The sequence below is a fragment of the Microtus oregoni genome, unplaced genomic scaffold, assembly GCF_018167655.1.
Source record: "Microtus oregoni isolate MIOR12 unplaced genomic scaffold, Mior012 000018F_ref0000195, whole genome shotgun sequence".
NCBI lineage: Eukaryota > Metazoa > Chordata > Mammalia > Rodentia > Cricetidae > Microtus > Microtus oregoni.
This window is the reverse complement of record NW_024543077.1, coordinates 9523070-9667248: the sequence shown is the minus strand read 5'-3', so window position 1 is coordinate 9667248 and position 144179 is coordinate 9523070. Positions and strand designations below refer to the sequence as shown.

The window sequence follows — 144179 nt, the reverse complement described above, 5'->3', positions numbered from 1 at the left end:
GAGAATAGAGGGCTAGCCATTGTGGCGGAGTAAATCAATCATAGCCCTGAAAATAGGATCCACATGTGCGGACCTGCAGCCCTGCCTGAGCCAGCGGCCAGTGCTCTCATCACACCGTTAGCGCTGCGCTGTCCTGGGAAGGACTGCTAATGGGGAGGCTGATTGGAACATGAAACTCGATCCCGGCGCAACAGAAGGAACCACCACCACGGGCGCCATTTAAGATCACTTTAGGGGCTGAAGGATATCATTTGGTGTCAAGAAGTAAATAAAGAGCTTAATCATCCCGGGATGTTTGCTAAAGGCACCCAAACTGCTCAAGCTGGCCTCACAGTTCTGAGGACTATCTACTGTGGGCAGGACAGTGAGATGTAGTCATTTGAAAAGAACCGGGGAATTCTCTCATGGGCGATTGTTGTTTGTTGTAGACCAAGGGCAACAACTATTTTTATAATTAGTTGCTAGAGCATGAAAAACACCTTTTTCCCAGTGTTTATTTGCTTGTTTCTTCATCCAGCCGTCACCTGCCCAGTCTCTCTCATTTGTATTAGTTTAGGTTTCTATCACCCTACGACCAAAAACAAGGTGGGGAGGAAAGGATTTGTCTGGCTTACACTTCCACATTGTACTACGTTATCGAGGGAAGTCAGGACATAAGCTCACACAGGACAGGATCCTGGAGGCAGGAGCTGATGCAGAAGCCATGGAGGGGTGCTACTTACTGGCTTTCTCCTTGTGGCTTGTTAAGCCTGCTTTTTACAGAACCCAGGACCACCAGCCCAGGGATAGCATCACCCAAAATGGGGTAGGCCCTTTCCCATTGTGCCTATAGCACAATCTTACTAAAGATTTTTTTTAAAATTGTAGTTTCCTCCTCTTAGATGATTTTAGTTTGGGTTTACTGAAAATTATCCAGTACACCATTTATTCCTTTTTAATCACACATGAAATTGAGAATGCATTTTGTTTTGTCACAAAATACACAATGCAATTTATACCTCACAGTGTAGTGGCAGAAAGACATGTTCTAATAATCCAAACTCTGCTGGTTGCAAATGATGATGTCTCAAGCCCAGTTAGTTTATTCAGAAAAATGTTAATATATCTAAGGACTACAGACATTCCTTTAGCCACAGATATAGTCATCAGCTTAAATGTTATTTTAGCACACAAAGTAGCTTGCTTTGCTGCTTTCACCCAACATTAAATTTACTGTGTGTTTTAAAATACAAGCCATAACTTCCTAATTCAGTTTTATCTAAAGTCTCCCTTGACCCTCTCGTCTCTAGAATATTGGACACCACTCCCTTTGCATTTTGATTAAACCTATTTGTTTCTATGCCATAGTGGCACAAAGAGATTCTCTGAAAATTTCCATGATGGATATTTTTATTTTCTCTTTGTTTGTTTCTTTTTGAGACAACGCCTTTCTATGTAGCGCTGGCTGTACTAGAACTGCCTATGTAGACCAGGCTGGCATCAAATTCAGAGAGATCTGTCTGGTCTGCCTCCTGAGAGCCGAGATTAAGAAGATGAACCACCATGCTGGGCCATGATGGATATTTAAAGATCTCTTGAATTTATTTTTATAAAGTTACTTTTTTCTGACTTTAGTCTCAAAGGTTCAAGTAGAATTCATTTCAACACTAGTCTCTGAGATAATTATAAGCCCGCGATCAAAGGCCCTTAGAAGATACCCTCAGATTAAGAATAGAGGCATCAAACTAAAAAGTGAAATGTTATAGACTCCCTGGATGATAAAATATTAATCAGAAAGTGGATGAATCACTTGTTTAAAATGGCGTCTGAATTACAGCAGTTTCTTGACATTGTTGGAGTTCCACAAAATTAACGAGAACTCAGTAGGATGTGAGGATGAGTGGTACTGCTTTCATTGTTGGACTAGTGTGCAAAGACATCATGGATAACGGAAATTCACTCTTGGCTACGTTGTCAGTATTGTACAGAACAAGAGGTCTTATACTTTAGAGGATACATGCATTTTATATTGACTTAAATTTGCCGATTTTTGCTTTTCAGACAGAGTTTTTCGTCATCCAGGCTTGCCTCAAACTATGTAGCAGAGGCTGGCCTTGAACTCCTGATTCTCTTGCATCTATCTCCCAAGAGCTAGGATCATAGGTGCAGGGCACTAGACCTTCATGACACATTCAGTTTAGATGACAGCAGAGAATGAAGTCTAGAGATTCCTGAATGGTGACAGATATTTATTTGCTTTTCCCACTGAGCTAAGCTTGAAGTAGTAAGAAATCTTTTTATAACATCCCTAAGTTTTTGTTCTACTTCCTTGTTGTCCCAATTCTTTCACTCATGACTTCCTTAACATAGTTTCTTCCAACTCCCAAGGTTGTGACTTAGTCTTAGTGCAATCATTCTTGCAATGATGGAGATATTTGATACTACTCTTTGTTGTTAGATGGTTCTGTCTTATTATTTCTTGCTAGAAGAAATTTTTAATGCTTATGTATGGGTCAACAAAATGGCTCAGTGGGTAAGGGTACTGTCCACTATGCTCGAGGGACTAAGCTTAATCTGAAGGACCCGTATGATGTAAGGGGGAGCAGAGACCTGGCAGGCGTTCTTTGATATCTACCCATGTACCACGGCATGCATGTTGCTATATGTAAAACAAATATATTTAGTTTAAAAAACTAAAAATGCAATAAACACTTCACATATTTTCATCTGGAGAACAACAAAGATACATCAATGTTCTGCTTGCAAATTCTTGTCCTCTTACCAAGGACACTTTCCCGCAACTTGTCTTTTTCTTTCACAGAAGAAGACAGGAGAAAACAGAGTGAGAAGCTCACACCTTTCATTTTCTGACTAAAATATTTGTCTTTGTTTTACGAACCACGGTGAAGTTAGAGCATACATTCTACTATATGTACTTCTGCGTAACTAATTTCCTGCCCCGTCTTCCATAGACTGTGTACTTTTCTGATAAATACATCATGTGCTACTTTTAAAATTCAGTAAGTATTAAAGTTTCAAATGTTGTTTTGGACCAGATATACATATTAAAAGACCCGTGGGTATATATAGTCATAATACAGCAAGACATGAGGACAAGCTAAGAGGCGCTCAGCTGTAATGAACACAATCCTGTGGATGTGGAAGTATGAAGACACAAGACAATATTGCAGCACTGATTTGAAGATAACCTCCTAGGGCATAATTTTTGGTTTTAAAACTCAGTTTGACTTTGGGCACATCATTGAACTTCACTGAAATGGATTATTTTTTAATTAGTAAAGTAAAAATAACTTTTCAAGTCATTTGTGCTGAAAAAATATACAGGTTGACCACGTGTTATTTGATTTATATATAAAAAATTATTGCTTCATAAGTCATGTTATTGTGTGAGAAATCATACTTTGAGGAGGCATAATAGATTCTAATACACAACAAAGTCAAGGTGGCAACGGCAATGGTGCATTTGAATAAAGACAACGTTGTTTGAAAATAAAAAGTGTAGCAGTCAATTTTTCAGATACATAACAAAATAACCTAAGAGCCTCAATTCATAAGCCCACAGTTTCAGAGATTTCAGATCACAGTCAACAGCCTCCATGGCTCTGGATTTGTGCAGAGACAGTAAGCACATTCTAACAAGAGCACACAGGGGAGCTCTCTTCCTGTGCTGTGGTGACAGGGTTGTAAGAAGAGAAAGAAAAGGGATAAGGAAAGAAGGGGAATGGGCATGCGCCCATGACCTAACTTCCAAAAGATTATACCACCTCCCAATAACGCCCCCCACTGGTGAGCATACACATCACTCTATGGTACATATTCAAGTTTCTGAGCAATGCTTCTAAGCTATAGATATTCTAGAAAAAATACCGTTAGTGCACACTCATGTACGCTCAGGAAGTTTGAGCCAGGGATGCAAATTGTTCAGTAAGGTTGCCATGTTAACCTTATTGTGAGGGTGAATGCATTCAGCTGTTCCCAAGCAATGGCAAGATACACTAAATGATCCACCAGCCATGCAGGATGCAAACTGTTTCTATTAGCTTTTCTTTGTGCATTACAATTTTGACAAAGAATTTGTCTGATTTCTACCCCATGTCTAGAATTCATTGTCACAGAAATCGTGGGGAATAGAAAAGAATGAGCTGTAGAACAGTAAAACTCGAAAACCGATGTTGACAGTTTGTCTGGGCTGCTCTGAAAATAGCATTGTTTCTGTTCTGGGAAGAATCAGCACATGCGACTGGATGACCGGAGCGCTAAGTAACTCCACGGTGCACCCTGCTCATGTAGCATGGTAAATTCTCTTCAGTTTAGATTTTGTGATTATTATCGCAATTTATGGTTTTGATCTCCATGACAATCCCCAGGAGACACTAAATCAGGTTATCATTTGGTACAGTGTTTTCCATATTCATTGTGACTACCGTGTACTGTAGGTTGTACAGTGACTGTCAGTTTGGCTTGTGCAAAGGTTATTTCGAGCCAGACAGATACATAATGTACTTATGTTTATTATGTTGATCATATACCATTTCTGTAGCATTCCTTCATAAAAATGTGATAATGCTCACGTTAAGGGTTTTATCCAATGATGAAGCATCTGAGAAGCCATCTAACCGGTAGGACCTGACTGGAAGTTGCCGATCGCTTTTCACGAGTCAGCCTGTCTGTAATGACTCATGTCTGCTGCTTCTGTTTGCATGCCAGGCTTTCTAATTTGCATTAGCAATCATAGAAAAAGTTAACAGATCTGATGACTCATTCAGTCTCTGGTGTCCCTCACAGAATTTCAGGAAGGCTGGACTTCAACTTGTTGCTGTGTTGTCTCTTGTGTTGAAAGCTTGCGGAATCTGCAGCAATCAGTTAATGGGAATTACATTGGGTTGCATTGTATGTCACAGCCTCGGTTCTTGGTGATAGGGTTGAGCCTCCAAATACACATTGTCTTACTTGTGAAAGAAAGAGTAGTGTCCTCTTTCACTTGCTGTTCCCCCTCCATGAGAGACACACTCAAGACTATAAATAATACTTTAAAAAGTCCCCTGCTGCATTCGCAAACAACTGCTGTGTCATCAAAAGGGTTTGGGCCACCACGCGATCTGTAGAAATTGGTGGGGTAAGTTCAGTGGCTTGCATTGCCCACTGCAAACACATGCCAGGGTGTCTCAGCCTGAAACCAAGAAAGTCATAGCGCATTCTGGGTGTAGGACTCCTTGTTTGTAAATTCACTGGAAAAAAAATAAAAAGACCCTAAACCCTTTACTCTAGTTTTTGTTTATACTACACATATTTTCTTCATGGCAAGCCTAACCTCAGAAAATACAAAAATAAAAAGATTATGGTATTGTAAACATATTTTGTCATAAATGTGCGCTAAGTTCCCCCAAATCACCTCAGTGTTTGTGACGTGACACTTACGGAGCCACATTCCCCCACACTGCCCGTAACTCAGGGAGTCAGATCTCAGTTTGTCTCAGGCCAGTTCTAGAGGAAACTATTTTTAAAACACCGAGAAGGTCCCTCCGGGGAGCAGGAAGGTGCCCTCGGCTGCCAATAACCTCACAACGGTGCAGCGGAGAGGCATTCCGGCTGGAGGCCTAGGATTGCTTTTCTCTAATGTTCCATTTAATATGTTTTGGGAAGGGTACCAAATTGACTGCCTTCGCCTTGGAGCCTGCTTTCTTCTAAATGAGACCCGAGTGGAGCTGCTACAAACCATCTGATCAGTTGAGGTGATTCTTCTTTCTCCTCGCTCTGCAGTCAGCTACAGAAAGGAAGCCTTGCCCCTGCCTTGCAGTGTGAGCTGGGAGTGGTAGAGCAAGCAGTGGGCCGTCCCAAGAGAAAATTAATTCAACTCCGTGCTTGCCATGTTCATGTGCATCTTAACCGGTGGTTTCCTGTGCCATCGTGGTGAGGGGGAAAGGAAATGGTCACGGTTGTGGTGGAGGTGGTGGCGGTGATTGCGTGTGTGTGGGTTTACAGACATGTGTATAAAGCCGAACCTGCTTCAAACCTCTGCTTTTCATGGAAGTATCATGTGTCTTGGGTTGCTTAGGACAACTTCACTAGGTCGTGTGCTAACTCGTCACACAAAGTGCCCTCTTCATTGCTCCTAACAACTCGTGGGGTCAGCGTGGCATCGTTAGTTCTATTTCATAGGTAAAGCCATATGGAACTAAGTTGGGGAGGAAAACCGGTATTTGAACAGCTTCCTTATTCTAATGTCTATGTACTTTCTGAACCATCTCCGAACATCACAGTGATGCTTTTGTGACTGACACTGCATGAAAGAAAGGCCATGAGCAAAAGTCTGAAATACAGGAAGTTTAAGTTTTTGACTTATTTTGACGAGGGGATAGCTAGAGAATATAGCAAGATGTTTATGAATAATTTGTATAAAATATTCCATGAGAGAAATCATAACACAAAACCAGATTTTGTTCTCTTCAGAATGAGACTAAATAGAGAAATTAATAGTGATTCACATGAATAAACATGTACTCATCAGTCTTATTCATTAAATATAGAAATTATTATAAAAAGGTCATATGTTTAGCAAAACTGAGGTGACATTCATTAAAAAGAAATTTCTAAGTATTGTTCAATTATTAAAGCTTTATATTTTAAATTTCGATGAAAATTTTAATTCCTTATTTATATTAACTTAACAGTCCCAAATGTAAAACCATTCTTGGTATTGAATTATTTTAAGCTGTAAACTAAAGGGTTCTAAGAGCTGGATAGAGTGCCCATCCATAATCCAGACTAACCTCAAACTACTAACTCTGTGCCTTCTGCCTTGGATTGTAGGTGTGTGCAGGCATACACACCCACTTTAATCCTTTTTATTTCAAAGAGTAACAGGAAATAAAGCTACATTTATTAAAACACTCATGAACTTCTTTTCAGTTTAAATGACCTGGTTTTTATTTTGCTTTTTGTACCCACCAGAACTGGCCCCCTGGGAACATACTGATGAGATTACAGTACGATCTAAGTACCCTGGAGAGGACAGCTAGGAAAAAGAAAGTGCCACTTTCAAAGAGAGACCGGAATGGGTTAATGATGGTTTCACTAACTCAACTTCAGGAACTTCACAGTGTCTACCAACTTGTAGGAAATTCTAAATACGGGTTCACTCTATTTTTGTTCTTTTTTTTGTTTGCTTTCAAAACAGTACTTGGAACTGTGGATGAAGCTCAGTTGATAGTTTATTTACCATGTATAAGACTAGGGGGGATCCCCACCCAAAGTCTTGTAATGGATGTGATGGAAACATCGAAGGTCATCCTTAGCTACATAGCAAGTTTGAGGCCAGTGTGGATTATGCGACACGCTGTTCACAAAATACAGAGCTATAAACACCTCCTTCAATAGTATAAAAATGTTTAATCTTTACAGAATAAGGATTTTCTTGATTTAAGAATAATGTTTAGTTTGCAACGTGGTTTGATTTCCTAATGTCATTATGCCATCTACCACTGAGCATATCCCATATCCAAAATCATTTGTGATTGTCAAGTGAAAATGTCACAGAATTTTAAAGATTTTCATTGAATAAGTATCATGCTCTCTAAGCATATTGCCCAATCCAATGTTCTCATGATGTCAGTAACATAAATATTGTTGTCCTCAGTTTACTGTGAGGGAGTGGGATTTCAGGAAAGACATAAGCATGAAAAGACCATTCATTCAAAAAGGGGTTTCCCCCTGTTACTGTGGCAGAGATGAGACACAAATTAGGTTATTTTCCATTGCGGCTCATCACTATCTCTCACACAAAACCATAGAGTAAATGTGATTAATAAATTTAAAAATTAAGAAAAGGAGGAGATACTAAAAACTAATTCTAGTGTGATTTTTAAATATGAAATAAAACCTGAACAGTTGTAAGTGCTGAAAAATCTTTACAATGTATGTAATAACAGAGGAAAATCAAAATTAAAGCTTTTAGTGACATAAATTTCTTTTATTTTATTTATAAAGAGAACTTTTAGTTCCAGAGGATCAGCCATATTGTGAGGGGAGGAAAACTAGCACTTTCTCAGGTTCCCCTCATGTTTAAATTTATTTTATTTTACTATTATTATGTCTGTGCATGTGTAGGTATCTGTGCATTCATGCATGTGTGCATGTATGTGTCTGCGTGCTGAGGCTTGTATACCACAACATGCATGTGGGGATCAGAGGCCAGCTTTGTGGAGTCAGGCTCTCTCCTTCCACCTTTCTGTGGGCTCCAGGGAAATGCTTTTACCTCTTGAGCCCTCTCTCCGGTCCCTCTCATTTCTTTCCTCTCTCTCTCTCTCTCTCTCTCTCTCTCTCTCTCTCGTCTTTCATTCAACATGCTTCTCCTTGTAACAGCCCTGGCTGGCCTTGAAGTCAGAGATCTGCCTGCCTCTGCCTCCTTAGTGCTAGTATTAAAGGTGTGTGCCACCATTGCCTGGCTCATTTATTTCCTGTTGTTTACCTCTCTGTGTCCTGCTAGGTGGTGATAAATCAAAATAATAATAAAAATATTTTCTTGTCCTCTTGACCAATATTTTTTAGATATTTTCTACTCATTTTTTCCATGCTATTTTTATGGAACCTGGGTATGTAGATAAAAACATAGGTGTGCAAAAACACACATTTGCTAGTAATAATCATAAAGAAATATTTAAGACAGTTCTTTGGTGTGCATACAATTTTACTAAAGATTAATGCAAGTTTACATATTAATGAGCTAGATTTGTATTGTTATTATTACTAGTGAATTAAATCTTGACTAGAGATTAGGTTCTTTAGAACACAGAGAGTCTTCATGTTTTCCAGAGTTGATTTATAGTTTGACTTTATAGTCACCAATGTTGAGAATTCTATTTTAACCAATATGTAGTATAAAGTACCAGAAGTACATTTATGACTATCTAAGAAATTTTTGGAAGCTCTGTTATACTTCCATCCCATAATTTAATGATTTTTTTAAAAAAAATGAAACTCAAGTAAACAACCCAATTAGCAAATTTTGAAATCTAAAGTTCTAACACAATACAAAATAAAGAGCTAAGGATTTGATATTTGCATGCTAAGGAATGAGAGCAGGAACATATTAAGATTGTTTGGTTCCCATAATTAAACCATCATGTTTCTGTAAGAGCAGAAAACTGAGTGTACAATAAAAATCACTACCATCCACAGCACATGATTTCATAACATATATGAATATGTTCTTGAATAGTCTTGAATATGATGTGAGACATCCTGGACAGTGATTATGAGAGCTGCATAGTGTGACTTCGTACACAATGCAAACCGTGATGTTCAGAGCCAAGGCTGCAGTGACATCATGGGTTGTAACCCAGTGCCTCCAGACAGACCTCTGATTCACTGCTGAATTCACTACTGAATTTGACTGAATTTTGATCATTGATGTAACTTGCAGTTACACACGCTTGTACAGAATATGGGCTAATGGTACACAGTTTAAGAAGGTAGGATCTATCCGCCTTTAATCCCAGCACTCAGGACGCAGAGACAGGTGAATCTCCGTGAGTTTGAGGCCAGCCTGGTCTACAGCGAGAGTGCTAGGATGGCCAGGGCTATAACAAAGAGAAACCCTGTCTCAAAAATCAAACAAACAAACAAAAGAAGAAGCTAGGATCTAGACTACAGGAAGTGCCTTTAGTGCCTGAACTAAAGAGCATAAAAAGCAAGATGAAGGAGACACAACAGAAGTCAAGAGTCAAAGACTGGGATGAGAAATTGGAGTGGTGCATCAAGTGTAGCGAGCAACTTTGGAGGAGTCCTTGAACTGAATCTGCATCACTGTGGGAAGGTGTTTGCCTAGTACGTGTCATAGGAGACCCTTGAGTCAATCTCCAGCAAAAGGTAAAAATAAAATAAAAAATAAAACAAATACAGCACTCCACAAACATGAAAGGGATACCTTTGATTTATCCCTTCCCCGTGATTTATTCTTCTTAAGTCTCCTCTTTGATTTTCCTGATATTGTTTTCTATTCAATAGCTTCTCTATTGCCCAGAAGAATCACCGCATGCTATAGTGGCTAGAATCTGACTCAGTAGGGAGGGATGCACCATCTTGTCTGCCCCACCTTGTCTGCCCCGCCTCTTTCCCAGGACTCTTAGTGTCAGCATGCTTCATGCTACCTAACCCTGAGCTGTGTAGCACTCCAGTTTAGACAGCAGTAGGACAAGACCAGGGCTTAGGGACGTGCTCTGCACTGCGTAGAAGTCCCTAGAGCCAACCAGAAGAAATTTCTAGCAATAAGCGCCAAGTTCAGGGTGACTCTTTGTCAGAACCTGTTGTATGCAGTTTGCACACTGCAGACACATCTTTGTATCAGGAAGGGGTGGTGCCACATACGAACATCCGGAAAAGATTTCTTACCTAGTGACCGATCCACTAACTGGTAATCTTTTACAAGTATAAAATAGTTTCCATAAATGTTTACTTTTTCTTTAGATGGGAAAAAGCCAAGGTTTTATTCATTGCTCAAGGATGAAGTTGATGTATCAAGAAACTCAAACATGAGTCAGGAGTTACTTAGGTCGTGTATTTTAATAAATGAAATGTCTAAATGCAGTATTTTATTTTACTTTTGCCAAAATCAAGATTAATTTAGGTCACCTGTTTTCTAGTTTATTTCACACACACACACACACACACACTGCACACACATTTGAAGTTCAGTGGTTGTCATTTATGTACACATAGACAGGTTTATAGCTTGGACTTCCAAGAGTTCTCTTGAGACACATCCATTACTGTTTGCGGAGTGTTGCCACTGAACTGCCTTTGTGTTGCATCAAATTTACCCAGTCTCAACTGCACTAGATCTCTCATGGATGCTATTATTCTTCCAGTCATGTGGATGGGACTAGAAAAGTCTGAGTCATCTCTTACTTTCTTCACGCTTTCATCTTCTAATCATGACCTGTCTCCAAGCCCACCATTCCTTCATCTTTGCCCCGCTCCATTCTCTCGGCGTTCTCAGTACCCCCAGCTTTCATCACCTCCGACATAAATTACCGGGAGAGCCTTCAGGCTGCTCCCCTGCCTCCACTCCATCATTCTCTACTCTGGCTTCAGATCAGGGGCCTGTCAGTTTCACAGCCACTGGCTAGTCCAAACACTTCTTTGGGGATGTCTGGGTTGTTCTCATCTAAATCTGCTCTCTAAAGAAGCCCAGCATCTACTCTAAACCCAGGGGAGCCTATTTTTCACCCACTCCTGCACAGAGCGTTCTGTATCTGTCTTGTCTTGAATTGATCTCTATTCCTTTCTTTCTCTCTCTTTTCCTCTTATTCATATTGTATCAATTATTGGAAACTCGACACAAAATTAGTGCTGCCTCTTGACAGTGATTCTCCGTCTTCTTAAGCCGTGACTTTCCTTTTTATCATTTGCCTTGGTCCTTCATTACTCTTTAGTATATTAATGTGTTGATCTTACTAAATGTATAATTCTTGTGCAACATTAGTCTTCCTTCTGTCTTTCATAGCTGTTGTCAGGATAAAAGTAACATTTTTACTTATGAATTCATTAAACAAGCACCATTGCTTTTATAAATACATATGAAAAGTGGGTAAGGTTTCCCTCAATGTTAAATATTTTATGACTTCTTTAGACTTCAAATGTCTAATGAGTTTGGTTTTACTTAAATCTTATTCTGACCTAAATATTCAGAATACTCTTCAGTTAAGGGGAACATACTAATAGGAGACAGTTTACTTGAAAGCATATATATATATTTCAAGGCAAGGTTTTACTGCATAGCCTTAGCTGTCCTGGAACTCTCTTTGCATAGGAAGCTGGACTTGAAATAAAAAATTCCTATTTCAAAATGCATTTCTTTCGTGTGTGCTACATTTTCTAATTGTCTTGCTCTATTGAAGAATCAAAACAGATGAACATCTGAGCCTATACACCTACTTCAATATCATTATTGATTTATGTTAGCAGTATAATTTCACAAACTAAAAAACTGAAAGACACATGGCCTGTGCTTAGGTGACATTGGATTTAAATAAGAACACAGCTATGTCAAGCTTGTGATTTTTCTGTACTCACTCAAAACCCTTGTAAGCAAAGACAGAGGAGAAACGAGTTGTTCCTAGTAAACCGAAACTGCGTAAAATCCCGGCAGTTCAAACTGTGGCACTCTGGATCTTTTCACAAATTACAACTGCAAGTTTAACAGCCAGCCTTTGGGACTCCGGTGCGCCAGGTAGGGTATATTGTTCCAGAGAATAACTGCTCTCCAGGGAAAAGGCATTTTGGTGACTTTCATGTTAGAAGCCAACGCAAGTCAGCGGGTCATTTATCATCAGTGAGTGTCACTGAAAAGGTAAAATAGAAAGGAAAGGGTCCAATGACAGAACTTCCCGAGGGGGGAAAAATGTACAAATGTTCGTGATAATCTGACTTACAATGATTCTTCGTGTTTCAATTATACACAATTTCCCAAATTTAAAGGGAATCTGATCAAATTTTGAAACTTATTTTACTGAATAAAAGTTTCATGTTTCTACAGTGAACTCGTTAGGGTCCGCATCATATAACAGCAGAGGGAACCGAAAAGGAGCCATGTTCTTAACTGGCAGAAGTGGAAACGTCTCATCTCTCTTTATAGAAGTTCTGGTTTTATATTTATTGACTTCAGCATAAAGAAGCGAATTGCGGTAAAGGCACCTATGCCATCAGAAATTAAAATCATGCTGGCAAGGCGCTAACAGGAGGAGCCCGGGGTGTTGCTTTTCTGGTTATCATTCACTTTGAGACTGTAATATTTTTTTTTGCTTTTATATTTTTCCTTTTTCTTATTTCTGAGGCTAAATTTAGTTCTAACACTCCTTTCTTCTCTTTCCTCCTCCACAAGCGCCCCCATATACTCCTCTTCCATTTCCTTCAAATCTATGGCCTTATTTGTTATTAATTGTTATTGCAGGCACATACGTATATATCTGTGCATGTGTATTCCTAAACATAACCTGTAGTGTCCGTAGAATTTTGCTCGTATGTATGTTTTCAGGGCTGGCTGCTGGCCCGGGACCACCAACGGGTGTGCTCTTCCCTGCACTGTTGCTTTTGAGTCATGTGGCATCCCTGCTTGAAATTGCCTAAGGCAATCACGAAAGAAGTCTACCTGCAAAGTTCGAAGAGTGAATTGAGAAATAAAATAAACTATCGTATGCAAAACCTAACAGAACTCACAGTTGACAGATTCAGCGGTGGATTCAGGAGTCCATTGTCCCCTAAGTGACACGGCAAAGTGGCGGTTCCGAAGGTTCCGCTTCAGATAACAGAAGCCACCTCAGGAAATCTGCCCTGGCGCTTTGGGAGGTTGTGAAGGAGCTAACTGAATCAAAAGAGAAGCAGCAGAAATCGCCTGAGTTCCCACCCAGGTTATTTCAATCTCTGTTAGTAGGCTGGCGATGGCCACACCCACGTGTGTACTGGCGTCACCCGAGTGGAGAGAGTTTAAGGGGTCTCTCAGGCACGAGGGCTCTCCACAATCGCTCACTTCTCTTCTGTTGATGTTGCTGGGTAATAAGAATTCGCACCAGCTTCTTTGGAGCTGTGTTAGCCTCCCTGATGCCAACCACTGCCCCTCCACTGTTCCGCGCTAATAGTCAGAGTCCTGCGAATCTCATTGAGGCTATGATTAATATGGTCAGGAGAATTAGTCTGACTGTGCTGAGGTGTGAGGATATGCCAAACTGAGAGCGAAATTTAGCGAGCTAATAAAAGTCTACATATCACTGTACCATGTTGTGGAATATTAATTTAAGATGTGTTATATTTTTTTTTATGCTGTGGAATACTTGTTTAAGGATGCAAAGGTGTGCTGCGGTCTTTTATGTTATATTTGTTTAACTCTGTGAAGCTGTGCTACTTTGCCTGCTTGAAACACCTGATTGGTCTAATAAAGAGCTGAACAGCTAGGCAGGAGAAAATAAACAGGAGGAGAAATCTAGGGAAAAAGGGGAAGAAGCAAGAAAAGGGGAAGGAGAGGAGGGTACCATGGAGAAAGAAGGAAAGAAAGATATATGGAATAAAGAAAGGTAAAAAGCCCAGAGGAAACACACAGCTAAAGAGAAATGGGTTCATTTAAGTTAGAAAAGCTGGCTAGAAAGAAGGCCGGGCATTCAAAAGTAAGAATAAGACTCTGTATTTATTTGGAGCTGGGTGGTAGATCCCCAGGAATAAAAAGCACCAACTATATTAGCAGACACAGTTTATCAGAAGAGTATATAACATGTCCACGGGGAATCTTATTCTTTACTTTTGACTCCTGTCTTCAGGCCAGAGAGGGAGGAATAGATCTAAAGAGCCACAGGTCAAGCCTGCTGCCTGTAATCCTTTCTCAGCAATCTAAAGACTGGAGCAAAAAAAAATCTCAATGAGTTGGAGGCCAGCGTAGGTTATATAATGGACTCATCCCTAAATAAAAAAAAAAAAAACCCAAAAACTAAACAACAACAACAAACCAGCAACAAAATGAACAAAATCCATGTTTAACATCCTGAGTTTTTGTTGTTGTTGTCTTAAGATCCATACCTAATAGAGAAATGACAGCACTGTGGAATGTGAGAAATGGTGGTTTCCATCAACTTTGTGGCTCAGAGAGAGAGGCATGGGTGTGGAGAAGATAGAGAGACAGCCAACCCAAAGGGGATCTTCATCTTACGTGGGTGGCCACAGGCAGAGAGGTGACAGACTCTTCCTGTTGGTGACTGAGAGCTTGCATTTAGAAACCCCCACAAGCTCTCCAGAATCACAGCGCTGAGTGTGATTTAATTGACAAGATTGTCACAATAGCTCAGATAGTCATTGTAGAACCAAGAATTGACCGTAGGCCTCAATGCCTTAGTTCATAGAAAGACATCCAGTTACTGTTTAAAAATAGACACGGAACCCTAGCTCACAGCTGCTTCTCATTAGAACAAAAGCAAGAGCAGAACCCCCTGTATACATCAGTATACACTTAAATGTATTTTGAAAATATGTGTCTTTATTACATATACAGGACATAAAGGATACTTTAGCTTTAGTATCAAGTGCAAAGACAAAAGCTAAATTATCAGGGAGAAGACTAGCACCATTTTAGAACACTTGAAACTATTTGAAGAGAGCCTGAAGCTGCTCTCTCAGAAAGTTCTGGAAAACATACTTTTCTGATTTGCAATCGCTAAGCAAATTTTTCTAGGCCTGCGTTTTTAGTAAACAGTAATAGTTTCCTTCCCTATCTCTTCTCATTGCTTTTGACTGGAAGTCTAGCTGGTCTGATATTAAAATGGCTTCACCAGCTTGCTTCTTAGGTCCGCTTGCTTAAATATTTTGTTTATTGTGTTTAATTATGTGTAAATGTGTGTGCATATAGACATGCACAAATGCTCTTAGAAGCCAGAGCCCTTGGATTCTGGTGAGCGGGAGTAACAGACTCTTAACACTGAATAAGAGAGGTGCTGGGAACTAAACCCAGGTCCTCCGGAACAGCAGCAAGAGCCCTCAACCTTGGAACCATCTTCCCAGCCCCAGAAATTGAAGAAGTAAAAGCTCAAGTCACTAATGACCATGTCCTCTGCTAGACCCTTTCTCGTTGTGAAGGACTTGCCTTTTAAAGCACAGCATGAAGCCACACGTCTTTAGTAGCAGCAGGCTGAGGCAGGTGGATCTCTGGGAATTCCTAGTCAGCCTGGTCTACGTGGTGAGTTCAAGGAGAGCCAGAGCAACGGAGGGAGGCCCTTTCTCACCCCCCCCACAAGGCTCCCAGAACAATCAAGAAGCGAACGAAAGGCCCTTTTATTAAAAAAGAAAGCGAACAACTTGACATCTATGGATTATTTCAATTGAGCTCAGTAGAATATCTAAATAACAAAGAAATATCAGTTACTTAACTTTCATATGTCTAAACCTAGTCAATATGGCAAGGTGATGTGAACGATGAGGATAATAAACTCAGAAAACATGTATCAACTACAATTTAAAGTGATCAATTAAAAAATTTTAATGTTGGGCTGGAGAGATGTCTCAGAGGTTAAGAGCCCTAGCTGCTCTTCTAGAGGTCCTGAGTTCAATTCCCAGCAACCACATGGTGGCACACAACCATCTGTAATGAGATCTGGCACTGTGTCCTGGAAAGTGTATATATAATAAATAAATAAATTTTAAAAAAATTAATGTTTTAATTTATGAGAAGATTCAAATTTCAGAATAGCTCTGAGTCTCTTTTCTCTGTTAGGAAAAAACACATACTATAAATGCAAATATATTTAATTGTTACATGTACATATATAATTATTGGAAATTTGTGTGTGTATATATGCATATATGTGTATATATGTAAATATATAATCTATGTATATGTCTCTGTCTCACATCAATCTAGAAAGAAATTTGGGTGTTCACTGATCATCTTGCTAGATAGTTTTATGTCTAAGTGACACAAGCTAAAGTCCTTTAAGATGAGGAAACCTCAAGTAAGGAAATATCTCCATAAGATAGGGCTATCAGCCAGCCTATGGTGCATTTTTAATTAGTAATCAATGAGAGAGAGCCCAGCCCATTATGGGTGGTGCCATCCTTGGCCTGGTGGTCCTGGTATATAAGACAGTGGACTGAGCAAACCATGAGGAGCAAGCCAGTAAGCAGCTTCCCTTCCTGGACTCTGCATCAGTTCCTGTTTCCTGGTTCTTGGCTGGTTGAGTTTCTGTTCTGACTTCCTTTGATGATGAACAGTAATCGGAAAGTGAAGGCCAAATAAACCCTTTCCTCTCCAACTTGTTTTTGGTCATGGTATTTCATCATAGTAATAGAAACCCTAACTAAGACAAATTGGTATCAGTGTAATGGGATATTGCTGTGGCAGACCTGACCATGTTTTGGGGCAGACTATGGAGGGACTTTGGATCTACACACTCAAGAAACTGTAAGTATTGAGAGCTCCTTGGGATGTTCTCTGGGAGGTTGTAAGATAAGAATGTTCTTTCTGATCCATGAACATGGGAAATCTTTCAATCTTCTGATCTCCTCTTCAGTTTATTTCTTCAAAGATTCGAAGCTCTTGCCATAAAGGTCTTTGGTGAGACTTATACCAAGATATTTTGCATTATTTGAGGCTATTTTAAAGGGTGTGATTCCCTGGTTTCTTTTTTTTTTTTTTTTTTTTCTTTTTTTTTTTTTTTAAATAATTTTTTTTTATTAAGAAAAGAAGAAAAAAAAAACATAAACAAAAAACAAGTTTCCACCTCCTCCCAGCCTCCCATTTCCCTCCCCCTCCTCCCACCCTTCTCCCCCTCCTCCCACCCTTCTACCCCTCCCCCCACTCCTCTCCCCCTCCCTCTCCAGTCCACAGAGCAGTCCAGGTTCCCTGCCCTGTGGTAAGTCCTAGGTCCTCCCCCCTCCGTCCATATCTAGGAAGGTGAACATCCAAACTGGCTAGGCTTCCACAAAGCCAGCACATTAAGTAGGATCAAAACCCCGTGCCATTGTCCTTGGCGTCTCATCAGCCCTCATTGTTCGCCATGTTCAGAGAGTCCGGTTTTATCCCATGCTTTTTCGGTCACAGTCCAGCTGGCCTTGGTGAGCTCCCAGTAGATCAGCTCCACTGTCTCAGTGGGTGGGTGCACGCCTCGTGGTCCCGACTTCTTTGCTCATGTTCTCCCTCCTTCTGCTCCTCATTGGGACCTTGGGAGCTCAGTCCAGTGCTCCAGTGTGGGTCTGTCTCTGTCTCCATCCATCACCAGATGAAGGTTCTATGATGATATGCAAGATATTCGTCAGTATTGCTCTCGGATAGGGTCATTTCAGGTTCCCAATCCTCAGCTACCCAAGGAACTAACTGGGAACCTCATGTTGGGCACTTGGGAGCCCCTCTAGGGTCAATTCTCAGCAGAGGAAGTTCAAATGGCCAAAAGACACTTAAAGTCGTGCTCAACTTCCTTAGCAATCAGGGAAATGCAAATCAAAACAACTTTGAGATATCATCTTACACCTGTCAGAATGGCTAAAGTCAAAAACACCAAGGATAACCTTTGCTGGAGAGGCTGTGGAGGAACGGGTACCCTCATCCATTGCTGGTGGGAATGCCATCTTGTGCAACCACTGTGGAAGTCAGTGTTTCGGTTTCCCTGGTTTCTTTTTCAGGCAGTTTATCATTTGTATATGAGAGGGCTACTAATTTTTTTGAGTTAATCTTTTATCCAGACACTTGACTAAATGTATTTATCAACTGAAGGAGTATCCTGGTAGAGGTTTTGGAGTTGTTTATGTATTCTATCATATCATCTGTGAATAATGATACTTTGACTTCTTCCATTACAATTTATATTTCTTTGATTTCTTTTAATTATCTTATTGTTCTAGCTAGATCTTTAAATACTATATTGAATAAGAATGGAGAGAGTGGACCACCTTTTACTAAAAACAATCTATAGATTCAATGCAATCCCCATCAAAATCCCAACACAATTTTTTACAGGCCTTGAAAGAACAATATTCAACTTCATATGGAAAAACAAAAAACCCAGGATAGCTAAAACAATCCTCTATGGTATCACCATCCCTGGCTTCAAGCTCTACTACAGAGCTATAGCAATAAAAATCTCAGGGTATTAGCATTAAAAACAAACAGGTTGAATCATTGCAATTGAATGAAAGACCCAGATGTAAAACCAAACACCTATTGATATCTGATTTTTGAGAAAGAAGGTACTTGTCAGATTGGATGTCAGTGTGCAGAAGAATGCAAATAGATCCATAACTATCACTCTACAAAAAACTCAAGTCCTTAGTGGGTCAAAGACCTCAAATAAATTGAGTTACACTGAAGCTGATAGAAGAGAAAGTGGGAAATAATCTTGACCATATTGTTACAGGAGACAACTTCCTCAGCAGGCACTAAGATTGATAATTAATAAATGCAACCTCATGAAATGGGAAAGTTTCTGTAAGGCAAAGGACACTGTCAATAGGACAAAACAGCAGCTGACAGAGTGGGAAAAGATCTTCATCAATCCCACATCTGAGAGAGGGCTTATTTATAAAATATATAAAGAACTCAAGAAATGAGATATCAACAAACCAAATAGTTCTGTTTAAAAAAAAATGGGCTACATATCTAGACAGAATTCTCAACAGAAAAATCTCAAATGGCTGAGGAACACTTAAGGAGATATTAAACATCCTTAGCCATCATAGAACTATAAAGCAAAACAACTCTGAGTTTTCATCTTACACCTGTCAGAGTGTTTAAGATCAAAGCAACAAACGATAGCTCATGCTGGAGAGGATGTGTAGCTAGGGAACACATCCTCCATTGCTGGTGAGAGTTCAAACTTGTACAGCAAATTTGAAAGTCAATGGAGCTGTTTCTCAGAAAATTGGGATTCATTCAAAAGTCTCAGCTATACCACTCTTGGGCATATGCTCAAAGGATGCTCAATCTTACCACAAGGACATTTGTTCAACTATATTCATAGCAACTTTATTTGTAATAGCAAGAACTTGGAAACAACAAAAATCTTTCTGTCACTAAGAGTATGCAGAAGGATACATCCACTTATGTGTTTGGGTACACATGGAAGCCAAAATTCCCTCATGTTCATGATAAATTCTAACGTATCTTATCTTAGAATTAGTATTAGAATTCTCTGTGTTGAAACAAGTTTCCTTATGAAAGAGCTTTTCTCCAGTGTCTCCAAGGCATTCTCCCTCTGGTTAATCTTAGCACTTTATATATCTCAATATCGACAACAAAGTCTTTGTTCAGGTGTTTGGTGATAAGACAATAACCTTATCCTAGAACACGGGATCTTTAAAAAGCATTATATTGCTACAGGCTCCTACACATGGGGAAGGTAAAGAAGCGTGTGTACTTTGGAGTGACCTGAACTTGGAAGGTTGAGTTTTCAGCATCACAGTAGAGCAGAAATTTGATGTAAGGAGAAATTGTCGAAGAGTAAGTTCACGTCTCCATAAGGATGGGAAGAATTCCTGCCTCAACATTTTAAGTAAAAAAGTATTATCTGTATAGACAAATTAGTGTTTTTTATTGCCTATGTATAACTGGTTGATTTGGCCATCGAAGATTCCTAAGGTCCTGGAGAAAAGAAGCAACTCTAAAATCAGACAATGTTTTAAATGATGGCAGGAGAAAAATAAAGTTAGACTTAAGGAAAAGAGTCAGCTTCGAAACAGAAACGGCCCCACAATCTGCAGAACCTGGTGGAACACAACTCGAGTCTCTTCTTCAGATGTTCTTCAAAGTCTAAAAGTTTCAAGAACATTAAATTCCAGAGAACTCTGAATGCAGGGTCCCAGGAAGCTGCACAGCCTCCACATATATGAAGAATACCTTTCTTGAAACATGGGAGTAAATTTGAACAACTCTTTTAAATAGCCTCAGAAGTTGTAAGTAAGTTTGCTCTCAAAACTAAGACAAGCTAACTAGAAGAACAAATAGAAAATATGAAGAAACCCAGAACGATTAAATATGCTTTAGTATTTACAAAATTTTCCCTCTTTCTCTAAATTGGACCTTGTTTTAGCCTTGGTCTTTGTAAAAGTAAAAATGGTAAATGTGTACTTGGGATATAATTTCTAGTATTCCTAAATATGTGTGTGAATATCGAAGAGTCCCCATAAATTATAATTGCTACCTTGATGCCAGAAAGGGAATAAAAATGTCAATGAGGTTTATCTTTATATACTATTTAGTTCTCTCATTGGAAAGGATCTCAACATATACTAGAGTTATATCAGTTCAAAAATATGTATGCATTATTTCAACTGTAAACTTCTACAATATTTAATGATGATTCTCTCAGGTGGTATATTGCATATAATGCAGGTATTTTCAAGAATTAAAATGAGAAGTCAGCAATTAGTTTGAATGTTAAAAAAACTGAACAAATTTTCATTAATCTAAGACATCAGGTTATTATACAGAGTGTGAACGTAGTCATGCTATTGAAGCAGGAGTTTCTGCAGCCAGAACAGTCAAATAATAGCAATTGTCAATGGCTTTGCAGAGAGAAGCAAACCAGAAATTGTTGATGACAGCTCTATTATTTACCTCATACCGTGTTATCTTTCCACAAAATCTGTCAGTTACTCTCAACATTATCCTTTTATAAATTACTTGGAGGGTGTGATGGTATTGTTTTTTTTTTAAAAAAAAAAAACCCAAATGATGTGTTTCTAAAGAAACTGGAACACTTGTATATGACTCACTTGAATAGAATGCATTTTACTATGAAAAAATAAAATCCTGAAGAGATAATTTCAGCCTGGGTTCTCCAGCATACCAATGCCAATGGAAAGCCAGTGAGAGTCAGCTGTGGCAGCTGGCAGATTGCCAAGCCCCCATCTGCGTGCCAATCAGAGAAGATGGAGTTCTGTGGATCTTAAGGAGCAGGGATGAGCAAGCTATCTTTGAAATGAGGGTTCCGAATCGTAACTAGGTGATACGAAATTGACAGAAAGTGAGGCGCACTGAGTCAGGTAACCATTACTGAGGATTTAGTTGCCTCTTGCTACAGAGAGCGGACGGATGGCTGGAATTCCGCCCTGTGGGACATTACAAACCTTTGTTATCTTTGCACAATGCTGAGTTTCATTTGAAACTTAGATTTCACTTATACAGTATCTGGAAGAGTACTTTTTTCTTGCATGTTGTTGTTAATTGCTCTATATCAAATAGTAGCATCAGTACTTAAAAAGGAAACCGATCATGGATTTGGATGTATCTCTCTCTCTCTCTCTCTCTCTCTCTCTCTCTCTCTATATATATATATATATATATATATATATATATATATTACACCCACATATATATACACATAAACATATATGTTTATATATACATTTATATATATCTCAAATTCTTTTAAAATTTTATCTACTGTATATTTGTGTGTGTGTGTGTGTGTGTGTGTGTGTGTGTGTGTGTGTGTGTACATTTGGGAAGTCAGAGAAAAAGCTGCCTGAGTCGGTTTGCTCTGTGCTGCATACTGAACTCAGGTTATCAGGTTTGGGAGCAAGTGCTTTTCCTTGCTGTGCTAGCTCATAGGCCCATGGGTATATTCTTAAAAACAGCCTTTCAGGGGTTGAGAAGATGACTCAAATGGCAAAAAGCCTTGCCACACAAGAATGAGGATCTGATTTCAGATACCTAGCATTGTAACAGTGAGCTTCATCTGCTAACTTGACACACCTGGGAAAGGAAATCTCTAGAGAGCAATCCTGTCCATCAGAATAGCCTGTGGGCGTATCTCTGGGGGCATTTTCTTGACTGATAATTGACCTAGGCAAGCAGAGCCCACTATGGGCAGTGGCATTCCTACGAAGGTAGCCCTGGACTGTACGTGAAGGCAATTGGAGGCATTCCTCCATGTAATCTGCTTCCGTTCATGCTTCTACATTCCTGCTGGAGCTTCTTTCCTGGCTTCCCTCTGGATGGACTGTCAATGTTAAAAAGAAACTCTCTCCGCATTGTTTTTGGTCCATGCTCAATTTAATATAGCAAAAGTGAACCAATGTAAGACGCTACGTAGAAAAAGATAGAGTAGAATAATGTGCGTCTATTTTCCTAGAGCTATAAGGAGGTGGGGACAGACAGACACATACCAAGGCCAAACTGGCAAAGTAGATAGCCAGTTGTAAAGTTCTAGGTCCAGTGAGAAACTCTGCCAAAAAATAATGTAGTCTGCCACTCCTGATGCCAGAGGTCTGGGCTGCTACCTAGGGCCATGTTGGTATCTCTGAGGGCTATACAGCACTGTGGCTATGCCAATCTGAGTGGCCTGTTTTGCCACCTGACGCTATGGCATTGTCCAGGCAGGGTTGCTGGCAAGGGACCTGTGTGAGTCCATGATCCTGCAGCAGCCAGGGTCTGAGTTGATGCCCATGGGTTCTGTAACTACTGAAGTCTGTGCGCATGCCTGGGGTTTGTTCAGCCATCTGAGACCATGTTGGGGCCACTGGAGCCTTACTGATCTGGGTAACCTGTGCTGCTATCAGGCCATGGTGATGTCCAGGCACGAGCTGCTGCCAAGGGCCATGTTGGGGTCTGGCTGCAGCTGAGATCTGTGTTGATGTCCATGGCCCATGTTACCCACAGGGAGTCATAGGAACCATGTGCATTGAAATCCCAAGGGCCCTGTTTAGCTGGCTCTGTCCTCCCCTAGCCCTGGAGTAGCTGGCCTCAGGCCTCATGGGAGAGCCGATCCTGCTGCATTTGGGAAAGATGACTCTACCCATCACAATGAGAATGGGAGAGATGGTCCTGATGCAAGGGCCTAGGAGAGCTGGCTCTTCCTCTCACCTGAGGGGGCGGTGCAGTCCCAGTGTCCTGGACCTATCAGCTGAGCCACATTCCAGATCCACATTCTGGGCCTTGGGTTGGCCCACCCTAACACCCACCCCATCTATGACCCACATAAAGTAGAGGGACTGGTCCTGTAGAACAATAGCCACAGGATCCCCATGACTGGGGCAGCAACAGAAAATCCTGGAGGAATTTCAGTGAGGGTCCAGTGATGAATGGTGTGCCACAGGCCGCAGGCCTTGAACCAGACCAATGACTCGTTGCAATGAATATTTGCTGGTAGAGCTGATTTGACAAAAGCGTATATTGGGCGACACACTGTAGCTCCCAATACCACTAGGACAAAGCAAGAGGTGTTGGGGAGACAGGAAAGATGGAGTAGAGGGGTGTTTTTTTTTTTTTTTGCTTGCTTGCTTGTTTGTGTTTTATTTTTAATTAATTTTGGGGGGACATGCTACGGAGGTAAGGGGAGATATGGAGGGACTAGGACTGGGAGGTAAGTGGGATTGGGGTACATGATGTGAAATTCCTAAAAAAATCAATAAAGAATTATTTTATACTAACCTGGCTCATAGGAACTCACACAGTCTGAACCAATAGCCAGGAAGCCTACATGTGACCAACCTTGGCTTTCTACATATATGTGACAGTTGTCCAATTGGTTTATGTGTAGAACTCCTTACAATGGAAGCAGGGGCTGCCCTTAATATTTGGCTGGTTCTTGGGACTCTTTTTCTCATACTGGATTGCCTTGTCCACCCTTAATATAAGGAGAGGTACTTAGTCTTAAACCAACTTGATATGCCATGCTTTGTTGATACCCATAAGAGGCCTGCCTGTGGAAGGAGGCTGCTAGTTTGTTCCCAGCTGCTTAGCCCCAAAATAATGACACAGAAACTGTATTATATAAAACACCGCTTGGCCAGTTAGCTCTAGCTTCTTATTTGCTAACTCTTCCATCTCAGTTTAACCCATTTCTAGTAATCCGTGTATTGCTACAAGGCTGTGGCCTATGGGGTAAAATTCCATCCGGCTCCAGCAGAGCTACATGGCTTCTCTCTAACTCCACCTCCTTTTTCCCAGCATTCATTTTAGTTTTCCCTGCCTAGCTCTGTTCCCCTATAGCTCTGCTATAGGCCCAAACCAGTTCCTTTATTCATTAATGGTAATCACAGCATATAGAGGGGAATCCCATATCACCTGCCCCTTTCTGAACAGAACCAGAGACTAATGGATGCAGAGGAAAGGTGGGCAGAGGGAATGGTAGGAGAAGAGGCAGAAAAAAATGCAGTCTTTATATAGAATAAATAAATAAATAACAAAAAAGAATTATTCACAAGAAAAAAGAAATACACACACATATACATACATATGTATAATTATAATAAAGTAATGAGCAATAGAAGAAACACCCGAAGTAAACCTCTGGTTTGCATGCACACATGCATACATATCCACCTCACACAAACACACAAATAATAAAAATCACTGTTTCCTGACATCTTCATATCTTTTAGTCTTATTGGGTTTCTGAAGTTCTACTTTTTTTATGCACATATACATGACCTAAAATCCTAATGAAGAACAATCCGTTTTATAGTCTACCATGTGTAAAATTCGATGTACTTATAGGTATATAAATTGTGCATTTGTACATGCATGAACAAAATGCTGCATTTGGGAGGGATTTCTGCAACCCCGGCAGAATATGATGCCATCTATTCTTTGTCTCTTTACGAAGTTTCTCCCATGCTACATTGACCATATGTCCTCCAGTTATACTAGTAACATTAGCTATCATTTCTTAAATTATTTTTGGCACAACAGACATTTTAAAGACATTATTTGTCTTTCAACTCAACACAGTTCTGAGAGATCTTTATTGTTTCCAAGGCTTGAAGATGAGAGTAGTATGGTTCAGAAAATCAAAACAAATCACATTAATATTGTCTCTAATTTCATGGCTGTATCAAGTCCTCTAGGAAACTTCTCTTCAGCCCTTGAAGAGAAAACTTAATATAGCTTTGTATATTCTTTTTACAGTGCTTTCTCAAAACCAAGGCAGTCTAGATCTACTGGGGAGTTTTAACTCGTTGTGTACACAAAAGGTGCTGGACACTATTTTCATCCTATTTATTTCCCGATTTTTGGTAGTTCTCAATATCCACTCTCCTGTAGTGATATTTTCTCAATATTTTGCCACAACTTATGATTACAAGGTAAAAATTTTCCAAGTACTTTTACTTAAAAAAATAAATAAACCTATCCTAGAGAATCTTGAGTTTAATACTTTCGGTATTTAACATTTACATGAAAGAAGTAATTGGGCAGTGCACTTTTCTAAATATAGATGATATTTATTTCTTTAAGAACCAAGTCCCCTTCCCTCATCAGCCCAAAGAGAAGCACCGGACCGAAATCTCAAGGTCCAAATCAGGAGCAGAAGGAGAGAGAGCACGAGCAAGGAACTCAGGACCGCGAGGGGTGCACCCACACACTGAGACAATGGGGATGTTCTATCGGGAACTCACCAAGGCCAGCTGGCCTGGGTCTGAAAAAGCCTGGGATAAAACTGGACTCGCTGAACATAGCGGACAATGAGGACTACTGAGAACTCAAGAACAATGGCAGTGGGTTTTTTATCCTACTGCACGTACTGGCTTTGTGGGAGCCTAGGCAGTTTGGATGCTCACCTTACTAGACCTGGATGGAGGTGGGTGGTCCTTGGACTTCCCAAAGGGCAGGGAACCCTGATCACTCTTTAGATCTTTTATTATGTTATAAATAGATTCTGTCTTGCTATACAAACTAATTCTGTAGATCTGGTTCAATTGTAATTTAATTTTTTATTTCTTAATATGAGGTCCTATAGCATTCTCACAAGTGAGAGAAAAGGTACATGTCGCACTGATGTCTGGTGACACTGTTCCTGTCCTATTTGGATGGGCTACACTTTAACTCACAGGATCTCATAAAAAGTTGTCCCTTCCTACTCTACCTAGTTTATGGACTTGGTTCACGTTGTCACATAGAACCATAAATATTAAATAATAGCACAGAAAAAATTGAATTAGTTGATTTAAGCGATAGAGAATTGTTAAAGACTACATTGTCAGCAAGAACACATTGTTTTCATAGGCTGGGAATGTAGCTCAGTTTAAGAACACTTATTTGACTAATGTGTGTGGGATCCTAGGTTCAGTCCCTAGCACTGCAACAGAACAGCAGCAACAACAATCAATCAAAACACGCAAAGGAAAACCCTCAATAATAACAACAAAGAAATTCTTTGATTAATAATGTCTTCTGTCTGCCAAAACTACATAAAAATGTACCTTTTCATATGTGATGAAATGGTCCCCACATCTTACATGCTATTGTTTTAACCTCTAGTTATGTATGCCCAGTTTTTATCACTTATACAGATACATGCAGAACAGGTTATGAGAGACTCTGTGGTATTGCTAAAAATACAAGTGTCTGGACTTGAGTCAGACAAACAGGTCTGTAGTTCACACTAGCAGTGGCTAGTTCTGCACACAACAGGCCATGACTGAGCTTTCAAACCTTAGTTTTGAACCCATGAAGAGCTCCTTTGGTATAACTGTGACTGATTACCCTTAACCTAAGGCTCTGGCTTATCTCTGCTTTTTATTTTTATTTTTTTTCTTATAAACTAGGGAGTTGTAATAATGAGGAATGAAAAAGGAAGACATAAAAATGTAAAGTTTTATTTCTTTTAAATACGGACCTTCAGAAAAAAAAATCACTTGCTATTTGTGCCTCTTTACCATCTATCTATGAAGCGTAACCATTAGACAAATTCACTGTGTGTTCTTTGGTAGACTGGTAACTATTAACTTAGTGTGACATTTCTTTCTTAATTTTCTTCCCAGAGAAAAGAATCAAACTTAAAAGTAAACACTGGGAACCCTTATTATTTCATTCCTTGTAACTGCATAAAATGGCTTACAAATGAGATTAGTATGAATTTGAGAGAGAAATTTGCAGGCTAACCTTCTTGATATTAGTTAATTGTAACCTTCTGTCAGTCCGTAGTAGCTTTATTTCCAGGGTTAGAGCCAGTTTTTTACTTTTTTTTTTTTTGGCATTAGTTCTTCCAAAGGGACCACATGTCAATGATCCTTGGAACAGGGTACAATTTAAATTACTGGTGGTCCACTAGTTATTTTCAGTCTAAGAGAACAAACACCAGATGTATTATGGACAGGCTTTACAGAGTATACAAAGAGACTGCAGTGGACGGAGTCCATTTCTCAAACTGTGGGATACACAAAACATCACTCGGCTTTATATTCTCATTCCACAAGAATTCAATTCATATATCATCATGTTCTTTGAAATAATTCCATGAATGAAGAGGCCATATATAAAGTAATTTTTATAAAAGCTAGACATGATTCATTCTTGATCAAGGGACCCAATTTTACATGCCTGAGTAAAAGTGAGGCATGTATGGTTGATGTTTGGTGTGAAATCTTATTTAAGGTTGCTAGATAATGTCCAATCATTTTTATTTATGAAAAAAATATCTATTAACTCAAGAAATAGTTGAGAGTCATGATCTGTGAAAGAATCCTGTTTATTAAGGACAAGACAAGTTTTAAAGCGATCTCCCTTTCTTATTAGACAAATACCCTGTTGCTATGTTTAATTTGTCTCCTTCCTGGCCGGCCTCTTCTCCCTTCTCCTCCTCTACTCTGCAGACCTCCGCTGCTCTCGGGGTGACATTGACACTCAGCACAGCCACTAAACGTGGTTTTGCTAACTGCTCCATGAGGCCAGGTGTGAACAGAGCAGCCACTGTGGCCAGCTGTGTGAAGCCTTTGATCTTTTATTTACATGTTGGTTTCATGGTTTTGGTGCTAGGTGAGAGTTCTTAACCACTCTGGGCTAAATGGATTCTGAATCTCCTATGAACTTTTAGTCACTAACAGAGACAGGGAAACCTGTGATTAGCACTTGCAACATAGGGCTTTAGCACAGTGAAGTAAACGTCTCTCATTTATGGTTCCTAGTCATAGAGAAATAAACACACTTTTTCTATGGCAAATGGATCTTCTATTGTGCTATAACTACCTCCGAAGCTACATTTCCACTGTGAGTAACTTCAATAAAATTTATTATTTGTACCATTTCATAAACACAATTGGATGATCTGAATGATATCAGAAAAGAATTTTGTACTTTAAGGTGGCAGAGGTACAAATGACCTCACGGTGTTCCTTCGGAGGATGGGTTGCGAGTGAAACCTGTTACCAGGTATAGCCTTAAACTCTTCAAAATAAAAAGAGTAGAGCAAAGAATCTGGAGGCATGGCTCAGTATGTTAGCATTTAGATATTGAAAGTTTAAGTATTTTCAAGACTTTTAGTTTTCTAAAAAAAATGTTTCTTTTTTTGTAAGGTTGAGATCACTGTTTATAGGACTAGGGTCTGGCTCAGTAATATACTGCATACCTAGTGTGTACAAGGCCTGGAATCAATTCCTAGCATTGCAAATAACATAACAATATATGGAGCTGATGATACACCTACCTTTATCATGTTGGTAAAAGAATTGTACAAAACTTAGACAGTTAGAAGCAATAATACTATTCTTTAATTTACAAATGCATTCGTATAATGTTTAATTTACCTTTTCATGGTAAAATTGTTGTAGAAGATAAATTGTTTTAGAAGATCCTGATTTAATTAATTACAATAAATCTAGAAACAGTCAAGTCAAGAGTAAGTACATTGTTACCTACTGGGATGTAATGGCTGACATTAAAGATTCCATTTTCACCCTGGACCAGATGGCTGTGGCTTCTGCATTTGCCTTGCAAGTTAGATGAGGATTGTTAAATCAAATATGGGCTAAGAGATGAAAAACAAAAACAAAACTGCCTAAAACAAGGATTGTGTTTCAATTGCTCCCTCTGGGACTTTTCTTATAATGGTCATAGTTTCAAAGGTCCACCCATCTCCTGACGTCAGTTTTCAGGGCCCAGAAGACCTGTCGAAATCTATAAACACTTCCTGTTTCTTCTGCTTTCTCATTCTTTTCATTTGATTTTGTTTGTTTGGGTGGTACCCTGAGATGTTGGCTTCAGTTCAGTTGTTTGCTAGTTTGTTTTTTTTAGCTTCTAGCTTTTGCTTTAAGATACTCTCTGGAAATAGCCACAAATGCTTCCATTTGTGGGAAGACTTTACTGTCAGAATATCATGTCTAAATAGATTGAAGGGAAACCACATTAGGAAAATTGTTAAAGGGCTTTCTGGAATTGACTTGAAGATTAGACAAACTTCTCAATTCAAGATATTAGCTTAAAAGACACTCTGAATTTAGGTGCCAGGATCAGCTGAAGGGTAACTTTGTGTTGAGAAGAAAGACATGCTCACACAGTGGAGGTGGGAGATTATGAGAAAGAGCCAGAATCCAACTGGTTCCTTCCAACACAGTGAACAATTCAGAAACACTGACGTATGAAGTACAAGGCACGCTCATAAAGTTTTCAGCACTTCGGATTAGTTTTGCCATTGAGTTGAGTCATGAAGACTAGACATTCTGATTGGAAACAGCTTGATTGGGAAAAAGCATGTCGAAACGATGGACAAGAATTCATCAGGGTAGTTTTCATAGATCACATTTAAGATCAAAATTTTTGTCCTAAGATAACTTTAAGCATAATTAATGGAATCATTGGGAAAATGTAAGCTATTAATACAGTAGCATAATATGAATAACATATAGTACTGTTATCATGAAAATAATGATAACTATTTGCAATACAAAATCTATGAAAAGGCATTGGTGACTGAATTAACATGAACGGGAAAATATTGTGGTGTGGACGTTTTATTAAATTTTTATAGGCTGTAGAGATAGGGTCTCCAAGGACTCAACAGTGATTCTTAGTACCAATATAAGTGACTCACAACCACCTGTGACTTTGTGCACCCGCCCTCATGTGCACATACCCTCCAAACATATCTATATATCTATATCTATATCTATATCTATATATCTATATCTATATCTATATATATATATATAATTTGAAAAATAAATCTTAATAAAAAAAGGAATTGATCCATCTGTCTGTTTTTATGCCAGTACCATGAGGATTTTATTAGTATAGCTCTGTAGTAGAGCTTGAAATCAGGGATGGTGATACCTCCAGAAGGTTTTTCATTGTTTTAACTCTCCTGGATTTTTGTGTTTTTCCATATGAAGTTGAGTATTGTTCCTTTCAAGGTCTGTGAGGAATGGTGTTGGGATTTTAATGGGCATGCATTGACTCTGTAGATAGTTTTTGGTGTGATGGCCATTTTTACTACATTAATCCTGCCCATCCACGAGCATGGGAGATCTTTCCATCTTCTGATTTTCTCCAATTTCTTTCTTCAAAGACATGAAGTTCTTGTTATACAAGTCTTTCACTTGCTTGGTTTGAGTTACACCAAGATATTTTATATTATTTGACACTATTGTAAAGGGTGTTGAATCTCAGCTAGTTTATTTTTGAATATATGAGGTCTACTGATTTATTTTTTAGTTAATATTGTGGTCAGCCACTTGACTAATGGTTTTTTTTTTTTAATCAACTGTAGGATAGAGTTTTTGGGATTTTTTATGTATACTATCATATCATCTGTGAATAATAATACTTTGACATGTTCCTTTCCAATTTGTATCCACTTGATTTGATTTAGTTGTTTTATTGCTCTAGCTAGAGCTTCAAGTACTATATTGAATGGGTATGGAGATTGTGGACAATATTGTCTAATTTCTGATTTTAATGGAATCACTTTGAGTTTCTCTCCCTTTAATTTGATGTTGGCACTTGGCTTGCTGTATATTGCTTTTATTATTTTTAGGCATGTCCCTTGTATCCCTGATCTCTTGTAAAACAAGCAAACAAACAGACAAATACATTTATTTTAAATAAAGACATTTCTTTATAGATCCAGAAAGGTATGGATTACATTAAAAGGTAAATAAGTTCTGGATCTGGAGAGATGGCTCAGAGTTCAGGGGTTGTAGAAGAGGACCTGAATTCAGTTCCTGTACTACATGCCACTTGCAGCCATCTGTAACTCCAGCTTTAGGGGATCTGTCACCCTTGTTGGTCCTGCTTGAGAATCTGACCTTGAGTGTGCAAAGCCCCTACATATAATTAAAATGTGATAAATTATTAAAAATAAAATTAAATATCTTTTGGAACCTGTAGGCATAGTAAAACTAGCCATGCAGGTTGTACTTAATGATTGCCAATCTAAATCCAGGTACCAGAAGGAAGCAGAGCTAAAACACAAAGTCAGAATGTAGGAGTAGGCTTGAGAGTCTTGGAAGAGCAAAGTGTTGGTTATTATAATAGTCATCATAATATTGATGATCAGAAAACACTCTCTTTAATTAAGTCTTCCAAATCTAAACTGGGATGAAGACACAGGTATGATTTACTGATAAAGACAATGGAGTAGAAGGAGACAAGACATGGAAAAAGCCAACCCCATAAAATCTTTTTCTCAGGCAGATACCTCCAGACGAGAGTTGTGCCAGCTACAGTGGAACTTAGAGTGTGTACTTTGTCTTGGGGTTGCCCTACAGGAAAGTAGTTCCCCTTAATATTACCTCAGGACCATCCCAGGAGAATAGAAAGTTCTAAGCCCTTCCAGTTGACTCTTGGGAGAGGTTTCCCAGATTCTAGATTCTAAAAGCGAAACTGCCTTGTGGATAGTAAGGAACCAACAGAGCAGAAGCACCACCCACCTGTCATGGCAGCACCAAGGCTGTGATAGAATTCCTCTCCAATATAAATGCTAATTGTTAAAGATCTGAAGGAATGGAATTTATTTTGGCAGCCATCAAACAGCTAAGAAAATCACAAACACATTTACAATGTTCTTTACCTCTTTTCATAGGAAAAAGGGCGGCCAAAATTGATGCAGACTCAGAGCCATTTAGCCATTGAGGTTTTGGAAAACTGGTTTAATGTACCAAACCTCTGCCTGCTTATCTGACAATAGGCACACTGCATAACTTATTTGAATTGTTAAATGTATAAAGTGTTTTGCACAATTTCTGATACATGGAAAAGCACCCTATAACTGGTGGATAATAAGAATGTTTTTGTACACCAGAGGTTTAGAACTTCAGGGCCATAGAAGGAGTTCAACAAATTTATGATGTTAAAATCCTGTTCTGTGATTCTTTGACTTCTAAAAATAGTGAAAAGTGGAAAACTAAGCTCTCCCTCTCCTGCTACCATTTATGTCCAGTGTGCACTGAGCATAAGAAAAATGCCACTTTTGGAATCACAAACTTTTTAGTGCATATATAACTTATAAACATTTTTAAATGAAAGGAATCTTCTGTATTTTTGCTTGTATGTTGTATGAGAACTTATGAACTAAAATATCAATTATTGATAAAGTAGTAATTTTTATATATGAGATAAAAATGGCCCAATGGCAAACCATTTTTAATTAGCAGGACTGTTGATTCAATGGAATTACAGAAGTTTATTAAGTTTAAAAAGCATGATCAAACAGGACAATCATTTTAAGGGGTTTTGTGGTTTCTACCTACCATGAATATATCCTGATTGTTTTTGTTTTGTAGCAACCTAAAGTTTTGCTCAGTGTTTCGCAGTTCATCACTGTTACCATAACAATGAACACAGGAAAATTAATAGTCCAGTCTTTATACTGAGAATAGTTAGGCGTTTATATTCTTTAAAATATCATTTCTCTACTTGTTTCTAGACTAATTAAATTCTACCATCTATAACTAACTTATATTAGCCCACCAGGGACTCCTAAAAATGATTTGATCACAATACAGAGCTAAATATCTATAAACAAGGCCAAATATTGTTGACATGAGGCCTATCATAAGAAATGCTTGCAAGGAGCAGTGTAAGGAAGGCAGCTGGGCTACATCACATTCTGCTCATCCAGTTTGACCATGGTTGACCAAGAATTTGGAAGCCATGCTTTCATATCAGTGCTCTATTTGCCTGCACCCTCCAGTTCAGTGTTTAGTCTAATAGTCTCTCTGCCTAGTCAGTTCCATTCAAGAGTTTCCAATCCCCTCTCACTTGGCTTTTGTCATGCATTCTTGTGACTGGGTGGGCATCCTGAATTTCCCATTTTTCTTATTGGGAAAGAATGTGGATCATAGACTTATTCTAATTTGGATTTAGTAGAATTACATTCTGTAAGACTTCCCTGAGGAAAGAATTATAATGCCATTAATAATAATGTGTCTCAATCTGCACGAGACACTGCTATGTCAATCATCAAGCATTCGCCATTTTATCCAGCTCTTAAATCAACAATTCTTGACTCTGCACCGTAACCAGAACACCAATAGTCTACTGACATCTGATGGAATGACAAAGTGTAGTATAGTGATAGCAAAGGACTTCATTTTATGTCATAGTAAGTTAGTGGTAGAGTTAAAGGTGGAGTCTCCATGTTCAAATAATAATTACTCATCTCAGGACTTAGGAAAAACACACATGGAGTAAAAGGAGATGTCCTATGCATAATACCTATCATGAAGCTTAGCAGTCTAATTTCAATAGTTGTTAGAGTCATTTGGGAGAAGTCAAAAGAATTTGGGAATTTTCCAGGAAATTTGAAGGTTCTTACTTTTGTTGGTTTTTCTTTTTTCTTTCTTTCTTTCTTTCTTTCTTTCTTTTTTTTTTTTTTTTTGGTTTGGAAAAAAAATGAAAAGCATATCATAGGTTCCAATTAGAAATTTTGGAGTGGAAGAGATTGGTGTTGGTGAAAAAGTCAGTGTTCTCTAGTTCTTAGGGTGTGGGTTCTGCCTCAAATGCATCATCTGGATCCAAGTGATTGAGGAGAGCGAGGCAGGGGGCTTTCCTGTTGCACACCAGGTCAACTAGAACGGGCAAGTGACTCCAAATCAGCTCTGCAGTTCTGCTGCGAGGTCCCAGTGTCATGGAAGGATTAGAGATATTCATAATTAAGCAGTCCTGGTCAAGATGTGGCTCCATCCATCTCTGGTCCTATTTAATTTATGCTGCAGTTATAAGTTATCATTACCAGGGCAAAGAAATTGCTTCTTGGGAGACCAGTTCCTCTTTTGCCTCATGCCAGGATTTTTGCCTTTCCCTTAGATCCTGTGCAATGTTTTTCTTTGGGATTTCCATTATTTCAATAGTCTGATAGTTCAGCAGAAAGGCTCAAACATCTCTTTAGAAGACCTTTCTTCTGCCAGGATGGCTGGTAAACATTTCAGTGACAACACAAAATCACCCAGCTTCTTCTAAAGGTCCAGGGCACCCACTGCAGACAGGAAGGCAAGAGCGTTTTCTCATGGGCTGGTGCCTGCTTAAGGGTTTCTTGGAGTGCTTCTCTTCCTGGATCCAAACAGTGTTGTTCCTGCTTCCTCTGGAACAACTCTGCTCTTCTTGGCACTCATGTGCAGAGGTGTGCACTTCAACACACAGTGTTGAATCATAGCCTGACATTTGGCCCCTGTGTTTTCTTGAGAACTCGGAAACACACTAGCAGAGCACACCTACTAATAGGTTCAGCAGTTCACACCATGCTTCTACAACATCCTATCTTCTGCTTTTTCCCACAGACTGGAGTAAAAAAGGTGCCCAGTAAATGAATTAGAAAAAAAATCAGAGAAAAATTCTTGTGGTTGCTATAACAAGGATGACTGCTTTTTTATCCCCCCCCCCCCGAGAAGATTTCTGATTGGTCGGAAATTTAATTGCTATTATAATTTTTCTTCTCTCAGATTAAATGTGGAGAGAGAGAGGAGAAAAGAGTGAACTGGGTTTCTTTCTCCTTGCTTATAATTATTCTCTCCAATCAGGAGGTAGTTTCAAGGGTGGCCAACACTGTCAATCACCCTGTTCCTCCTTTGAAACTCACTGATTATGGGAAAGTGCTTTGCATGTAATCACTTCAATTACTCAGTAAAACTTCCTGTGTTCTTTCTGCTGTGTCTTGAATTTAGGATTTTAAAGAAGCCTTGTTGCATTTTCCTTACTTTTTTATATATACACAAAAACGTGAAAGAACTAGAATAAAATAACTCTGAAATGTGACCACACATCGAGCCATCCAAATGAGCTTACCCTGCGTAGTCTTCCAGGATTAGCATGGACAACAGAGATGGCGAGGTCATAGAAAGGAGCTTTCTGCAGAGGTTTAATCCAAGGCTGCAAATTCCAGGGAGATTGCAAGCTGGGAACTTGGTCAGTAAGCTATTGCATTCGAAACCATTCATTTTGTCAGAAATTCCTTTGGCATGAAGTGCCGGGGTTACTTTATGGGTGATACACTTCTCTGGCCTTGGACTTGGATAAAAACAAAACAAAACAAGCAGAAAATAAATAAATAAAACAAAATCCTGAACCATAAAGTGCCCCCGAACAAAGCCCCTAGAGCGAAACCCTCCAATGCTGGAACTTACAACACAGGGAAAGGAACTTGAAAAAGCGATGGCGGCCTGCGTTTTTGAGGGCAATGACCTGCTCCACGGTATTATAGTTAGTCTGTTGGCAAAGCTGTCAGGGGAAGTTGCCAGGCTTCTGACCATGGGTGGTGTGGGGTTTGCAGGACTAAACTGAGGATTCTGCCCCAATTGGCTCAGTGATGGCTGTCCTTTCAGAATGGCAAGTCACTCAAGCGACATGGTGCCAGGGGTCATAGACTTCTCCGTGTGAACCTCCGCACTCTTAGAAACCCAGTCATGGGCAGTGTAATGAGATTTCAGTCGTTTTGCATCCCGCTGATAGCCCTCTTTAATTTACGCACCCCAGACTATGTCAGCATCTTAGGGACGCTGTGCACACAACCATTTAACCGCCTACCACCCTGCAGAATATACAGGGCACACCAACAGCACTGAGGAACCCGAGGTCTGAATTCTCCCTCCAGGAGGTCACAGCTTAAGGGAGAAGGATCTTTTCCCAATGTAAGATGATCAGAAGCCTCCCTGTTCTGCAATGGACTCAGGTTTTCATTCCCAGAGTAAGAATAAATAAGGCAACTGTTCTCTATGCAGTTTCAGAAGCTAAATGTTTCTTAGAACATTTATCTATCCAACACGAAGCAAATTGCCTTGCATGACATAGAAGAAGATAGCCTCTGTTTTTCAGGCAAACGGGATAAGAAGAGCTCAGAACAGTGGGGTAGCAAACTCCTGGCGACACATTGAGAAGCCACTGTTTGCATATACTAAAGTGTAGAGCGATGCATCTCCTCTGATACAAACAAAACTTATTCAGCTTCAGTTACTAGATACTCATTGTCTTGGGTCTACTTCACGCGGACTGTCACTGACAGTCACTGACAATGTCTCCAGACCAGGAATAGTTGTCATTATATTTGACCACAGCTCTGCTTAGTTCATGATTCATCTGTGGAAACAACATACTTCTTCTCTGGGTTTTCTTTGGTCCCTCCATTTGAGTTGGGAAACAACAATGAAGATTCAAAGCAACAGTGTGAGCATGAAAACCTACTGCAGCAATCCAGCTCTACTGATCCCATTCCTACAAGATAGAATTGAAATAAGCTTCAGATTCGCTTAAAAATCTGTCTGTCTATCTGTCTATCTGTCTGTCTATCTATCTATCTATCTATCTATCTATCCATCTATCATCTATCTATCTAAACAACAAAGAAGTTTCGTGAGCATAAAAACCTACTGCAGCAATCCAACTCTACTGATCCCATTCCTACAAGATAGAATTGAAATAAGCTTCAGATTTGCTTAAAAATCAATCTATCTATCTATCTATCTATCTATCTATCTATCTCTCATCTATCTATCTATCTATCCATCTATCTATCATCTATTTGTGTGTATACATGTAGAGATGTATCAGTCCCAACTCACACATGGACAGCATTTCTCTTCTTCCACGTAGACTCTGGAGATCGAACTCACGTTGTCAGAATGACAAACACTGATGAGATGTTTTGCTAACCCAGATTCTGAATATTTATTTATTTATTATGTATACAATATTCTGTCTGTGTGTATGTCTGCAAGCCAGAAGAGGGCACCAGACCTCATTACAGATGGTTGTGAGCCACCATGTGGTTGCTGGGAATTGAACTCAGGACCTTTGGAAGAGCAGGCAATACTCTTAACCACTGAGCCATCTCTCCAGCCCCCCAGATTCTGAATTTTTAAACCTATTCTTAGCTAGAGCTACTTAAAAGTTTTCCACTTCAGAAATTTTGGTCTGACCCTGGACACATGTTTTTGTGGGGAAACTGGGGTCCGAATCACAATCCTCACACTTTCGCAGCAAGCAGTCCACCCTGGAAGTCCTGTTTTCTAGGGCCTCCAGAAGTTGGCTTTCTGCTGGAAGGTACTTAATTTTATAGAATGCTTGAATCCTTGGATCCAATATTTAGCGCTACATAAAACAGAAGTAAGGGCACACACCTGTAATTATAAAACTCAGGAGGATCAGAAGTTGAATATTTCCTGCTGGTGCATAACATGTCTGAGATATGTGGGACCTTGACCTTGGTGGGCATAGACAGGTTAAGTTACCAGGGTTGTTTATGAATACATTTAATAGATGAAATAAGATTGAATAATTAATTCATTCAACAACAAAAACAAAAAGAAATTTTTATATGATCTTAATATAGAGATGTATCATGTGAGTATGCCAATCAGCATTTACTAGTACTAAATCATGCAGAAAATTACCTTCAAACAATTTTTGATATATATATTATTTTACCACTTATTATAGACATGAAAATATGTATACTAATGAGATTAATATGCTTATTTGTTTTCAGTAAAGAATTCAATGTTGGCAGAATATTCAATTCTGCAGGGCATAGAGCATCTTTCGAGTCTTTTAGAGTTGATCATAATTTGGTTTTATAATTGTTAACAATAAAAATGCCACTCTTCATAAACATGTAGTACAAAATGGCAGAAGTATATTTAGGGTAATTTTATAAATCATTAGAATATTTGTCCTAATTGAAAATCATTTAAGTTTCTTTTTAACTCCAGTTAAAACTCAACTAGCCATTAAATCAAAACAAAACAAACTGACCAACCAATCAAACAAAATGATTTAACCCAGTGATAAATGAATTTGATGCCAGGGAATGAAGTAGGAAAATATTACATCATTGACTGCCACAATTAATCCATTCCACTTCAATAGGATCATAAAAGTGTGAGTGTGGTGTGTGGGACCTCATTCGTAGGGTTCGTAGTGTATAACACCACACAGAGAACTAAATGTTTACTATGTTACGAACCAAGGTTGCAGTGTCGCTGCACAATGCAACACAGGAAAGTGCTTGCAGAAACTGCATGGCTTCGTTGTGCATTTGATTTTAAATTTAGTTTTGGTTCCATTTCACCGTTATCGCCATATTTACTATCAAATCTTGACACATAGTTTAGAAATGGCTGGGCGCCAGGTTCCACGCCCTGATTTCATTTTGGTTTTAGCCATATTTCTCTCTCTTCCTCCGTTCTCCTCACAGTGTGTGTGTGTGTGTGTGAGAGAGAGAGAGAGAGAGAGAGAGAGAGAGAGAGAGAGAGAGAGAGAAAGAGAGAGAGCCTATAGTTGCTCTAGAAGCCAGATGCCCTGCAGCTGGAGTTCCAGGCAGTTGTAACTAACAGAGGTGCTGGAAACTGAACTCATGTCCTGTGCTCATAGCTTCTGATCCATCTCTCCATCCTCTATTTTTAGATGTATACTGACTGACTCTTCAGTTCTTTGTTGTTAATATGGCACAATTCAAGGAAGAAGAACTATGAACTCTTCCTTTAGAATCTGTTCTATTCTATTTGGTCTCCTATAACAAAACCTCTTAAACTAGATAACTCATAAATCATGGGAACATATTTCTAACAGCTCAAGAGGCTGGAGACTCCAAGTGCTTGTGGATTTGGCATCTGCAGAGGGCACTTCTGTAGTGTGCGATCTCCTGATGCCACATGTACTTATTTCTCTAGGTCTTTTTTTATGGGCATTAACCCCAGTCATGTGAATGTCTCCTTCTCCCGTCTAATGCTTCTAAAGCCCTGTCTGAATATATCCACTTAATCACTTTGGGGTTATGGTTTAGACAGAAAAAAATTGGGGGACTAATTGTTTAAGTATAGTCATTTTGAAGGCAGTTGGATAACATGACCATTTTGCAAATAACAATAGTTAGTAGGTTATCCCTTATGATCTACTATAACCCTAGTCATAAGTTTATGATAAAGTTTACAATGACAGGTATGAGTTGTGTCCTGTGTATAAGACATCGAATCCAATCAGAGAGCAGTTATTTACCCCAGAGTAGCCATTGCACTATTGCAGTAGTGAGCACAGCTTTCCCGATTGGTCTCTGTATTGTAACATGCATGGTTCAGTGCTCGCCAATGTCTTTTCTCTGCCAGGGACCTCCACAGCACTTCCCAGTACTACCGAAAAGATCCAGTCATGGAGGGCATTTCTAGATCGGTTGGAAGTTGATTTCTCTGTATCTTCTAACCAAAGGTGTGGTGTCTTAGCAATGGGCAATCAAGAGCAAAGGTGATAGCTTTTGTTAGTTTGGAGACCTCTGAAAGATACCTGACCAATAACACATAGGGACAAATTCCGTTCCTGCATGGAGATTTTCTCTTTAATAGCCCTTATACCCTGGGCACAGCATTTCCCACTATACAGGCCGTTTCTGTTAAGAAGCCCTCAAAAATGGTTAATGTGTTTCTAATGAGTCTTCCTTACACATTCTTAGTTTGGTCTTCCTACCCTCAATCCCCTCCTCTTCCTTATGCCTCCCTCTGTTGTTATCCACCCTCAACTTCTAACACAAACTATTTATTTTCTCTCTCATATCACGTGTATTCTATTATTTCCCCAAATTACCCTGTTAGATTGCCTTGAAAAATACTAGGCTTCCATGAAGCCTTTTCATATCTTCATTTTGCTTATGTCTCTATCTCTATCTCTATCTCTACCTCTATCTCTATCTCCATCTTCCCTTGCTGCAACCCCTTCCTGTGTAAATGTCTCTACTCCAAGTATTCTTTTTTTAAAAATATTTATTTATTATTCATTATGTATACAATAGTCTATCTGTGTGTATGCTGAAGGCCAGAAGAGGGCACCAGACCTTATTACAGATGGTTGTGAGCCACCATGTGTTTGCTGGGAATTGAACTCAGGACCTTTGGAAGAGCAGGCAATGCTCTTAACCACTGAGCCATCTCTCCAGCCCCCTACTCCAAGTATTCTTTCTTCCTACTTTATAGTCTACTGACCACTGTCTATTAAGGCAGCCTCCCATCTCAACTGCTCCTGACTTCTATATATAGTCCAAGCTAAACTCACCACTTTAGAGGTTTCTTAAAAACAACTGAAAAAAACCCATAAACAAAGCCCCTCAAGATAGAATTACCATATGACACAAGTATACTGTATTTGTGCATACACATGAAGGGCCTTATATTTATTACGAGGTGCTTGTACATCCATGTTCATTGTTGTTGTGTTCTTATAATTGCTGGGAAATAGAATCAACCTATGTGTGCATTTGCTGATGAAAGGGTAATGAAATGTTGTTAATATACCTAATGAAAATTTTTATTGAGCTGTAAATAACAGTGAAATTTTGAGGTAAATAGATAAAACTGGAAACATTTGGTGAGTGAGGTTATCCAGCCCTAGAAATACAAACACTGCACATGTTTTTAAATGGAGATAGGTTCTTTCTGTGTGACAATTTTCTTATTACCTACAAAAGTCACTGAGTAGGTACATCTGTTTGTTGATGACCATTTTGATGAGTCAAGAAAATAGACAATAAAGAACAAATAGTAACTCATTACCTTCCAAGGGTAGTAAGAGGTGAACCAAACTGTGAATTCATTTGCCCTTTACAAATCTTACCTGGTCTCACTAACACTGAGTTTTCTGAAGAAACACTACCTCTGTTTTCAGCTGTCTTAAGGAAGTCACATTACTGACCTGGGCAGACACATCTAAAGAATTAGGAGGAGAGTGGAAAATGAGCAATTAAAAAATATTGCCTCTTGAGAAACAGCTCTGTTTTGAGAAGTGAGGATGTGAATCCTGGCTAATTCAAGAGTCTGATGAGAGTGGTTCCAAAAATGTCCATCGCTGATGACATAGTAGAGCTTGCTTTGCTAGCTTGGGGGAGTTCCCAGTGGGGTATGTCAGTCTGACTGAAATGCTTCTGTAATGATGATCAGGGCTGGAGACAGCTAAGAGTACAGACCTGGGAAGAGGCAGATCCTGGAAATGCAGCTGTCAGACTCTACTTGCTCTACCTGGAATTTTTCCTACCTGGTTTTTCCAAAATCATTTCATTAAACATTCTGGTTTTCACTTACCAACTCCCATCTTTCCTTCTTAGCCTTTGAGTACAATCTAATTTTTCTATCCCATTGGACTCCCGAATCATCATGCTTTGTGTCATTTCCAAGACATACTATTTAAAAATCATTTCAGTCATGATTTATTTAAGTGTTTGATGCCCCGTCACACTAAAAATGTCGTCTTTAGATATTGGATGTCTTGGCTGAGCATTATTATGAGAGCGTTGTGAGAGCTTAAAACTATCATCAGAGGAAACGAATCACTAAATGTGTTCTTTTAAAACGGAAAAGAAACAATGCAGGCACAAAAGAGCTGAAATAAGCAGGTTTCTGTCAAACAGTGAGGAGTCAAGATTTGGTGAACAAAATGACTTCTCATGAGCAGTGATGACAATGATACATGCTTCTAGGGAAAGCATCTGAGATCATCATTTGAGCAATGGAAGAAGAGACTGATGTCTGGAGAGGAGCTGAAGAGGCAGCGCATAGGGACGAAATTGACCCAGAATGATAAGGAACACAGTATATAAGAAAATACAGAACTGGGGAGGCAGAAACCGGCACATCTCTGAGTTCGAGGCCACCCTGGTCTACAAAGCAAGGTTCCAGGACAGCCAGGGCTACGGAGAGAAACCCTATCTTGAAACCCCCTCCCAACAAAAAAGGAAAGAAAAAATGATGGTATGATGTTTAGAATGAAGTGGAAATGCTCTTTTCAGTTATTAATGGTGTAGGATTTGAAGAAACTAGTTGTTTACTGACTAACTTTAGAGATGAGAGACGTGGATGCAGACAACATGAATGTTACGATTAAATTTGCTTTTTGTCTTTTATTTTTATTTGAAAATAAGTAATATAGAGAAGCTAAATACGAAGGTGAATCCAAAGACAAACATATGGCCATTCTTACAGGTATAAGATGGAATCTCAGAGTTGTTTCGATTTGCATTTCTTTGATGGCTAAAGATTAACATTTCCTTAAATGACTTTCAGCCATTTTAGATTTCTTTATTGAGAATTCTCTGTTTAGGTCTGTACTCCATATTTTTTTATTGGATTATTTGTTCTTCTGATGACCAATTTCTTGAGTTCTTTGTATATTTTTGAGGTCAGGCCTCTGTCTGATATGAAGTTGGTGAAGATCTTTTCCCATTCTGTAGGGTGCTGTTTTGTTGACAGTGTCTTTTGTTTTACAGAAGCTTTTCAGTTTCAGGAGGTCCCATTTATTAATTATTTCTCTCAGTGTCTGTGCTACTGGGGTTATATTTAGGAAGTGATCACCTGTGCCGATGCATTCAAGTTACTTCCACTTTGTCTTCTATGAGGTTCAGTGTGGTTGGCTTTATGTTGAGGTCTTTGATACATTTGGACTTGAGCTTTGTGCATGGTGATAGATATGGATCTAATTTCAGTCTTCTACATATTCGATATCTAGTTATGCCAACACCATTTTTTGAATATACTTTCCTTCTTCTGCTTGGTATATTTTGCTTTTTTTGGTCAAAAATCAGGTGTTTGTAGGTGTGTGGATTGATATCCAGGACTTTGATTTGGTTCCATTGGTCCTCCTGTCTGTTTTTACGCCAATACCAGGATGTTTTCAGTACTGAAGCTCTGTAGTAGAGTTTGAAGTCAGGGATTGTGATGCCTCCAGAAGTCCCTTTATTGTACAGGATTGTTTTGGTTATCTTGGGTATTTTGCTTTTCCATACGAAGTTGAGTGTTCTTTTGAGGCCTGTGAAGAATTTTGCAGGGATATTGATGAGCATTGCATTGAATCTGTAGATTGCTTTTGGTAAGACTGCTGTTTTTACTATGTTAATTCTGCCTACCTATGAGCATGGGAGATCTCTCCATTTTCTGCTGTCTTCTTCATTTCTTTCTTCAAAGATTTAAAGCCATACAGGTCTTCCAGAGTTATCTGAGATATCTTATACTATTTGTGGCTATTGTGAAGGGTGATTTTTCTCTGATTTCTTTCTCAGTCCACTTACCATCTGTGTACAGGAGGGCTACTCAGTTTTTCGGTTTAATCTTGTATCCTGTTACATTACTGACAGTGTTTTTGAGTTGTAGAATTACTTGGTAGAATTTTTTGGGTTATTTATGTAAACTATCAAATCATCAGCAATTAGTGAGAGTTTGACTTCTTCTTTTCCTATTTTTATCCCCTTGATCTCCTTTTGTTGTCTTATTGCCCTAGGTAGAACCTCAAGTACTACATGAAAAAGATATGGAGAGTGTGGACAACCTTGTCTTGTTCCTGATTTCAATGGGATCGCTTTGAGTTTCTCTCCAGTTAGTTGACTGTTGACTTGGGGTATATTGCCTTTATTATGTTTAGGTATGTTCCTTCTATCCCTGCTCTCTCCAAGACCTTTATCATGAAGGGATGTTGTATTTTGTTGAAGGCTTTTTCAGAATCTAATGAGATGATCATGTGTTTTTTTCCCCCCAGTTTGTTTATATGGTGAATTATATCATCAGATTTTCATATGTTGAACCATCCTTGCTTCTTTGGAATGAAGCCAACTGGATCATGGTGGATGATGTTTCTGATGTGTTCTTGGATTTTATTGAGTATTTTTGCATCAATGCTCACGAGTGGTACTAGTCTGTAATTCTCTTTCTTAATAACATCTTTTTGTGGTTTGAGTATCAGAGTAATTATAGCCTTATAAAAAGAATTTGACAATGTTCCTTCTATTTCTGTTGTGTGGAACAATTTGAGGGATATTGGTATTAGTTCTTCTTTGAAAATCTTTTAGAATTCTGAGTTGAAACCATCTGGTTTTTTTTGTTTGTTTTTTTTTTTGCTGTTGTTGTTGTTTGGGAGACTTTTGATGACTGTTTCTATTTCTTTAGCAGTTATACACTAATTTAATTTGTTTATCTGGTCTTGATTTAATTTGGTAAGTGATATCTATGCAGAAAATTGTCCATTTCCTTTATTTTTCCAATTTTGTGGAGTACAGGATTTCAAAATATGATCTGATGATACTCTGGATTTCCTCCTTGTCTCCTGTTATGTCCCCCTTTCATTTCTGATTTTGTTGATTTGAATATTCCCTCTCTGCCCTTTTGTTAGTGTGGATAAAGGTTTGTCAATTTTGTTGATATTCTGGAAGAACCAACTCTTTGTTTAATTGATTCTTTGTGTTGTTTACTTTGTTTCTATTTTGTTGATTTCAGCTCTCAATTTGACTATTTCCTGCCATCTAGTCCTCCTGGGTGAGTTTGCTTCTTTTTGTTCTAGAGTTTTCAAGTGTTTTGTTAACTCACTAGTGTGGGATTTTTTTGCCAGCTTCTTTATTTAGTGCTATGAACTTTCCTCTTAACCTGACTTTCAATGTGTCACATAAATTTGGATATGTTGTGTGGTCATTTTCATTGAATTTTAGAAAGTCTTTAATTTCTTCCTTGACCCATTGATGATTCAGTTGAGCACTGCTTAATTTTCATATATTTGTGGGCTCTCTGAAATTAATGTTGCTAATGAATAATAATTCTAAGCTGTGGTGATCTGATAAGATACATGGGTTATTCCATTTTTTTGTATCTGTTGAGGTTTGCTTTGTTAGCTAGTATGTTATCAGTTTTTGAGAAGGTTCGATAAGGTGCTGAGAAGAAGGTACATTCTTTTATGTTTGGAAGAAATGTCTGTGAAGTCCATTTGAGTTATAACATCTTCCAGTTCTCTTATTTCTCTGTTAAGTTTCTGTCTGACAGACCTGTCCAGTAGTGAGAGTGGGGGTTGAAACCTCCCACTATTAGTGTGTGGGGTTTAATGTGTAATTTAAGTTTTAGTAGTGTTTCTATTACATATAAGGGTGCCCTTGTATTTGGGGGGATAGATGTTCAGTATTGAGATTTCCTCTTGATGGATTTTTTTTCGATGACTAATATAAAATATCCTTCTTTGTCTCTTTTGATTGATTTTTGTTTGAAGTCTATTTGTCAGATATTAGGATAGTTACACTAGCTTGTTTCTTAGGTCTATTTGATTGGAAATTTTTTCCCAACCCCTTACTCTGAGGCAATGTTTGTCTTTGAGGTTGAGATGTGTTTCTTGTATGCAGCAAAAGGATAGATTTTATTTTCTTAAATAATCTTTTAACCTGTGTCTTTTTATAGGTGACATGAGTCCATTTATATTAAGGGATATTAATGACCAGTGATTGCTATCTCATGCTATTTTAGGTTTCATTGTTGGTGATATTACTATGTGTATTTTTCCCTTTGTTGGGATTTGCTGCTGTGAGAACATCTATTGTCTGTGGTTTTTTTTTTGTGGATGTAGCTAACTTCCTTGGGTTGCTGTTTTCCTCCTAGTACTATGTGTAGTGCTAGGTATTGGTTAAATCTGGTTCTGTTACAGAATATCTTGTTTTGTCAGTCAATGGAGACTGAAACCTTTGCTTGGTGTAGTAGTCTGAGCTGGCATCTGTGATCTCTTATTATCTGCATAATGCTTGACCAGGACTTTCTGGCTTTCATTATTTTCATTGAGAAGTCAGGTGTAATTCTGATAGGCCTTCCTTTATATGTTGTTTGGCCTTTTTCCTTTGTAGCTCTTAATATTCTCTTTTATTTTATATGTTTAGTGTTTTGATAATTATGTAGTGAGGGGACTTTTTTTGTCCAGTCTATTTGGTGTTCTGTAAGCTTATTATATCTTCATAGGCATATCTTTCTTTAAGTGGGAAAGTTTTCTTCTATGGTTTTGTGGAATATATTTTCTGTGCATTTGAGTTGGACATTTTCTTCTATCCCTATTATTCTTAGGTTTGGTCTTTTCATGGTGTGCCATATTTCCTGAATATTTTGTGCTAAGATTTTTGTTGTTTAATGTTTTCTTTGACCAATGAGTCTATTTCTTCTATTGTATCTTCAGTGCTTGAGATTCTTTCTTCCATCTCTTGTATTCTACTGTTTTTGCTTGCATTTGTGGTTCCTGATCATTTTCTCATATTTTCCATTTCCAGAATTCCATTGGTTTGTGTTTTCTTTATTGTCTCTATTTCGGTTTTCAAGTCTAGAATGGTTTCTTTTATCTGTTTTATTAATTTTTGTTGGTTTTCTTTAAGGGATTTGTTGATTTCTTCTATTTTTTTTGTTTGTTTTTTTCCTCCATTTCTTTGAGGGAATCTTTTATTTCGTTTTTAAGGGCCTCAAACATTCTCCTAAAGTTATTTTTAGATCATTATTTTTGCTTCATCTACATTGGGGTGTTGTGTTGCTCTTTGTGTTGTTGAGTATGTTGTTACCTTGTCTACCCATCTTTTCCTCTGATTGGTGTAGTTGGGGCTATATCTCGGGTGATCATTCTTCCAGGCTCCACTGGATCCAAGGCTCCTTGTTTTGCAATCAGGGCCACAGTTCCAGTCACTTTGGAGATCACTAGGTGTTCCTAGATGTTGCTTGGCACTCCTAGTGATCACTTGGCAATCCCGGAGGTTGCTTGGGCCTGCTCCCAAGAAGGTTTCTTTCTTGGGACTTTTCCCACTGTTGTTGCTGGCTTGGGCCTGCTTTCAGGGAAGTCTCTGGCTCAGACCAGGTTCCACAGTGGTCTCTTACTCAGGCCTGCTCCCTCAGCAGTAGCTCCCTTCTACCTGCTCCTGTGGAGGTTGTTGTATTGGACTGGCTCTGGAGGAGGCCACTGGCTTGGGACTTTTCCTACAGATGTCCATGGCTTGGGCCTGCTCCTGTGGAGGACCCTGGCTTGGTCCCACAGAGATCTCTGAATTAGACCTGCTCCCTTGATGGTTGCTTCCTTGTACTTACTCCTGCTCCTGTGGAGGTCACTGCCTCTGGCTTGCTCCAGCAGAGGTAGCTCACGAATAATGATTTAATGAAGTGATATTTTTTATTGTTTTCTTTTTTCTTCTTTTTGGTGTTAGGGATTGGTCTCTGGTCCTGTGCTTAACATGCTAATGCCCTTACCACTGATGTTCATCCCTAGCCCCAGATAGTTCTCATTCTTAAATCTAGTGAATTGATTCACTAAATTTTGTGGAGTTTATCTTAGAAAAATGTTACCCTGATGGACACGCTTAATGAGTAGCTGCCAATAGTTCTGTAAATAAAACAAACACAATTTTGGTAAGATGATGTTTTAGTGCCCAACTACTGACTATTTGAAAAATATTTTCGAATTTATGTATTTTATCTAAATATGTCTCAAATATATGCAAACACATTTATATGCATACTCATTTTCATCAACATTTTCTTAAATAAATGCAAATCATAGCATGCGTAATTTGGAAAGCATTTGACCATTTAACTATTATTACAGAACACTGTTCTGATATTTAATATCTAATATGATTATCTGAACCAACATAGCAAAAGGATTATTTACAAACTACTGTGTGAATTCAAGACGTGGGTGGGCGGTGGGAGCATAAGTCGGTGTATATGTTTAGTGTTTTCCTGGTATTAATAATACCCTGGTTTAATACCCTGGAACTGAAAAAAGACAGAAAGCGATAGAGATAAAAATTAATATAGAGAGAGCATCAGGTTAAGTGGCAGCTTCACTGGCAAGTGTTGTTCATCTCTCCTTCATTTGAATGGCAAAGATTTACCTTGGCGAGATTCTGATTGCCACCCTCAGAACAGAGTGGAGTATGCAGGAGGCAGCAGGGTGTGTGTGCGTGCGTGCGTGTGCGTGTGCGTGTGTGTGTGTGTGTGTGTGTGTGTGTCTGTGTGTGTTTAAAGGAGAGGCTATGGATACAACAGATAAATACTTAGGAAACCTACTTTGGGCTCTGCCAGTTGAACTGAGTGCTTATTTTTCTTACTCATTTTCGACTTCCTTCTGGAGGAGGGTTTTTTCTTCTTTTGCTTTTTGCACAGGCAGTCGGCCAAATGTTAATAAATTTAGTGAGATCTGACAAGCCTGTTTATATTTTTGTGAACTATGAAGATCAGGAGGGTCCTGGAGCAGATATGAAAAGAGTGTAAGGTGTCACTGTGTTAATTTAAAACACATTACTGGACAGTTATTCTTGCTTTTAATGCTATTGTAATTGAATTTTGTTCCTGTTGAAAAACAAGAATTTCTGGTTTTGAATGTGGATAAATATTTCAAAGACCTTTCTCCATGATTCATGTATACTTTTGTAGCATTCTTTATTTCCCTCGTTTTTATGTTTTTAACAGCTCTCTTAATGATACATATCTCTTCTGAACTATTGTGAATCTCATTTTGGATAAACAGCCAAAACGTCTATGATTAAGTATTTACCTGTTAGCACTATGCAATTGAACCACGTGTAAATCTATGGACTGACAGGCATGACCTTGTAAGCCTGAGCTAAAGAAAAGTTTACATGGGAGAATCATCCTTTAAAATTACTGCATGTAAGAGGATTTATTATGTGGGAAGGTTTTAGTACATCATTTTAATATTGCTATAAAATATATTTAGCCACATTTATAGTTTATTACTCAAAAATGCCCACCAAGTAGGTAAAGGAAGTGTCTCGAAGCTGCTGAGAGAGTGATACTAAGCGGGCCCTGAGAGACTGGGAAACTGCAGTGGCGAAGCATGGAAAAGGAATGTGTGCACCTGATGGGAATGGCACGTGGCTACCTACAGTGGCTATGGGTCAGCACTGAATCTACCTGACACCACTGTGGTTTCTAGTTTATAAACAGAGACAAAGTAAGTTCTACTCTGCCTGTTCATAGGCACACATGTTCCAAAATGTGTGTGTGTGTGTGTCTGTGTGTGTGTATGAGAGAGAGAGAGAGAGAGAGAGAGAGAGAGAGAGAGAGATATGTTCTTCAACATTTGTTGCTTTTATTGGCTGATGAATGAAGTTGTTTGGGCCAATGGCTTAGCAGAGTAAAGCCAGGTGGGAAATCAGGCCAGGGATATATAGAGAGAGTAGGTGGAGTCGGAGAGATCCCATGTACCTGCCAAAGGAGGACATGGAGGACAGGCCGGAACCTTAGGAACCTTGGTGATACACAGATTGATGGAAATGGGTTAATTTAAGAAGAAAGATAAACTCAAGAACAATGGCAATGGGTTTTTGATCCTACTGCACGTACTGGCTTTGTGGGAGCCTAGGCAGTTTGGATGCTCACCTTACTAGACCTGGATGGAGGTGGGTGGCCCTTGGACTTCCCACAGGGCAGAGACCCTGATTGATCTTTGGGCTGAGGAGGGAGAGAGACCTTTTGGAGGAGGGGGAGGGAAATGGGAGGCGGTGGCGGGGAAGAGACAGAAATCTTTAATAAATAAATAAATAAAAAGAAAAAGAAAAAAGGAAGTAAAAAATGAATTTAAAAAAGAAGAAAGATATAGCTAGGAATATGCTAGAGTCATTGGTCAAACAGAGTTGTAATTAATATAGTTTCTGTGTGATTATTTGGAACTGGGAGGCCGGGAACAAAAGAGCAGTCTCTCTCTCTCTCTCTCTCTCTCTCTCTCTCTCTCTCTCTCTCTCTCTGTGTGTGTGTGTGTGTGTGTGTGTGTGTGTGTGTGTGTGTGTTCATTCATCACCTTATATTGTGGAGTCAGGTCTCTCACTGAACCTAGAGCTAAACAATTCAGCCAGACTGATGGTCCATCAGTACACAGAGATCTACTTGTCTTAGGCTCCCAAGCACTAGGAGGCATGCAGTATTCCCCACATGGGTGATGGGAATCTGAGCTCATGTTCTCATGCTCACACAGCTTTGGGAATCCAAGCTCATGTTTTCAGGCTTGCACAGCTCTGAGAGCTGATCTACCTCACTAGCCTTTTTCTCCTCAGCCTGCTTTTCTTTTCTCTCCTTCCCATCCATCCCCCTTGCTCTTTCTTCTCTCCTTACCTTCCCTCTCTCCTTCAATTCCTTCATTTTTCCTTTTGCCTCTTCCTTTTTTCTCTGTCTCTATTTTCCTCCTCCCATCCTTCCTTCCTTCTCCCTTTTTTCCTTCATACTTTCCCCTTTTCTCCTCCTGTTGATGCTGAGAACTAAGCACAGAGGCTCACTCCTGGTAGACAGTACTTTACAATCGAACCCAGAAGATTCAGAGGCCATTTGAACAAGAGCATGACTGAGTAGTTACAGGACTACCATGGTATGCATCCTAAGACTTCTGATCACCTCAGATGTTGAAAATAATTTTATTTCCTTTGGCTTTCAAAGGCAAATTTATGAGAATTTATGAGAAACTATGAGGAATTTATGAGAGTTATAAGATACTAAATTTGAGATCAATGTGCGGGAGAATTTTTTAATGCTACAACAATTTAACAGCAGAAAAAAACTACAAATGATGGTGAATTTTGGGTCTTTGAGGAAGAACTAGGAGAGAATGAATGACATATAGACAATATATGGTTGAAAGTGTTGTCAAAAGCAATGGTTTAACTAGCGTGCTATAATCAATATCTTATTTCAATTTCCAAGAAATGTGTGTAATCATTTACAAAATTCGAGAGATAATCCAAAAGTGACATAGAGCTATAGGAAATTCTAGAAATGACTAAGACAATTAACCCATCTATCTTTCCCCCTAAGAGATGGAAAACTTCTTGTTATCAATGAATATAGTTCTATCCAATTTCTACTTTCAATTCAAGTTCAGAATTGAAGAAAACCCTTATCTTGAACTACCTGTAGGCTACCTTTTTTTTTTTTTTAACAGGTTCATAGCTTGGATGTTTGAATTTTAATCTAACTTTGTCTTTTTTTTTTTTTGCATTGTGGTCATTTATTTACTGTTTGTAGCATCTATTCCATATTCTTGCTATGGGAATAAAAACATACTGGAAAGCCTGAGATACAGAATGTGTTTAGAATAGAAATTGAATTGAGCTCTTTTATTTATGGTCTTGAGTTTATGTAACTAAATATTTATTAAAAATTGACAGGCTCCAAAACCACAGAGAAACCCTGTCTCGAAAAACCAAAAAAAAATAAAAAATAAAAATTAATATGAGAAATAGCCCAAGAATTTCATGTTCATATTTTTTACATTCATTAAAATGGCATTCTTACTTACAGAAACTGAATATATATAAATAAATATGAATAACTGGAAAAGTACAACTATTTGTCAAAAATGACTGAGACTGACTAATTTTAGGAAGTCAAGAAGCAAGAAAAGTGTGTAAACTGGGTTATACTTGCTCATCAGTTGACGCATTACAGTGTAATTCGGAATAGAGAAACACAAAGTCGAAGATAATGAGATAATGTTGTATACATATACCTACATGTTGTATCTGAATTTTAATAACAACACTTAGGTTAGTGTTGAGTGGCTGATTGGTCGAGCATGTTTCCTTCTTTGAGTGGGAACTGTGCCACCAATTTCTTTAAATGACTTCATGTCTATCGGTACGTTGAACACACAGTGGAGTATAATTGTCATTTCCGGGCAGGTGGAGAAACTGGAGAATGTTTTCAGCTATGATTTATGTTTGTAATAAGATATGTAAATACAGCAGTCATCGAAGGCATAGTAAATGGGACAAGGAGGAGAGGAGGGAGAAACACACTGTCAATTCCTTCCTTTTCACCCACGAGCTCTGAAGGACCTGACCAGGCATTTTTCTTTTCTCAAGTTGTGTTTTCCAGACTTGATCCAATTGCTAAAACTAGTTTTTTCTGTTTTTTAAAAATAAATGATGTGTCCTTTTTTTTTTTCCCCCTCTTTGCTACAACAACTTTTCTATTACATTTTGCACAGGCACTTCGGGTCTTCATCCCAGAGGAGGCTCTGGGAAGCCTTAGGGTATCAGATAAACTCTTGTACTGGAGGAGTGCCAGGAGCATAAAAGCATCTCCAGCTAGGATAATACCGAGCTGTAAATTCCTCCTTCTTAAGGAATCTGACTAGATAACGGACAAGTTAGTTTTGCAACTTCCCTTTGCAGTGATAGAGATCTCTGTCTTTCAAAAAAGCACTATTGTTCACCAATCTGCCTGCAAAGTCAAGTGTAATTTTGGGGCTTTCTCCAGATCACTTGAATAAACAGCGCATTGCAACACGCTTCTCTCTGAAGGCAGTGAATGCTTCATTGCACAGGCAAGGAAGACAAGGCTGGGAGGCTGAGATTGCCATCAGAACCTAATGAGGACAGATTCTTTCTTTAGAAGAAACTATTATATTAATCACTCAATCAAGACTATTCCTAACACTCTGTACATAGCATAGAAATAACTAAACTCTGAAAGGGTACAATGAAAAACAGACCACTTGGGGTAGGACATACACCATTTCCATTGGCGTGGTAACAGATAATTACAAATTCGGTGCCGAAAAGGAACTCAACTAGATTCCCTTTGAAATTTAGGTTTTAAGGCTGACATTGGTCCAACCAGGTTAAAGTCAAGTTAACTTCAAGCCAACATTTATTCCTGGAGATTCCAGTAAATAATTTCTTAATCATTTCCAGCATTTATAAGCCCACATTATTTAGTCTGTGGTTCCCTTAGACAGTCTTTAAAGCCAGTGACTTTGTATTGATGTTTTAGCCATCATACATTTTTCTGAACATGGTTGGGAAATGTTCTCTGATGTAAATATGTCACAGGATGTGCATATCTGGGTGTAAAGATGCTGGAGTTTGGCGCTTGAGGATACCCCAAAAGTCTTATGTTAAAAAGTTGATTGCCAGGTCAGTGCTTCAGGGAGATGGTAGAATCTTTAGAAGAAGAGGTTCAGTGAAAATCGCTAGATCACTGGGCATGTGCCCTGTGGTGGAGGAGGTTGTGGGGCCTGCCTCCACTCTGCTGTTGGTCCTGGTCACTGGTGAGCTGTTTTGATACACCATGCTCTCTTCCCAAAGGCTACATTGCTTTAGGCACAAAGCAAAGGTGCCAGTCCTGCCAACAGCATGGAAGGCTCAAAACTTTCATCCAAAATAAACCCCTTGTGTTTATATTGTTTAGTTAAGGTGTTTTGTTACAGCGATGTAAAGTTGACAAATACCCAGGGATCATTTCATCACCAAAATCATTCCTTGTCACATGCAAGCCAAGTTGTTTTTGCTGTGTAAGGTGTTTGGGAATTAGCGCATCAGGACCTTTGGGAGGTATCGTCTAATACAATACTACAATACACAAAACACCCCTGTCTAATCATTAGAAGTTTGAAGGGTGCTCCATAAATATTTTGAATCAATGAATGAATATAAAGATGTGTGAAGTTATAAGGATATAAAGAGAGCATAATTAAGTTCACGTACACTGACTGCAGAACTTGTATAAAACCTTAATGACTTGTGTGTGACTCCAGAAATGTCACTAAACTATTTCAATGAGAAGATGTAATGATTTCAATGTAGAATTTGTAAATGTATGCTTATTTATACTGTTGAATGCGTTTGGAACTATAAAATTGAATTCTGGTGTCCATTGTCAATACCTTGGAAGTTTTGCAATTACAAACAACAGGCAAAAGGAAAACTCAGTTTTCTCAATGGAATGTCACTGGGTGTATCAACTACACTCCAGAGAAGGCCTCATGCCAAGGGAAAATTGGCCAACACATAATGAACTACATAGATTTTATTGCAGACATAGATCTTGAATTTTGTCATGAATCTACACATGAAGATGTATATCAGAGAACTGGAATCTTTTAGAGTTCTAGAAAACAAACCCTTTCTAGCTTCATTCGTTTTACAAATTGGCAGGTCTTAGTGACTTGTAAAGATCTAGTAGATCACTATGTGGTAGTGGTTTACCCTTATAGTAATTTAAGATATTGTATAAACAGATTTTACTTAAGCATTGTGTGTGTGTGCGCACGTGCACGTGCATGTGTTTGCCTAAAACTAAACAGTGAATTTAATATTATCTTGTTTTGTTTAAAGTAGTGGTTTGTATGGTTCTCAACCTTTCTAATGCTGTGACCCCTTAATACAGTCCCTCATGTTGTGGTGGCTCCCGACCACAAAATTATTTCCATTGTTGCTTCCTAACAGTAATTTTTCTATTGTTACAAATCGTAATGAAAGTATTTTTGGAGAGAGAGGTTTGCCAAGGGGTTATGAACCCCAAGCTTAGAAGCACTGGTTTAAAGACAAATACAAAAGACTGAGTATGCTAGATCTGAGTAATACCTACTCAGAGTCTGCAGAGAAGTCTTAGTGTTCTATTGCTTTCAAGAGACACCATGGCCATGGCAACTCATATAAAGGAAAGCATTTAATTGGGTCTTGCTTATAGTTTCAGAGGTTTATTCCATTAGCATCACGGCAGGAAGCACGGCAGCATGTAGCAGACACATCGCTGGAGCAGAAGCTGGGAGTTCTCCAACCTGATCTGAAGGCAGCAGGAAGAGAGAGCCTCTGGGCCTGGCTTCAGCTTTTGAAAACATCACATCCCATGTTCACACCATACCTCCTCCAACAAGGCTACATATCCTAATCCTATCAAATACTGCCACTCCCTGGTGACCAGCATCTAAATCTATCGATGAGCCTACGTGGACCATTCTCATTCAAACTATCACAGTAGTTTTTGGTAGTTGCTAATATATGCTGTTAGACATTGTTAGAGTTCCTGTTCATGAGATAAATGTACCAATTCAATCACATACTCTACAGAAAATAGTGAGTAGCTATCCTTGTTCTTTTGAATTAATGTTTTGGACCAAGTGTGTTATTGATATAACTGCTTGCATGGAAAAAATACACACATTCTTAATTTCTGAGACCCTATTTTCCTTAAATAACTGCAAGAAAATTATTTTTAAGTCGTGGCATATTGGCACACACCTTTAATCCCAGGTCCCAGGAGACATAGGCAAGTGCAATTCCATGAGTTCGAGGCCACTCTGGGCTACATAGGGAGTTCAGGACAGCAAAGATACAGAGTTAAAAACTGTTCGAGAATTTTACAAAAAGAAAACTTGATGACATTTGTCCAGGCAAGAGGCCAAAGCAAAGTTGGGCATGATTGAAACTATTTTACATGGTAAAAATATCTACTTAATAATTTTTCATTAGAAATATTTTATGAAATGGATTTCTGTTTTTTTCCTCTCAACATGAGTTAGTATATGGAAACATGGAAAACCTAGTTCATATTTGTTTTCATATAAAGTTTATTATAATATTAACAGATATTTTGAATTAAATAACTGTAAAACACTAAGGGATTTCCTACTACCCCTATGCCAAAATCATGTCTTCACTCTTTATTTTAAATTAGGTGTTTTCCATTTGAGATATTTTAAATGTTTTAGTATCAAAAATAATTCTAATAACGAAAACTGAGTATATACTAAATGTGTCCCTTGAATTTTGCATTCCTATGCTCTGTAACCAAGTGTTAGAACTATTTTTATGTTATAAATATTACGATGAATATCTGTTGTAGTTTCTACTATTGTAAGTTTGTAAAGAAGCACAGCAAATTATTTTTTTAGGTTTTTCCAGATTAATAGATTACATAATTATGATTTGAACTATTGAGTCTGGACTTTACATTATCTCAGTATGTACAGTAAGCTGGAAATAAATAAATCCGTAGCAAGAGCCATTAATAGCCAGGTGTTGAAACTATGTATCATGGAAAAATAAACAATTAAGTAAAGTACATTTTTTTGGAAAGTAACACTCAATGCTGTGTTGCCAGGAATACGATGCACTATGAGATTGGTAGCATGACTTTCAATGGGGGAAACTAGAGAGGTGCACGGCTTACCAACGTGTTTTGCTTCACTCCTTGGGGAGAACGCTGCAACCTTACATATTTATATCAAAATGATAAATTATTTCATCAGCCATGCACAAGAGGTTGTACAAATTCAAAGAACACATTTTGTTTATCCAGGCAAGGAAAAGGATTTTTTTCCCTCTTTTTTTAACCCAGGTTCGTGTGTGTCTATGTGTGTGTGTGTGTGTGTGTGTGTGTCTGTCTGTCTGTCTGAAGGTGAAAACAGTTCAAATCAGGTGCTCTACCCCTGAATCACATTTCCCACTTCAAGGTGTTATTTTGTTTTTTTAAGGAAGTTATAATCTAATGTTCTTCATAGTGGGTGTTCTGCTTAATGTCATCACGTATTCAGTAGACGACGCGTGAATCTGTTTTGGAGGTGTGCTGTGGGAACAGTTGGCTCACTATTTTCTCTCTTTTCTTTCTGGACTAGATTAAAGCTCTGGGAAAGGTACTCCATCTATTCCTTACACGTTACGTGGTGTAGAATTCTGCTGTTTCCCAATAGCTTTGCTGTGACTTGTAAAACCATGTGAAAGGTTAAATTGTCTAACCATGGCAGCGTTAAATAATTAAAAGGCACAGGAGTTTCAGATAGCATGGCTTTCTATTTTACACCCAATGTTCCATAGCTAGAGAAAAGCAATGTTTCCGGTGGATTTGATAGCCCCTCAGCTCTCCACCATCGCCACAGGCCCAAGGAAAGCCAATATTCCTGCACTCAGGGAGAAAAGGAAGAAGTTTGCCAAGGACTCTCTCTACCACTTACCGGGAGGACTCTAAAGATTATAGATTAGGGACGCCTGTGTAAACTTTGTACAAACCTAAAGGACTGCCGTAAATTATAAACCAGACATACATTCAGCCATTCAAAATATGTTATATAGCCACCAGGCTAACATCATATCAACTAGGTAATAAGTTGTAAGTAATTGTGAGTAAAGTCAACACACCAGATAAATTGTGTACAATATAGCATTTATGTGTGTGCGTGTATGTATTCATGCGTGTATATGTGTGTATGTATGTATGTATGTGTGTGTGTGTATGTTTGTATGTGGAGCTTTTTCTCCCAAGTTGGAAATGTAATTCCTGTGCCTAGTGCCATCTGGCAAATGGAGTTGCCCTCAGATATCCCCAAGACCACAATAAACATGCAACATGTACATACAGTGAAAGAGAAACCTCAATTTTATGACATGGCTTTTAAGATGCAAGATGAATGGATTAAACAGTTGCTTTGAAAAGCCCCTCACTGTGAAGACTGCAATGTTTTTTTTTTTTTACACCAAGGTTTTTTTTTTTTATCTTCATTGGATTCTAAAGTCAGACAAAAGAAGGCGATTTCCCCCAATTCCTGCGTTTTACTGATATGCCTGGGTTCACATGCCAGGTGCGGAGTGCTTAGGGTTTATAACATTCGGGCACTTCAGACTTAACAAAGCCTGCGACACCTGGAAATACATAAAAGCTGGCCTCTAAGCTCAAGGTGATGAGTGTTGGTTAACTAGGCCCCTGGATCCAGAGAACAGTCCCACGTGGCTCAGAATACAAAACCTAAGAGGCAGCATCAGAGTTTAGTTTCAGCTCAGATTTCCTGGGGCTCTCAACGCCTGTCTTCTCTCTGCTCTGAAAGGCAAGCGTGCCTCAAGCCGCGCCTGTTAGAGAACAATCCCCTCATATGTACTATGGTACTGTTGCTTCGTAGGTGTTACCAGCTGTATGAAAAATTATTCCTGCCTGCCTATCTAGCAAATTTCTAGAGAAGCAATGACCCTTGTCATTTGAACGCGACGATTGCTACCCTTGGTGATTCGCTCTGACCCTTGCTGGCTTTTCCTGGAGGCTGCACCGTGGTCTCACCGCAGGTTCTGCAACACATTTCCTGAGGGTGTGACCAAAGTCCTGGGGGCGGGGCCGAGTCTCTGAGTTAACTGAGTAACCAGTGGAGGCCTTTTAGAGATTCATCAATATTGAACTAATTAAGAAAATCAGCGTTGCCTTACGTCTATAACGTGTCCCCAAATCCTTTTACTTGTTTCAATTAAACCCTGTTGTTTCCTCCGCAGAGCACAAAGCCCTGCGTGTTTGCAAGTTTCAGAGACCTCTTGGCTCTGTGGATTGCTTCACACTCCTCCGCAGACAGGTGTTTTGCGAAAAACAGCTATTTAAAACCATTTTTCTCATGACCGTGCTCCCTGGGTTTGTTTCTCACATGGAGAACATCACAAATCTTCCAAATAGCGAGTTCTTTTCTGTCATTGTTGCTTTATGGTCATAAAACAGCTATATTTGTTCATAGTGTCAGGAAATACAGGATTTCACATCATAATGACACCAACAAACACTTTTTTTTTACTATTTCCGGGTTGTTTATATTTTGATTGTCCTTATTTTGCACCATTGATTGTCACTGACTGGCTCTCCCTTTCTGGTTGAGCCCATAGTCACACGAAGATGGCATTTCCTGAGCCGTTTCAGATTATTAGCATTCTATCCAGGGCTGCTATGAAATGGTAGGAGTGCTGGTTGGTTCTTGCCTGCATAATACATAATACACATCTAGATATGTCTGGGAAGAGGAATCTGAGCTGAGAAATTGCATCCATCAGACTGGCTTCTGGCTTGTCGGCAAGTGTGTGGGGCATTTTTTTTAAAACTAATGGTTGAAGTGGGACTGCTGATGGTGCTGGCCCTGGACAGGTAGGGAGTCCTAGGTGGGGCAAGTCGTGGAGAGCAAACCAGTCGGCACCATTCCTCCCTCACTTCGGCTTGAGCGCCTGCCTTGATCCTGCTCTGACTTTCTGGGATGACAGGAATGACAGAAATGACAGTCATCCCGGGATAAGCTTTGTTTTTTTTTTTTTTTTTTTTTTTTTGGCTGCAGCTGCAAGCTGAAATAAACCCCTTCTTCTACAAGTTGTGTGTGGTTATTGTGTTTATCAGAGCAATAGAACTTTAACTCTGATGACAGGAATATTGTGTATCTTCATTATCTGTGATGGGAACTGCTAACCACACACGTGGCCACCCAGCACAAGGACTGAAGCCTCTTCTTTTTCCACAACTGCAACTATTCAACTTAAATCCTCAAACTCACCTGTGTAAACCATGCAGGACAATCTCTACCTAGAAAGTGGCACTGTCATGTCTACAATGAGGTACCTTCAAATGATGCAGTGTCTCACATGTCCACATGTGACTGTTTTCTCTCTCAGTCTGAAAGCATTTCGTGATGCCAGGTAGTAATAACTTTTGCAATATTTCCTACAGTAGGGGCAATCAGCATAAATTATCCAATAGAGAGGTCTAAGTGAAAAACAGTAAAGACAGAAGCAGAAAAGAGAAGGAATGAGAAAGCACAGGAAGGAAAACAGAATCAGTGATCTCAGGTGTGTGGAAGCATCAAAAAATTCACATATGTGCAAGAAGAAAAGTTTGAGCCTGGAAAGAATGTTGGGAATCTTAACATAGAGTTTCTCTAAATGCTGTTTCAAGAAATATACACAACATCCCTAAAAAAAAAAAAAAAAAGGTGGGATAATAAGTAAAAAGTGTTTAGTAGCATCCTGTTTTGGTACTTGAGCCTGATAGGGAGGCTCAAGTACTAGACTAATTATAATTATCTACTAATAAATTTAACAAGTAGCCCAGCTAGAATTTGAACCAGTCATCTGAATAACTTGAATCTAAAGAGTGCCAATCAGAAGGCAGAATGCCAAATGTTGTGTATCAGGCACTTAATGAAAGGAATGATTTTCCTTATGCAGGACTTAGTAGTGTTCTGAGATCACATGATCACATCATAAATTTAACTTATTGAGGATCATCTTTATATGCATATCACTTATAGATGACAAGGACAGGCCTTTGAAAAAATATCAGTTTGTGTGTGTGTGTGTGTGTGTGTTATTGTCATTCCTCATGCTCCAAGAATTTATCTTAGGACCTCACACATACGAGGCAAGAACTCTACCACAGAGCTGTCTTCTCACCTCAGGCATGTGTTCTAAAGGTAAGACGGCATGCAAAATGCACACTAGTATACTCCTTTCCTTTCAATCCATCTAGATTATATGATGTGCAGGGGAACCTGATTTTAGGATAGAGTTAAAATGATATTTTATGACAATGGATATCTGTCGCTAACAGAATCACATAAATTATGGCAAGTAAAATATTCTCTTAGAAAACTTTTCATTGAATTAAAATTTTTACAAACATATTTTAAAGGCTTATAAAAAATCGGTCAAAACCAGAAGGCAAAATTGTTATGATTTAGAAAATGGAGAGATGGGCAGGTAAAACAATGGCTGTATTAGTAATTTATTAAGTTTAGGCATTCCATTATAGATTTGGAGGCTTTTAAACTATTTATGTGTTGAAAATGTTTTTAGAGATGGGATTTTACTATGTTCATAGGCTTACCTTAAAGTCATTGCTTCCCATGTAGCTGCGATATTAGGCTTTGTGGCCTAACATGGCCTAGAATGGCCCACATATGCTCACATGTTTCCAAACTAAGCCCTTGGTTAGTGAACCATTTGCTAAGAATGAGGAGGTGTGTCTTTGTTAGAGTAGATATGTCTCTGTTGGGAGAAGTGAGTCACTGGGGGGTGGGCTCTGAGGTTTCAACAGCCTACACTAGGCTGAGACTCCCTCTGCCTGTAGCCTGCCAATCAGGATGTAAAGCTCTCAGATACCACTCTAGCGCCATGCCCATCTCTTTCCCGCAATGTTTATAATTGACGAGCCCTGTGAAGCTGTTAGCAAGTCCTCAGTTAAATGCTTTCTTTTATGAGTATACTGGTTACGGGGCCTCTTCACAGCAACAGAAGGCAACTAGGACAGCCTGTACCAAGATTCGTTTTGCAAGTATTTAGTATCTCATAATTCAGTTGTTAACTAACTTTGGTCATTACAATCTTGAACACATAATTCCAGCTGCCCATGAGCCTTAAATAAACGTATCCCTGACTACAGAGTATGATCAGTCTAAGTGAAACTAACACCTGAATATTTACTATTTTGTGATCTTGGGCAATTTCACTTGAGTATAAACATAATTTACATTTCTTTGACTATAATGTGGGGAGTATAATAATCCTTTCTTATATTTATCCCAAGGTTTAAATCAAACAATATGAAGACTTAAAATGTTTTGCATGTACTAAAAGACCAGTGAATATTAGCTAAAATTTCAATGAACCAAATAACTTGTCAGAATAAATTAAAAACAATGCATATTTAAGTAGGTGTAGGGTGTTTACTGTATTTTCTGACAGTTAAAATTTATGAAAATATCCCTGTGATGCTCTGGTTTATCACAGATTTATTTGCTCCTAATTTTTTTTAAAATGCTTGTATTAACAATTATTAATTACACACAACAATGGATTTCACTGTAACATTTTGACATGGGTATATTTTGATCAAATTCACCCACAAATTATCCTTTTCTTGTCATTTTCCTGCTCTGCTGCCCCCCTCTTCCTTTTCTCCTCAAGTGTTCGTTTTTTTTGATGGATGGTGTGACCCAATGAGTTTCATTAGAATTTTCAAAAGAATGTGGGCAACCCATGAAGAAAATGCTATTCCCCCAGCAACTATTAACTGCCTGTAGACTGACAAGACACTCAGGAAAGGCAAGGTCCTCATGAGGCCTTCCCTGATCTATAAACCCCGAAGACTCTACTCTCTCCGAGAGAGGAGAAACTCACAGACACACAGGAGTCCTGATTGCTTCACTCCTTTCGTTCTCCCTACAGAATTTACAGGGAAAAATGTTTTCTAAAAACCCTTTTTCTTTCCAATACAGCAGTAGAGTTGCTTGGGGGCAGCTCGGAGTCAGGGTCAGTTATATACTGAAATTTAGATGTTTTTAGAAAGTTCAGCGAACTCTTAAAAAAGTAAAATAGACAATTGGAACAGTGGACAGGAACTGAAAAAAAAAAGTTGTGTTTGAATTAGTCTTTCCACAGAAAAGTGTTGAAAGAAAAGAATAACAGGAAACAAGTAATATAATAAAGTAGATCCTTCAAGGGGGCTGGAGAAAGGACCCAGCAGTTAGGGTGGCGCACGCCTTTAATCCCAGCACTCGGGAGGCAGAGGCAGGCGGATCTCTGTGAGTTCGAGACCAGCCTGGTCTACAAGAGCTAGTTCCAGGACAGGCTCCAAAGCCACAGAGAAACCCTGTCTCGAAAAACCAAAAAAAAAAAAGATCACAACTTCTTTTGGCTTCTGAAGGAAACAGGCATGCAAGTGGTAAATAGAAAGTAAAGCATTCATATACATAAAATTCAAAAGCAAAGTCCTGAGTTAGTGAGCTTCACAAAGTACTGAGTTAGTGAGCTTCCACAAGCTCAGGTCAGCTGTTTCTGCCTGCTAGGCACCGACCCAGGCCTTTTGCATCCGGGTGACAATTGTGTCTTTGGTGAGACCCCTAGTGGTGGGACCAGAACCAATTCCTGATGCATCAACTGGCTCTTTGGAACCTATTCCCTATGGTGGGATGCCTTGTTCAGCCTTGATGTTGTGGGGAGGAGCTTGGTCCTGCCTCAGCTTGATATGCCATGCTTTGTTGACTCCCATGGGAGGTCTGATTCCATCTAAGTAGAGACTGAAGGAGTGGATGGGGAAGGGGTAGGAGGGAGTTGGAGGGAGGGATTGGGAGGAGAGTGGTTGGAATATAAAATAAATAAAAGATGATTAAAAATGTTTAAAAATAGAAAGAAGTAATGTATAATGTTATTTATTTCATCATGACAGTTATTCCTAATTAAAATCAGTATTTAAATGAAAAAAAAAACACCAAAATCCCTCAAAGGAGTTCTCCTTCATGGCTAAATACCGCACAGCCTAGTTTCTTTCCTCCTTCCTTTCCCTTCCTCTCATCCTCCCTCCTCCTCACTCTTCCTATCTTTCTCATTCTTCATCCCCCTCTCTCTTTCCTGTCTCCCTTTCTCCAGTCTTTCACTCTCTCTTGTCTCTGCAGGTAGTTGTAGCTGTTCTGGAGGAGGGTGAAAAGAACTAACTGCCTTTGCTGATGGAGGTAGAGGAAGGCCATCCTGTTACTGACTCTCATTTTGCCCTTGGTTACCTCTGTAGGTCAACAGGCTACTTTAGAGAGAGAGTCTCAGAGTCTCACATTCTGTTGGTGTTCCCATTCCCCGAAGAGGTACTACTTCCTATAGGTATCCACCTCAGAAATACACAGAGGGAGCTATTTTTCAAAACCCACGAGAAAGAAAGTGCTCTGTCGTCTGAAATGTCAGAGCAATCCCCCCACCCACCCCTGCCCCGTGTTGGTGATAAAAGGAGAAGTCTGCGCAATGATCTCACCAAAACGTGATACTCGGGGATCAGGGCCCCTCCACCACCCGCAAGTGCGTCCTCCCTCCCCCTCAGACTGTGTGATGTTGTGGGGGTGTGCAGGAGAAAAGAGGCGCAGACAGTATTTATGAATTAAAATAGCTCAAGGGATCACACGTGACAGACTGAGGGCACACAGAGTGGCAGGCATTCATATGTGACTGGGTACAAGCTCAGAAGGACGAGCATCTGTTTGCTTGTCAGGGACAAGCAATGGGCATGTCTACCCCTTAGACGCCTTAAGAGAAAGCATCACCAGATACATCAGAAAGGAGACCTTTGAAAAATGTATTTGGCATCCGTCTGTGGTGGTTTGGTGTAGCACATCTCCTGAGGAGAGCTGCCTGTCCTGAGCCCATTGGACGGGGGAGTTTTCTGGCCTGAGACCCTGGACGCTTTGCTTCTGCTGTTATTTAGTCTCAACCCTCAAGGCCACACCCTTTTTTTCCTGCCCTCTTTCTACCTGGGCTGTCCTAAGCTCAACCCCCTGGCTCCCTCCCTCTGCTGCCACCGTCTTTAAAACCCAGGGAACTGGGGTCAGTGTTCCATCCATGGGTCGCTCCAGCATTGCAAGTTTGCAGACTTGGGCGCTCGGGTTCATTTGGCAGAAGGGCTGCTCCACTTTCTTCTCATGCAGCTTCCCCTTCCTCTTTTCCCAGATAGATATGTAAACACATGCATTTTCCTGTTCAAACGGGGCGAATTGCTGTTGTGCCTGTTCCTTGACTTAGCTATTGGGCTGAGCCTTGCTCCTCCCTTCTCTGCTCGGATAGGAGCCACAAGGATCTGGAGCTTGGGCTTCCAAATTGCAGCTGGCCTCGGGCCAGGTGACCTTTGCTTTGTAAGTTTCTTTGGGGGGGGGGGCGGATGGAGTGCGTGGAAGGGGGAGCTGGGTTCTGTTGGGTGTTGGGGGGGGGGGGGGAGTTGAGGAAAGGAAGGGGCTGGAAGAGAGTAAAGGGCTGTTGTTAAACAGTTTCTTACCGTAAGAGGGAGTTCAGACCTGGATCTTTCCAGTTAATCACACAACAAACTTAGCTCATCGCAATAAAAGCAGCTCAGAACCGACCGGCTCGCAACAGGATTCTCTCAGCCCGGCATCTCCTGCAGAGGGATCAGCCTGCTCGAACTGCAAGCGTGATGTGGGGGACCAAACTTCTGCCGGTCCTGTTGCTGCAGCATGTCCTCCTGCACCTCCTCCTGCTTCCTGTCACCATCCCCTACGCAGGTAAGTTTACTTCTGCTTCACGGAGGTGCTTGAACTCTCCTGCGGATCCGGCTCTTTCCTTCCAAGAAGCTCTCTACGCTGCTTCCAGCATCCTTTCTGAACTCCATGTGTGGTGCGGGGCTTCCTAACCCCTCATTATGCTTTCTTAGGCATTCCTTTCTTTTTGAAAAACATGTAAAATGATAATTAGCATCCCTCAGCGATACCCCCACCCCCATGGAGCCCCAACTCATTTAGCCAAGCTGTCCGGAATTACGGGATAGGAATGAAGTGCTAACCCTGGCTGGAACTTTGCTGGTTTGGCCAAGTTTTTTTTTTTTTTTAAAAAAAAAAAAAAACAATAAAAACGAAGACAGACTTTGGCTTGAAGAGGGGAGAGTGATAGTCCATCTAACCGGGGACCCACGATTTCCCCAAAGGAAAATTTCCTATAAGCGTCCCTCCAGTCAACCTCCAGCTCCAAATTATGACATTGCGCAGGTCTCCACTTGGAGGAGGTAGATTAAGCTCTGAGTACATGCATGTTATAAAAATGAAACAGAAAGCTTTTCCTTCCAAGCTCCTCTTCTCTCGGGTATGGATGATTGCCCTGGATGCTGCAGGGCGGGGAGGAACCACATCTGTGGCTTGTATGGATGCAGCAGAATTGTCCCTCTGTCTTCGCTTGGTTTGTAGGTTGGGGAGGAGACCCTTGGTCTCATTCAGATGGCCTGAGTATCTGGGGGGTCTCAAATGCTGGTAAAGGAGGTTTTCTCTTAGTAGCTAGAGTGGAGGACACATCTGTATCTATTGTGCCATTGCTGCAGTGGCTGCACGGGGGTGCCAGCAGGAGAAGCTGGGGAACTTTAGGGTAGGTGCAGGAAGATAAAGACTGTAGTGAGGGCCTAGACAGCAGCTAGGTGACCTTTTAAAAACAAGAGAACAAGGAAATGGCCTCATAATTTAAGATAAGTTAACTATGACATTTATCACACCTCTGATCTAGTATCTCAAGTAATATAAGAAGTAGCTAGTGCTAATAAAAATATTGAACCCACCTGTGTTTTTCTGCCTTGGGAAGGGACTCCTTTTCAAAGAAGACACCTTGGAAAGTGTCCTTTGAAAGGGTGTAGGCAAATATTCCTGAAGAAGTGGTGGAGAACTTAGAGAGGTGTCATACTAAGGTAGACCTTTAAGACATTGCTAGGTTGGGGTGTGTGTGTGTGTGTGTGTGTGTGTGTGTGTGTGTGTGTTAGAATTAATTTTGATCTTGGTCCAGTTTGTTGGTTTCACTTTTCAAAGGCTGAAATGTTGTTGCCCCGAAGTGTGGTTCCCTGAACTCAGCTAATGCAAGACCTCAGTTTGGAAAACTCAAACAGTAGATCGACCAAAGACAATGTCTATTCTTTTGGCGAGCATTACATGCTTTTGGCAGGAGGTAGACATTTGTAATTATATTTCACTTTGGCTAATGCTAAGATGACTTTGTTTCCTGAGTATAGAGAGAGCAGTCTGAGAGAGTACCAGCGGGCCAGGAGGGGGATGTTGGCAATTCCAGATATATGCTATGAATAATTCCTAAAGTGGGCGATACTAACATCGTCATCAAAAGAGGGCCCATCTTTGGTGTGTTTTCAGCTTTGTTTCCCCAGTCTCCTTGTTTGAAGTGACTTCCAAAACGGAAACAGATAGCTTTTTTTCCGGACATGTGATGAGAGTTTTGCTCAATGACTTTCCGTGTGACGTTGAATATTTACTGTGTAGTTGTTTCTTGAGTGGCTATTCCTCTGACAGCAAGCAGGTCCTCTAACATGCTGAGAGGCAGTCGTGAACAGAAGATGTCATGGAGATGCTTCTTAAAGAGGTTTCTTGAGAAATCTTTGGTGTGGATGATGCAAGCGGTTTTGATAGCTTATCTACTACATAGCATTCCCACCTCGTCCCTCACACTGAATACTGTAAGCATATGTGGAATACTCCATTTAAGAAATTAAACATTAAATGAGCACCTGTTGTTCAAGCATCTTAGGAAAGGCAAATATGATCAGATGGGAGAGGAATTGTGTTTGTTGAGCTATAGTGCTAAGAAATGAAGCTAAAACTCACTTAGGCCTAACACCTGCATTCTTCAATCTATTTGACATGTAAAAAGCAGGGTTTGAACATCTTAAAAGTTATCTTTGTTAACTACGAACTGACCTAAAATTTCTGAATACTAAGTGAATGGAAAATGTAATTTTTCTCTTATACTAAAGCTCAACACTGCAATCAGTTCAAGCATACTTATGAAAAATCGTTTGGCTAAGTGAGAAAAAGGAACCAACATTAGCAAAAAGGAAAACAAAACATTTTATTTTTTGTATTAGAAAATGTTGATACAGTATAATGGAGAGTTCTTTACTTTAGTCTTCAAGCTTGGTTAAAGATGTTTGTCGTACCTAAGTCAAATATGAGAAGATGAGCTATAGCATGATGGGTACTGTGGTAGTATTGTTTCAGGAGTTGCCTGAATCCCAGAGGTAAGAAAGTGTAAGAGATGCTTCAGAAAGACTTACAGACAGCAAGGGAAGATCAATTCTAAGGGCTGGTATACTGCATTCCTAGTGGGAGTATAGCCTGTGTTTGGAAAGGGAAGATGGGACAGTATGACAGCCTTGTATGTCATGTGAAACCAAGGGGTCTCAGTAGTGAACATCGGAGGGAGCACGTGAAAATTTTGCATGCACAGGACACAAATAGCTGCACTTCAATGTGGTTACTTTACTTACTCTGTAGAAGGGAGTTGCAGCCAGAGGGGGGCAGAGGCGAAGGAGATCAGGGCAGGACATCTATAATGAGGAGTCCCAGAAAGGAAGTAGAAAGAAGGGGAGACACCCATGCTTACCTTGAACACTCTATCCAGCAAGTCTTCAGGAGAAAGGTTATCACGTTGCTTCTCCGCCACCAGTACTCAGTCTAAGCTCTTGATTCTCACTGTCTTTATTTACCACGAGATTAGCTACTCCAAAAAGGGGGAGCATATTGCTGCCAAAGAGTGAAGTCTGAGTCCTAGACAGTAACAGTGGAAAGTGTGACTTCTTTTTGTGATCCCTGTCTTTAGGAGTTAAAATTCTCTAAGCGCAGCCATTGCCCCCATCAATTCTTTGTACACTTTCATCTTAATGTTTTGCCAGTTCAAACTGTTAATCACTAATCATGTGGGTAGTTTTCTTCAGTTACGGGGAGCCAGGCTCCTGCTCTTTCCACACCCTGCAAATCCTTCCTTGGCCTGGCTTGCCTTTGAAGTCCACTGTTCTTCCACACAGAAGGAAATATATGAGGTACTGAGAGAAATGAGCTTTGGGTCCAGGGGCCGTGAGAGAAATGCATCTTTCTGTGTCTGCCTTCATATGCTTGACGCTGCTTTCTGTGTGCAGATTTCCACCAGGATCCTGGTGATCTCGGTTCTAAAACAGGGACTTCAGGTTGTGCAGGAAATGTACCTTCCAGAATATTTCCCTAAGCTGAGAAAAGAGAAAGGAGCAGAATTAAAAATACAGGAAAGCAGACATATTTGTAGGGCTCTCTTACCCTTTGATTTCACTTCAGTATTTTCTTTATGAACTTTAACAGACACGATCAAAAAATAGTAGGTAAAATACCTGTTCCAAACGTATTTTGAGTCCCCACCCTCTCCAGGTTAAGCCTGGCTTTTTAATTGTTTTCAGTAAACCAAGCATCAGTTGCTACAGGCGGAAGAGGCAGTGAAATCTATTTTCAGCAAAGGAATTCCATTTTCAAATGCTGATTTTGAGTGACTTCTGTTTTGCCTTTTTTCTCTTATTGAAGAAGTAATTAATTTTATAGACGCAAGAAGTTAATGATGTATACGCACTTTGAACTTCATATTCTGGAATAATTAGTGAGTGATCTAGTCTAGAGACTGAGTTCTGAGGGGAAGTTCAGGTATTCCAGTTTCAGGGGACTCCTGGTATCTGGCTCTGATTGGTTCTTATTAGCACTGAAGCTCTGGGGCTGCTATACTACACAGTAAATCGAGATTATAGATTTACTTATTTTTCAGGACACTTTTTGATCTGTAGTCAGGCAACCTCTCCTAGCAAGCGAGAGTAGCTGGTTTTATGAGGCAAATTCATGCACTGACACAGTTCAGTAGGACAACTGGGGGTCTCTAAAGTTAATCAGCGCCTCCTTTCCACAGATCAGTCTTCACTCTTTTATAGCGTTGGCCAGCGGCTCTGTTCGGATTGATAATTACTAAAATAAATGCCTTAGGAACTTAATGCTTATCAAAGCTATTTTGAAATTACTTTTGTGTTTTTAATACGCTTAGACACATACAAAAGCACATTGTACATAAGACCAATGCTATATTCTTAGTTGGCAAAATTCACATATATACATATATATTATACCTATATATGTGTGTTATATATAGGTATAGTATATATGTGTATATATATGTGGTTAATTTTGACAAAAGCTATTTTTAAAACAAATATTGCTCAATGTAAGCTTCTACCACCTACAGGAAATGCTTAAACTTATAAGGAAACTTAAATTATCTTTATGGTATAAAATATTTAGGAGCACCAAAGAAGTAGTGAAATAAGGCCACAGAGAGAAACTCATGATGGAAAAATTATCTCTCATTAACAAGAGTCAATGATAGGAAGGTCAATCTGCCAGTATCATGACTTTCTTTCTTGTAAGAATAACAGTTGTGTCAGAAATTAAATGATAAAATTTCAAAAATAATACCAGAACTCCAAAAAACCATTTCATTGCAATTTCTAATTGTATTCATAATATTTATTTAATGAATATAACTCAAACAGCTCTATTGATTCATTTAGCCTTTTTATTTATAGACTGAACAATCAGTATCTTAAAATTTCATGTAATTACACAAAGTCAATTGGCAAGTCAGTAAAAATTCCAGCTTCAGCTGCCTGTCAATGTTATGCAAGGAATTTTGACCCCAATTTCATGAAATAACATACTGATAGATTATTTGATTGACTTTATGTATCAAGGTTTTGTTTAAACGAAATCTCTGACATCATAGTCGTTATATCTTATAGCCCAAGGGACAACATCTTTGCAGGGGTGAGTACCAGTCTGTTGGAGTCTGTGTTCTGGAGTTTTGCAAAGAACTCAGACCTTGGAGAAGTGCATGTTGACTTCAGGTTAGGATAGACATGAAGGAGCAGCATTTGCATCCTTAGCCAACCAACCGGTGCCAGTTGCTGCTGGCAAACAGGATGATGCCATGCTGGACACTGCACTCCGGGAGCCATCTCTCCAACTTTCCCGAACAGAAAGCTGCACCCTCCTTTCCTGACATACTTCCCAACATTTAAGGAGAAGGAATTCATTTCCTGTGGCAGCATCCAAGCTTCTCTTCAACTGATAGCTCTGAACCAAATCTCCAGGAAATGTTTACAAATCCCATGTCCCCATACATTCTTAGCAATTCTTAGATAAAGGATGGCTGTGTGGATGGTTCCGGGTGCTAGCTTTGAAGCTGGGCCTCTGCGTTTCCAGTCTGAGGTCTTTGAAGTGCTCAGTTCATTTCTCCCTATGTCTTTACTCACCTCCCGCTAAAAATGAGTGTATTAAACTGCCATTGTCTTAAGGGCTATTAAATAAGCGGATGTGCACATGTGCATGATCCCACACTTGTTTTGCAATTGCTGTGGTCTAATAGATGATTGGTGCAAATGAGTTTGGACAGTATTATAATGGGGTACTTTGGGGAAATTAAGAATGAAGCAATAAGCCTGGCGGTAGTGGTACATGCCTTTAATCCCAGAACTGTGGAGGAAGAGGCAGGTGGATTTCTGTGAGTTCAAGGCCAGCCTGGACTACAGAGGGAGTTCCAGGACAGGCACCAAAGCTACACAGAGAAACCCTGTCTTGAAAAGCAAACAAACAAACAAACAAACAAAAAAGAATGAAGGAATAAGTTCTTATTATTTTCAAATTATACATAAATTTAAGATCTTTATGAATTGTTGGTTCTTTTTTTTTCAGGTTTATAGTAAGTTTCATGCTCTCTAGAGGTCTTGCCCCTTCATGAAGAAAATTGGTATCGCTACATTAAAGGATAAAACTTGACAGACATTTGATTTACAGTGTTTGGATTGCTCTCAATACAAATTGTTTCATGAAATTGAGAAATAGTGTCCCAAACACGGAATACATTCTTTTTGCACAAAACTAAGAAGAGAGGGGCTAACATACGTATAGTATAGTATGAAGCACTTAAAGAACAAGTCAGAAGAATTTGTCCAGTGCAAAGTTTTTAGTGAGAAGTTTCTCACGTGCCTTTGGAGAGATTTACCTAGTTAGCAGTGTGGCTTCTATAAGGAACCACTGAGAGGAGAATGAACAGTTTAATTACAAAGCATCCATGTGCCTCTGGCAACTATGTTTTATTCTGTGTTGTCTGGAGAACATCATCTCTTTAGGGTGAGCTTTGTCCCAATTTTGAAATAATTATTCTTTAAAGTTGTTTATTCTTTGGGGTGAACTTTGTCCTAATTTTTCAATGCATCCTTCATTTGAAAGGATGTAGATTAGTGGATTTATATAGCAACTATCTGTTTTTACATAATTATAGTGTTCTTCTCTCTTTCTCCTACACATCCTCATCCAACTCTGTCCGACCCCTAGAGGTATGCTATGTTGTTCTACAAAATCATTATTTTGAAGACGTTCCTTAAGACATTTCCCCCTCTATAAATATTAAAAACCTTTCTTTCATGTTGAACTATTTAATTTTTGCATTAATAGAAGGACAGAAGAAAAGAAGAAATACACTTCATGAATTCAAAAAGTCAGCAAAGACTACTCTCACCAAGGAAGATCCATTATTGAAGATTAAAACCAAAAAAATGACCTCAGCAGATGAGTGTGCCAACAGATGTATCAGGAATAAGGGACTTCCGTTCACTTGCAAGTAAGCCTCTTCATTTTCTTTATTGAGTAATTTTCAAATAAAGTAAGTATGTAATAATCATATTATCTCTTCCTTTTTGCTAGTCAATGCAATGGGTCCTTTAGAGTAAGTTTGAGCCTAGCTTTAACTCATTACAATAGCAGACCGAGCTCTCAGCCGATGGAAACCGAATGAGCATGCGCGGCTCTGAAAACTGCCTTTCAAAGTAAACAGTTGCATTGGCTATGAACTTTGAACAATTAACTTGGAGCTAAAATTCAACTGGACTGAATTTTATCTCTCTTTATTTTTATTTTATTGTGTGTCTTGTTTTCTTCCGTAACAGAACACTGCAAGGATTTTCTGGGTAGGAACTGGGCAACAGCCAAAATTTCCTGCAACTTCTATCATCTCTGTAGGGATTTCAATAAAAAGTGTTGATAGACTCATATAAACCTAGAGCGACTGGTGTCAGCAGCACAGACTGCTTCAAAGAAGTTGGGGAGGTGATGATAAAGCTATGGCGGAGAGGAGTGGAGCCATTCCGAGGCTCGAGTGGCTTCAAGTAAAGAGGGTCTTATCTTTTGACAGCTCCCTTCTCACTAAGAATTCCCATCGCCTTGCCAGTGATCTCCAAGGCGAAAGCTTACAACCTTGAAATAACACGGTGAAAATTTCATCCGAAATGGCAGTAAGAACATTGATTTCCTAAGCGAGGTCTAGTGGTGCACTCTTAGAATCCCCAAATGAGGAAGTTGGTCATTTCAAGTTCAAGATTAGCCTGGGTTACAAAGGCATACAAACACACACACACACACACACACACACACACACACACACACACACCATACTTAAAAATCTGTTTTGTTGGTTTATTTTCTAGTGTCCCTTAAAAAAACACTGGGTGCTGAAGAGATGGTTTGGTGGTTAAGGATACTTGCTACTTTTGCAGAGGACCTGGTTGGTTCCTAGAACCCATATAAGAGACTTCCCTAACCCCCCCCCTACCCGACACCTGTACCAGTTCCAGGGTATCTGATGTCCTGTACTGGCCTCCAGAGACATCTGCACACATGTGGTACACATTAATTCCCTTGAGCACATTCATATAATCTGATAATAAATAAATCATTAACAAGAGATGATGTAGCTGGGATGTAGCTCAGTGTTGGTGAGCCTGCTTGGAATGCATTTTATAGATGGTATTAAATATGATATTTTTAAAGGCATTCTATGAATGTTCAATTCTTGCATATTCTGCATTTTGACAGTGGCATTTTATGAGAATACAGAATTCAGTGGTTTCATGTGAGCGGTTTCCATTTAGTGTTCGCTGTTTCAGAGAAATGAGGATTATGGGCCCGTAGGGCGGGACATGGTCACAGAAGGTCTTCAGCAGACTTGGGCAGAGGAAAGACTATCTCTTCTGTGTTTTCAAAGCCAGCTGCCACTCCCAGGAAGACATTTCCTGGCAACCACAGTGGGAACTGGATTTGTAAACTTGTCCCTAGGATAACTGGGTTTCAGGCTGACTTTTGTGTATAAGCCTTGAGATTGGGGAAAATGAAGCAGGAAAGATTACTCTCAACCAGTGTTCAAGCTGCATGAATGGATGGAAATGTTTTATTGGCAACTGGGCTGGCATTGGGTCGTCTCTCCTTAGAGTTGCAATGTAGGGGAAAAGCAATAGAAGAAGCACATTTCATTGTGAATATTTAATGGAGAGCTTGAAGATAAGGATGAGGTAAATTTAGAGAAAAATTCATCGCCGGGAATGTCATGGTCCCACACACTTCACATAAAGGAATACCATAAAGAGCCTATGCTGTTATAATCGGAGAAAGGAAAGGGTCTATACATTGGAAATCAAAACAACTTTTCTGACTGAAATTACCTTAAAAAATATCTAAAGTATTTTGTGGTATTTATCAATTTGTTTTAGTTAATACTTTTAGTAAGCAATGTGAAAAGCAGCATATTAGCTGCAGGAATAATGGGACACACGTCTTCCATAAGAGTATGAATTAAATTGTATTGTCTAATGTTAATAGTTTTGAAATAAAATGTGTATGATAAACCTTTTATGGGAGTATTGACTTAGAAACATAGCACCTTATAGTTAGATGTCCATTCTATTTAGTAAATTTCACATTTTATGGCTCCCCAAACAAGGATATTATATGACAGTTTCCAAACATTTCACTCAGATTCTTCTTTTTTAAGACACTATTTGGGCTTGGTGACTTGCCTAATAGTTTTTTCCTCAAGAATTTCTTGTATGGTTAGAATATATCTCAGTCACGTCCAGTCCCCAGTGCTTCCAACTCTTCTCAGGCTTCCCAATACATCTTGCTCTAAAATTCATTTCCTTTTTTTTTTTTAAAAAAAAAAGTGCCCACTGAAAGACACTTAAGGAAATTGTAAACATCCTTAGTCATCAGAGAAATGCAAATCAAAACAACTCTGAGGTTCCATCTTACACCTGTAAGAATGGCCATGATCAAAACACCGATGACAGCTTGTGCTGGAGAGGATGTGGAGTAAAGGGTACACTCCTGCATTGCTAGTGGGACTGCAAACTGGTGTAGCCCCTTTAGATATCAGTATGGTGATTTCTCAGAAAATTAGGAAACAACCTTCCTCAAGACCCAGCAATACCACTTTTGGGAATATATCCAAAGGATGCTCAATCTTGCCATAAGGACGTGTGCTCAACTATGTTCATGGCAGCACTGTTTGTCATAGCCAAAATTTGGAAACAACCTTGACCAAAGAATGGATAAGTAAAATGTGATGCATTTACACAATGGAGTACTACACAGCGGAAAAAAAATGACATCTTAAAATTTGCAGGCAAATGGATGGAGCTAGAAAATATCATTTTGAGTGAGGTCACCCTGACTCAGAAAGACAATTATCATATGTACTCACTTATAAGTGGCTTTTAAACATAAAGCAAAGAAAATCAGCCTATAAATCACAATCCCAGAGAACCTAGACTAGAATAAGGACTCTAAGAGAGACAGACATGGATCTAATCTACATGGGAAGTAGAAAAAGACAAGATCGTCTAAGTAAATTGGGAACATGGGGACCTTGGGAGAGGGTTGAAGGGGAGGGGAGCAGAGAAAAATGTAGAGCCCCATAAAAATCAATTTTAAAAAGTGCCCACTGAGTTCAATTCGTGGTACTTATCTGTGCATGACTTGGCATCGTCCAGTGAAGCATAGGTAATCTACTAGTGGCCACACCCCTGAAAGAAAAGTGACCCTTTCTCCCTTAGCAGCCATCAGCTGGCCATAGCTCTTCAGGAGCCAATCATCATTCCATGCTGGAATTTTCAACTGGCTTGGTCTTGTGTGGGCAGCAAGAGCTGCTGTGAATTGCTATGTGGAACGGCCAGGTTATGTTCAGGGGTGGCATTATTTCACAGTACACCTCCCCATCTCTCAGCTCTTACATTCTTTCTTCCCCCTTCTCTAGAATGTTCTTTGAGCTGTGAGGAGGCCAGGTTCCTACAGTTACTGTTCTCAGTACTTCAGCGGTTAAAAAGTCTGTGCATTAAGCACTGTCTACTTTGATAAGAAACTTCCTTGACCGAGTGTAAGAGCAGCACAAAGCTATCTGTTCCAGGAGCCTGGGGACTCAGCCTAATGCAGCTAATCATTCTAGCTTTTTTATTGCAAGACTGAGGGGGAAATCTAAATCTCTCTCCATGCTAGGACATGAATTCTACTGACCTATATTCCTAGCTATTTTATATATTTTGTTTTGTTTTGAGCCAGGGTCTTGCAAAACTGTTCATGTCTGCCTTGAACTTACTCTGTAGTCTATATAGGCTTTCAATATATTTCTCCAATCTCAGCATCCCTGTAGCTGGACAAGGGCTACATCATCAGGCCCAGGGGATGTGTTATTTTAAGAAAATATTTGTATATTATAAGCTTTGCATGCTAATGATGATACACAAATGCAATCACTTGCATATAACTAAAACCTTCTAACTAACTGGACACTTACAAAACTATTAAAAGTCTTCAGAAATCATCTAGGTAGTTGTTGTATGCAATTTTGGGACCTTCAGTTTTTCTACAAGTCATTGTGATTAAATTCAAAACTTTCCACATAGTGTTGATCTGGTTTTCTATTTGATACCTAAAAAATTGTTATTTTGTCTTTCCTGTTTGTTCCATCAAAATTAGGAACACACACACGCACACACCACTGTATTTTAATATGCAATAATGCCCCATTCTGTATGTCCTCCTTGGTAAACCATGTGCCCATTAAGAACGAAAACCAGAACTGTTGAATTGTGCTATTCTTTTTTTTCACTCAGCTGTCTTTTTCAGGGCCTTTGTTTTTGATAAGACAAAAAAACGATGCCACTGGTTCCCTTTCAATAGTATGTCAAGTGGAGTGAAGAAGGGATTTGGCCATGAGTTTGACCTCTATGAAAACAAAGGTAATGGCCTTCTTTCTAAGCACTACATGACAAAATGAAGGGTAATCTCTACACTTGCATTTTCTCGCCACTAGGTCTTCCCTGCTGGTGTCCTGGTCAGGTTCTGATCTGTGACTCAGTCAGTTGCTGATTAAGGCAGAAGAACCTGGTGCCTTGACTATGATTGTTGGGACACCGCGTTAGACGGAAGGCTGTGCTTCCCAGATTTCCCTTAATTATCTCTCTTCCTCCTTAGCTTGTTTTTTCTACATTCATTTTCTGATGTGTGATTTAGGTTATGAGATCAGCATACCCTATATTGTGGCAAATTTTAAGATTAAGGTAGTATTTTCAATTATAACAACTTTGTGTGGCTCATCATAATGGTGGTTGGCACAAAGATTTGGGGGAAATAGGTTGAGTTCATGTATGCATGCTTTAAAATTATTTAATTGAACAATTGAAATTGTTAATTTGTCTATTATGTGAAATTATATATGATATAATATGTAAATATTTCCACTGTTTAAAAGCAAAAATATACCAATGTGGTAACTATAGAATATTAGATATGCTTTTAACAGGTTAAATATTTCATCATGTGAAATAAAAATTATTAATTGAACTTCTGAAATGATCCTTATTTTATTAATTTTTTGTAAGAATCTATTATAGCCTTGAATTAGAATATTGATGCCAAATATAGACACCTCTATGCCAACTTACTGGATCTTTAAGCAAAAGCCAATAGTAAGAAACAGAACAATTTTTACATATCCCAATAATTTTACATATCTGAAGTCTGATTTGTCACCAAACAGGAAGTCCCTCTATTCAGTCTTCCTCCAGTTGACTAGCTGCAAATCTTCTTGTCTAAAGCTCACATGCTCCTGTTTAGAATTCAGTTCCCTGTGCTAGAAGCTGGTGTTCTTTAAAAATGCAGAATGATAATTGACCAGCGTAGTCATTTCACGCCGCCACCCAAATACACACACAGAGAGGTAATAGCAACCGTGAAACCAAACAAACGCACACGACTTTGCTGAGCTAGGAAAGACAGATCAGTTTCACGTTCTTACATTTTATTTCAGAATTTAAACTAGATTCTGGAAGTAACCTAAGTTTTGTTTTTAATATTTTCTTAGGTGTATTTATTCATCAAGCCACAGTGGTCTACCCAGCGGAGTTTGTAAACTCATTCAATTAAAGGATGAAGAATAATCTCTGTGGTTAGCTTCTATTATACACTCAAAATTAAAACATGACTGCTTGACTTGCTTGCTTTGCTTTGCTCTGAAATGTTCTACTTTTAAAACACTAGTACCAGCTTTACGCGACTTTTCAGTGTCGTTGGAAACGGTTTGCATCAGTCAATGACTCACGTGCATAAGTGGATTCTTATTTTTCCTCTCCAGCGAGCACAGCATGTGCTTCACGGAGTTCTAAACGTTTTTCCCCTCTCTGTTAATCAATAGACTATATCAGAAACTGCATCATTGGCAAAGGAAGCAGCTACAAGGGGACAGTATCCATCACCAAGAGTGGCATCAAATGTCAGCCTTGGGGTTCCATGATCCCCCATGAGCACAGGTAAGAACAGCATGGGGAAAAGAGGAAGCAAGCTTGTCTGTTTGCAAGTGAACAGTTAGTTACTCGTTAGTCCTCTGGATCGTACAGCCTGCCACCACCGCTCAGTCAGTTTGCTGACCTGCACAAGGCCAAAACTTACACAGATTATTATTGAGCCATCAAAAGATTCACAGATTTATTATTTAAATATGGCCTAGCATTTTTTTTTTTAACCGCAGTGTCTCAATTTGTTATTGAAAATGATTCTCTCTGCTTTTTGCCTTTGAGAGGGTACTTTGAATTCATGGGAATCCATGATTTAGACCTCACAAAAGGTGTGTTTAATCCTTGGTAGAGCTCGGCTTTGGCTGCGTGTTAAAATGACTCACTGCAAACCTTGGAATGTCCCACTACCAAAGTTACAAACAGATCGACTGAACTAGATCCTTCAGAGTAGGGGTGGCGATAATGGTCCTTGATTGGCTCTGAAGGGCACACGACACTGGAGCCCCTTAGTCAAAGCTCTCTTGCCACAGATTAACTGGCTTGCTGGTCCTATGCCACCTGTTGCTGAAGTCATGAGAATCTTATGTGTAGATTACATATCTACACTGAAGAGAACTTTATTCACTGTAGCAGAAGAAAAGTATTTGAAGATCAATATTCATAGGCTTATGAGATTTTGATCATCATGGAGGAAAAACATCAACATTTTACATGCACCAGAGAATCAAATGTCCAGACCTATTTCATAAATAGTCTCAATAATAAATAGTTTGAAACAGTTCTATCTGGTTAGAAACTTCAGCCGAGGCTTAAATTTACCATGTTACACAGTTAACTCGGTAGACAGTTAACCTGATTTTTTCGTTTATTACTTAGACAAATAACACAGCACATGGCTTTATGTTCCTAGTTACGTAGTACAAACATATCCCAAACAGTCTAGTGTTTTCAAGGCAGTTTCACAGGAAACCCAGAATATGCAGCAACCTTCCAGCATGAGATCGTGAGTCTCCCTGTAGTATGTGCTTTCTGACTTGTCTGTAATAGCAAAATGTGATTCCTTTCCCTTGATGAATACACATTTCAATCCTTTCTACATCAAAACTTTTTATGCATTTTACATAACAACCACAGTTCCCTCTCTCTCTTCTGCTCCTCCCTACCTCTCCCTCCACCTCCCATCCACTCCTCAGATAGGGTAGGGCCTCCCACGGGGAGGCAACAAAACCTAGGATTTCAAGTAGAGGCAGTACCAAGCCCCTCTCCTCTGTATCAAGGCTGACCGTGGTATACCACCTTAGGGAGTGGACTCCAAAAATCCAGTTCACGCACCAGGGATAAAGCTTGGTCCCACTGCCAGAGGCCCCACAAAAAGACCAAGCCACAGAACTGCCACCCACATTCAAAGTGCATACATAGTTTAGTCCCAGTCAGACTCCCCAGTTGTCAGCCGAGAGTCCGTGAGCTCCCACTAGCTCAGGTCAGCTGTCTCTGTGGGTTTCCCCATCATGATCTTGACCCCACCTTGCTCATATAATTATTCTTCCCTGTCTTCACCTGGACTCCAGTCTGATTACAAGGGAAGGTCAGTTCAGGCACCCTCTCCCCTATTGCTAGGAGTCATCCTTTTGGATTCCTGGGTGTTTCCCTAGCCCCAGGTTTCTCCCTAACCCCATAAGGGCTCCCTCTACCAAGGTATCTCTTTCATTGCTCTCCCTCTCCGTCCCTCCCCCAAACTGACCCATCCGGTTCCCCCATGTTCTTATCCCCCTTCCCCTCCCTCTTACCCCCAACCTTCCAGTTCCTTTCTACTTTTAAAAAGCATATGCTTCCAAGATTGATTTTGTTTTGGCAAACATATATGAGTTAACCAACTGAAGTATAATATAAAAGTTAGGTTGTCCAATGTGGTAATGAAACCTTGGGACTTTGCCTGACGAACCCTAGCTAGTGACTCTCCAAGTTGATCAAGTCGGTAGTAGTATTTCAATAATAGGAAACGACGATTTTCCGAAGTAATTTACAACAATTTTAAAAGAATGCCTCTAAAACATGATATTGCCTCTAGATCAGAAATAATACAATGAATTTTGTTCTGCCTTATTATAGGTGTGCATACTGAAGAAAACTCATGGGTTGATGGTTAGACCAAACTTTTCACTAGCAAAGAAATCCGATCAAAATCAATCCAACCTTAGACCAGGAGAGTTCTAGACTCAGTCGAGGTTTTATTTTAACCCGAATTCTCTATGATTGTCATTCTCTGCTCCAGGAGTAAATGTGAAATGAATCTGTCTGAGAACTGACTTTCCTATCCAAGTAGATATTGTGCCAAGGAACATAGGCATCTTATATATTATCCAAATCCCCTTTTGTTTAAGGAAAACAATACTTAATTTTCATCAATTAGCAGTTTTGGGGGGCTAGCTTCATGATAGCTTAACTCTGTAAAATGAGGTGGTAACTAAAGTTTAATTTAAAAAAGAAATATGTTTTTGCCTAGCAGAGTGATTTATTGTTGACTTTCTAAACTGAAATATTTTACAAATGGCTTAATGGAAAGATGATGATAGATGTTGAAATTAGTACAAAAGCTTCACAGAGAGTCAGGTGACCTGATATCTACATCTATATCCATCACTGGCTTCCTAGCATTCATTAATGAAGCAGATGATAGAATAGATCAAGTTTTCGATGAACACAGTTTATATTAAAAAGCAAAAAAAAAAAAAAAGAGGGAGGCTAGCACCCAGAAGACCTAGTTTATGGTTTAGAGTATATTTGGACATAACCCAGTTTTAAATATTTCTTCACTTATCTCTCTTAAACTTTGCTAACAGCAAGGACAGAGATAAAAATAGTATCTGTGTGAGTACCAGCTCGGTACAGACCCCACAGGCTGGCACAGGCCTTTAGTGTGACGAGTTCTCATAAACATTTGTCTAATGAACACCTATAAGTGAAAGAGCGGGTGAGGCTTCATACCCTGGCCAAGTGTGGGATGTTGAGGATGATCAGCCTGAACACCTTGTGACACAGAAAAAAGCCAGCTAGCTTGGGGGAAGGTCAAAATCACCAAATAAAGAAATGAGAAGCTCTTTAACCTCTATGACCCAAAGAGGAATTTGATGTCAATTGACTCATAATTATAAAAACAAGAACATCTTTTCCCTTCATTTTCTGACTTTAACTCCAGTGAGAATTTTTTTCTTCTTTTGGCCGTGTTCCTCGCCCGTCCCCTTCTCTCTTTCCCTCCACCCATCCTCCAGCTACTTTCTACTTTTAAAAGAACACTTTCTAAAATCTCTTCCTTCTTTGGTTAAACTGGGCAATTTTATTTTACGATTTGAAACTTTTTTCCTTCAATTGAAAACAGATATTTTTTTCTTACACAGTGCATCCTGATTATGGAATACCCTTCTCTCAGTTCTTCCCCACCTCTCCTCCCAGGCAGATCCTCCCCACCTCCTCTCATCCAGTTCTCTGAAATCACTAGTGTCTTCAGTATGATATTGTTCTCTTGACAAACCTGTAATTAAATAAATCATTGTCTGGGGAGCATCATTCCCACACCAACCAGGTGATAAGAATGTATGATACGGCGATGGCTCATAACTAATATTACCACTGCCTTTTCCTAATGTAAATTTACAATAGACTTTTCTTAAGTAAATGTAGTTGATAAGTTACTTCATCAAATATACGAAGTGAAAATCAGTTTTATTTCTGATAGAGAGGTATTTTGTTATAAATTTACTATGAAAATTTGGAGAAGTGCTAATCAATGAAAGAAAATATATTTCAGGCAATATTACAAACACAGGACACAGACACAAAATTCTAGAATGACAGGACTACAACTGAGAAAAGATAAATGGTTTACTTTTCAAAATCGATTCTTGTGAAGGCTTTAAAATTATAATTACCTTTAATTGCACTATAACTTCCATCAGTCACATGACCTAATGTCTTATTTCTATTTCCTTTATTTAAAATGCTGGCGAAGTAAGGATATGAGCACTTTAGGGAGCTACACCTTGCAATTGCTTAATTCTTACAATGCTAGTTTGGTTCCTTGCCTATGTTTAGTAATGTCTTAGATTGGCTATTTAATTTTTGAGCACCAGTTTATGTCTTTGGAAGGCCTGACAGTGGCATTCCTTCATGCTCAGACAAAACTTCCTATTGTGAAATGTTGCTTGGAATAGGATGCACGCCAGTAATCATTCTGTGGTATAACATCTTTATTTTTAAAACGATTTCTCTCACTTTCCTTTTTGCTTAGTACATAATAACTTTAAATGTAGTGACTGATCTTTCAATTCATGTCGCAGACCAGCCCTGGATAATCAGCCTATCTGCTTCCCAACTATCATGTCGCTGGATAGAAAACTCATTTGGATCATATTTAATGTGAGACTTAGATCTTTATAGCTTGTATTCATGCACAGAAGTGAGGTCAATAAACGTAGAGACATCTTTTAGCAAAAGCCCAGTTAACTACTAAACTTGTGACTGGGTTGAAATGTTTTTACTGGCATTGCCTATTGAAGAATGGTCTTCTGTTGTGATGCTTTGTAGTGAACAAGTAAGGTTTCACTACTGTAAGCATTACATACAGAGACTGCTTTCTCCTTTTCTCTTGCTGGAGTATACTCCTGGGTCACAGACTACCACTAGATCTTTAGATATTTTTGGTGAAGCTATTAAATTGATCTCAATATACCCAATGACTAAAACTGAGAACACCAAATCTCAATCTCAGCCATTGTTTTCAAACCTTTGGAAGAGAATAATCCATTGGCTTCCTTGTTACGGCACTGACAATGAGTTGGGTCTCTTAATTATTGGTGTCATTTGTCAAGTGTCTCATCATCTCCTTGAAGTTCTCAAAGCAGCCATATGAGATCTAAGTTCTTATAAGTGCTGGGTTCTTAGTGAATTACTGAGCAAATGGTTCAGAGGGGTGAAATTATTTGCTGGGATCTCACAGTTGTTATGAGAAAGAGTTGAAAATGGTACCTGGGCTTATTTTGATACTGGATTCTTGGCTCATGCTATGTCATCAATCTTTTCCTCAACTGTGAAGAAACAAGGTGTATTTGTGTGTATGTGTGTGTGTGTGCATGTGTGTGTGTGTGTGTGTGTGTGCATGCGTGTGTGTGTGTGTGTTTGAGTGAGTGATTTCCCTCCTGAGGAAAGCAATATATAAGCAAATGATGACCCTAGATAAGCAGTGTAAGGTGAGGTCTAGAAGTCAACTGCAGATATGTGGCTTAAGTTTTTCTAAGTCAGAGAAATTGTTACCTGTGATTTGGAGTGTTGAAATTGTATTTTATAAAACATGATTATATTTCAGAATATTTGGGCTTGAGGAAATTTAGAGGCTAGGAGTCACTGATTTGATGTGGGATACAGATAGTTCAGTTAGGTAAATTTTGATGAAATTCAAGTATTTAAGCGTATTGGAAATAGCAAAATTAAAGTACATGCTAAATTACATGAGTAGATGCTGCTCTACTTTTGGGGAAAGTATACCCAGTAACTAGTATAATTAATAGGCCCACACTAATGTTGCATGCTCTTATACTGTGATGATTATCATTTTAAAACTAGCTTTTTGCCTTCGAGCTATCGCGATAAAGACCTACAGGAAAACTACTGTCGAAATCCTCGAGGGGAAGAAGGGGGACCCTGGTGTTTCACAAGCAATCCAGAGGTACGCTACGAAGTCTGTGACATTCCTCAGTGTTCAGAAGGTAAATGAACCTGAATACCACGTGGGGCACTACCTGCCCCCCGTGTATAGAACTGTAATTCACCTTAAAGATTAACAGCAATGAATCAGTTACAATGAATACGCTGTTCATTCAAGTGCAAGCATAGATAGTAATGGGAGCGTTTTCTCACAACATATCACAAACTTGGCGTCAGCAGATTCATGCAAGGTAACAGCGCCAGTTACCAATGTGAATTGCAACACCAGCCTGGAATAATCTTCTGTGAAAAGGAACAGTGGGCATTTACTTGTTCACGGAAGCTCGCCTACCTCTAATTCTGCTACCATGGACCCCCTGAGAGGGCCTAGAATCTAGGCCAGCCTTTGGGGGTCGTGTATCAGATAGTATTTACGTGATGATTCATAACAGTAGCAAAGTGACAGTTATAAAATGGCAGCAAAATAATTTTGTGGTTCGGGGTCGCCACACCATGGGGAACTGTGTTAAAAGGTTGCGGCATTAGGAAGGTTGAGAACCACTGCCCTAGATAAAACTGTCTTTGATTGATAGTCTTGGTGCTGTCCATCCAGCCCCTGTTTCTGAAGAAATGTGGTTAAGGCTGTTTTGAAGCCACACAGCCCAGACTGGATAGATTCAAGAGATGATATGCTGGGGTTCCCCCAAACTCAAATTTCCAATTTATTTTGGGGGTGACTGCAACCACGCGTAAGGCATGTCTGCAACTCAGTGCCATTCAAAACGGTGTTTGAAAAGATCAAACTGGGGTCCCACGCTGCCTGGAAGGCGAGCACCTTAGCCACTTCCTGCACTGTGTTCTCACTGTGAACATGTTCTGTATTCCCTTTTGCACTGGAAAGCTGGGTGGCCAGCAAGACGGTACAGAGATCATTTGAGCATTGTGTACGGTTTCATTTCTCTCAGTCATCTGACTACAGGATTAATTGGGTTTTTCAGTTCTGACAAAGCTCCTATGATTTCACAAATCCAGACGAAACATGAATTAAATCATTTTCAGATTTATTAGGATTTTGAAGTACTTGGGGAATGGAAGAGACCTCTGGAATTCTGTCTGTTTTTATAGTAGGATGTCATACCTGTTTATTAATGCAGTATTTTCTATATCCTCCATGAATATCTATTCTATATTATGTTGCTATTTATCACGGAAGCAAAGGTGTTGTTAGCTCACTGTCATGGAGAAGGAGAATATGTTTGTCATTGGTTAAGTTGCAGCGCTCGAGTTCATGTGCTAGACAGTGTGTCTCTGTAACCTGCTCCTCTCCATCCCTTGTCATACTCTGTTCCCTCAACATCTTCATTGTTTCCTTTCCTTTTAAAAATAATAAACGCATCTGTGATAACATTATGAATAAGTCTGTTTTGTACGAATAAGTCTGCAATGCATTCTGGTCTCTAAATTACACATGAAAGAACATAAATCTCTAGGCTTAGGGAAATCTCCGCAAGCATAATTTTCCGAGATTGAGAATCAATGGCAAGTACATTTACTGCTTTCGTTTGGTCTGAGAAAGTATTTCAGAGGGCAGGTAGTTTGGTCCAAACTTTGTACAGCCTAACTCCCGCATTCCCTTCCTAGTTCTTATTGGGATATGATTTTCGTTCCTCGTTCCCCTTTTGCAAACACATTGACATTTATTCTCAGGGGTGATGGCAAATATAAGTGCTAGAAAAGAAGTATTTTAAAACACTCTTATTTTTAGCTATGCTTAGGAGGAAATTCCTTAACATCCTTCAGCAGTTTGAGGTCATGAAACATCTCTTAGAGGAGACCATCGTCCACTGGTGTGGAAGACGTGTGTTGTTGTCATTCACGATGTCACAGAGCGTGCAGATAAGTGCTTTCTGGAGGTCTGATAACAGCGGAACCGACCTCTAGAAGTGAGTGCACACCTGCCCTATTGACTAAACATGCTCAGGCATCATGAGTTGAACTGGGAGATTTTAAATTCAAGCTAAAGTGAGCTAAGTTCTATGTGGATTTTAATGAAGAAAAATTCAAAATAAGCAGTTTTGTCCGTACACCCATGGACCATAGAACTACTCATAAAAAGGGTATTAAACATGTAAAACTGACGTACATATGATGTGACTAGAAACACGAAGGAGAACTCTCAAAATCCACTGAGCTTAGACGATATGATGAACTGGCTGTCTGTTATTAGGTTTCATTTATTAAGTGGTAAGTGGCAAAGATTGCCTCATTACGAATGAGTTAGTAATTATCAAGTAGCTTTATAATTTTATTATTTGAAATAATAAGATCCTATGATCATATTTTCTTCTGTAGTTTTTAAAAGAGGGACTACTTGGACCTCTAAGAGGGCCTGTTCATTTTTTACCCCCACAATGGCTTTGCCTCCTACAACTTAACATTAGTTTTCTAACTTATACCTAATTAATTTATTAAATATTACCACCATTTACTGCTTATTTGTTCCTGTATATGTTATTAATTTTGTCTATACTTTAACACCCAAGAAAAACATGTCTCCGAAAGCTATTCCCTCAAACACATAGAAGTTTCGATCCTATCACACGGTGGGGTCCTGCTGCCAGCAACATCAGGGTCTTCTGAGACCATATCACTGCTACCCAGTCCAACCCTGCTCACCAAGGGCTTGACAGTGAAGGAGAGCTGAAGGTGACTTTTATGCAATTTAATGTGGAGGCAGATTTATCTCCCACATTCGTTCTGGAAAGTAGTCGTGCCATGTAGTCACGAATTTCATCTGTGTAGCAACTTTTTCCTAATGCTGTTAAACTCGAAGTCGGAAAATATTTTATAATAATTCCCATAGGAATGCTTCCAAGAAAATAGTTCTATTCCATTTTAGAATTGGCAGATATATTATTACAAGCTGCAGAAACAGTTTTGAGCGGTACATTACAATGGGAATAGGTAATCTACTTCTCACTGAATACAAAGGAACAAGCGTCAAGAACAGTGCCATTTTCATTGAAAATATCAGAGCTTAACATCCTTTAAAAAATGGAGAGCACTAAATAAATTTGTTCCATTCAAATGAAAGCTGAACTACTACTAGCTGTAACCTATGTGAAGCATTTTGGTGTGGATGACAGCGTCTAAACTGAACACCCTTCTTCGTGACGCCACCCTCCTTCACAGTTCCGGTGCCTATTGACTGTATCCTGCGCAATCTTTGCATCACATGCAAGGAGCAGAATTGGTCCTTTGTCTTAATTCATGAATTATCCTATAGGAAAAGAAAGTAGATGGACACTCCAATACATGGATCATATATTCAGACAGTTAACAGTGAATGTCCCATTATGTTATTAAAGTAAACATTTCAGAAGAAGAGACCATTTTAATGTCACATACCGAAACACTCCCAATATTTATTAGGCAAGAATCCAGCAGATAAATTAATTTTAACATTAATATCTTTCCTCACTCCAGCTTAAGTTAGATGATCAGTGCTCATGAGATACAAATGATGTGTTTGGGGAAGCCAGACGGCTTCGTAGGAGAGCCATGCCATGATTTATTCCACAGGATGCTTGCTGTGCTACAAATCAACCTTCTGTTTGAGAAATCTCATTTGCAGCTAGTTGATGGGCCTCAGTTTTCAGTGTGACTTGAGACCAGCCAGAGGTGCACAATTAATTAACCCACAGAGCCATCAGTATGATCCTGCATAATTAGATCAGCTTATACATTTTTAAAGAGTGGGCGCACGGAGTTCAGTAGCAGGTCATCTTCCGTAAGGTAAGAATGTTAGCTTGCCCACATGCTCGGCATGAATTGCTACTAACAAAATGGAGCTGTGATTACCTATAAATTTGCGTGCAAAAGCTTGTGTTCTTAAGTTGTAGCTGACCAATTGTTTGGTTGCTCTCTTAAGTATGTCAGTTCTTAATGGATATATTATACCTGCTTAGTTTAAGTCCCAAGATCGTATGCGTGTGTGTAGAGATGGCAGGCGGAGTGAGAACCACTAGTGTGTTCGTGATACATGCTCTAAGGTCTTACACTGTAGTTCAAGGGGAGCAGTCTGCGAGGGTCCATCTTATATTTCAAATTTTTATGTATTTTTGAATAATTACCAAAAATTAGGCAGCATTATGTCCTTATATTAAATCTGGATGGAATTAAGTTAAATATAATATAAAATACACGTTACATTCCATAGGTATTTTTTTATGTTGCTATTTATGGGCATAAGATCCCAATTTAAAATTAGGACAGAGTATATGGCTATTGAATTTTTAATAACTGATTAATTTACTGTTCTAAACAGAACAATGGTATTGGTCTTACTACCAGAAACAATTAACATAGCATATTTTAATTTTATTAGTTGAATGCATGACCTGCAATGGTGAAAGCTACCGGGGTCCTATGGATCACACCGAGTCAGGCAAGACCTGTCAGCGCTGGGATCATCAGACACCTCACCGGCACAAATTCTTGCCCGAAAGGTAACATCTCATCAGATCTTGCTCCCATAGCTTTCTGTTTACATACTGTTGTTTATTCTGTAACAAACCGCCATGAAAATCCTGTCTTTATTATAGCGCACAGCCAGGTAATGTGGTATTAGCTTTTCTACTCTGGCTTCTGCCACATTTGTTGGGGTCTGCAGGACGTAGTCCTGGCGTGATAAGATAGGTTCATGGTTAGACATTTGAGAACAGTAGCTACACATTCAGTTGAGTTGCTAAACTAAGGAAGGTTGTTGACCAAAACTGCCAGAAAGATGCAGAATGGAAGCAGTAGCAGAGCCTTCTCTTGTTTCCCATAGCAATAAACAAACAGATAAAAACAAAACAAAACAGAAACAGTACAATGTGGCTAATGAGATAATGATTACTTTGATAGACCCATCCTTTTGGCAGACAGTAGATTGCTAAGTACAACCAAATTTCCTCTAGCATCTTTAGATAATTAGGCCACATGTCTAGTACCTTAGCACAGTTCATGTCCATCGTGGAAAGGAAAGACAACACAAAACAATCCTCTGGCTGTTTGAGCCTCATGCACTTTAAAATGGCCAAAATGTCATGTGAAAATTTTGAGTTGAGAAAAAAAAGCAAAATGGAATTAATTTTATAATAAATGATTAAAAGGCAAATAGTTATTCTATCTCCACCTTTCTTTAGAAATTGGTGTAAATTGCCTTTTTAACTTTTCTCTATGTTTTTGTTTATTTTTTTCTCTTTACTCTTGTAAATGGAATGAAAACTCTATTTTTTTAAATGTGTGTCATTTCTTTTAAGTGAGACCAGAAAGGATATGGTAGCAATTAAATTCAAACCACCAGTGCAGGGTGCTGCTAATTTAAAGGGAGGAGGGATGTGGGGAAAGTGGTGTGATGGAGTTTGTCTCTTGCTCTGGTGGAGGGGAGGGCATGACCTAGCAAGGCTCCATTTCCAAAATTGAGCTGTCATTAGCAGCAGAGCTATTGAAACCGGACTTCGGTTTGAAGTTTAAGCCTGCCCTAGAAGAGAACCTGCTCCCTTAATGAACATTCTACACAAGGTCATGTTTGTGAAATTTGTCTTTAATTGGACTCTGTGGAAAAAGAGATGCAGTTGGCGATCCTAACTGGGGGACAGGTCCAAAATGGACCTACTTTAGTAACAAAGAGGGTGATGCTGGATCCTTAGTGGAATGATGTGTAAATGAAATCGGGCAGTTAGCAACTGGCAGACCCTATAAAGCAAAAGGTGGGAAACGCATCTTTTCCATGCTCTGGCTACCAGGCTAAGTGGAAAGCTATTCTGGGAATTGAGGGCTGTGGATGGTGTTTGCAGGCAGATTTACGTGACACTTTTCCTGGTGTGGTTTGCAGATATCCCGACAAGGGCTTTGATGATAATTATTGCCGCAATCCTGATGGCAAGCCGAGGCCATGGTGCTATACTCTTGACCCTGACACCCCTTGGGAATATTGTGCAATTAAAATGTGCGGTAAGTTAGGCTCAAATTTATTGCTTCCTTTCCCTTTAACAGATTGGACCTAAGCAGCAATTATTCGGAAGATAGGTCAGCAACTATTATACCTCGTATCTTGTTATGCGTGAGTTTTAATATTCTAAGACTGTTGTGCTGTTCTTCCCAATCTTTTCAATTTTCATATAAAATTGTTTTGAAAGTGATGCATGCATAAGGGTGCACATATAAACACGTTCATACATGTGATAGTAAATACTTGCAGTTTAATGCTACCGAGAAAATTTTTTTTTAAAGTCTAAAGAGAGAGAAAATGAACAGGGAATATACACATCACTCCGAAATTTGTATGGTTACAATCCCTTTCGAGTTTACACCTTTTCCTGTACGCTTTCTCTGCCTTGTCTCTCAGAGGAGTAGCTTGAGCTATTATCTGACAGCAAACCTCTCTTGGATAAAGGTAGACCCACAGTGGGGAAAGTAAGCCTCATTGAAGCTTCTCATGGTGTCTGTGACCTCGAGAGAGTGATTTCTTCCCTCTGGCTAGCCTCACACATGGCCTACATTTTCTTTCAATTTGCTATGTCCCTAAGTTCTGTTTCTAGATGCTCACACTGAACTAAATGCTCAGGGAAGAAGCTAAATCTCATGTCCTCTAACTTGTGATATCCCGTTAAATTTGTGCGCGTGGCGTCTCTTTTATATCTAATTTGGGCTTTTCCTCTTCTTTGAAGTTATGCTATGTAATAATAATTAGATAAAGACATGCTTTTCCATGTATAAAGTTCTTATTTTTGCAGCTGGAATCTAACATGCTTTAAGAGCATCACAACTGCATATATTTATGAAGATACAATAATGTTGTATATTGGCTTGAGAGTTATGTATTGATATGGAGATACATAAGGAGATGAGCTATATAAAGTGGTATAGCCACACCCAGAATAACACGAAATTATGAGGCCGTGGGTAGATATTTGGATGTTTCCCTGAACCAGGTTGATGAGGAATATCTTCTGAATATATCCTAAAACATTATTCAGGGTGTTGAACTGTCGGTCTCTTTCTTAGAGTCACCAGTAAGAGAAAGGGTTTGGGCAAGTCGGGGAGAAGGGACAGAGCATATGTAAATCTATCACAGCTTCTGGAAGCCTCTCAGCTGAGACACAGTGTTCCGGGGAGATTGAATCATCCACTTTGTCCTTTAAAATCTACGGTGATTCCTATGACAGTGCTGCTCTGTTGAGACTGGATTAGTTCCACCCACTGACTTATTTAATCATTTCCCCATCTTTTTAGATCAGGGAGATACAATACACCGATTGTTTCTCTTTTATTGTTGCTCTCCTAGGCAATATTAAAGCCTCCTCCTGAAATAGGGTTAGTAGACACACACATGAATGCTTGGCGAACTAACCCGTGAGTGTACACTCACACCATATGCACACACATTCACATGTATTCTCACATACACGATCACCTTTTGACTGTCATCTGTATACAGGGAAAGCGAAATGTTATTCTCTGTGGTTCTAAACAAAGTCACGAGAATGTTTTAAAAAGATGTTGGGAAAAGAAATAAAGAATGATACTTTTGTTATTATTCTTTCCTGGTTTTTGGGACAAGGGCACACATATCTAAGACCTCCTGAATTTGACCATAATGCATTCATTGCCTTGAGGTTTTAAAAACACTAGAAACACTAAAATAAGAGATATTTTGAAAATTTATTAGACATATTTATGGCATTTATCAACATGGATTATTAATAATTCCATAACTCTAGCTATCTCATAGACATATATGTACACCTAAATGCTTATGTTTGTGTATGTCCTACAATCACAGGAAATTTAGCAATTCAATTTTAATCTATGAATTTATTTCAGAGCAATATAGCGAGGTGAGAAATAAAAGATGCTCCCACAAAAGTATCTGAAATACAGGTTACCAAAAAATAGAGTATAAATCAGAGGAGCAGGCAGAGAGAAGACAAAATGGGGAGGGGAGGTGTGGATGACATTCAAGAGGTTGAATGTAAAGTACATCTGTCACACTGGGAGGACCTGAGGTGGGATGAAGGAAGAGCTAGTTTCCCAGGGTGTTGTATACATGATTATGTGAGAGGTGTTAATCTAAGGATGGGAAGTGCCAACTTTGGATGGGATTTACATAAATCCATTCTTCCGTGTGTTGTTGGGGAGTGTCCTTAGTGAGTGTGACAGAAAAGCCTTGGCTGTGAGGTCGTGTCAGCCGGGTGACAGTTTCTGTGGGGTATGGGTTTGCTGAGCAACTGCTACGTGCCACACACTTGACCAATTGCGAAGGATGGGAATGCGGCTGAGTTGGACAAAGTGATTGCACTGAAATTTCAGAGCTTTCGCATGAACTGCCAAAGCATAGCTAAACTCTCTCGATAGAGAAATTCATGACTTGCAGAGCCACAGTTTGAATGCTATTCTTTTTCTGATAAATGAACTCCAAGGTAGTTCCTAGCACTCTTTCCTAAGCCTTTGTTCTATGGTCAGTGTGTCTCTGGAAGTGCAGGACGGATGTTGCTCACTGTCTGCAAAAGTGTACCAGAGTGCTCTACCGAAGGATTCTGTCCTTCCTCACAAAGGAATATCTCCAGAAACATCAGAAGTCCACAAACATTTTAACGGTATAACGTTCGACAGTCCCAAGCCCGTGTGGTACCTGCATGGAATATTGGCTTTCTCATTTATGCTTTTTTTTTTGGGGGGGGGGACAAGCTCATATTTTGCATGTTTGTTTTGCATATTAGTCAGAAAGAGTGTTGGCTGAGATTGATGGTATCGGCCACATTAGTTGCTCATGAAACACCCTTGTGACTGATGTCCCCTAGAAAGCTTCACCAATTGTTTAAGTCAATTTACAAACTTGTCGGTCCGTGTTTGGGGAGGCTTCTGTCCCGCCTGACCCCACAATAAACACACAGAAACTGTTATTTTCAATAATGCTTGGCCAATAGCTTAAGCGTATTTCTGGATAACTCATATCTTTTCTTGTTTTTTTTTTTTGTTTGTTTTGTTTTTCATTTTTTTTTTTTTTTAGACAGGGCTTCTCTGTAGATTTGGGGTAACTCTTATATCTTAAATTAATTCATTTCTATTTATCTGTGTATCACACTGGCCACAAGGCTGTGACTTAACGGCAAGGTTCTGGTGGGCTCCTGGGCAGCTACATGTCTTCTTGTGGGCTCCTGGACAGCTACATGGCTTCTCCAGACTCAGCCTTCTTTTTACCATCATACAGTTTAGTTTTCCCATTTAGCTTTACTTTGTTAAACCACTGGCCGAAAGCAGCTTCTTTATTAACTCATGGCAATCAAACATATTCACAGCCTGCAGAGAAGAATCCCACATCAGGACTGAAAGCATTCTCTGCTCTGTCATTGGGGTCTTCAACATATCTCTGTGGGTTATGCGAGCAATGCTGACCATATTAGAAATTAAAAGCATGTCAGCTCGTTAGTAATGGTGAAAACATTGGCTAATAACACATGTAGTTTTAATAAGAAAATATGTAATTTTCAGAATTAAAGAAATCTGTGGCATTTTAGTCTTTTGCTCTTTCCTTCCTTCCTTTATGTCTTTTCTCTTTTTCTTTCTTTCTTTCTTTCTTTCTTCCTTTCTTTCTTTCTTTTTTTTTGCAAATTTCTTAATACCATCTTAAAAGAAGGCAACTAGGCATGTTGCATTTGCTGTGCCTTCAGCATTTTGGACACAAATGACCTTATAGTGTTACTATGGAGATAGTCTTGATTCTGCAGACCCCTGGGGTTCTCAGGAATGTCAAGTGTGCATGAAAACACTTTTTTTTGTTGTTGTTGAGTTAGATCCCTGACCGTTGCTTTGGTCTGTTGGAGTGCATGGACTGGAGCAAATACACCTGTTGCCTGCTCCAGTTGATCTCAATCTCTCAGCACCAGTAACTTAGCGACCTGAGGACTTCTGTCAGATCTTTCTCTTTGAATTTCTTTATTAACCCCTTAGAAGGGTCTGTTCTGGAATTGAAATTCTCATTGGCATGATTGCTGCAATTTTTTTAACATGTTCAGAATATAAAATCCTAAGATAATCCCATCACTGTGACTATCCTCCATATTTCCTAGTTGGTACTTTACCTAGGCTATTTGTGGAGTCTTCTGTGAATGTCCTCATTGGCCATTTTGTTTCATCACTATCCCCATTGTCCCCCAAAATATTATTTTTCATCATCAGTAATTGGATGAACAGTTTTATGAGAGCAGTTATCACTTCTTCACGGTTTTCCTCTTCCATTTTCTTTTTCACATTATAGAACTAATATGTTTGCAAAATTCTGGCGACATTCTCATCCTTAAGCTGTACCATAACACACACATACACATACAAACACACACAGAGACACACACAGACACATGGACACACAGACACACACACAGAATCAAAATACTTCAAAGGCTTTCTTTGATCCCGCATGAAGATAAAACGAAGCATCTTTTGCTCCTCTCCTACATTTTTGATGCTCTAAGTGACCCCATAGTCTGCCAGATTTCTCTCCAGGAGTCTTGCTTGCTGTCTCAGATACAATGTTTTTTTTTTTTATTTTTTCACCTTTTCCTTTTCTTTCTGATGTCTCATGTACTCTGAATTCCCTTGGCAGTTCCTTTCCACTAATGTTACTTCTGCCTTTCACAATCTCCTTCTTTCTTTTCTTGTCTAGATTACAGTCATAACTTCTATAAATTTTAACTTAGGTACCATAACCAATAGAAACACTTTCCTCCTCCCTCCTCCTCCAACTTCTTCTCCTCTTCCTTCTTTCCTCTTCCTCCTCTCTCCTTCTCCCTCCTCCTCTTTCTTCTTACCTATCCTCCTTCTTTATCTTTTTCCTTTTGAGACAGATGACATGATGTAGCTCTGGCTGTCCTAGAACTTACTGTATAGTTCCAGTTGGCTTAAACATAGAACATCCTTCTGCCTTTGCTTTCTACCTGCTGAGATCACAGTTGTGTACCACTATCATTTTTAAATTTATCCTTGATTAGGTCAAATATCATTTATTTATTTATGAATCAGGGGTTTACTATGTGGTCCTGGTTTGCTTGATATTCTCTATGTAGACCCAAGGGACCAGTTCACTGAGATCTGCCTGCCTCTGCCTCCTGAGTACTAGGGTTAAAGATATGTACCACAGTGCCCTTATCCTATCCTTGATTATATATTCATACCACCAAAACATTCCCTTTAATATCCTTAATTAGTTTGAATATTTCAAATTCTTTTTTTTTATTTTTAGTCTCTATGCAAAGATGTAGATTCCAGTTAAGCTGAGTATTTGGCTATTGCAGGAGTTTAATAAAAAGTTGTTAATGAATGAAGATTGATTCTTAGAGGCTTTGAATTTTTCACTTTTCTTTTATGTTTTTCTGATTTTTTTTCTGTGATTCTTGATTTCCACAAAAACAAGACCTAATGTGTTTTTACACAGTTTTGTACCATGTCCTTGGCTCACACATAGGCTTCAGGGTTTACTGGGCTATTGTGAATTTTTTACTGCCTATTGGCATAATAGATTTTCTTTTGGTGTTGTCTTATCTCATTTCTGTTAAACTCTTTCTTCTCTCCCTTCTTATTTTTTTACAATTTGTAGATAAATTGTATTTGATTGGGGACATTTTAGAAGTATGTGCTGCCCAGATATTCCATAGCTCAGGAATCTGTTTGTGGCATGAAAATGGACTAAATGTTACAATCCCAAAATTTAAATACTGTTGCCTTAAATCCCCACATGATTAGATTTTGGCATAAGTATTTTAGAAGGGATTTAACATTAAGTAGAGTTCTAAGAAAGAGCCAAAAGTTAGTGGAGATAATGGTTTATAACAATAGGAAGATAATACTCTCCCTATGTTCCTCCATCATTCGAGAACAAGGCAAGAAGCCAGCCATCTACCCACCCTCATTAGGAACCTGTGGAACAGAACCTTGTTCTTGAACTTCCCAGTCTCCAGAACTGTGAGAAAATAAGTTACCATTGCTTACACTACTGAGCCCTCGGCATTTTGTTGTTCCAAAGTAGCCATTGATAACAAATACAGAAAGCTTCCTTGTAGTAAAACTCAGTATGAGCCTCTTTAAAAGAGGGTATCATTATCTATAAAAGTTCAGTGTACTCAGATGCTGGGAACATATTTATGACAAACTGTCTTCCTTCTTAAAAAGAATACTGACTGTTTCACTGAATTTTATTGGGACGTTCAAGGCCAGAGCAGAGATTAATAGAAATAAAACTGTATTTATTATATTCTCAGTCAGGAAGAAAAAAATCATACGATCAATGCCCTTCTCAAGGGAAAAGTCTTTCACTTGGATGGCTTTTCCAAGTCATCTCCTAAGAAATAATACTATAGACTTGAAGATGTTTCATGAATGCCTTGTCTCCTGTGTATTTTGTACCAGAAGAGTCTTGGAGAAAGTCCAGAGAAATGTTTCAGTATGAATACTAGCTTCACATGGGGAGCAAACGTGCAAGCAATTTGAGGTTTGTACTTTGGAGGTCTTTACTACTTTCCCATGTCAACTTTAAAGCAAGAAGCTCTTTAAATTTACAGTGGGCTTGATCCTGCCCTCTGTGGTCCACGGAGTACAAGTACTGTTGACAGGAGAGTGGCTTTATATAGTGTACATAAGCCTCTGAGGACCATTGTGAGGTGAATTCTGTGTTTCATTGCCCCTCAGTAGCTATGGTTAAGAAGCTATGAGGGGGTATGAACTCCGGCAGATAATCAGGTGTTGTCCACTGGCATGTTAAGCGATTTAGTATTAACTATTGAAAAAATAATAGGAGTCTTGGGCCAGGGAGCAACATCGGGGGCAGTGGGTAAGAGTGATTACAAGTGTGAGGACCTGAGCCTGCATCCTTAGCATCCATGTGAGAGTAGGATACCGCTCTCTTTCTCTGGAATACCTGCTGTTCTCTTCTGATCTCTGCACACATGTATACACACACACACACACACACACACACACACACACATGCTCGAGAGTGCAGGTATCAGGCTTCTTAGCTCTCTTGGGAAATCTGACCTATTTTTGAAAAGGATTGTGACTTGGTGAAGGATTGTGTATGTAAGGGTTTGGCTGTCTGTATAGATAGAGCTTAGAAAGCCCTGGGTGTGGCTCTTTGAGACCCTTACACTCTAGTTCCTATTCACAAACATTTCTTTAAAAAATACAGTTTCTCTGCAAAGACCTGGAAAGATTTTCACAGAGGACATTAATGAAATTTATTTGTTTACTTACTTACTTATATAGTTCAGATAGTGCAAGCTATCTTTGATCTTATGAACCAACTTCTCTAGCCCGCCAAATACAGGATTACAGGTGTAGTCTACCATGGCCGGATTCATCTGTTTTTAGTGATCTGTTTCTACTTATGCCTATCTGGAAAAGATGTTTACCCTAAGAATTAGATAAATCAATCCTCTTTATCTAAACATATCTATTTAAACTTTCAAACTGCCTTCAAATGTTCTGGCAACCAGATCACCCTGAATTCAAAGCAGCAAAGTTAGTCGAATGTTCCAAGAAGCTCCCACTATATTTGATGGTTTTGTAACAAGGCAGCTGAAGTTTCAATAGTGAATGTTGTGTTCTTTAAAGTATTTCCAAACAGAGATGATGTGGGAGCCCCCTTTTGTGTCAATCACCAAGGACAAGCATTCCTCTTAGGCTAGGCAACAGAGGAACAGTTAAATATCTTCGAATCTGTGTCCAAATTCTGGCCACCACTGACACCCCTGGCAAAATATTTTATTTTGAGGAATTCTCCAAAGATTTCCTGGTATGCTCAGTGTGAACTTGCACAAATATTTGTGTGTGTGGTGATGATGTATTTTAAAAGTATGTTGTTTTACATCAAGTTGATCAGCTCCAGCAGATACTGGGTTGTGATGCTGTTCTTCCCTTTACTCTTGGTGCGGTCACTAGAGACACTTTGAACCTTCTTCAATCCGAGTCTCTTGTTGAAGGATTAAGTACAAAGGAATGCCTTTCCCAGTATTTGACAGCCCTTTCCAAATCAGTTATCTTGAAGCATTTGTTTCTCTTTTGCTTTAGGTTTTAGTGTTGATACAGTAGGGCAGCAGAAGGAACCTATTTTATTGTAGTTCAGAAATAAGTTATTTTATTTATATCATGGTTTAATGGTCTATGGGTAAATCATATATCATGTGTAATATCACTTATCAGCTAATATTTATTGAACAGCTTCAAAAGAGTCTCTTAATAAGTCTTATTGATGAAAATTACTTAGTGCTTGTACTAATACATCTTCATTCATCCAAATTATTTACTGTATGCACTGTAGAATTATGTCGTTCTTGATGGGATCATTTCTAGCAGCGGAATGTGAGATGTACTAATCCTGAATTCAGTATTGTTTATTTGTGGCTAAAACTATGATATATTTCCAATAAATTAAAATAAGGAAAAAAAACTAAGGTATTTAAGATCCTATAATGTTATAGATGCTCATTAAACTAATAGGTAAAAATGATGATCATTGCTTACTTATTTTTCACCTTTGGGAAGCTTAATGAAACATAATATTTATTGACACAATATTGATTTTTCAAATATTTCAATTAATTCAAACATTAATTTTTACATCTGGACATTTTATAATTTCAATTATTAAAATCTTTGTTTTCTGAACTAAATTAGAATATTTTATGCAATACAAACCCTCTGTTTGCGTATTTGTGGCATATGTATGTATGAGTATATGCACAAGTGCACGTATGTATGCAAATACATCTGCATCTGTGTGTGTGTTGTGGCGACCACAGTTTTAAAGCATGGTTCTCTCTCAGCTATTCTCCATTGTTAGTTGTTGAGACTAGGTCTCTGACTGGTAACCCAGGGACTTGGCTAGACTGTCTACCCAGGGATCTTCCTCAAACTGTGCTGGGTTACAGTACCCATGGGCAGACTCGGCTTTTATGTGGATGCTGCAGATTTGAATTCAAGAGCTCAAGTTTGTAAGCAAGGTATTTTAGTGGCTGAATCCTCATAACTTTGCCTTTATAGTAATATACTAATGTGTTTTGTTGTTATTTTTAGTGAATATTGCCTTTTGAACATCATTTTCCATCAAAATCTGTAAAAATATCCTCCTGAAGTGATAGGCATGGTGGTTTATGTCTGCAATCCCATTTAGGAGGCTGAAAAGAAAGCCATTCCTGTGTTAAAAAAAAACAAAATATCACACACAATAGTTATGATGAGAGTAATAATCATCATCATCCTAATAATGACATAAACCAATGCAGTAGTTAGAAATGTGAATGGAAGCTGAGATGAACAGTCAGCTTAACAGTTCAAGGGATGAGCATCTTATAATTACATTTAAAAGTGGAATGTTATTCCATCAACTCCTGTTGGAAATCTCTTCAGCTGTGATAAAGTCAACTCTAGCAACACAGGCTTCTCAACTTGACTCTGACATTACAGTGGGTAAACATTAGTGAAATATGTTCCTAATGTCATTAGACAATTGATTTTCCTTGTTTTAATTAGTTTTTTCTTGCAATACGTTTTAGACCTATTCTTCCTCGCTGCAAACTCCTCTGTGACTTCTTGCTTTTCTATTCATCCAACTTCAGGTTCTTTTTCTCTTTGATTTTATTAGAGTCACTATTTTTGTAGTGTAGGTTTTCCTGAAATTTAAAAAATGTGCTCACTCATTGAGATTATTTATTTTCTGTTGGTATTTTAAATTTATTTTCTCCTCAAGTTTTTCTGATAATTATGTTATTGCTCACAACCACCCATTGCTTCTGCCAGAGACTGATTTTCTAATAAGTTACAGTCTTCTTTACTTATCTTAATAATCTTCTCACTAAGCCCATTTCAACTCATCTTTGAACTGAAATCTCTATGTAGTATTTCAGATTACAGCTCTCACAGTTCTTAAATTTAATATTTAAGGTCATATTGAAAATGAATAGGGAGCTGAGGCAGAATGTCCTGCTTCTAGATATCCCTCTGACATCTTTTTCCTGTCTAAAAGAAGCTTCACACAGTAGAGAAAACAGTCTTCAGAACCTAGTAATATATTAAGGTATCACATTATCAGGTAATGGCCAAATTCCCAGTTATGTCTGTCTACGTTATCCTTTCATTTTTCCTTCTTTGGTTAGTGTCTGTCGAAACAGCAAATTCATTTCTTTGAAATCAAGTTTGAGCTGTTTTCTCAGGGAAAGTATCAGTCCTCGTGTACTCAGTGTAACACTGACTGATGTCCAGGGAGACTGAGCTGTGGTGCACAGGAGCAACATAGCAAGGACAGTGCTGGTCACCAGTAGACAGGAAACCCACAAGTACGGAGGGCAGTAAAGAGCTAAAGTGATTAAGACAGGCAACCTAACCCCGAAAAGACCAAAAGAAGTGTGCTTTCTTACTAGCATCCCCAACTGTGAACTCCATTCCATCTTTAGGATTCACGCTCTGATTGCTGTCACCAGGTTGGTGTAAGAACTTGTTCCTAAGAGCTGAGTATCTTTGTCTCTTTTATGTTTCTATGACAGAGGGGATCACTCAGCTTAGGGTTCAAGGCTGAGTCACAGCACATGGTAAAGCATTGACATTGCATTGAACATCTTGGAAGGCAGAAGAACAAGTAGACATAGAAGGAGAAGAACAAACACAAAGAGGTGTTGCTTTATTGAGACACCTTCTGTAGAATGAACCCAGTCTTTTAAGGAAGTGTGGATGTCTCTTGATGACTTGATTGCTCTAAAAGTCCCCAATTCCCAAAACTAATACAATCAATGGCAACCAGATTTCAACAATCCAGAGGAAATGGCCATAGCCAAACCATAGCAATGGAGGAAAATATTGATTCTTCAAGATATGTTTTTGTCCTTGTTCCTATCATAGAATAGTAAGATGTGCAATGTATTAGTACAAGGTCTGCTTATCTTAGAGTTGTTTTCCTTCCAAGACATCCCACATTAAGTCTCCTCCAATTACTTGATTCTACATTATCTAACTTGATAGAACTCACTTTGATGAAATATAGTTACGAGGGACTATGAAATCCATTCTTATTTTGCAAAACGTTTTAGTTAATATCAAAATCAAGTCTTGAGTTCTCAGTACAAACTTCTATCCAAGTCATTTAATAGAACGATAGTTTTTTTATTATTTATGAAGTTGTCATCTATCCTTTATCTATTCATCCATCTACGTATCATCTCCCTATCTATCACTAGTAACACTGTTATTTTATATAATGCTATCAAATAGACATATAGAGATCAATCACCAAACATTTTTATCTTCATTTCTTTTTTAAATTAGGGTATTTCTGAACTGCAGTTCTATTTCCTAAAGGAGATACAAGAAATATTGATTGCTGTAAAGGAATTAGAGCAAAGTTATTATTTTGATAAGTTTGAAGAGAAATTAGGGGAAACCCATTGTTTCAGCTTCTTTTCCTGTTGCTGTGAGAGCAGACCCCGACAAAAGCAGCCTAACGGAGAAAGTTTATTCTGACTCACGGTTTAAAGTCACAGTCCACGTGGGGGGATGTTAAGGTGACAAAGCTCGATGTGCTGGCTCATGTCACGTCTGCGTCAGAAAGCAGGAAGCAGGATGAGGGTTCCTTGGTCCCTTCTCTGCCGTCCAGTAGCCCACTCAGAACTGTGCCACTCATGTGGGGGGTGGTTTCCCACTTCGATTAAAATAATCATGGCCACAGGTATGCTCTGAAGCCCACCACCCACACATTCTAGATTTTTGTCCAGGAGAAGTGATCTTTTGTGTAACTGTTTTTTATCACTGTTTGTATTTACAAAGCTTTATAGATCAATGATAAACTTACATGGACATATCTCAGAGAACTTAATGAAGTGAAGCATCTGTCTACATGTAAAAGAGAAATAAACTTAGAAAAGAAATTGTTTTTATCATCTTATACTGTTGCATATAGACAGCATAGATAGACCATTCTGTATTTGTAGAGGGGACCCATTTAGTTCTAGAATGTAAAGCCACAGAGAAATTTACTTCAATCTGAACAGTCTGATATGGTTCCAAACTTGGCTCTTATCCAGAGATAGCCGCATGATCATCTGTCGTAAAGATACCTGGGGTGTTTACTTCTGATTGTAACAAACCAATCAAAGCTTTACGCATTTTCCTTGGTGCTTTGTTTTGAGGAAGGTTGTGAGCATGGTCCAGGCTGGTCTCAAACCTCCGTCTTCCCCTCAGTCTTCTGAGTGCCCAGATCCTTGTGTACACCCTCACACTCAACTCCTAAAATGCCCCCAGTTATACTTGGTGGATAGTACATTCAACACGGAAAGAATGACTCTTATTTGTGGTAAAATAAATTTCATGATTCTCTTTACACAGTAAGAGCATCATGGACACACACACACACACACACACACACACACACACACACAATGATGTGTGATAGTTGGAAAACTGAGTTTTGTAAATCCCCAAAATTCAGTTGAAAAGAATACTGTATTAACTTCCGTGTTTACCATATAAAAGAAAGTTGATGATGATGAAATTGTTGAGTTTTTGTGTATTGAAGAAACTTGACTGTCGGAATGATGCTAGTCATTTCAGAAGGAACTGATTTCAGCATGTATATTACAGAGATATATGGAAGTCGATATCTTTTTGGTACTCTTCATGAAAAAAATTAAGTTAGGGTTGAAATGTAAGAAAAATTGGAAAGGAAATAGTAATATGTTAAGTTGATTTCTGACTCCATTTAATTTTCAACTAAACTTTAGAATGATAAAAAAAAAATCCCTAGTACCACAATGCAGTGGGCAGTGACAAGGGTGATGGGCATGATGAAAGAAAGGTTTTCTTTAAGCTCAAGTGTTTTTTGCACCAACAGCTCACAGTTCTGTGAATGATACTGCTGTCCCTATGGAAACAACGGAATGTGTCCAAGGCCAAGGAGAAGGTTACAGGGGAACCACCAATACCATTTGGAATGGAATTCCCTGCCAGCGCTGGGATTCTCAGTACCCTCACCAGCATGATGTAACCCCCGAGAACTTCAAGTGCAAGTGAGTCATTTTTGGAAATGCTGCAAACTTCAGTGGTTCCCAGGGAAATGGGGCAGATGGGGTCTGCTCATGTTTGTATTAGCAGCCCTCATAATTTGATGGCCTAGGTCTACTTAAGAGAAAAATGGGGGCTATTCTTTTCAGGCTTCAATTAAACAGGGGGCGGGGGAGAATCTCATATGGCCCCTTCCTAGACAGAGAAACTAACAGTCCATGACTGCTGAGGGGATAATTAACCTTATACATGGATGAGCCCCTGACCCCTGACTGAGTACCCAATACAAAATGGTTAGCCCTGAAACCAGGTGCACACAAACAATCAAAATGGATTAAGCAGTTCATATTTATATTTGCCCATATTTAACAATAATAGTAAAAGAAAAAGAGGCCATTGATTTGAGTGTTGGGAGGTGACATGGGAGGGATTGGAGAGAGAGCACAGAAGAGTATCTGGAAAGATGGGTAGATGAGAAGTGATATAATTATATTTTAATTTAAAATGTCAGAATAAGTAAATATATAATATAAATTAAGAATAATACTAGCTATTAAGCATATGAAAACACCAGGTTACCTTTTTATTTAAGAAAAGGATGGTTATTGAAATTTGGCTTCTAAACTGCTTACTTGAAACTGAACCATCAAGAGTTAAATTCTATATCTTACAGGAACTTAAATTTTCCTTTCTTAATTAACTTATTTGACTAAAGTAACCTGGCATAAATACCTCTCCAGAGTCTGGGCCACTATAATGTTACTAAAATGTGACACAATATTTGAACGCTCACAATATTGGTTTCCTATTTACCCTTTCCAGTCTAGCAGAAACAGGAATATTGCTTAGATGTCTCTGCTTCTGTTAAACAGGATTTGCTCCCATACATATAATATTGTAACTGAGCTACGCTATTTATGATGAGTACACATGAATTATATAGTAATCAATTCACTACAGGAATTGTAAATAACTCCTCGATTAAACACATCAAAATATAGAGGCAATTTGGGCAGCTCTCTATATTTGCTTGGATCTATTCTAGGCTAAGCTGGCAATTTTGGGGGCTGGTTCTAAAACTAGGCCCCTGAAGGCTTTTGCAATTTTAGATTCACTTAATTATCTTGCTTTGAATCAAAAGTGCAAAATAATTTAACTGAGTAGTTATGTATTTAGTATTGTGAACTTATGTGAATTAAATGTAAAATGTTTCATATATAAATACTTTATATATATAAAGTTTAAAATGTAATGATATTTATGATATTTTAAAGGAAAAAATTATTCATGTTTTCCAGTGATGAATTTGATTATTGTAGGAGTTTGGAAATGGGTTGATCCCTTCCCATGGTGTGACTAGACACTGGTCATCTTCTCTGACACGTTATTGAGTTTTGTCAACAAGAAAATGGCCCACAGAATCTACTATCCAGGGCTCATAGGGGATCGCAGAGACTAATCCAACAATCAGGGACCCTGTATGGGTCTGACTAGGACTGTTGGAGGAGGGGGGCCTCTTGTTCTTCCCAGCCACCCAACTAGCTTATACCAAAAATAATCACACAGAAACTGTATTATTTAAATTACTGCTTGGTCTATTAGCTCTAGCTTCTTACTGGCTAACTCTTATATTAATTTAACCCATTTCTATTAATCTGTATATCACCACATGGCAGTGCCTTACTGGCAAAGCTTCGGCATGTCTGAATCAGGCAGTGGCCCCATGGTGTCTCTCTGACTCTGCCCTTCTTCCTCCCAGTAACTTGTTCAGTTTACCTGCCTACCTACGTTCTGCCCTATAAACAGGCCAAGGCAGTTTCTTTATTCATTAACCAAGAAAAGCAACACACAGACAGAAGGACCTCCCACATCATAGGACCTCTGCGAATATGTTACAATTGTGTCCGTTGGTATTGTGGAACTCCTAACAGTGGGAGTTTGGGCTCTCTCTGACTCTTTTGCAAATTTTTGTTGCTCTTTTCTTCCTACTCAGTTGCCTCATCCAACTTTAAAATGAGGTGATGTGCCTACTCTTATTGCAACTTGTTATATCATGCTTTGTTGCTATCCCTGGGAAACCTGCCCTTTCTGAAAGAAAAGAAGGAGGAATAGGTCTGGGGAAGAAGGGAGACAGGAGGAGGGACTGGCAGGAAAGAAGGAGGGTAAAATGCAGTTTATGTAATATATGAATGAAAAGAAATAAAAAGAAAATAGTATAGTGGGAAGAGGTAATGAAGAAATGATGTAATTATATTTTTATTAAATTTAAAATATATAGTAAGAAATGAGTTTCTGTCAAGATTGAGTTTGACAAGATAGATTTATGTAGACAGAAGTTTCTGTTTTACCCAGTCCCTCAGCCATTCACTCCCAAATAAACAAATAGAAGCTTATATTAATTATAAATGGTTTGGTCTATTACTCAGGCTTATTACTAACCACAACTCTTACAACTTAAATTAACCCACAATTCTTGTCTATTTTGAGTCATGTGGCTTGGTAGCTTTTCTCAGTAAGGCATTCTCATCTTGCTTCCTATGCATCTGGCTGTCAACTGCATCTCTGCCTTTCCTCTTTCCAGAATTCCCCTAGTCTGATCACCCTACCTATATTTCTGCTTGGCAACTGATCAATCAGCATTTTTTAAGCCAATATGAGTGACAAATCTTTCCAGTGTACAAGAGCATTATCGTGCAACAGATTTACTCATTAGTTTTCTGACTAAATGCAAGCTTATGCCTCACAACTTTGTCTGTTTCTTGGATTTCATTTGGATATTAATGAGATTGAAAAACTCTTAATTGTGCTGACATAATTACAATTCTTTCTAGAAGATTGTACATGCATGCATCCATGTTTTGTTCACTATAAACCTTATCAAAAGAAATAAAAACATGGATGGTGATTTTATGCTTGTAGGGTAACTGCAAACAGCGCCACAATAAGCAGATAAAAATACCGGTAATATAAGTTGAAATCTAAAGAACTTTAATAGATATCTTAGGCTAGGGGACTCTACTTTTCTAATTAAAACAATGATGAAAGATATACATGACCTACATGGACAACTTACTCTACTGTTAGGTACATGCATTATAATTGAGTCTTAATTGCTTAGCTATACCTATAAAGATAATAAATAACCTCTCTAAACTGAGAAAAACTTTTTGATTAGAGGAAATCTACACACCAAACTACATGTATCAAATAAATACATAAATCAAGGCGGACAAAAGAAGCCATTTGATTTTATTAAAACTTTGCATAGTTTCAAATTCCATTTTAAATGAGAAGCAGCTATTAGTAAGTTTTCTTCTACAAAGAGAATGATGAGTTTCCCCATCATTAATAAATTTGTTATAGATATTAAACATATATAGTGGGAGTCAACTTTGCTACTCAGTGAAGATAACTAAGAGCTGCTGTCTCTCTCTCTAGTCTCTCAGGCAGCTGCATGCATGAAGAACCCCGAGGTTTGGAGAACAGTGTTTATTTAACAGCCCTAGTGTGTGGTGGATAGAGAGTTCCAAGTTATTATCACTGTTCTAATCAAGCCAGGCATACATCTGGGATCCGGGAAATGTAGTGGTGAGAACTCTGTGAGACGACTTACCTTAACGTGTTTCCTCTCCACAGGGACCTTAGAGAAAATTATTGCCGCAATCCAGATGGGGCTGAATCACCGTGGTGTTTTACCACTGACCCAAACATCCGAGTTGGCTACTGCTTGCAAATTCCCAAGTGTGATGTGTCAAGTGGACAAGGTAATAGCTGACATTTTGTAGTAGAGGCATGATTAAAACCAGGGGAAATGCCTAGAAGGGCACGCATTCAGTTTCTTGTTGAACTGCTCTTGAGGCTCGCAAGAAAGATGGTTGAACAGGAATGGTGTGTTTTATATATCCATTTCTTCACTAATTCCTTCAATATTTATTTACTCATGTATTTAGTTAGCTGTTATTTAAGGGATTATGTGGTTATTACGGAATTATAAAATCAGTGCCAGTACACAAAACTGAATATCTGGCTCCGGAGAACTGCTTTCTAGTAGGCAGAAGCGTGAAATGCTACTGGGTTATTATGTAAGTTTGTGCCTAGATGCCGGAGAGAAAATGAGCTGCAAGTGAGAGGTGAGGGTGTTGATCTCTTATGTTTCCAAGGTTTGGGTGGCTCTTCTGTGTAAAGGATAGGGGAATTTAAGGACGATTAGGAGGACAGAGAGCTATGCCTCCCATCCGTACATGAAAAGAACATTCTAGGAAACTGTAAATGCAAGTAGTTCAAAAGTTTAATAGGAAATCCATTCTGTCACTCTGGCTGTGGCCTAATGAGGAGACGGGCCAGCAAATGAGATTCTAAAGACAATAGGGTAAATGGCATTGGCCCTGCAGGATCTCTCAAGACTGATAAAGGAGGCTGAGAAGTTAGGCAATCTGAGCGGAGCTTCAGCTGGATCGCACCGGATGCCTTATGGAAAGAGAATTTCCAGAGTTTCAGATAGGCAGGCCAAGGAAACAGTGTCTCAGTAGATCCTGCACAAGGAAGTGCCTGGGACCTGGGTCTTAGCGAAGATGACCTCATTACATGGTGTAAGGAAAATGTCTTTGACTGGGAATCGTAGGTACCTTAAGACAGCTGTTTGAGGGCGCAGTAGTAGACGGATCGAACTTCACTCTGTGTAAATAACTGGTCACTAGTGAATAATGATGTACTCTTTACACGTGTTGGTGTACAATAAATTGAAAATTATATTCTTAATGATCATATTCTAGTTCATGTAAACTTAAAAGTCATGGCCGTTGTCATGAAAAGTCCAAGCCTACCTCCAGCTCCATTTCTTCAGCTCATTGCCCCTATGTACTTTTGTTCTTCAACATTTCCTCCAGGGTCAGTGTTCAGGAGCTGCTCTGACCACAGTCTGTAGGCGGAGAGAGGGAGGGGCTCCTTTCCATCCATTTCACCATTTGCCATGCTTAAAGGTCAGCTGGAAATAAAGTTAAAGCTAATAATTAAGGGACATTAGCTATCAGCTGAGTCTTCAGCCTCCCTGTCTCATTCACTGAGACAGTTCGTGAAATCCTGGTAGGAGAAGAAGGACACAGACAGCTGTTTGGAGAACTTCTGGTGCATTTTGAGATGTTCTCACACATATGGCCATCTACAGAAGAATTAGGGAACAGAATATATGGATATTTTATTTGATGATTAAATAGATAATAGTACTTATCTAATGAATATATTTAATAAAGATCAAAAGTTTACTATGAACAAAGAAATTTGCTCAAATTATTCAACTAGTACAAGTGAGCTTGAATTAGACTCTCCTGACAACCCTTATACTTTCCCATCTTTTCTCTCCTTAATTATTTAAAAACTTATTATTTATTAATATATTTACCTAATACAAGAGTCTGTTAGACTTGGTCAGCAACATGCTATGAGGAAAGCACACAGCTACTACTCAGGAAATATTGTCAGCCAATTCATCATTCAATTGCTACATCAGAAGCTATGCCTATTATCTATCTATCTATCTATCTATCATCTATCTATCTATCATCTATATATCATCTATCTATCTATCTATCTATCTATCTATCATCTATCTATCTATCATCTATCTATCTATCTATATCTATCATCTATCTATTATCTATCTATCATCTATTCTTTTGTATCTATAACCTATCATATATCATCTACTGATTATTACAAGTCTACATTCTATAATCTTAACATAAATCTTTATTACATGCCACTATATATTGCAAATTCCTTTCTCTTTCTTTACATACACGTATATGCGCACACATGTACAGCAATCTATATATATGCATATACTCATATAAACTGATGTTACTCTTGTCCTTTTGGGTAATAACAAGTATATGTTTTATCTATAGATGAGTAAGTTGGAAACATTTTCCGGTTGGACAATAACAGAAAGTAAAAAAATATATATAATTCCTTTAATATCTTGTTGCAACAGTATCTGCTAGGTTATGAAGATAGAGTTTTATATATTTAATCATCAGAATATATAATATATAATATTCGATACTAAAAGAGTTGAGATGAATGAAACCAAAAGAAAGAAAATTATTATAGTAAAAGCATACAAAAATACACCTCAGAAAGATATAGACTCAATGAATAAATTGAAAGATTTAAAAATTAACAAAAGCTAGTTTCAGAACAGCTACTGTTACAGAGAAAGCCTGTCTTTAAAAAAATTTTAAAAATTCGCCAACAGTCTGCTATCCAATTAGGAAGAAGAAGAAAAGTTAACAAAATAGCATTTGCCTAAGGAGAGAAGTGGCTACCAGAACAGGCAATTGGGAAGCACAAATAGTTAAATTTTTGTGGAAATTCTCTCCATCATCTCTTGGAGAAAGAAGTGTGATGTGGAAGACCAGACCACTTCTCATCTGAGACAGTTTCACACAATCCTAGATAGATAGAAATAGAGACTCAGTATACAAAAAGAATTTTCAGTCAATAAATAATAAAGTAATTAATTTTGATGTATTTCTTTGGTATTTATGTATTTTGTTACTTATTAAAGATAACACGTACATAGTAATTATATACAAATGATTGTTCATAGAAAACTCTAATCCTGACTGAATGCTTGATACTGCAGTTACCCAACCACGTCAGTGTTTCTCAGAGTCAGTGTACATTCATTTTTCAGTCTCCAATGTTGAGAAGACCTTCACATTAATAGTTAGCACAAAAGACAGAAGTATGTTTAAAGCTGCTTCAGAAAATTCACGAATGCTATTCTAATATGAAGACAAAACTCACTTAACTTCTTTATGAAATTCAAGTTTGTAACTCAAAGCCCAATTTTAAAAAAATAAGCATTTAAATGCAAAGACACTAATTTCTACTTACATGCTGAGTAATGATGACAGGAAAGCATTTGAGCATCAAAAGGAATGGGGGATATAAATACACACACATATACATACATATCATCATGTAATGTGCATATAACTCACATGTATATATGTATGAGAAATATATGTTGTGTATATATGTGTGAGATATATGTATATATTCCTTTGAATATAAATGGAATGTACAAGTCTCTATGCATACCACTAATTCTATTAATAATAAGTAGAAGAGGCAGATGGAGAGAAGAATTACTAAGAATAGAAAAATAACCATTCTATGAGCAACACATTAAACCTGACTCACGAAAACCCATCATCATATGCCTCAGTGTTTGGGGAAATTTTGTTTGGAAATGGGATGGTTACTCAGTTTAAAGCCTGGCAGATGTAGGATCTGCTGTTACTGTTTCGTGCAAAGAGAAGTTTTTCCTTTCCATCACTTAACCAAGTGACCAGCTACATCAGCAGTGATGCGCCAAACTGAAGTCACGTGCTGAGGATGTCACACTCGGAAGAGCACAGGCTATCGCCTGGACACTATTCCTGTCTTCTTTAACTTGCTCTCATAGTGATTGAGACTGAAACCATTTGTGCAACAGCTGTCCTGGGTGACTCAGGATGTCAACATCACGAGAAACCCAAATCTAAACACAAGTAACTCACTGGAGTAGAATTTTATTGTGTTATTTTTGTACAAATGTTTGTATGCAATTTTCTGCACAATGAAACATTTCTAAAGAAAATTCTGGGAATTCCAAAGATACTTAAAACTTTTTATTTCTTTGGTGTAATAAGGAGCCTTCTTTTGAATTTTTTATGTGAGAGGTGTTATTATTTGGGGTGTTCAAATTGATATGGGCATTTACAATTTTGGAATCAAAACTAGAGATATTTTATTCTGGAATATTTCTCATTAATTTCCATAGATGTTAGCTTGTGTTTTTATTATTGTGTTGATTTTGATGGATTAACGTGCTTACAAAGTGTGAATGTTTTGAAAGTATTAAGTCCTGTGTATTTTATGCCTAGATTGTTATCGCGGCAATGGGAAAAATTACATGGGCAACTTATCCAAAACAAGGTCTGGACTTACATGCTCAATGTGGGACAAGAATATGGAGGATTTACACCGGTACATAGACTTCTTTCTTCCTACTTACAAAATTTGATGATAGTAGTAATTATGTATATTCAAATATATACACAGTTATTTCTCTCTATTCTTAATAGAGGGAGCCAATATAAACAACAGATGGATTTTGTCTATATGACCCATACCCTTGTTCTTTGTCTATAGAAAACTTTTAAATATGTAATCTAACTAGTATGTATTTGTTGAACACTTAATATTGTATTTGGAATATAACAGATACTATGGGGGAAAAGAAAATGTAGATATGTAGTTCAATCCCAAATTTCATGGAGGATCTAGTCATATTGACAAAAGAATTACATAACTCAACAAGAGAGTATAGTTGGCAGGTCAAGAGTGATAGTGCTAGTCAAATTAAGATTAATAGTGGTTTGTGACATAAATGTATAAGTGATTTTATATGCATATTTATATTAAATATTCACTTTAAGAGAATTTATAGAGACAGATTTTCCATAGTAGCTATAGTGTATAAAACTTTAAAGTCACCACAGAAATACTCTTGTAACTTAAGAAAATATTTATATTTTTGAAGAACTGTATATACTTATGATGGATATTTTATTAAAGATGGTAGTATCCACGTGGAACTAGAAACAGTATTAGCACTTGTGAAACCATAAAGAAAACTTGAACATAGCTGTTGCTTAAAACAGATTGTTAGTAAATTCCTCAGACTATATACACCAGAATAAAAAAATTACAATATTTTATTAAATGCTTGTCACATAGCTTCTTACATCATTTTCTGGTATTTTATCATCATATTATTATATGAAAGATATTTCTATGTGTGTGTAAGAAACCAAGCGCTCAGAGAAATTGAATCACATTAATTCAGGTTGTATTTTAAATGTAAAATTCTTTTCTAAATTGGATGCTACCATGGTTTATATTTTTTTAAATTAATTGACTTCAAAAGTAAGTAGGAATAGGATATCTATGTTTTAGTCAGCATGCCCTTATGTAATCCAAGCTGTTTTTAGAGTCAAAACTTATAAGAGCACAGGTGTGCACCAATACATCTGTTGCTAACCATTCTTAATTCACTGACGCTAGCTTTGATGGAGGGGGGGTGCAATTAAAAGTCACTTCAAGACATTGTGAAGGAAACTGGGCAATTACTGAGTTTCACAGTAGCATTCTGTTTTAAGAATGAACTACTCAAAGATGAGGTAGACAATAATGGTTGGCTCTCAGAACAGCATTTGGTTACAACACCACCTCTGCTATTCATAAGTCACGTGGTTTACAATAATTAATTTTCTCTTGGATTCTTGGTGTCTCCACACATTAGTACAGCATTGTCTTAGAGCTTCCCTTGCAATGTTCATTCGGTGGTATATATAAATAACACCACAGTCAAGCATATGGGAAGTGCACTGTTCTCTGATTAGTCTAGAAAGTGCTCCAAGTTTCTGTGTGCATGAGCGTGCCATTTGTATTTTAAATCGTGTTTACTTATACTTAAAAATAGTAGTAATTAATAACAGAAAACATTTATCTACAGTTTTTAATGACTTGATCAGAAGTCACTGTGTAGGACTTGGTTTAATTAATATTTCTGAGGCAAATGAAAACACAAGCTTAAACTTATAAAAATGACCATAGTTCTTATAGAACAGCACCTTTTTTATTTCAAAAAGTTCATCTATAAGTTGGAAAATTTTGTTACTTAGCTTTTTGCCAGAAAACCCTAACTTACTAGTATTAGGCCAAGGAAAATTTAGAATTAAGCTGGCAATTTATGAAAACTTTTCTCATTCATTGTGACAATTCTGTTGCTTCCACGTGTGGAAGATGAAGAGCATTTTACAGTAACTTGTATGTTCTATGTATTTTACAATTTAATCTTCAGTATCTACCTGCTTTGCTTTTAGATAGTGCTTCTCTAATTTTATGCATGAAGCTGTTATTTCACATCAAGGGGAATCAAGGTCCCCAAATCTCTCACATTTTTGTATGTATGAAGTATGGAGCTTTAGTCCATATTCCCTAAACTTTTAAACTTAAAATGTGTTTCCAAGCCATGAGGGCAGCCGCCAAAGCTTCTGTTGAGTACGTAATGAAAGAGGTGTGTGAAGATCAGATCTTCTTGTAACATTTTGCTTCTCTTGGCTGGAAGAGGCACTTCCTCATGTCTGGTTTGTTTTTATAGTCATATTTTCTGGGAGCCAGATGCGAGCAAGTTGAACAAGAACTATTGCCGCAATCCTGACGATGATGCCCATGGACCTTGGTGCTACACGGGGAATCCTCTTATTCCTTGGGATTATTGCCCCATTTCCCGTTGTAAGTACATGTCATGCTCTTTCTCACTTGAAATATTTCAAATGTACTGCATCTCCACTGCAACAGCTCCTCAATCAGGGGTTACAATGATGTAGAACTCTACAGTTGATTCGAAAAAAGAAGATCCTCAGGAGCAATGCACACAGCCAACAGCCTGTCCCCTCTGCTCAATCCTCTCCTCTCCTACCCTCCTCTCCCCGTTTCTTACTTTCTCCTTTCTTCCTTGACCCCTATTATCACTTCTCTTATAGAAAAGAAGCAATTGTGCTTATTTTTATAGTGTTTATGTGCTGACATAATTTCTACTTGGAAGAAAAAGAAACAGTAAACTTAAAAGCTTCATCCTAGCACCGACATTACCTCATGATTCTCTGGCTACAGCAGAACTCTTAGTAAACTTTCTAATTCTGCAAAGTCTGTGGGACCCGAAATCCTAAGCAAAATACTAAAACAAATGGAGATTAAGCTCTTTTTTCTAAGTGAAAGATAACTTTCAAAAAGTATTCATGTAACAGTAGTAGGTGTCAAGTATCATTCGATATACTTCATAAAATCTGTGTGCCATAGAGCTCATATTTAATGAGATATACCAATAAATAAAAATGCAAGAACTCAAGAGAAAATGACAAAACCTGCCTTTGAAAATAAATATCATTAACAAATAAAATGAAAAGGAGACGGTGGTGGGGAGGAGGCAGAAATCTTTAATAAATAAATAAATAAATAATAAAGAGACACTTATGTCCCTCTCTTGGGCTTTTATACTATTAAAACAATGTATACCAACAAAAAAAAAAGAAAAGGAATTAAAACCAGCAAGATCAAAAGGGCTTTAACTTTATAAGAAATCATTTCTTAATATCAGATGGTAAATGATAAAAATGCTTGACAGTACTCAGGATTAGTGGGCGTACAGACAACACTACCATCCCACTTCACTGCTTTGTGTAGTGGGAAGGCCTGTCTGGAAGCCAGTTCAGGCAAATGTATCAAAAGTAACAATAACACATACGCAATTGCACTACAAACACTTTCAGGGTGGCTGTTTTGTGTAGTTGTAGGACACTTATTTCCCTTTTTGCTATTTACTAGGTGGCCAGAAACATTTTCCCCACTACTTCTGAATCTAGGAAACACTTTCAGACACGTACAGTGTCTCACCACCAAAAAGGATCCTCACAAATGAAATGTGTGCGCGCGAGCACACACTCACACACACACACACACACACGCGCGCGCGCGTACTGACACAGAAATATATTGCACGTACCTTATTGAGTGACATCCCCAAGTCAGAACACAGGTGGCAGGAGAGTGGTTCTCTAACATTTCAACAGCTCTGTGTTTATAGCAAGTTTGATGGCCGAAGTTCAGTCACCAGATCACATGGAGAGAACCAATTCCTAAGCACAGTCATGTACATACATATCAACATAACATTAAAAACAAACCATTGCATTGAAGAAACAATGTCATCTTGAAAAAAATGTTATGCAAATACATCTATAGTTTTAGCAAAAAATAATGTTGTGTTAAAGAGAGAATTTTTCTTCAGGGACCTGGCAATGCAATCTCGTTTCATGAAACAGGGAAATTAGTTATAATAATAGGTGGATTCCTCAGATATTTGCAAGGAAGCTATATTTTGTTATTACATTTTTATTTCCTCTGGTTATAGTCTTTCAAGTTAATTGATCTTTTCTAATTATCTTCTGTTCTTGATTATTGATTTCATATATCCTAAAAAGTTCCCCCAAATAAGATAACTTCCATGTTTCAACACTAAAACAAACAAATCTACTTTACCAGAGACTAGAATACAAAAAGTATTATTAAATTAGAAAACAGATATTGTTAATCTTTTTGCAGTTTTGGGGATCAAATCCCAGGCTTACAGGCCCCATTATCACACTCCTACTAATACCTGCCCCATCTTTCCTTTTCCTGAACATTCATATGACTTCACTGTGTCTCTGAGATTCTATGATTAAGAATAATAAAGGCTTATATAGTATACAGTCATGGAAGGGTAAAGAAAAATTCTCTGGCTTTCAAATAGATTGTAGCAATTTCCCTGTTAAGTCTAGCTCAGTCTAGGACAAATGTCTAGACTAGAGGAACTCAGGGCTTGTGGCTTGCTTTGCATGCTTAAAGGAGGAAGCACTCAGGATTTTCAGGATATCAGAAACGATATTCTACTAACCTAGGCAAACCAAAAATCAGCACGATGCTGATGAAAGATGCAAGGGTGTTACTGGTGTAGGATCAAATGCTCGCACCAATAACTCACTTTTATTTAAATGTGTACTGAACACTAATTTCAATAAATATTTTACACTGTCATTTTTCCTACTTGTATTTATAGCCAGGATTTATTTACATTTTCTCCCTGTTGAAAGGCTAATGCAATTTATCTTTAGAAGATTTGAGCTCTTATTATTTATTTAACCTCAGAGACAATATTCATCATTTTTGCACTCTCACAAAACATGTGAAGATTTGCGTTCTTTAAAATTGCCGAACATTATCTACCATGTATTGTAGTGTGGAGCTTATCAAATCAACAATAACAAACAAATGGCTATATGTTTTGTGTATTTCTGTGCACAAACACACACACACAAACTCTCTCTTAATGTAGCTTAAGTAAATCTTAGGTGTTGAGAGTGTAGTAGTTGATTTCAACTCAGATTTTTGAAGTAGAAAAACTATGGTTCTACAATTATCTATGTCAAGTTATTATCCTATATATGATATATACTCTGTGTTTGCAAAAATTCTATAATATAAATAGCAATTTTACTGGGCTGTGGTGAATTGAACCTGTAAGTACAAACACATTTTATTTATTCATTCTTCTGTAATGTGTGTTAAGCTGCTATTGTATACAAATGCTTATATAACAAGAAAGTTGCACAGATTATCTATACGCTGTCTTTCAACCTGAAATGTTTTACGGTATGGAGTAAAGCAAACTTATAAAACACTATAATTATGTTGTAAATATTTATTCACATTAATATATAAATAATGATGGGAAAATAGCTGTTTGGATGGAGACATCAGATATATACATACTGTTTTGAATTATAGCTGCAAAATTGAACTGCAGGAAATTAGGTTTCTTCATGTTTTCAGTTAGGTCCTCTATACTATGTTTCTGGGCTGCTGAGAGGCATACACACATAAGTATACGCACACACACACACACAAGCACACACACCACTTGCAATCTTCTGTAAGTAAAACTTCTGGGATTGATAAGATTGTAAAATGCTTTTCTTCATATTTAAGGAAATCATGGAAACAAGTTTTACAGTCTACATTGAGTGTATGTGGGTTGCAGGGTAGGTAGAGGAAGGTAGGCAAAGGAAAAGACGTGGTTAGTGTTCAAGAGTGAGCCGGAAATATCCAGAGAATAGTTTCTCAGTGGCTTTCTTACAGTATGTACCAAAAGAACGTACTATGTTCAAACATACCCAGAAAACTACAGTCCCCACCGTCTGGTTATGCATGACATTTCAGCTTATTTTTAAGTTTGAGAATGCTGAACTTGAGGAACCAAAATAACTCTTAATTGTTTTTAAGCCACTGATTACTAAAACATCAGATAGAAGATTCCTTTAAATATTTCAAACTAAATAAAAATACAACCATGAAGCAACCACTTGTGAAACTAATGTTATTTAATGTGGAATTTGGTATAGAGTGTGTATCTTAATCTTTGTTATGACAAGGTAAGGGATGAATATCAAATTACTCAAACATTTAAAATCATTAACTCGAGTAGCAAAACCAACATCGTTTCTGCGTTAATGGCCTCAGTGCTTGCTTCTATTATGTACTGAAAACCTAAGCCTCAACGGACTCCCAGGGAACACCCCACATAAAATAATGATTAAATTTATGTTTGCTGTATCTTTATCCACCTATAATACCTCAACCTGGAACGTGAACATAAATAAAAGCCCTCTAGTGGGCATAATTCTCTCAAGTACTCTCATAAATAACAATCGCATTTGCATTCCAAAGGTGTCTATGTGTCATTATTGTTTTGTTGCTGGATTATCTGAGCTCAGGGCATTTCCAGGGATTAACGGCCAGCTGGGTCTCAACCGTGCCTGGCTGAACTCTATGCCATCAATTCTGAAAAGTTAAGACATTAAGACTCAGGAAATGTCTTGTGTCTCATTCATTGCTGTTCAAGTACTTCCAAAGTCCTCGCATCCTTTAAGCCTTTCTTTAGGCAGCAATTAAACCCTGGTAGAGAGTTCACGGGAAAGGTTTAAGTGATGAGAATTCAGGTAGAGTTATGTGTGGTGTCTAGTGTTTTCTTTTTACCATACTTTTCCTTCTTCTTCTTCTTCTTCTTCTTCTTCTTCTTCTTCTTCTTCTTCTTCTTCTTCTTCTTCTACATCTGGAAAATCTAACTTTTGACAGAGTCTATCAAAAAAAATAATTATTTACCCCATTTCTGCAGAGATGACATTAATTTCTATTTTCTAAATTCTTGAATAGATTTACCAAGCACATTCAGTTTCAATTCTCTTCATTCAAGTATTAGTAAAAGTAGCTTTTAGAAAAAAAATGCAAACAGATGAATTGCACTAAAAGACAGTCAGTCCATATGAAGGACCCACTCAAACAATCACGAACATGTGTGGTACTATATGGAAAAGCCTTGGGTATGGTGCTGAATACCTTGCAGAATGAGGTCATCTCCAGCTACTGTTTGGAATCCAGTCTGTCAAAGGCCACGAAGCCACACACACACTTGCAGCCTTCAGAGATGCAAACAAGACTTTCCCACATCCCGTAGTACCAAGAGGAGATGCTCACAATGTTAGACAGGAAAGAGGACAGAATTCTTCAGAAAATTTATATTATATTTACAATTCATTTTGATGTTATTAGCAACTTATTGATTTTTAAGTGAATTAAATGTCAGTAATTTTAGGAAATTACAACAAAGATTTCGATGTCGTGGTTTGATTTTATATAGATTAATGAATATGTATACACGAATTATTATATATCATAATATTCATTTCTACAGGTGAAGGAGATACCACACCTACAATTGTCAACTTGGACCGTGAGTAGTATTCAAAACATAAAACATAATTGACTTTCTGTCTGTCACAAATGATTTCATGCCGCACACCGTGGCCCCCGTCTGCACTCTATGCGCTAGACCCCAGTTCGCGAGCTTCGGGCAAGGGACTCGAGGTTGAGAACACAGACGCAGAGACAGACTGACACAAAGACCTTCAATCACTGGTACTAAAAGCCCCTCTTTATTAACACCATGTAGACTTAAATACACTGCAGTCAATGGTCAACAGGTGAAAATTCCATCCTCTGATCCTCTAAACTAGGCACAGCTTCTAGTAGCTTCAATTAGAAGGTTCTAAGAGGGAAGAGCAGCTGAAAGCCAGGATTCATTAGTCCCAACAATTTCATTATTATCCTCATAGAATAAAAGTAAAAAAAGAGTTACAAAGAAATCTTTGGTATATATGAAAAATATTTTGCACTATAGTAACATCCCATCTAAAGTCAATGTAGTTTTTTCCATTTTGTTTTAAACTACATGTATGTATGTGTGTCAGTGAGGGGGTATGGGCACTTTGAAGCAGCAGCTCAAGGAAAGGGAGAACATGAGCAAGGAAGTCAGGACCGCGAGGGGTGCACCCACACACTGAGACAATGGGGCTGATCTATTAGGAACCCACCAAGGCAGCTGGACTGGGTCTAAAAAAGCATGGGATAAAACCAGACTCTCTGAACATGGCAGACAATGAGGGCTGCTGAGAAGCCAAGAACAATGGCACTGGGTTTTGATCCTACTGCACGCACTGGCTTTGTGGGAGCCTAGGCTGTTTGCATGCTCACCTTCCTAGACCTGGATGGAGGAGGGAGGACCTTGGACTTCCCACAGGGCAGGGAACCCTGACTGCTCTTTGGGATGGAGAGGGAGGGGGAGGGGAGCGAAGGAGGGGGAGGGAAATGGGAGGTGGAGGCGGGGAGGAGGCAGAAATTTTTAATAAAAAATAAAAAAATTAAAATTAAAAAAAAAAGAAAATGAGCCGATGGTGTTACATGCCCTGGAGCTGGCGGTGAGCTACCTGATGTCGGTGTTGGGATCCGATCTCCCCTGCAAGAGCTGTGCTTGCTGAACCATTTCTGTGACCTCTATCTGTTTTTATTCTAAAATTTAGACTGTTCTGATTATAGATGTGACGTAGTCAGAAGAACTGCACATGACTTTGAAAAACGTATTTTCACACTTTCAATTTGAGGGACTCCTTATGCAGTGGATCACATTTATATACATCCCCCTCAAAGAGACACGAGAATACTAAAGGCAGAAACAAAGAGGCCAGGTTTTGGATAGTTCCATAGCTTCTTCAGTCTGTCGTGCCCTAATGCTCTTACCAGCCCTGGGATCCGTTAGGTGAGAGATGGGGGCATGTGAGACAGTGACTTACTTCATCATGAGAACAAGAGCTTCGGGGAGGCGCGCACTTGGTTTTCTGTTGTTGCTGCTCCTGCTGGGTTTTTTTTTATTATTATTAATTTTTTCATACTCTTCTTAGCCCAAAAGAAGTTATTCAAGTATTTTGTTGTAGACTAAAAAAATGGGGATGTATGTGTCATGGACTTGATAAACAACTGTGGCTATGTAGCTATTCTATGTAGCTATCATAGAACTTCATAAAAGTTATAGGTACTGAGTAATAGCATGACCAAGTGCTCTACGTGGTCTTATTTTTTAGACCCTGTCATATCCTGTGCCAAGACAAAACAGCTGAGGGTTGTAAATGGCATCCCAACACGGACAAACGTAGGATGGATGGTTAGTTTGAAACACAGGTAATTATTAATGATAACAATCCCAATAGTCTGAATATTTGCAAAAACCATTTTCAGCTTAAGACTGCAAGAAGACTGTGTTCTATAGAAGGTACTAATCTGGGGATCGACGGCTGATTTGCTTACCAATTTATAACGGACTGTATAATTTATGCACATGATAATCCTTATAAGTTGTAGCAAAGTTTCCATTAATACTTATTGTCTGTGACCCTGATTCTGATGAACTGGAAGAAAATGACACAAAAGACCTATTTGTACCTTAATGTCACCATGATAGTTATGGCACATACATTAATTTTCAAATCTAGCATACTTTAAACTTATGTTCTAAGATGATTATACACAATCACAGAAATGGCGTTTTTAGTTTCCAATATCGCTGAAATGAATAATAGCAATTTTAAAGTGTTCTATTATGGAAATCAATAACCTATTAGAATAATTGGGTGGTTTTGATTTTTATAATCAGCTAGATATAGAATTTTTAATATGTCTATTTCTCAAAGGTCTTAAGAGTCACTAGTATGATCTATGTAAAATCAATATGCAAGTTACAAAGAAGTTTAGAATTCTCATAAAAATGAAGTATCTGACTCACATTGTTCAAATCTTACGTATAGTAGTCCAAGTTCTTAGTAAACACAGATGTTTGGTTATTTTTCCAAAACACACACTGAAGGGAATAGAAGTTAAGGCTCAATATCTACTGTCATCCTCCTGTGTGGCAAGCCGTAAATCACTGTCCCTTCAGCTGGGCGTTCTGAGTGTCGGCGCTGAAGCCACGGGCAGCTGTGCTCCTTGGAACTGTGACTAAGACAGAGCTGCAGTCTTTCCACATTTCTGCAAAAAAAAAAAAAAAAGGATTTACAGATTTTTGAAATCATCAAATAAGCGCACTAGTCCTTATTCTTCTGTACAAATATTTAAAATTTCCTAGATGATTTATCTTGAACAATTATTTTGCTTTCATAAATGAAAAACTATAGAAAGTGATCTTACACTTGGCAAATTTATCTAAATCCAGTTGCTTTTTAATCAGTTCAAACCAGAATGGAGACACTGGAGGGGTAGTTCCGTGTAGAAAGCTTTCTGAGGATATGCTTTTAGCATATCCAGGGCCCCCACAAAAAGCAAAGCCTGAAACTACTCAATAATGGTAGAAGAAAAACGGAATGGTATAAAAGAAAAAAATAGGATGAAACATTGTTACCTCTGCGTGATTGTTTAGAACTGTTTAATGAAATCTCAAATTATCATTTTCATTGTCAAATGCTGAATTTTAAACATTTTTAGAGTTTTATTTATTTAAATTATCCTTTATTTGCAGCATTATTATATGTGGTCATAAGCATAAACGCATGCTTTGGAAGTATATACTGGCATATAGTGACGACTTTTCTATTGTAAACTTGATGCCCTAAAATTTAGACACAGTGTGAAAACAGTTATGGATGCCACACTCAGCAAACACCACCCTCAGACAAAAGCACTGCTGCGTATTGTTCCGAGTAGATTGCTTTTATTCTTCTTGGCAGTTCATTTAGTTTTGATATATGAAGTTATAGGCTTTCACTAATTGGCAGGAAGTTTTGTTTTTCACAAAGATGTTATTTGTTCTTTTCTCTTTCCATAGAAATAAACATATCTGTGGAGGATCACTGATAAAGGAAAGTTGGGTTCTTACTGCAAGGCAATGTTTTCCATCCAGGTAAGATGGTTTTTAAATCAACATTTATTTGAGGCATCTAAATATATCTTCTATTGTGATTTTGAAGTTGAGCATTTATTTTACAGAAATTTATCAGAAGAAGGGAGCCATTTAGTCTACTTTAAATGAAAAATAGTGTGTGTGTGTGTGTGTGTGTGTGTGTGTGTGTGTACTTGACATGGCTTGCATGTTGAGGTCAGAAGTCAACTCGTGGGAGTCAGCTCCCTCCTTCTGCCATGTGCATCTCTGCAATCAAATTCCACAAGCGTGTTTACCCACTGAATCATGTTGTCAGCCTTTGTTCTAAAATTTGATTATAAAGTTTGGCTTTACTGACACTTTCATATTTAGTGCTCATTCAGCTAACTGGGTTTTTTTTTTTTTCATGATTGACCTTAGTCTCACTTGGGGAAACTATTTCTCTGAATTTTGTAAAACACCATGTTCCGACTTCTCACTTTTACTCAGTATTCCTAGAGAGATACTTGTGATGACCAGCAGGCTTCCTTGAATCCCTGCATCTTTTTTTATCTATCTTGAGGACCAGCGTGGGGATAATTTCAAGAACAATGACCTCAGGAAAGATAAGGAGGCTGCACTTAGAGCTTCCTTTTCAGTTCTCGTCATACCACTGGGTTTCCGTGAATATCTTCAACCTTAGCGATAAGCCAAATATATATATACAGCTGAGAGGAAACAAAGTTTATAAGCAAATTATGATTCCTGTAAAGACCATGAAGATTTTGTAACAGGTGTCTTTCTGTATAGCAAGTGTAATACAACATGTTAGAAACTGAGTAGCCTTAGAATTTGTGCAGTTTCACACTTTTCTCTGCTTCAACACATTTGTGGTACTCGGGGATCTCCCTTAACAAATGTGTTGCTATGTATTATACTTTGTATTAAAAATTAATCCAAATATAAGTGTTTATCCTTATAAGTTAAAACTACAATGGAAATTAATAATGATCTATACTTGGACACTATAGTTTGTGTTTCATTTCCTACCTAGAAACAAAGACTTGAAGGATTACGAAGCCTGGCTTGGAATTCATGATGTCCACGGGAGAGGTGATGAGAAACGCAAGCAGGTCCTCAACATTTCCCAGCTGGTCTCAGGGCCGGAAGGCTCAGATCTGGTGCTGCTGAAGCTTTCTCGGTGAGGCCCTATTTTCCCGGAAACTTGAATTACTGAAACATTGCTTTTCAGCTGAGTTTCTTTTTCTTTCTCATGTAGAGTCATCGTTATCTCATGTATCATGTGGATGCATTTATGTGTGCATGTGCATGTATGTGACCTATACGAGATAGAGGAGTAATATGATTTTCATATAGCAGTAGGAGAATTTCACACAATATTCTTACTACCTTAATACTGAAGCTTAATGACAATCATTCGACTCAGAAAAGAATCAGAGTAATTTTTTGCACAGTGAACATTTATTGCAGACTTCTGCTAGTAAATATCTCCTTAATATTGTATATATCATGGCATGTCCATGTTTCTGTAGAATGGTGTTCCCAGAGCACTTATGCTGGATTTTGTCTTTTCAGGCCTGCAGTGCTAGATGACTTTGTCAGTACAATTGATTTACCCAATTATGGCTGCACAATCCCAGAGAAGACCACTTGCAGTGTTTACGGCTGGGGCTACACTGGACGTAAGCTAACTTTTAAGACATGAGGGAATATAGTTATTTAGCATATAAACGCTTTTTCTTTCCTGATTTCCTTGCCTTTATTCATTGCTCATTAACTGCGTATTTTCTATGCCGTTGCAGAGATCAGTTCGGATGGTTTATTGCGAGTAGCCCATCTGTATATTATGGGGAATGAGAAGTGCCGTCAGCACCACCAAGGGAAGGTGACTCTCAGTGAGTCTGAACTGTGTGCTGGGGCTGAAAAGATTGGATCGGGACCATGCGAGGTAAGAAAAAGTTGTCTAATAAAGTCTGACTGTCTGTCTGTCCGTCCGTCTGTCTGTCTATCTCTGTCTGTTTTCCTGCCCAGCCTGCTTATCTATCTATCTATCTATCTATCTATCTATCTATCTATCTATCTATCATCTATCTATCTATCTATCTATATTATCTAATCTATCTACCTACCTACCTACAGGTGGAACATTCCTGTAATTCTAGAACTTGGAAAACTAAAGCGGGAAGAGTATAAGTTCTTGATAAAAGTCTATCTTATAAACCAAACTAAGCCAAAATTGTCTTAAAAAGCCAATGTCATATTTGCTTGTGCGTTTTCTGTTTATTTTTGTCAAATCAAGGTATTTGTATACCAAGGCATTCCTAGAGAAAGGAAGTTTAGAAAAAGGCTTCCGTTATTTTTGTGCACTTCTTTTAATTGACTTATGAGCCAGCCCATGCTTCATCCACAAAGCACATTCAAGGCATTCGTGTCTAAAAAGACGATCATACAAACTGCAGAAGTCTTAGAGGAAGCTGTGCCCACAGGAACAGCTGGCCTGAGCCAGGGGAAGTTCACTGACACCTGACTGACAGCAGAGGAACCTGCATAGGCCCAAACTAGGCCCTCTGAATGTGGATGACAGTTGTTTGGCTGGGACAGTCTGTGGGGCCACTGGCAGTGGGACCAGAGTTTATCCCTAGTGTTTGAGCTGACTCTTTGGAAGGATACCTTGCTCAGTCTAGACATAGGGGAAACTTGGTCCTGCCTCAAAGTGATGTGCTAAACTTTTTTCATTCCCCACTCATTTGTGAGCCTTACTCTCTCTGAGGAGTGAATGGGGGGGGGGGGGTAGGTGGTAGATGGGGGGAAACTGGAGGAGAGAGAGAGAGAGAACTGCCCTCTCTTTCTCCATTGCTCTTTTCTTCCTAGCCTCTTTGCATCTGTCGTTTGGTTATTTCATTAGTCAAGAATATTTGAAGAGAACGACCCTAAATTTCTACGTGGTAGAAGTGGTAGAAAGTCTCCAAAGACAGTCATTTTGAAAAGTGACTGTCGGGGGTGGCTGGTGTCTTATTTAAACCACAATTTTATTACCTTACGGGGCTTGGTGTCTTTTTTTTTTTTTTTTTAAATCTTTACTGTTTGGCATTTGTTTTCAGGTCTGCCTTAATTTACCTATCAAAAATTCTATATCAATGACTTCTTCTTTCTACCCAACATAAAATTTTGTTTTTAAATTGCATTGCTTTTAGAGGAAAATGCAGATAATATCAAACATTCTTGTTTGTTTGTTTTGTTTTTGAGACAGGGTTTCTCTGTAGCTTTGCAGCCTCTCTTGGAACTAGCTCTTGTAGAACAGGCTGGTTGCAATCTCACAGAAATCCGCCTGCCTCTGCCTCCCGAGTGCTGGGATTAAAGGCATGCACCAACACTACCTGGCTCACATATTTTTATTTATATTTGGATGCTTAAAACTAGTCATTGTGGTTCTTTTTTATGTGTATGTATGAGTGCTTGAATGCTTACACATACCTCATATGCATGCTTGGTACCCATGGAAGCCATAATTGGGTATCTGGTTCCCACCACCCGTAGAAGGTGGTGGGAACCAGATATGGGTCCTCTGAAACAGTCCTCTTAAATACTGAGCCATGCTTCCATCTCTGTAACTGTACTCTTAAGAGGGTGCATGGCGCATAAAAGTGATACAACACAGTTCTAACAGTTATCTATGCAAACATGTGCAGTATGAATACATGCATATTCATATAGTTAAAATTTGTGTATTAATATGTATATAATATATGTATATGCACAAGTTAATCTATATTCATTTGTCATATTTCTTTACCTGATGATATAGTAAAATATTTAAATCATAACTATATTAGCTACTAGTATCAACTGTGAATAGAGAAATATTTTGTGCTTGGAAAAGTAATTTCCAAATTATATAAAATTATTGTTTCAATTTTAAGGATTTCCTATTTAAAATGTTAAGATAGTCTTTTGGTAGCAGACAAAGAGTGTTTTAGAAAGAAGAGAAAGTTAAAGTACGCTTAACCATTAAATCATGTGATTACAAGTGGATTTTGTCTTTATTTTACAAATCTATATATTTTCCAAATGTTGATATGGAACACATGGTGAATATCAACAACAAAATAAACATAGAATTGACATTACTCGATGGGGGGAATGCTGAAAAGATGGTTCAGTGGGTTAAGGTACCTGTGGCCAAGCCAAAGGATCTGAGTACAAATCCCAGGTGGAAGGAGAGGCCCAATTCCCACATGTTGTCTTCTGACTGCCACATACATGGAGACATATACAATAATTAAAATGTAAGAAAAATTGATGTCATTGAATTTCTATACCTTTTAGCTGCAAGTCATCAGGGGAATGCTGCTGAAGAATTACTGTTTTTTTTTTTTTTACTTACAAAATAATTTGTTTTGTTGTTTTTCCTTCTTAGGGAGATTATGGTGGCCCACTCATTTGTGAGCAACACAAAATGAAAATGGTTCTTGGTGTCATTGTTCCTGGCCGTGGATGTGCCATCCCTAATCGTCCTGGTATTTTTGTCCGAGTAGCCTATTACGCAAAGTGGATGCACAAAGTAATTTTGACCTACAAATTGTAATAGCCATAGAAGAAGCCAGTGTGTTTGAAGCATCCATCTATACATGAAGATTTCAGAGACGTCGAGATTAAAATGTAACCTAAACCAATCCTAAAACAGCTACTTGAGTGTTGTGAGTGTTCAGAAACTCATTAATATATATGGGTGTTTTCTGTTGTTCTGTTTGTCAGTGTTCTTTTGTAAATGTTGAAGTGAATTAAGGTACCTGTAAGTGCAGTAACATATCTCCTGAAGATACTTGAACGGATTCAAAAATGCAATAGTTGCTAGATGATAAGAGATTTAAAGGTTAAGGTTGATTATCATTCTATGCTGCTTTTCAGGTTAATATCTTAATGATGAATTAATCATAAGTTAAACATTATTTTAACCCCACCCAAACCAATTTGTACTTTGTGTTCCTAACTTGTAACTCTGTATTAAATTATATTACACTTCCCACAGCACATGTTAGAGTTCATTCATTATTTTCACGACATGTATCCTGCAGTACTGGCACGCCAACATCCTTTTATGAAAACAGATGACCATAACAAATGACTGATTACACATGCAGCAATATTACCGTTTAAACCATGATGTATCTAGTGTAATATCTAAATGTTTTGGATTATGTATCTATATTTATTCTACAATGTAAAGTTTTTGGAAGACCAGTGGGAATATTCAGGAAAGGTACAAGGTATAAGTGTGGATCCTTTGTGCGTATCACGTTTGATCTCCACTGGAAAGTGGGCAAAGTCAGGACAGAACCCATAGGATAAAAGAATGGCTAGCCTGTATGTTTATTTATATTTATTAGCCTAGCTATTTTGTGTGTTCTCTAATGCCTAAAAAGCAGAAAGTAATTTGTCTATTTATCTTATTTCTTTCCTCCAAATTTGAGCTACCTATTTATGAAGGATATTGGTAGATCTATTTTCTTAAAACATTTATTCAGTTTTCAAACATGTCTCAATGAAGAAATTTTAAAGTGTCTCTGTCTTCAAAAATGTATTTATATGGGTTGATATTAAAACTTGCTGCTATGATTGGCTTCTAGCTCTCCTTAAAAAAATGATTTAGCATAAAAATATCATGTCTGCAAAGCTTTGTGACCATCCCTTCATTAAATTTTATTTTGAAATATTCTGAAGAAAAAAATTAAAATACTTTCCTTAATTTAAAAATTCTTAGTCTTTGAGTAATAGAAAAAATATGAAGTAAAATAGTTTTTCTAAATTCTTTAATTCAACGACTTTCAAAAGTATAATTGTTTCTGAAAAATCAAATATGTTAGAAAGATATCATATTTTCTCATTTCTTTTTAACAAAACTCTTAATGACATGGAATATTCATTAAGATTTTATAATCTATATGATAACATTCAAATTGTATTTATTATTCTACTTGCCATGACTAGCTAAGAGTTGTATATACAGAAGTAGGAATTCAAAAAAGTAATCAGACAGCTTCTAAGTTCTCAGTCTTCCTGTGTACACCAAGATTATTAAAAGTTATAATTTGATTGTTTTGAATCCAGTGTTCCCATTCTTGAGACTGAATTTTATAGAGTATCTGAAATCTGAAGTTTCAAATGATGCCCTAATGTCAAATGATGCCCTAATGCATTCTCAGAATTTTCTGGAAGTCAATGCAGAAGTTCTTGTACAAGCTCTGACATATATGTGTGTGCATGCATGATATATATATATATATATATACATACAAATGCATATATGTTTGTGATAGAATAGGTGCTGTGTTGATCAACAGTGGATGCAGAGAGACCCAGTGAATTGCTGTCCTTATCATTTTACATCTGTTACATTTTCATTCCTTTTGCAACATGTCATTTGAACAAGCATAAATTTCAAAGATATATTACTAAAATATTAAAGTCCTTCTCATAGCTTCTTACTGAATTGAATAGATTTCAATGTTACATATAAATTATATTGATAAAGCTGTTATGCTAATTATAATACTTTAACATACTAACATTTTACAATACTTCTTACAGTGTATTTTTTTGTAATTATCCATGAAAAGAGGAACAGAAATGACCTAGAAACAATATGCAGTCAAGTTTTTAGATACTTTGGAATCAGTGTTTCTAACTTAAGTGAAAAACAAACAAATATGTCAATAAGTCACCAAATGTGGTTTGTTAAGCAACTCTTCCCATGAGGTTTTCTTTGCAATGGTCAAAGTCGGTAGAGCTCACAGTGAAAAAGATAAATAGGATCTTACTTGCTAGAAAATGGTAGAGTTATTTTCTAGGCAACACTATATATGGGATGGTTTTCTATGAATAAATTTCAAAGGAAGAGGAGAGAAAAATTCAGCTTATTTAGAAGTCTATATTATTTTGTCTCATGGACAAGTGGCCCTTTTGAATTATGAGCGTCCAGTTTGGTTTTGTTTTGACTGGGTAAGAGGTACACACTGTCATAATTGTAGACATTTTCTTCTGACTGCAGGAATAGGAGTGTAAAACTAAAATCGTAGTCATATGCCTCTGCTGTGCAGAGAGGTGATAATTCTTTTGTATATTTCTTTAATGTTATTGTAAAATGTAAGGTAACTTTTACCAATTTGCTGTGGGCAGGTCCTCAGTATAATTGTTTCTAGTGAGTCGGTCTCTATTAACAGGCTCTGGCTTGCCTTCTAAGTGTTTCAAGCTACAGGAATGGGAAACACTGGACGGCAAGAAAGATGACAATAATGGCATGTGTCAGAAAAGCTGTGGATGCTTCTTGCTGGTACCAGTGGTACTGTGCGGAGCTGATGTTCCAGCTACAGCATCCCTGAAAAAGAGCACTGTCAAGCACTAGTAGTTGCTGTCAGGCATTTTCTTTTCTCTTACAAAACAAACGCTAGCTCTGTAATACGAAACAGAAAATGTCAATACTATATCATGCTAAGTAAAGGGAAACCTTAAATTGATTTAAAATAACTACTTTTACTCACTGTGTGTATACAACCACTCATTTACATTTATAGAAAACTCATAAAATAAAAGGGATTTGGGTAAAGACAATATATTTGCCTTTTTACAAAGAGTAATTTGCAAAAAATCACTCTTCATAATTAAGTCCAAGGAAGAAAATGTCTTTCAAAATTCAACTGAAGTTTGTACCAAGAACTTATTAATAAGAATCAACCAACCAAACAAACAAAAACATTAAACTATCCCAGACCCTTACCTCTTGACAGTGCCGTTTTCGCGTAGGTTCATGTCTGTTTGCACAGAAGGCTTCTGTCTTCAGAAGCTGAAAACCGAATCCTGTGGAAATCGCAGCGAGTCTGCCTATGTAAACAGGACAAGAATAGCTGCTGATTGGGTGGGATAGCTGGATGCTTACCCCAAAACGGGAACCCTGTGGTGATGGCTTGTATTATAAATTCTCTGTAGTTAATAAAGTTGTTATTTTTATAACCATAATTATATTATTATTCTTAATAATAATAAAATATTTTACCAAATGTCTCCTTTCTCTTTTATAATCATATGTTTATGTAACTGTTCGAGGACTTTAAAGTGGCAACCCCAACAACATTGGTTTAGTAGACAGAATTGACATACATTTTATCATGAGAAATACATAATTTCTGTATACAATTAAGTAAAAATTGCATATTTTTCTGCCTTCTTTCCATGGTACTCTCAGGGCTCTCAAAAAAAAATCATTAACATCTGTGAACTTGAATATCTTCAAGTGTAAAATAGGTTTATTCTGCCATTATTTCGATTTGCTAGGAAGCTACTATGCTGCCTTTTGCAACTTTACAGAAAATATTATAAATATCCCTAATTTCCCATACAACTAGATGTTATAAAATTATTTATAAGTTTTAATTGAGCTATGGCATCTTTACTGGGTTATCGATAATTTCACAATACATATGAGTCCACAGAATGTATTTACTTAAAAGTAGAAGAACTAATTATTAACTGTCTAAACAAGAGCTCTGTAACGCCATTGATTATTTCTAGCTTTGCCATATTGTCTCTGTCTCTCCCTGACCCGAAGTAACTAACTTCATATAGATTCTTATTGCAAATGATGATGTTCATATATATAACTTGATAGGCACAGTAAGACAGCTTATCGTTTTTAATGGTATGCTTAAAGTAAAATATGCGCACTTATTCACTATGTCAGTATGACGTTTAAGATTCTATACAATGAATTTTTAAAATTCACTTTATTCTACAAGAACTAGTTCCAGGACAGGCACCAAAGGTACACAGAGAAGCGCTGTCTCAAAACAAAACAAAACAAAACAAAAAATTCACTTTATCCTTCTCTACAATCTATCTCGTGTATTCTTTCAAGTAAAGAGTCACGAATTCTTTGAGAAATGTCGTTTGCAACATTTCTCGGATAAGAGAGCAAACTTCATAGGTAAACTCGGAAAGTTGGGTCTCCTAATACAACTTTGTCCATCTTCTGTATTCTGCTGCCCTAACTAATCTCTAATTTCAAGTCTTAAATTTTTACAGTAATTATTAACATGCTTAAAGATTGATAACTCATTCATGTTTTCTTATCGAAGTCCTCAGAGCTATTTTTATTGAGTGATCAGTATTGAAATGCATTTTTAGTTGCTGAATTAAACCAATATTTAATATGTGATTTAACTTTTTGAGTTAGTATTTGAGAATTTCACGCATGTATGCACATGTATGCGGTGTATTTTGAGCACATTCACCCATCCCCTCAGCTCCTCCTCAATCCCTTCATATCCTCCTCCTAACATCACGTCATTTATTATCGTGACCCACTGAGGCCAATTAGTGCCGCCCGCATACACATGTATGTGGGGAAGTCCACCGGGGCACCGTAATTAATCGCTATTTGTCCAAGACCCCAAAGAATCATTTCAATCTGTATTTCCTCTGTGCTTTGGTCCAGAAGTCCTCTCGTGGTTCCCTGCCATTAATCTCGTAAGCGCACTATCCTTCACCTAGGCAGTTCTAAACTAGCTCTCCACACCCTTTCAATCAACCACATGCTTGTCACGTGTGATTAGCCGCGAACGGTTTACTCTAAGGAGCCTGTGGTTATCTCTTGCTGTTTACATTCACAAGTATCTCTGTTGATTATGTTATTTATGAAAGAAGACGTTCACTGCAAGTTAAAGGTGTATTTGTAGAAATTAAGAAAGAAATTATGAAACCATCATAAACATGTTACCGCCTTAAGTATGTCTATTGAGATAGAAATAAAATAAAACTCGCTTTTACTTTATAGAACTCAAAAAATATAATAATAGGTTATAAATCAACTGTGTGCTCATTTATGGTTTAAAATGATAAAACATTAAAAACATAAGCACTGTAGCAACACATGGGATCCCAGACAAGCATTAGTTCTTCATCACTCTCTAATATTCTTGAGTACTCAGTTTTATATGTTGGCTTCTTCTAACATTTTAAAATGTAATCCTTATGCCAAGGTTCACCAGATTTCTTCCACCATGACTAAACTTTTGCATTTCATGTAGTTGCTTTTGTGTCTGCATCCTCATCCCCAATCCAGGAGTCCCCATCAGCCCCTGTAGTGCTTGTCCCTTCTCACCTGTACTTGGTTGTAGCTGCCCTGTGATTGGACTGGGTCAGACTTGCTACAGTGGGCATTATTTTTACTGTGCACGGTGTGACACTGAGTTTATACTTCATAAACACCAGCAATGTCCTGTTATTAACATTTCTACACTCTTTATTTTTCACAGTGCTTCCACATATAATGGTGGTAAAAATATTCATAATGAATAAGATAAAATGAGGTCTCCTTTTTGGAGACTTAGTACTGTTTCTAAGAGAATTTGATTTGGATAAAAATTGTACAGTTATCACTAAGAATTATATATTTTAGGGCTTACATTTAATCAAATTATTTAGATTTGAATTAGCAAATGAGACTAATTTAAAATGTCCTACTAATTGTATATAGTAGGTGACACTTGGAAAATATTTTTATTTATTAATTGATACATAGAAATTACGCATAGTATTTGTGGGGCATCTCATGTTATTTGGGCAGTGTGTATAATGTACAATGTTCAAATCAGATTAAGTGTATTTTCTTGAACACACGTAATTTCTTTATGATAAATCATTCTGATGTTATTTAAGCATGCAGGACATATTTATTATCTAGAGTTACCTCATTGCTCAATTGCACACCAGAATGCCTTGCTTTGAACTAGATGTAGGTTAGTACCTATGGGTTAACTCATCTCCATTCCCCAACTTTACCCAGATTCTGGTATCCGCCATTCTACTCTCACATTGATGAGACTGTATTTAAAAACTGAATGTATGAATAAGACTGTGACATTTGCCTCCCTGTTTCTTGCTTATTTCAAGAAACATGATGATCTCCAGTCCCATCCACGGTGTTGCAATTAGCAGAATTTAATTCATTTTGATGTCTTAAAAATATTCCACTTTACTTCCTTGCTCATGTTCTCCCTTCTTCTGCTCCTCCTTGGGACCTTGGGATTTCAGTCCGGTGCTCCAGTTTGGGTCTCTGTCTCTATCTCCATCCATCGACAGATGAAGGTTCTATGGTGGATGTGCAAGATATTCATTAGTATGGCTATAGGATAGGGCCATTTCAGGTTCCCTATTATCAGCTGCCCAATGAACTAACTGAGGACATCTCCCTGGACACCTGGGAGCCCCTCTAGTGTCAAGCCTCTTGTCAACCCTAAAATGGCTCCCTTAATTAAGATATATACTTCCCTGCTCCCATATCCATCCTTTCTTTATACCAACCATCCCATTCCCCCCAACTTCCCCCCATCCTCCCCTTCTCACTTTTCTCTCCCCATTTCCCCTTACCCCAATCCCACCCCACCCACAAGATCCCAATTTTTGCCCGGCAATCTTGTCTACTTCCAATATCCAGGAGGATAACTATATGTTTTTCTTTAGGTTTACCTTCTTATTTAGCTTCTCTAGGATCACAAATTATAGGCTCAATGTCCTTTAGGACCGCGAGGGGTGCACCCACCCACTGAGACAATGGGGCTAATCTATTTGGAGCTCACCAAGGCCAGCTGGACTGAAAAAGCATGGGATAAAACCAGATTCTCTGAACATGGCGGACAATGAGGGCTGATGAGAAACCAAGGAGAACGGCACTGGGTTTTGATCCTACTGCATGTACTGGCTTTGTGGGAGTCTGACCAGTCTGGATGCTCACCTTCCTAGACCTGGATGGAGGGGGGAGGACCTTGGACTTCCTACAGGGCAGGGAACCCTGACAGCTCTTTGGAATGGAGAGGGAGGGGGAGAGGAGTGGGGGGAGAGGGACAGCAGTGGGGGGAGGGGGAGGGAAATGGGAGGCTGGGAGGAGGCAGAAATTTTTTTCAATAAAATAAATAAATAAATAAAATTATCAAATTAAAAATAAATAAATAAATACTCCACTTTGTCTATCTGGCACATTTTCATTATCAGTCGATGGATAGCTAGACTGATTTCTTACTTTGATTGAATGATAGTGCTGAAATGAATTGGGGAGTGAGGATGCCCTGGTAACAGACAGAGTTCATAAATAGCAATGGGATCCGTGGATTGAGTAGCAGTTCTGTTTTACGTGTCTGGGTAGTTTCCGTCTTGGTTTCCACGATGGCTGGGTTAATGTGAACCAGCATTCCCCTTCTCATACGCTGAAGCTTTAGTTTTGCTTTGTGGGTTTTTTCAATAATCATTCTTATGGTGAAATGATGGCTCATTGTGGTTAAATTTATGCTTCCATGATGATGTGGAGTATATTTTTTTATATATGTGTGTCCATTTGCATCTTTTTTATAGCGTGTCTGTTGACACCTGCTTTCTGTTTTTTAATGAATGAGCTGGTTTTCCAGGCTTACAGTTTCGCTGCCATCAGCTGAGCTTCGTGCCCATTACGCGCGTTGCCCTCCGGTCAGCTGTGCAGATGAGATTTGTTTTCCTGTCCTGTGAGCTGTCTTTTCCACTTTGAGGGTTTTCTTGGCTGTGCAGATGCTTCTCAGTTTGTCATCCTACTTTTATAATTTTGTTTTTGTTTCCCATTCTCTTATTTTTTCTCAGCTAAACAATATAAATCACTTCCAATTGTAATGTGTTTTAAGTATTTTTTTTATATTTTATTTTAACAGTTTCATAGTCCGATCAGATTTTCAGCACTGTTGTGATGACAGTGGTTGTAACAGGGGGGCTTCCTGGTATTGATTCAGATCCTAAAGAGAAGGTTTTTATCTTTGCTGTATTTAGTATGATGTTAGCTGTGGCTCTGTGGCATATCATCTTTCTATCTATTTATTTATTTCATTAATTTTTGGTTTTTAGAAACAGGGTTTCTCTGTAGCTTTGGAGCTTGTTCTGGAACTGGCTAATGTAGACCAGGCTGGCCTCGAATTCGCAGAGATCAGCCTGTCTCTGCCTCCCGAGTGCTGGGATTAAAGGTGTCTGCAACCACTGCCGGGCTATGTATCATCTCTACTAAGATGGGATACATTACTGTTATAACTAATTAAAAGTGTTACCATGAAGAGATGTTAAATTATATCAAATAATTTTCTGCTTCTCATAATGATCATATTGATTTTGCTCATCATTCAATTGACATGATATATTATGTACATTGTTTTGCATATGGAATGAAGCCTTGATCATGGCCAATAATTTGTAGGACTTGGTTTGTTAATGTTTTAGGATATTTGCATCTGTGTTCATCAGGAATATTTTGGAGCACTTTTGTGTTTTTGTGTACTTATCTAGCTTTAACATTAGCATAATCCTGCACAGAGATAACAGTTTAACATTCTTATGTTTCTTAAAAAGTGAAGAATTGTTGGCTTTAAAAAGTTAATGTTTTCCTATTTGTAGATTGATTTTAGAAATGAAAATGGGAAATTCAATTTTTTATTCTTTGAAATTATGAGAATTGCACAGTCTTCTCTTAGTTTTCCCTCCAACCCTTTCCGTGCTTTTTTTTTTCAAATTCCTGGCCTCTTTTTCTTTAGTTGTTTCATATTAAATACATTATCGATCTGTATATATTCCTAAACACAGTCTTCTTATTCAGGACTGATCATTTAGTCTTTCTCAAATCAATGGTTTTTAGTACACACACACACACACACACACACACACACACACACACACACACAAATGGAAAGAGAAAGGGAGGAAGAGAGAGGAATATTTCTAGGGAAACCATCCCTGGGACTGGAACCCTAGCCAAATATCCAGGCCTAGGGGAATTAGATTTTTGTGGGCTTATGAGTAAAGGTGTTTTCTGGTGTGCACTCACTGGTAAGCGAATGTTAGACATAAAGCGAAGGACAAGCACACTACAATCCACACCCCAGAGAAGCTAGGGGAAAGGGGGACCCTAAGAGGGACACACATGGAGGTCCCCAGGAAAGAGAAGTTGTTAAGATTTCCTGAATAAACTGGTAAGGGGAGTAAAAGGTGGGGCAGGGCATGGGAACATGAGGGATCCCGATGGTCAAATTGGGGACCTGACAGAAAGGGAGAGCAAGGAAAGAGATATCTTGGTAGAGGGAGCCATTATGGGGTTAGGGAGAAACCTGGTGTTAGGGAAATTCCCAGGAATCCACAATGATGACCCCAGCTAAGACACCTAGCAATGGTGGAGAGGGTGCCTGAACTGGCCTTCCCCCATAATCAGAGTAGTTGACTACTCTAACTGTGATCATAGAACCTACATCCAGTAACTGATGGAAGCAGATGCAGTGACCCACAGCCAAGCACTCAGCTGAGCTCCTGGAACTTAGTTAAAAAGAGGAAAGAGGGATCATTTGAGCAAGAGGGTTCAAGATCATGATGGGAAAACCACAGAGACAGCTGACCTAAGTAAGCTGCTGGGAACTCACAGACTCTGGACTGACAGCTTGGGATCCTCCATGGGACCTAAGATTTCTGAATGTGGGTGACAGTTCTGTGGCTTCATCTGTTGAGGAACTCCCTAGTAGTGGGACCAGGACATATCCTGCATGTGCGAACTGACTTTCTGGAGACCATTCAATATGGTGGGATACCTTGCTCAGCCTTGATACAGGAGGGAGGGGCTTGGTCCTGCCTCAGCTTGTTATGCCAGACTTTGTTGACTCCCCAAGGTAGAGGCCTTACCTCCTCTGAGAAATGGATGGGGGATGGGAAGGTCAGGTAGAGGTGGGAGAAAGGGAGGGAGGGGGAACTGGGGCTAGTATGTAAAATTAAAAAGATATTTTAAATAAAAAAGTAAAGGTGTTTTCTTAATAAAACAGATACAATTTAATTTATGTAAGGGTATGTTTTCCAATCTGGTGTTTCACATGAACAGTCAATGCCATAACCATGAAGGGGAAAACATCACAATTACTGCAAATATTCTGAGTCAACACTCTGGATAGTCTACACATTGCTTGTGGGTAAAGCTATCACTTGAGCAGCATTATAAAGTTTCATAACACTGTCACTTCATCAACACAAGATTTCCATTTGAGGGGGCTGGAGAGATGGCTCAGTGGTTAACAGCATCGCCTGCTCTTCCAAAGGTCCTGAGTTCAATTCCCAGCAACCACATGGTGGCTCACAACCATCTGTAATGAGGTCTGGTGCCCTTTTCTGGCCTGCAGGCATACAGACAGACATAACATTGTATACATAGTAAGTAAATAAATTAAAAAAAAAAGATTTCCATTTGAGGATTTCTGTTCAACTGAGAAGTCAACACAGGTAGCATGCTGCAGAGAGATACAAGGAAGGATTTTTGTATTGTTCCTTATAGCTTTTGAAATATATTCTAAAGTTTTAATATCTCTGAGTTTTCATATGACATAAAATCTAAATATAACCATAACTGAGAAAACATGAGCACACCCTGTATTTCACGATGTATACAACCTATCAACCATAATACTTTGCTCTACACTTATGTCAACCATATCTCAACACAAATGGAAAAATAGTGCTGAGAAAATCAACTACTAAAAGTAATCACTAAAGAAAAGATAGAGATTTTATGAAAAAACTCCAATAAATGATTTTTTAAAAAGCATTTAAATGTTTCTAGACTATGGGGAAGAATTTGTGAGAACATTTTTCTCTTCGGTTGTTTGAAGAGTCATTATAATAAGAAATGCTCAAGTTATGCTGATTGTAAGAATCTGGAAAAAATAATGATGACAACTTAATCAGATAGTTTTGGCAATAATTCTCAGTTGTGAAGGCTGAACTCATATAAATGAATATGAAAAACCATAGCAACTCTAATCCTGGGCATTCCCTAGAAAAATAATTGCTCAATTAAGGTTGGATTATACTCAAACAAGTCTTTTATGTAACTTTTCAGAACCATGTGGAGAAAACCATGTGTTCAAAGCTTGAAAAAGTGGAGGTACATGGGGGTCTCAAATTCTACTCCACACTATAGTAGTTAAGACACTTGGGATCTCTATATTTACTCTAAGACTCCACGGGAGTGATTATATAGGATAATATTTACATGTTTCCATTAATAAAATTTCATTCAACTTGACATCAGCTGCACAATTAAAACAGCAAACAAGACAGGATTTTTGCCAGTTAGTGTCACAACACAGGAGGAAGATAGAGGAAGTGGTACTTTGGTAAAGTGCCAACAACACTCAAAGTCTCGTGGGACTTTGTTAGAATTTAAAGCATACCCCTGGGAAGGCTACTATATATAAAGTCAAGCAGGGCATAGAACAGCATTTTAGCAGTATTGTGTCTAGAGGTAACGAGAGAATGCAATTTTTTTTGTCTTTAAAGGGATGATTATATTACATACAGTGTGAAATGCATACTGTGAAATGAAATTTAGGCATTTAAAAGGGTGTTGTTGAAGAAAATGAACCCATATAAAAATATCTCCTTGACAACATATACATTGATCACATTTATATAGGACATTGAGACTGAGAGGCAAACTCTTTTAAAAGATAACTTTAATTTTAATCATCCTATTCCCCAAGCCTATTAAGAACAAATAAATAATTACACAACAAGAAAACTGGGTTTCAGATCTGAAAGTCCACAGCTCAAGAGATAGTGACGACCGGCAGCAACCACCTGAAGAAGTAGAAAAGGGAACCAACGACAAGCTGGTAGATTTATAGTTGAAACCAGATCTAGGCAGAGGACTTTGCAGAATAACTTAAGATATGAGATATGATCTGGACACATAAAGTGAAGAAAGTAGATAAACACACACATACATATATATGTGTATATATATGTATATATACATATATATGTATACATATAATTAGCTGGATTCCCCTGTTAAACTAAAAAGCAGTTTTAAAAAGATTCCTAAATGTTTTAGACAATGTTGTTAGCCTAGAGTCATAAACAACCACATCCAAATAAGGTAAGCTAAGAAAGTAAAAGAACCTTTTGAAGAGCAAGTAAACACTGTATACTATGTACAGATGGCACACGGTGCCAATTGCAGACGCAGTGGTCCACTTGAGTTATGCCTTTGCTACAGCCTTGGACAGATTCTGAGCTGTGTACAACTCAGCTGCGCCAGAGTGCTGATCTTAGCATGTTGGACGCTGTAGACTTGTTCTTGTTAGACACGTATTTGTAAGTTCACCATTGTTGACAGAGGTTTCTGCCCACCTGGTCCTTCAGTCTTTCAGTTCCAAAGGAATCACACAGAGGTCTACATTAATTATAAACCGATTGGCCAAGTATCTCGGGCTTCTTATTAATTAATTCTTACATCTTAAATTGGCCCATTATTCTTGTCTATGTTAGCCACATGGCTTGGTACCTTTTGTGGTGAGGCAGTCACATCTTGCTTCCTCTGTGGCTGGGTCACTACTACAGACTGCACTTCCCTCTTCCCAGCATTCTCGTTGCCCCTCCTCTACTTTCTGACTGATCTGCCCGCCTATAGTTCCTACCTGACTACTGACCAATCAGCATTTTATTAAAGATAATACAAGTGACAGGATAAAAGACCATTGTCCCACAGCACACCGTGACTACATTCTTAGCCAGGTGCTGCGTGATGGTAGAAGGGATTCATTTGTGTAGGACAGGTAGTGCTCAGAGTTGGTGTCCCATCACTGTTGTCAAGAATTTTCAGTGCTAAGTACAAAGCTCTGGCTACAAACTGAGAAGGAACAAAATGTACCATGCTGTAGTCCAGTATAGTGAGCTCCAGGAGGTATTTGGCCAAAGTTCAGCATCAACCTCTCCAATTTTAGATGCTCTATGGAGGAAGTGCAGAGGCACAGGATGACCCAAACTGAAGTTTAGAACTTTTAGAATCTTTATTTCCATCGATCCGATTTGGTGCTTAGTGTAAGTGTTGCTAATCACAAAAGCAAAGTCCCCTATTTCCGGATGGTACATTTCTTCATATTTGCTTGCAATAAACATGGCAGTCACACCAGCTCCAGTATCTTGGGCACATAAACATCCTGCATGAACTGGTCCATCAATAATGGAAACAGTCATGTACATGTTCTCCTGCAGCAGCCTAAATTTCATCTGAACCCGTATCAGCAAGTCAATTAGAATAGCTCTCATGTTTCCTGTGATTTCTCGTGATTCTGGTAGGTCTTTTGATCTAATTGACTTCTTCTTCAAGTTGTCTGAGATAAGCATATACATCTTTCACACATTGACTACACAGGCTTGGGTCAGCTCCATCATCTGCATCCATATCACTCATGGCAAGAATTACATCAGAAAAAGCCTGACACAGATACTCTTCTGCAAGGGCACATCTGGATGGTTCCATTGGGCCTAGAGAGGGACTATCAAAATAGGTCCAGAAGAAAGCTTTTCTTCCATAGCAAGCTCAGCTAGTTCCACCCCCGGCTCACTCAGGCACCTTCTCTAGAGGTTTTGGTGGGATCTTAGCTGAAATTTTTCCAGAAAGTGAAGATTTAGTTCCTTTTTCAGAGATACTCTTGCCACTACCTGTTCGTTGACTTTGTTACCAATATCTCTGAGAACGGTTCTTGGTCTCAGCCCAGGCTTGGAGGCTGCAGCAATTACTGCAAGTACACACTTGGCACCAGTCATGCCAACCTTTGCTTTATTTTCTGTGTTAATTTTCGTGTTCCTAGTGACCCTGAGACCCATGGCTCCCCATGAAGAGGCTTGGCGACCATCAGCAAAGAACCCGACCTCTGACTGGCGACGGCCAGATACCAACACCTGTTCCTCCACAGCATCCCGTGGATAATATTTACTTTTATTGCAATGAAAAATTCTCTTTCATATTCGAGACAATGTTTTCTTTCTGTTTTAAGGATTGATTCCTGTATTTACTCTGTGGCTTGAGAGTTCTACTATGTTCAAAATCTGTACTAATTTTTTAACAAAAATAACTTCTAGAAAACCTATTTATTTGACACAATGTCCAATATCAGTATTCTTGCTCAAGTTTTCTCTTTTCTAATCAGTGCGAAAATGTTAATACACCCAGAAATATTTGAATTGCCTTTTTTGGACATTTGTAACATCTATTGAAATTCTCCTGTCATTTAAATTATTGCAAATAATTAAATTATTACAATAATCGAATAGTTTTCTTATTTTGTTACCATTAAAGCTTTGAAAAATAGTGTAGCTTGTTTTCATTTCAGGGGACTTTACAATGTCCTTATTATATCTGTTACTTTTTCATTTTTGGAAGTAGAGAATTAAAAGAAAGTTTAAAAAGTTATTATATAAGAAGTGGGGGGAAAGGTTTTAAAAACTAGAAGTGCTTTAAGAGAAAATTTACAAAGATTTTATGTATGTCCCAAAACAAGAGCTAGTAGCCCTTGTTTCTTGCTAGCCTTCTTTCTTCTAATTCATTGTCACTTCTGTTGTTTATGAAACAGTGTGATGAGTTGCCCCAAACCTAAGTATGTAAGAAGAACAGCCTGTGGGTGTAGTAATCTAATCACAATTTGTTTTTACTTTAAATTTTTTTAAAAAACGGAAAACAAACTATCTCCTTCCATAAAACACACCAATACAAGTTCCCACTCCCTCCTCTCCTCCTATTCCCTCCACCTATCCCCCCCCCCACTTCAACCCCCATCCACTCCTCAGAGAGGGTGAGGCACATTGCTTTTGGGAAGGTCCAAGGCCTTCCTTATTATATCTAAGCTGAGTAAGGTACCCATCCAAAGAGAATAGGTTCCCAAAAAGCCAGTACATTTAGTAGGGAAAAATCCTGGTGCCATTGCCAATGGCCCCTCAGTCTGCCCCAGCCATACAACTGTCAACCATATTCAGAGGGACTAGTTTGGTCCTATAACTTGTTCCTTTCCAGTCGGGATGGTCTTGGTGAGCTCCCATTAGCTCAGGTACAGTTTCAGTGGGTGAACCCATGCTGGTCTTGACCTCTTTGCTCATATTCTCATTCCTTCCATTCTTCAACTGGACTTTGGGAGTTCAGTCCAGTCCTCCGAAGCAGGTCTCTGCCTCTGCTTCCATCAGTTGCTGGATGAAGATTCTACGGTGACATTTAAGATATTCATCAGTCTGACTAAAGGGCAAGGCAAGTTCAGGCCCCCTCTCCTCTATTGCTTAGGGTCTTAGCTGGGGTCATCCTTATGGATTACTGGGAATTTCTCTAGCACCAAGTTTCTTGCTAACCCCATAATGGCTCCCTCAATCAAGACATCGCTTTCTTTGCTCTCATCTCTGTCCTTCCTCCATCTCAACTATTCCATTCCCTCAAGTTCTCCTTGCTGCTCCTCTTCTCCTCTCCTCTTTCATTTCCACCCTCCCTTCTCCCCCACCCACATGCTCCCAATAATTTAACCTTGTGGTGGATCTATATACATTTTTCTTAGGTTCACCTTATTACTTAGCTCCTCTAGGATCATGAATTATAGGCTCAATACCCTTTCTTTATAGCTAGTATGCCAATATTCATCTTTTTGGGTCTGCATTACTTCACTCAGTATAGTGTTTTCAAGATCCATCCATTTGCATGAAAAATTCAGGATGTCATTGCTTTTTTTAAACCACTGAGTAGTTAGTACTCTAATGTGTAAATTGCCACATTTTCTTTATCCATTCTTCGGTTGAGGAGCATCTAGGTTGTTCCCAGGTTCTGACTATTACAAATAAAGCTTCTATGAACATAACTGAACAAATGTCTTTGTAGTATGATTGAGCATCTTTTTGGTATATGCCCAAGAGTGATCCTGAGAAATTTTCTGAGAAACTGCCATACTAATTTCCAAAGTGGTTGCACAAGTCTGCATTCCCACCAGCAATGGATGACTGTTCCTCTTACTTGACATCCTTTCCAGCATAAGTTATCATTGGTTTTTTTATTCTTAGCCATCTGACAGGTATAAGATGGAATCTCAGAGTTGTTTTGATTTGCATTTTCCTGATGGCTAAGGATGTGGAACATTTCATTAAGTGTCTTTCTGCCATTTGAAATTCTTCTAATGAGAGTTCCCTGTTTAGTTCTGAGCCCCATCTTTAATTAGGTAATTTGGAATTTTGATGTCTAAATATATATATATATTGGAAATCAGTCCTTAGTCTGATGTGGGATTGCTGAAGATCTTTTCCCATTCAATAAGCTGCTGTTTTGTCTTATTGACTATGTCCTTTGCTTTAAAGAAGCTTCTCAGTTTCAGGAGGTTTCATTTATTTATTGGTACTTTCAGTGTCTGTGCTGCTGGGTTATATTTAGGAAGTGGTCTCCTGTGCCCATGCATTAAAGGCTACTTCCCACTCTCTCTTCTATCAGGTTCAGTGAGGTCAGATTTATATTGAGGTCTTTAATCCATTTGAATTTGAGTTTTGTGCATGGGGATAGATATGGATTTATTTGCATTCTTCTACATGTTGACATCCAGCTATGCCAGCACCATTTGTTGAAAATGCTTCCTTTTTTCCATTGTATAATTTTAGCTTCTTTGTCAAAAATCAAGTGTTCAAAGGTGTGTGGATTAATTTCCAGGTCTTCAATTCGATTCCATTTATCAAACTCTCTGTTTTTATGCCAATACTAAGCTGTTTTCATTACTGTAGCTCTGTAATAGAGCTTGATGTCAGGGATGGTGATGCCTCCAGAAGTTCCTTTATTGTACAGGATTGTTTTGGTTATCCTGGGTTTTTTGTTTTTCCAAATTAAGTTGATTATTTTTCTTTCAAGGTCTGTGAAGAATTGTGTTGGGATTATGATGGGTATTGCATTGAATCTATAGATTGCTTTTGGTAGGGTTGCCATTTTTGTTATGTTGACCCTACCTAACCAAAAGCATGAGAGACATTTCTACTTTGTGGTATCTTCTTTGATTGCTTTTGTCAAAGACTTAAATTCTAGTTAAATAGGTCTTTCACTTCTTTGGTTAGTGTTACCTCAAGATATTTTATGCTATTTGTGTCTATTGTGAAAGGTGATGTTTCTCTGATTTCTTTCTCAGCTTCTTTATCATTTGTATATAGGAGGGCTAATGATATTTTTGGAGTTGATATTGTATCTTGCCACATTACTGAAGGTATTTATCACCTGTAGGAGTTCCCTGGTAGAGTTTTTGGGGTGACTTATATATACTATCATATCATCTGAAAATAACAAAAGTTTGACTTCTTCCTTTCTAATTTGAATCCCCTTAATGCCCTTTTGTTGTCTTATTGCTATAGCCAGAACTTCAAGAACTATATTGAAGGGATATGGAGAGAGTGACCAGCCTGTCTTTTTCCTCATTTATTGGAATCACTTTGAGTTTCTCTGTATTTAATTTGATGTTGGCTGTCGGCTTGCTGTATATTGCTTTTATTATGTTTAGATATGTTCCTTGTATTCTTGATCTCTCCAAGACCTTAATCATGAAGGGGTGTTGGCTTTTGTCAAATGCTTTTTCAGCATCAAATAAGATGATCATGTTTTTTTTTCTTTCAGTTTATTTATATGATGGATTATATTGATAGATTTTTGTATGTTGAACCATCCCTGCATTTCTGGGATGAA

The 144179-nt window shown here is 38.4% G+C and overlaps 1 protein-coding gene and 1 pseudogene across 2 annotated transcripts; one reads left to right on the top strand and one right to left on the bottom strand.

Annotated features, from left to right (window-relative positions):
- The first annotated feature begins 64792 nt into the window (after positions 1-64792).
- Positions 64793-129672, top strand: LOC121459077 (hepatocyte growth factor-like). Of its 2 annotated transcripts, none has more exons than XM_041668587.1 (18): positions 64793-64987; positions 71765-71930; positions 76262-76374; positions 77829-77943; positions 83560-83687; positions 88013-88133; positions 89507-89625; positions 102542-102716; positions 106348-106475; positions 110643-110745; positions 112925-113058; positions 118115-118153; positions 119838-119934; positions 121571-121645; positions 122658-122804; positions 123200-123306; positions 123427-123572; positions 126042-129672. In XM_041668587.1, the coding sequence occupies exons 1-18, from the start codon at positions 64900-64902 to the stop codon at positions 126207-126209; spliced, it is 2169 nt and encodes a 722-aa protein (XP_041524521.1). In that variant the 5' UTR covers positions 64793-64899; the 3' UTR covers positions 126210-129672. The 2 variants fall into 2 exon arrangements, with proteins under 2 accessions (XP_041524521.1, XP_041524520.1); XM_041668586.1 differs by having other exon boundaries at positions 83545-83687.
- A 9024-nt stretch (positions 129673-138696) lies between these two features.
- LOC121458611 lies at positions 138697-140326 on the bottom strand (annotated as a pseudogene).
- Between the last annotated feature and the right edge of the window lie 3853 nt (positions 140327-144179).

Coding starts and splice junctions, on each gene's coding strand:
- LOC121459077 (XM_041668586.1), top strand. CDS start 64,900: ATGTGGGGGACCAAACTTCTGCCGGTCCTGTTGCTGCAGCATGTCCTC. Junction 77,944..83,544: donor ATGATCCCCCATGAGCACAG/GTAAGAACAGCA, acceptor TTTTAAAACTAG/CTTTTTGCCTTCGAGCTATC. Junction 113,059..118,114: donor TTATTGCCCCATTTCCCGTT/GTAAGTACATGT, acceptor TCATTTCTACAG/GTGAAGGAGATACCACACCT.